Source organism: Vulpes lagopus, chromosome 18, assembly GCF_018345385.1.
Source record: "Vulpes lagopus strain Blue_001 chromosome 18, ASM1834538v1, whole genome shotgun sequence".
Taxonomy (NCBI): domain Eukaryota; kingdom Metazoa; phylum Chordata; class Mammalia; order Carnivora; family Canidae; genus Vulpes; species Vulpes lagopus.
In genome coordinates this window covers 21,901,098-22,031,106 of record NC_054841.1, presented here as the reverse complement: position 1 = coordinate 22,031,106, position 130,009 = coordinate 21,901,098, and the positions used below count along the sequence as shown (strand labels likewise).

Genomic DNA, 130,009 nt, shown 5'->3' with positions numbered 1-130,009 from the left:
AATACTCAAAGATGGCAGTAGCAGTCTTAGTGAGATTATTCCTGATTATTCCTCATTTCAATTTCCACATTCAGTATAGAGAGATGGATATTTTCCTCCTTTGAAATAGCTAAGATTTTTCTCCATGGCTGTACCCTCTAAAGAAAGTAGAGAATTAGAATCAAGACATATGAGTTTAAGTCCTGATTTTGTGTTCTTTAGCACATTTTTAAACCTCTCTGAGCCTATTTCCTCATCTGTAAAATGGCAGTAACAATGTCTAAATTATACAACTAATACAAAGGAAAAAATTATGTGACACTTCCATACAAATGACAATCATAACTATTTTCTTTCCAGTTTTCTTACTGCACCAGAAACAACTGAAGCTAATCTTTATTTCTACACCTTAAAACATGTTATCCCTGTCAGTATGGCTGATTTTTTTTTTTTTTAAGATTTTATTTATTTGAGAGAGAAAGAGCATGAGAGGGGGTAGGGTCAGAATGAGAAGCAGACTCCTTACTGAGTGGGGAGACTGATGTGGGGCTTGATCCCAGGACCTGAGCCAAAGGCAGACACTTAACCTACTGAGCCACCCATACATCCCAGTATAGCTGATTTTTAATGCATGAATTTACATTGAATAATTGAGATTAGGAATGGGTCCACTTAGAGCAAACATATTGAAGGTTATACATACACATGCACCCATATAAGGTGTCTCTGGAAGGATAAATAAACTGGAACCATAGTTGCTTGAGGGAAAAGGAATGCAATAGTAGTGAGATAGGAACAAGGAAATTTACTTTTTACTCTGTGTCTTTGGGATCTTTTGAACTTTATACTTACTCCAAAAATTAACCTATTAAATATGTATGCCATAAAATAAAGGAAAAAGGCTGTCATGTATGTATGCTATGATACTTGATATTTATTACCTGTTTTTATTGATTAGCTGTTAATTTAAAAAATGCGCCTAAGAACTTCTAGGCATTTTGTCATTTCAGAAATGATTTTTTTTCTCTATATTTGATTTCAAAAAATAAAACATATAAATAAGATGCAGGAATAGAGAATCATGAATTAATTTCCATATACAAGCACACTTATTACTATGGCCCTGAAGTTTGAAATGCAACAGCCAAAAGCAAAAATCCATGTAGCTAGACCATTTCAGATGTTAACTAACTTTGTAACTAAAGTAACAAACCAAAGGCTATTCCTCAATATACAAAAATTCCTGTGGATCAACATGAAAAGACTAACAAACATCCTTAAAATGAGGAAAGGATTTGAATACTTAAAAAAGGAAATAATTTAGCACTTAAGACATGAAAAGGTGCTCAAACCTTTTTTTTAAAGATTTTATTTATTCACGAGAGACACATAGAGGCAGAGACATAGGCAGAGGGAGAAGCAGACACCCTGTGGGGAGCCCAATGTGGGACTCAATCCCAGGAACCTGGGAATATGACCTGAGCCAAAGGCGCTCAACCCACTGAGCCACCCAGGTACCCCTCAACCCTTCTAATAAGAAGAATATGCAAACTTAAACCACTGAAAACATTTTTTAAACCTATTGTCAAAAATCCAAAAGTTTGAAAATGCTTCAGTGACTATCCATTTCAGAATTAAGCCAAACTTTTTGTCATGGCCTACTGGGAATTTGGATCTGGTCCCTTATATAACTTCATTTGCCTCTTCCTTCATTTGTGACTCTCTCCTTTCTCACCACCCCCACCCCCCCAGTCATCCTGGCCTTAGAATATAAACCCCACTAGGGCAGGGATTTTGGTCTATTTTATTCATTGATGTGTTCTGATCACCTAGAACAGTGTCTGAACCCATACCAAGAATTTTTTTTTAATTTTATTTATTCACAAAAGACAGAGAGAGAGGCAGAGACACAGGCAGAGGGAGAAGCAGACTTCATGCAGGAAGTCTGATGTGGGACTCGATTCCAGAGTCCTGGGATTATGCCCTGAGCCAAAGGCAGACACTCAACCACTGAGCCACCCAAATGTTCCTTTTTTTTTTTTTTTAAAGATTTTATTTATACACAAGAGACGTACAGAGAGAGAGGCAGAGACACAGGCAGAGGGAGAATTCTGAAGGCTCCATGCAAGGAGCCCGATGTGGGACTCGATCCCCGGTCTCTGGAATCCGGCCCTGGGCTGAAGACGGCGCTAAACCGCTGAGCCACCGGGGCTGTCCCCATACCAATAATTAAATAAAAGTTTGTAGAGTAAATAGAATATTGTGCTGGCAAGGATGTGGGGAGAAAAGCATGCTCTTATATCATTGGAGGGTAACTGTTCCCAGTATTTTAATTTGAATTGACAAAGGACATATCCTTCAACCTGACAATTCCACTTTTAGGATTTTCTTCTAAGAACACATTTGACTCTGTGTGAAATACATAGGTCTATAATTACTGTAGTATTGTTTGTGCCAAAGATTGGAAATTACCTAAGTGTCCATTATTATAATAAGTACAATGAAATACTGGGCAGGAATAAAGAATGAGGAAACTTTTTGGAGTAATATAGAAAAATCTTAAATAATTATTAATGAGAGAAAGTGCTAGGTACAGAAAAGTGTGTATAGGATACTATAATTTGGGAAAAAAGTGGAGAAGAGAATACACATATTTACTGAAATGCATAATTGTATCTTGGAGATATAAGAAACTTATAGCATGGTACTTTCAGGTAGCATGGTACCTTCAGGTACCTCAGGGAGGTGAAGTAGATAGGTGGCCAGGAATATTTTATAACTTGAATTTTGAACACATATCCATTACCACTTTAATCTATAATAGGGATGTCTGGGTGGCTCAGTGGTTGAGCATCTGCCTTTGGCCCAGGCCATGATCCTGGAGTCCTAGGATCAAGTCAAACATCAGGCTCCTGCATGGAACCTGCTTCTCTCTCTGCCTATGTCTCTGTCTCTCTGATGAATAAATAAATAAAATCTTTTTTTTTTCAAGATTTTGTTTTTTTCATGAGAGACACACACACACACACACAGAGAGAGAGAGAGAGAGAGAGAGAGGCAGAGACACAACAGGCAGGCTCCACGCAGGGAGCCCGACACAGGACTTGATCCCGGGTCTCCCGGATCAGGCCCTGGGCCGAAGGCAGCGCTAAACCGCTGAGCCACCCGGGCTGCCCAATAAATAAAATCTTTAAAAAATAGTAATAATAAATCTATAATGAATCAAGAAAAAATTGTTTTCTGATCTCCTCTCTTTGTACATACTGTATTTTAAGTTCAAATAAATTCTGATTAAATATTCTGATTAAAGTGTTGATGTACAGGGTCTTCACATAAGGAATCCGATGCAGAAATGAGTCTCTTGAGATTATTTTCAAATTATACTTACTGATTTTGTTTCAAGGCAAAACTACTTAACTAATTTCTATTTCATGTGGGGGTGGGGAGGCAGGGGATGTAGGCTCCAAGCCCAACATGGGGCTTGAACTCATGACCCTCAGATCAAGAGTCAGATACTCTACAGACTGAACCAGCCAGGGACCCCAATCTATTTCATATTTTTATTTCATATTTTCATATTTTTATTTCACCTCGTGGTGACGAGGCCTGGGTTGTGTTATGATATTAATATTTCAAACATTTTAAAAGGTTCTTTCAAAAACCAGAATGCCATAACAATTTCCTTAATTAACAGAAAAGCCCCAAATCCCAAGTTAACAGCAAAAAGTTCTGAAGGTCTGAATTAGAAGACACTTTTTTAAAATGCCATTTTCAATTCCTTTAATAATTCAGTTGATGAAAATAGTTTCTTTTTTTGCAAAGGACTTTTGACTTAGAAATCTGAAAAAAGAGGGGATCCCTGGGTGGCTCAGTGGTTTAGCACCTGCCTTTGGCCCAGGGCGCGATCCTGGAGTCCTGGGATTGAGTCCCACATCGGGCTCCCGGCATGGAGCCTGCTTCTCCCTCCTCCTGTGTCTCTGCCTCTCTCTATGTCTTTCTCTCTCTATCATAAATAAATAAATAAATCTTTAAAAAAAAAAAAGCTGAAAATGAAAGATACTCTGACAAGATTATTTAAAGCTCTAAAGCAGGATACCACAAAGGAAGTTGTAGAAATGTGTTTGGCTTAAAGCCTATTTGAAAACAAAAATTATTTCATATGAAACTACCAGATTTTATAATTCTTTGGGGGTCTCTCTCTTTTTTTTAATTCTTTGGGCTCTTTTTTTTTTTTTAATTTTTTTTTTTTAATTTATTTATGATAGTCACAGAGAGATAGAGAGAGAGGCAGAGACACAGGCAGAGGGAGAAGCAGGCTCCATGCACCGGGAGCCCGACGTGGGATTCGATCCCGGGTCTCCAGGATCGCGCCCTGGGCCAAAGGCAGGCGCCAAACCGCTGCGCCACCCAGGGATCCCCAATTCTTTGGGCTCTTAAATAGAAAAGATAAACTAGGCAGTAATAGAACACAAAAACTCTTTAGAAATCACTGAGGCTCTTATAGGGGAAAAGTTTGTGTTTCCTAGAAAAATCAATTTTCTTTAATTTTAAGGTCAGAATACTCGAACTGCCTACAAATTCTTTTCCTTTTTTAGTGTCCTGCTCCCTCCTCCCCCCCCCCTTTTTTTTTGTCGCAAAAGTGATTTCCTAAGATCATCTGTTGTATAACCAAGAGTTTAAGTCAGCAGAATTTAGTAGGTTTGATTTGGTTGGTGGGTAGTTGAAAGACAAATGTTTGGGAGGTACACCCTTGTATGGAGTAAGTAGCACTGTGACCTCTTGTAAATACTTTTTTTTTTTAAGATTTTATTTATTCATGAGAGGCAGACAGAGAGAGAGAGAGAGAGGCAGAGGGAGAAGCAGGCTCCATGCAGGGAGCCTGATGTGGGACTTGATCCCAGGACTCCAGAATCACGTCCTAGGCCAGAGGCCTACCACTGAGCCACCCAGGTGTCCCAATCTTTTGTAAATATTTGAGTGACTAGAGAGGCAGATTCTTTGTGGTTTTCTGAAGTAGTCTGGGGGTAAGATTTCACTGAAAACTAGTGTCCAAGGGGCCAATAAGGCTGGACTCCATGTTTGATGTTTGATATATCTTCTATACTGTCTCAACTTTCTACCTTTTATCTCATTCACAGGTGAGCATCCTTTTTAGATTCTCAGCTCCATCTCCTTTGTAACCTCTCCCCATATCTCTACTCCCTTGAAAAATGTCCTTTGCTATATTCACACTGCCATTTATATTAAGACAAAAGGGGAGAGGAAGTGACGGCTCCCTCATAAAGATTCTCTGATATCTATAGGAACCATTTTATTTATTTATTTATTTTATTTATTTATTTATTTTTTCATTTTATTTATTTTTTTAAAGATTTTATTTATTTATTCATGAGAGACACCGAGAGAGGCACAGAGACACAGGCAGAGGGAGAAGCAGGCTCCATGCAGGGAGCCCGATGTGGGACTGGATCCCAGGACTCCAGGATCACGTCCTGAGCCGAAGGCAGATGATGCTCAACCACTGAGCCACCCAGGTGTCCCCGTAGGAACCATTTTAAACCAATGCCATCTCCCTTGGACATGAGACTATAAACTCTACAGAGAGAGAGAAAGTAGAGAAGACATCACTAAATCATTCAGTTACTGGCAGTCAGTCATCCTCTATCTTGGGAAGTCATCACCATTGTTCAGGAAGAACAGAATCCATTACTTTCTCTGTGTGTGTTTTGCATAACAAAAGGCAGTTGTTAATTACCCTTTCTAATCCTTTGCTTCTGGTGTGTTCTGACAAGGGTTTGGGAAGAGGTAGGGAAAGCGACTGATAGGATATAGTTCTGGGATGATAGGAAAATCTCTGTTCCCTATCATCACCTCTGGCCTCATTTCCAAATACCTCCTCTCTCCATCTTGCTCAGTAGTGCTTACGTGCTTACCCTTTCTCAATTAGAGATCCATGCCTTTGGCTTAAGAGGCTCTACCTTGTTAAAAGCAAACATCCCTAGAAGACTTAAGCTCATTAAAACTTGCATTATTTTTTTTAAAGATTTTATTTTATTTTTATTTTTTTTTAAATTTTTATTTATTTATGATAGTCACAGAGAGAGAGAGAGGGGCAGAGACACAGGCAGAGGAAGAAGCAGGCTCCATGCACCGGGAGCCCGATGTGGGATTCGATCCCGGGTCTCCAGGATCGCGCCCTGGGCCAAAGGCAAGCGCCAAACCGCTGCGCCACCCAGGGATCCCTAAAGATTTTATTTATTTATTCATAGAGACACAGGCAGAGGGAGAAGCAGGCATCATACAGAGAGCCTGAGTGGGACTCTATCCAGGGTCTCCAGGATCACGCCCTGGGCTGCAGGCGGCGCTAAACCGCTGCGCCACAGGAGCTGCCCAAAACTTGCATTATTAAGCATAATAAGAGGCAGTTCATTAGATGATCTTTCATTATTAGATCTTTCTTGAGAGGCAGAGATAGAAAAAGGAGCTTGGAGCCAGGAAGGAAGGGGAAGCTGTAGGGGAGAGAGATTTTACAGTTTTACCTCGTGCAAGTTTACTTGTCAGGGTTGATGTTTAGGAGATTCTGCGCTTCCTCCAATCCCATCTTTTACTTACATGATAGTTTAATTTAAAAATATATTTTATTTATTCATGAGAGATACACAGAGAGAGGCAGAGACACAGGCAGAGGGAGAAGCAGGCTCCATGCACCGGGAGCCCGATGTGGGATTTGATCCCAGGTCTCCAGTATCATGCCCTGGGCCAAAGGCAGGCGCCAAACCACTGCGCCACCCAGGGATCCCTGAACAATACCTTTTAATAGTATACGATGAAAGTAAAATAAATCATATTCAATTATACTGAACTTTTAACGCATTATAACAAAATTAAATGTCCAGAAAATTTTTTTTGTATATTTAAAAAGGTCGGAATCCCTGGGTGGCGCAGCGGTTTGGCGCCTGCCTTTGGCCCAGGGCGCGATCCTGGAGACCTGGGATCGAATCCCACGTCAGGCTCCCAGTGCATGGAGCCTGCTTCTCCCTCTGCCTGTGTCTCTGCCTCTCTCTCTCTCTCTCTCTCTGTGTGACTATCATAAATAAAAATAAAAAAAAATTAAAAAGGTCTATAAAAACACAAACCTGTATCTGAGGAGAGCCTTGTTAAAAAATAATGGAGATATTTGGAATAAAAGGACTTGTTAATGTAATCACTATTTAGTACTTCTTCAGTTTTTCCCAAACTGCTGATGTGGTAAAAAGCAGACCTCTGCTGCTGCTGCTGCTGCTGCTTCTGCTTTTTTTTTTTTTTTTTTTAAGATTTTATTTATTTGAGAGAGCAAGCGAGCAGGCGAGCATGATCAGGGTGGGGTGCAGGGCATTGAGAGAAGCAGACTCCCCACTGAGCTGGGAGCCTGATGCCAGGACTCTGGGATTATGACCTGAGCCAAAGGCAGATGCTAAGCCAACTAAGCCACCCAGGTGCTCCCTGCTACTTCTTTTTTTAAAAGTAATCTTTAGGGACGTCTGGGTGGCTCAGTGGTTAAGCATCTGCCTTTGGCTCAGGGTGTGATCCTGGAGTCCTGGGATCGAGTCCCACGTCCGGCTCCCCGCATGGAGCCTGTTTTTCCCTCTGCCTGTATCTCTGCCTCTCTCTCTCTCATGAATAAATAAATAATATCTTTAAAAAAATAAATCTTTATTTCCAACACTGGGTTCGAACTCATGACTTGTGTGTTCCACCAAGTGTTCCAGTTAGGTGTCCCAGACTTCTTATTAATAGATGCTTCCTTCTGTGAATTTTAACACAATGAAACATAAATAAGATAATGGTATTTGCCCCTCCCTGTTGGTGGTATTAGTTAGAAAATACAAATCTGCAGATCCCTGGGTGGCTCAGTGGTTTAGCGTCTGCCTTTGGCCTGGGGCGCGATCCTGGAGTCCCGGGATCGAGTCCCACATCAGGCTCCCGGCATGGGCCTGCTTCTCCCTCCTGTGTCTCTGCCTCTCTCTCTCTCTATGTCTATCATAAATAAATAAATCTTAAAAAAAAAAAACGAAAATAAAAATCTGCCTGGAGGGAAAGGGACTCTGGCATGAATATGAGTGAAGAGAAAGGATTCTTTCCAACTCTTACATGTCTGTGGGGATCAAAACCACATTCCAAACTCTGTTCATGGTTGTGAGACAAGCTAGTACATGAGATCAATCCCAGGATTCAAACAATATTCCTCAAGCACAATCACCACCTTTTGTTCTAAGTCCACTACTCTACAGTGTTTGGTGCACATTCTATCCTATTAAATAAATTAGGTATGCTAACTTTGTTTTTATTATTTGAGGTTGAATATCACTTTATAACATCTTTTTGGTTACATGAATTTGGGGTATGAGTTCAGCAACTGAGATTAATGGTAGAGTAGATCTGCATTTATTGACAGGAGAGGGACAGAGTAGATTAGAAAAGGGTAGAGCAGAACAGCCAAGAATGTGGACTTTGCAGCCAGACTCTTGAGTTTGAATCCTGGCATTTATTATTTATGTGACTGTGTGCAAGTCACTTTCATATAATGTCCCTCATAAACAGAGAATCATACATGGAGTGGTTGAGGATTGAAAGAGTTAATCATATAATGTACTTAGAGCCTGGCCCATTGTAAACACTCTAAGTGTTAGTCATTTTCACTGGATAATCCACAAAACGGACAGTTCAAAAGTGGAGAGTGAAGGTGATTTAATGCAGTGAGACCAAGGAGAGGGCAGCAAGAGATAACGTGTAACTCAAATGTGCTCAGTGCACTGAAGTTTAACATCCAGCAGCCATCCTCAAGGTGTCTTCTTGGCTCTGCTCAAAGGTGAAGATTTAATTCAGCAGACAGGTGGGGTCTGCAATTAGTTCAAAACTCCTGTCTGCTAGTGTCAACTATGAAGACCTCTCTTGGGCAGGGATTCTCTTGCAGTCACACTCTGCATGCTGTTGGCAACACCTGAAACAAACACAACTTACCATTAATCGCAAAGAAAGTTGTAAAGATATCTTGGCAGAGGGCTGGGGGTGAAAGGTGAAAATCTGGGGTACAGGGTGGTAAGGATTCATGTTGCCCACTTTACAACAAAAACTTAATGCAATTCACCATTGGATGTGTCTTTTTCACATGCCAGTTGACTCATAGCCTTTCTTTTCTCATACCGTCTCCCAGAGGCCTCTCCATCGCCCTAGACAACTCAGCTGTGGCTCTCTACTTAATCAGACAAAAGCCTGGGAAATAGACCAATAGGGACCATTTCTAATTAATCTGGTATGCCTCTTGGGGGTTCCCACCCTTCTATATGCAGCTTATCAAAGTATTCACCCAACACAAACTAATCTCTTTCTTGGGAAACTTCTACTTGAAAACTTTCTCCATCTATGCTTAAAGCAGACAGTGGGTGCTCAAGAAACAATGGTTCCCATCCAAAAGCCAACTGAGGATCTGACAGTAGTTATAGGAGAGGGAATCAGGAAAATGAAAAGGGGAAGGACAGAGTGGAAATCTTACATAACTGGGGTAGATTTAGAATTTACCACTTCAGAAATTTTTTCCTGCTTGAAGGTTTTTAAGGGAAAGAGAAAGGAGAAGAAAAAAACCACAGGGATTTTATAAAAATACACCAATAATATCAAACTATAAGAATTGGTTGTTATTCTTCAGATTGTTGATAAGTAGAGTGGGCTTTGATAAGAGACCCAACAATACTAACATTGCAATATTAACATTTATTTAGAATCTCGTTTGAAGCTATGCTAGATCTGTTTATCAAGACCAGGACTTTATAGAAGTTCTGGCATGCCTCAAAAACTCAGCAGAATTTCACTATTTTCACAAATTTAAGCTAAGAGCTAGCTTCCCTTATATAGCCTAATTCCTTAAAGATTTTGACAGCAAAAAATATGTTCTGAGGTAATTAAATGGGTGGAGGTAGCTTCAGGCTAGCATTGCTTTAAGTCTGAAAATAAAAAGGGGGTACTATTACTTTTGTGGTTTTTGAAAGAATTAGTTTTTACCCGAAGTTACTTGCCTTGCATTTCTAAGTAGGAAGACAGCCCATGAGCTTCCTCAACCTGCAATGGACTGCCTGGGATCTGGCTCAGCCCCCACCTTCTGCACTCGGAAGAGAGCCTGAGAGGCGATGATGCACAGAGAGGGCTCAGGATCATGCAGCAGAGCTTTCAGATCTAAGTGGCCACAAAATCCAGGTTGGAGGTGAAGATCCATGGAAATGATCTCTGGTCCACACACCAAATAGCCAATAAGTCTATAGCAGCTGAGATGAAGGACTTTTTCTAAGACTCTGTCTGAAAGTTATACATTTGTAAACCAATTCCAATTTTGACCTAAAAAATTTATTCATTTTTGAATTGCCAAATAGTATACTCCTTTACAATAACCACACTGTCAAGCAGTCCACCTAAAGTTAAATTATCTGTACCTGTCGAGCCATGTCTAAGACTGCTAATTTCTAAGTTCCTGTGTTGGTCCTAGAGGCTACTCTTAAATTATTCTTTTTAAGTTTTTTCTTTTTTTTTCTTTTTTTTTTCTTTTTAAGTTTTTTCTTAAAAATTTGTTAGTTTTTCAAATTGAACACCAATAAAAAAATAAATTTATTATTTAAAAAATTTGTTAGTTTTTGTTTCTTCTTGCAAAATAAATACTTCATTGTGTAGAAAATTTAGATAACATGTAAGCATTAGAAGAAAATCAGTTACTTATAATTGGACCAACAGAGAAAACCCTCTGTTATGTTTGTTTATTTTTTCTATTCAGTTACACGTGTGCCTTTTTGTTCAAATGAAACTAAATTATACATATTATCTAACAATTGCTTGTTTCATTTAATATTGCATCATCTCTTATCCAAGCCATTAACATTTTTTTCTATAATATTTTTCATAACTTTGGGGCACTTGGCTGGCTCATTTGGTAGAGTGCATAACTCTTCATCTTAGGGTTGTGAGTTCAAGTCCCACATTGGGCATAGCCAAAACAATAATGAGATACCAGTATGACTTTTTCTGTCAAAATGGCAAACTACTAATTAATAAATTAATATTCAAACATAGATATGTGAAGGGAAAGATGACTTTTTTTTAGTTTATTTATTATTAAACAATAAAAGTCTTTTTGTTTTTTAGTAATCTCTATACCCAGTATGGGGCTTGAATTCATGACCCTGGGATCAAGAGTTGCTCTTGAAGAGTTGCTCTTCTGACTGAGCCAGCCAGGCACCTGAAAATTGACATTATCATACACTGTGCTGGTATGAGCATAGATTGATATCCCCCCCCTTTTTTTAAAGATTTATTTATTCATTCAGAGAGAGCGAAGAGAGAGGCAGAGACACAGGCAGAGGGAGAAGCAGGCTCCATGCAGGAAGCCCTATGTGGGACTCGATCCCAGGTCTCCAGGATCACACCCCGGGCTGCAGGTGGCGCTAAACCGCTGCACCACCGGGGCTGCCCGATATCCCTTTTTTATAGGGAAGTTTGGCAACGTGTATCAAACCCTTTAAGTAAATATATACTTTGACTTATCAATCTCACTGCTAGGAATTTAACCTATGAAAATAAGGAGAAATAGGTACAGGAATGTTCATTCCAGTGTTACTTAAAAATAACAAAAATGGGGGCACCTGGGTAGCTCAGTGGTTTGCGGTGTGATCTGGGGTACTGGGATCGAGTCTCACATGAGTCCCACATCGGGCTCCCTGCAGGGAGCCTGCTTCTCCCTATGCCTATGTCTCTGCCTCTCTGTGTGTGTCTCTCACGAAGAAAGAAAGAAATAAATCTTTAAAAAATAATGGAAAACATCCAAGATTAGAAATACTAAGAAATTAGTTTAATAAAGTATAGCATATCCATGTTATAGGATCATATGATTGAAAAAAAAATTTTATTAAGTATAATTTGATATTTGTATATACTGCAGAATGATCACCACTACAACAAATCTAGTTAATACCTCTTTTTTTTTTTTTTTTGTTAAAGATTTTCTTTTATTTATTCATGAGAGACAGAGAGAGGCAGAGGCACAGGCAGAGGGAGAAGCAGGCTCCACGCAGGGAGCCTGATGTGGGACTCGATCCCGGGTCTCCAGGATCACACCCTGGGCCGAAGGCAGGTGCCAAACCGCTGAGCCACCCAGGCTGCCCTAGTTAATACCTCTTATAATTTTTTTACACAAATAATTTTTCCTTTTTCTTTTTTTTCTTTTTATTTTAAAAAATTATTTATTTATTTATTTATTCATGAGAGACACACAGAGAGAGGCAGAGACATAGGCAGAGGGAGAAGCAGGCTCCCATACAGGGAGCCTGATGCAGGACTCGATCCTGGGATCCCAGGATCATGACCTGAGCCAAAGGCAGACGCTCAATCACTGAGCCACCCAGGTCTCTCTCTCTCTTTTTTTAATTTAATTAATATTTTAAGTGAACTCTACCTCTGATGTGGTACTCAAACTTATGACCTTGAGACCAGGAGTTGCATGCTATACTGACTGAGCTAGCTAGGCATCTCTTGCATAATTTTTTTTTTCTTTAAGATTTCTTTTTTTTTTTAAGACTTTATTTATTCATGAGAGACAGAGAGAGAGAGAGAGAGAAGCAGAGACACAGGCAGAGAGAGAAGCAGGCTCCATGCAGGGAGGCCGATGTGGGACTTGATCCCGGGACTCCAGGATCATGCCCTGGGCTGAAGGCAGGCGCACTCAACTGCTGAGCCATGTAGGCGTCCCAAAGATTTCATTTTTAAAAAAAAGGTTTTATCTATTTATTCATGACAGACACACACACACACAGAGGCAGACACACAGGCAGAGGGAGAAGCAGGCTCCATGCAGGGAGCCTGATGTGGGACTTGATCCCCGGTCTCTGGGATCACACCTGGGGCCGAAGGTGGCGCTAAACCTCTGGGCCACTGGGGCTGCCCAAAGATTTCATTTTTAAGTAGTCTCTGCACCCAGTGTGGGGCTCAAGCCTACAACTCTAAGGTCAAGAATTGCACACTCCAGTGACAGAGCCAGTGAGGCACCCCTCTTATAATCTTTCTTTAAAATTTTTTTAAAAAAATATTTATTTATTTATTTGAGAGAGAGAGAGAGGGAGAGAGATAGCAAGAGAGCATGAGTGGAGGAGGGGCAGAGGGAGAAGGAGAAGTAGACTCCCACGAGCAGGGAGCCCAATGCTGGGCTCGATTGCAAGACCCCGAGATCATGACCTGAGCCAAAGGCAGATGCTTAACTGAGCCTCAGATGCCCCTCTCATAATCTTTCTTAAATAGGTCCAGCTTCTGGCTATTTTATCAGTTACATATTTTTATTTTAAAAGCAGTGAACTGGGGCAGCCTGGGTGGCTCAGCGGTTTAGCGCCGCCTTCAGCCTAGGGTGTGATCCTGGGGACCCGGGATGAGTTCTCTGTTGGGCTCCCTGCATGGAGCCTGCTTCTCCTAATGCCTGTGTCTCCGCCTCTCTCTGTGTGTCTCTCATGAATAAATAAATAAAATCTTTAAAATAAATAAATAAATAAATAAATAAATAAAAGCAGTGAACTTTTCAGGATAAGTTTTTTTTTTTTTTAATTTGTTTATTTGAGAGAGAGAGAGAGAGAGCCGCACACATGGGAGGAGCGGCAGAGAGAGAAGGGAAGCGGACTCCCCACTGAGCATGGAGCCTGCAGCAGGACTCAATCCCATAGTTATGATCCCATGAGATCACAACCATGAGGTCACAACCTGAACTGAAACCAAGTCAGTTGCTTAACCAACTGAGCCATGCAGGCACCGCTTAAGGATTTTATTTTTAAGTAATCTTTATACCCAACATGGAGCTTGAACTCACAATCTGAGATTAAGAGTCTCATGCTCTACCAACTGAGCCAGCCAGGGGCCCCCAGGATTTTAATTTGGTTCTCATAGTACATACTTTTGGGTTGTGAGGCTTGGCATTTTACAGCATTTTCTAATTGTATGACTACTTTTCAAGTGGGAATAAATAATTCTTTGAGTGCTAAATCCTCAAAGCTGTATAGTTATAGAAACTTCCACTCACTGACAATCCAGAAAACCATTTGCATGATGGCTACCTTATAGGACTATAAACCTCTGTACTGCCAAGTCCTGCCACTTCACAGGACAACTGCTTATAGAAAAGAGTGTTGTAGTCATCTCTGAGGTACTCGTGAGCTATCATCAGAACTTAGTAAGATGGTATTTCTAGGTAAAATCAGGACTTGTTCCTGAGACACTCAGCAAAGCTGGTTTCCAAACAAATAGTGTCATGTCCTTTCCTAATAAGGGGAATTGAACTGGGAGGAGACCGTCATTCACTGTCTCCAAGGTCTTTATTACTGCAAAAGTCAGGCTCTCTGGTTCCCAAGCTCTAACCTCTGTCAGAGAGCCTGCCCCCAGTCACTGCCTCAGATCCTACCCCAAACCAAATCCAAATGTGTTATTACTTACCATTCTCTATCCAGTCAGTGCCCTTCGTCCTGAGCTCGCTGCAATCCACATACTTTAACAACAGTCCTAAGTGCAGGATAAAGTCAGTAAGGCTGTGGTCTGGCTTTGACTCTGAGCAGTTGGTAGAACTGGCCTTTTGATGATTAGACAGATTCTAAAAACTTGCCTTCCAAGTGCCTGTTACCTATAGATAACAGCCCTTTTCTCCAAAAGAGTGTTTTCAAGGTCATCTTCATAAACAACGGGGATACTCAACAACACAATTTGTGAAAATATAGGATAAAGTGACTGTAGAAATGAAAGGATTGTTTATACCTACAAATAAGACTGCTGCTCTTCTGATAGGAAGTTTTGCATTCTTGGAGAACATCAATGTTTGGGCTAGGAGGTTAACTTTCCCCTGGCATTTTTTTCCCTAAGTGGGGAAAAAAGTAAGAGTAGAAAGGAGTGAAGTACACCACTGTTTTTGTCAGCCTCACTTAGTTTCCAGAGCCAGGGACGATGTTAGACATAGGACGCATAGAATATGGTGCTTGAATTAATAACTGCAGTTGCTTAATGAATGTTACACCACAATAACAAGTCCTTAGACAAAGTTACGTCCTCTGGATGCACCATGTTCACACCCACTCATGCTGCAGATTGTCCCTGGTGTGCTTCTAATGTCCATCTCCACTTCTCTGATCTAAGTTTTCTCCGTTCACTCAGCTCTGCCTTGAACTCTGCCTTCCTATCGCCTATCGGCTCTTCCCAGGTCACTCTCGACTTTTTTTTTTTTTTTTTGAGGATTTTATTTATTTATTTGACAGGGAGAGAGAACCAAAGAGCACAAGTAGGGGGAAAGGCAAGAGGGTGCGGGAGAAGCAGACTCTCTGTTGAGCAGGGAGCCCAATGTGGAGTTCGATCCCTGGGATCATGACCTGAGCCCAAGGCAGACACTTAACCAACTGAGCCACCCACGCACGCCTACTATTGCCTCCACTCTGCTCTGAGCATTTCTGCAAGTACCCCTCTCTTGGCACATACCATTTTCCACCTTGAGTTTCTATTTCATTTTCCACAGAGGTTTTATCTCCCTTACTAGCTAGCAAGCTCCCTTAGGAAGTTCTTATCTTTGGCATGTTTTTGGGTTCTCCACTGCCTGTTGCACACCGGATGTATTGGGCTTACTGGATGAATAAATGTACCTCTCAGTGATTCTGTTACAAAGATAGGCTGCTCGAAGATAGGAGGAGGACAGTCGGGATCTATTCCCATAGCTCTTATGATGTTACATGGACAATCTAAAATCTTATACATTGAGAGCACTGAATTTTTGCAGTAAATACTGTCATCAATGCCTCAGATAAACACTTGGGTACATGTCAGAGAGATAATTCTTAGTGGAAAGCCTGACACAGTGGTATAATGGGGCTTCCTAGCCCTGTTAAGTTTGATCAGAGGAGCCCACGTTAGGTCCTAAGCAGGTACCCATACGGAAGACCCATGGGAACAGCCAGTCCTGGGCTCTTCATAGTAGGCATTGTAAAGGCAATACACAACTCCATTTCAATTCACTTCATAAATAGTTTTTTCAGCACATACTATCAGCCTGACTCCATAGCCTCTGACTCAGGTTAGTGGGGCTCCCAAGAATCCAAGAGAGAGTCTTTTTTTTTATGAAGAAAGGTGGTAATAGAAAGTAAGTCTGTGACTCAGTTGGGAGGAAACTAGAGAAATAGCTTCCCAATACAAGATGGTTCATGGATATCAGCTGCTGATGTCAAAAGGGATGGTAAATGTTTCCTTTATGTCGTGTTCCTCCATTAAAAACTACATCAGAGGGATCCCTGGGTGGCGCAGCGGTTTGGCGCCTGCCTTTGGCCCAGGGCGCGATCCTGGAGACCCGGGATCGAATCCCACATCGGGCTCCCGGTGCATGGAGCCTGCTTCTCCCTCTGCCTGTGTCTCTGCCTCTCTCTCTCTCTCTCTATGTGACTATTATAAATAAATAAAAAATTAAAAAAAAAACTACATCAGAAAAACTAAGCATGCAAGCATATGAGAGTTAACAAAGCCAGTATCGCTCACATACAAAGAATTTGCAGACTGTTCCAGCTTCACTAGGGCTGATGTACCAGGGATCTTTGCAGTACACTTCTTGGGGCAGCTTCCACTTCAGGAACTGGGCACATATAGTTAGGACTTGCCTGCTTTCCTATGAAAAGGATTATCAGAGATCAGCGTTTTCAAACATTTTTTAGCTGAGGTAACCTTCCTTCAAAAAGAACTGGCTAAAGTGAGGGCAGGGATAGAGAGAAACCAGAGTCCTGCCCTCCTTCAATTTCCCTAAACAATCCCCCTGAAAGGGACCCATGAAGCCTGCAGAGCTGTGGGGAGGATGTAGAAACCACTGGTCTAAGGTAAAAGTGTAACACCAGAACAGAGATTGGGGCAGGGGTTCCCACTACTCCATGCGCTAAGAGGCAGGGCTCCTCCATCTACTTGCTGCTCCCATTTCATTCTTCTGTCACTTCACATAGGGAAGTGTAGCTCCTCTTCTCATAGTCCTTGTGGAATCTCTGGCTTGGAAGGAATTCTGGACAGTACTGATCTCTTCCCAATCCAGATGCTTGAGCAAAATTTAGTAAGTGGGCTTCTCTATCCACGGCTCTCAGAATGCCTCCCATGTACCACATACCACCACTTAAGAGTATTCAATTCAAGCAAGTATCTTATCCCAGGTCCACTAGATTTGGGCCATTAAAATTCCTTTGGGAACTGATGGGAATACAAGTTAGTTCAGCTACTTTGTTTATTTGTAAATATCTAGTAAAGTTAAAGATACCCAGATAGTTTACTTCTGGGTTTATTCCCTCAAGAAACTCTCACATAGGTCCACAAAGGAATACGTAAAGAATGCTTACTGCAGCACTGTAACAATGAAGAACTAGAGACAATTAAATGTTCAAGAATAGGAGCATGGGAGAAGTGTGAGGATATCTTCAAGATAGAATTCTATACAGCAGTTAGAATAAATGAACTGGAGCCCACAACGTGGGCAAATCTTACAATGCTAAATAAGCAAAAAAAGCTCGAGCAAGTTGCTAAGAGATTTATAAATGATACAAGATACAAAGATTTTTTTTCTACATATAAAGTTGTAAAACATGAACAAATATTACCGCAGAAGTGATAACAAAATTCAGGATGATAGCTGTCGGGGGAATTCAACTGAGGATAGGTACATGATTTATTCCTGTTTTATTTTTTACATGAGTGGTAGATTTGGTTCTCTGTGTTAGTGATTCCATTTTTTTTTTTAAAGATTTTGTTTATTCATGAGAGACAGAGAGAGAGAGAGAGAGGCAGAGACACAGGCAGAGGGAGAAGCAGGCTCCATGCAGGGAGCCTGACATGGGACTCGATCCTAGGTCCAGGATCATGCCCTGGGCTGAAGGCAGTGCTAAACCGCTGAGCCACCCGGGGCTGCCTGTGTTAGTGATTCCTAACCTGTTCAATGTTAGATTTCACCTCTCTGCTTAGAATACCCTCTGAAGAGCTTTGAAGACAAAGTTAGGAATCATTCAAGGTTTGAAAGAAAGTAAGTGCAGAGCCTTGGCTGCTCTATGCCTTACTTGATGATAAGGGCTGACGGGTCAAGGGGGTGAGATGGGTATCAATGCATCCAAATATCTGTGACCCCTATAGGGCATTCTTTTCTATCTCTTGGTTTGGAAGCTCTACTCTATACTTTATTGGGGTCTGACATATTTCATAGTTTTGGTTACAAGACCATAATACTTCCCCTACATTAAGATACCAGGGCCAACCATAATCTTTTTTTTTTTTTTAAGATTTTATTTATTTATTCATGAGAGACACAGGTGGGGGCGGGGGCAGAGACACAGGCAGAGGGAGAAGCAGGCTCCACACAGGGAGCCAGACATGGGCCTTGATCCCACGACTCCAGGATCAGACCCTGGGCTGAAGGTGGCGCTAAACCGCTGAGCCATCCAGGGATCCCCGCCAACCATAATCTTAAATCTTGTTATCGATCCTGCTTTCATTTCTGTAATGGGGAACTTAAGTAGGGGAAAGCTCTAGCATTTTTCCAGAATCATTGTGGTCTAAACATTCCTCTGGTCTGCTGTAACTAGTGGTCATAACACACTGGAATGGACAGGCTCCTGAGGTATGGGACAGTTCTCAAGATGATGACATCCCATGCACAACTCTATGGCAGAAACTCCCAAAATATTAAGGAGATATAGAAGCTTCCCTAGATTGTCAGAGAAGCTATTTATGACTTAGCCCTCAATACAAGTCTATTTGTCTAAAGGCCAGAAGGCAGTTATTGAATACAAGAAGACAGATAATGAAATACTGTCACTGTCATCAACAAAAAGAGTTTGCTGCATTTGGCACTGTATTTAGGCTCTGTGCTAGGCTAAATATTGGGGTGGGGCTGCAAAAAGGTTTAAATATTGTTCTTACCCACAAAGGGCCATAATTTGCTATACAGAAATAAGGAGTAAGATTTTTCACACAATTCACTTAGGCAAAATATTTGAAAGATAGCTTGTGCTAGAGGAAATAGTAAATAAAGATGGTACCACAGGGCAGCCCTGGTGGCGCAGTGGTTTAGCGCCACCTGCAGCCCAGGGCGTGATCTTGGAGACCCCGGATCAAGTCCCACATCAGGCTCCCTGCATGGCCTGCTTCTCCCTCTGCCTGTGTCTCTGCCTCTCTCTCTGTCTCTATGAATAAATAAATAAAATCTTTAAAAAAAAAAAAAAGATGGTACCACAAAGTCCCTGCCTTCAAAGATATGAATGCTTATTTGCAGATTTGGCTCTGGACTAGAAGTTATTCAGGCCTGAAAGAACTTGACAAAGGCATTACCTCAGCTACTGCATCATTTTCATCCTGAGAATACAGAAGTAGTGGGACCAAGCTGTCCAGGACTTGATTCTCTACACCCTTCTTATCTGTGTATTTCACAGACTTTATGGATGCTCCAAACAGGGTCATGGAGAGACGATGAACATCAGATCTCACCTACAAAGGGAGTATCCAAAGGGAAGCAAGTCACTGAAAGTGTTCATGCTGAACTTGTTGGTTGAAACATCAGTCCTAACATGAGGCTAGTTAGCTGTAGGTAGCTGAGGACAAGAAGCCAAATGTATATAAAGATGGCAAGACCTGGTGCTTTGTAGTACTGGTTCTTCTCTCGCTCCACAAATGAGAAATGTAGTCAGCACAGCTTGTGCCTGATACTAGTATTAACCATTCACACAAGCTGTTTTGCTGAGATTCAGAATTCCAGCCTTGCCATACTTGACTCTTTCAAGGATATGGTTCATTGTGCTCCATGTTTGTTTGTTTGCTTGTTTGTTTGTTTTTAATCTTTGGGATTTGGGATGGGGACCCAGTCCTGAGTGTTCCTTGAAAGATGTCTTTTCTTATACAAACTTCTTCCTCATCCCATGATCAGGGTGGTACATTGGCAAGTCTCTACAACTGTTTTTTATTTAGTCTGGCAAACAATAACACCAGTCCTACTAACATCACAAGTTACCTGGAAGGGTCTTCAGAGAGGAGATTTGAAAGTGCTGTGAACATAAAAAGTACTATATAAAATAGAGTGTATTGCGCATCCCGGGTGGCTCAGCGGTTTAGTGCTGCCTTCAGCCCAGGGCGTGATCCTGGAGACCTGGGATTGAGTCCCACGTCAGGCTCCCTGCATAGAGCCTGCTTCTCCCTCTGCCTATGTCTCTGCCCCTCTCTCACTCTCTCTCTGTGTGTCTCTCATGAATAAATAAAAATCTTAAAAACAAATAAAATAGAGTATATTTATTACTATCCCAATTTCTATTTTCTGTTATGCCAATTACCCTCCCCTAGGAAAGCTTCTCCTCTCTCATTGTCTTACATCACCAAATAGGGTGAACAGGGTCTTCATCATGGCCGTCAGGGTGGTGAAATCCATTGTCCCCACGAGTTGCAGGAGTATCTGGATGGCCAACAAAACAATCTTCTCGTCGGTTTCACATAAGAGGTCTAAGATGCATGGCAACAGGCTCCTGATGTCTTCCCTCTGTGTGCCCAAAGGAGTGCACCATCACCCTCTTGATAGCACTTTATCTGGTACCAAAGTAGGGCTCCCCACCTTTATCTAGTACGTGGTGCTTGTTCAATGTTTGGTAGCACTGGCTAGTTAAGAACAGAGAAGAGGGCATGACTGCCCTCTCAGTATTGGCAGGACTGATCGTAGAGAAGGGGGCAGAGCTGTTTTAAGTTGCTTCATTTGGGCAGCAATGGGACCAAGTGGGGATGGTCAAGTGACAGAGATTTAGGGTCAGTGTAAAGAATTGCTTACAACAAGAGAAATATAAGATGGCTAGCTCAGGTCCTAGTGAGTTCTCTAACATGGAATGTATCCAGAGACAGTTAAGATTCCTTCCAAGAAATCAAGTAGAAATTGACTGAGGACCCTGAAGGGTCCTTCCCATTCTGAATTGGGGTTATATTCTTCTGAAACTTCCAAAAGGAAGCAATCTCAGAGTTTTAAAGTTTAAAACATACATGTAAAAAGTAAATAGAATATGGCAGCAAATATTTGTATATCCAAACAACCAGAATTAACATGCTAACAACTGTCATCTTTGTTTCAAATATATACTTATTTATTTATTTATAAGATTTATTTATTTATTCATGAGAGACAGAGAGAGAGAGAGAGAGAGAGAGAGAGAGAGAAGCAGAGACACAGGCAGAGGGAGAAGCAGGCTCCATGTAGGGAGCCTGAGGTGAGACTCAATCCCAGGTTTCCAGGATCATGCCCTGGGCTGAAGGTGGCGCTAAACCACTGAGCCACCTGGGCTGGCCTAAATAAATAAAATCTTAAAAATAAATAAATAAATATTAAAAAAATTGAACTCAAGTGAAAAAATTGAAGGCCCAGGGATTCATCTTTCCTTCTGACCCAGGCCTAGTTTCTAGCTAGGCTGGTAGAAAATGAACTTTACTTCAACATGAATGTCAATAATCTTTGTTTAGATGATACACATCTTAGGAGCAGATATAATGGCCTATCCAATGTACTCCTTAGGGCAACATGGTACAAGACATAAAAGGACACCTGAATTTCACCCAGGCTGTGATAGTGTGATGACAGTGAGGGTACTTCCTTATACAAATTATAGGTTTTAGGGGGATCCCTGGTGGTTCAGCGGTTTAGTGCCTGCCTTCGGTCCAGGGTGTCCTGGAGTCCCAGGATTGAGTCCCACATCAGGCTCCCTGCATGGAGCCTGCTTCTCTCTCTGCCTGTGTCTCTGCCTCTCTCTCTCTTTGTCTCTCATGAATAAATAAATAAAATCTTAAAAAAAGAAAAAATTTGTAGGTTTCAAATATTATGAATATATGCGACTTGGACTTATTTCTTGTGATTTCATGAAATACTTAAGTCAGTACTTACATATTTCCTAGGCATAAAATTTAAAAGATACAAAGGGATGTACTCCTACTTGTTCCTATTCCTAGGCTACCCAATTTCCTTCTTGGCTGTTACCAGTTGCTTGGGGATCTTTCTGGGGTATGTTTGATTTGTGACTTACAAATCAGTGGTCTGGGGGCCCGTCCTACCATATCCTGGTGTTTAATAAGATAGCGCAGTCCCCTTAGGGCAAGAAATTTGAAGACTCTATTTCCATGATGTAGCCAGTCTTTCAAGCGGACAATGGAGTATATGCTGGGCAGTCTCCTAGCCACTGGACTCTGGAGAAGCTGAAAGAACCAAGAAATCAGCCAAAGAAGTTACCTTTCAACCCTTTTTCATGAGGGGAACCACCTTCCCCAAAAGTGGGGTGATGCTTATGCTATAGATACATAAGGAAGCCTAAATAATGAGTATATGACTAGAAGAATTTCAGTAGGCTTGAATCTGAAACTATTTCTATCCCACATCTGAAATGGATCCCAGTTGGATAGGGCCCAGGAAGGCAGGTATTGCTGCTTTACAGACTTCCTCAATCTAACAAATCTTACCTCCACAAAAAATCCTGCAGATGTGAGTTTATGTTTATCATTCCCTCGGTTAAGAAGAGGGACCAACAAGTACATGACTTTGTGTGCAAGGAGGTGATTTCTTTCCAGCAATGCACTGCAAAACAGAACACCCAACAGGGCACCTCTTAGAAATGCTCCTATCCAGACTGCATTTTTCCTGGGGCTGTGGGCCCTCTGAGGATTCTGCCCAGCTTTAGGTGCATAGGATGGTATGGCAGTGGCAAGACTCTGAAAAATCTGCCTGGCATTATGGATATTTCCCTAAACTGTGATATTATCCAACTTTGGTTGCTGTTTTAACAAAAAAGGAGAAAAATACCTAACGCAATGCTGATTTAGAGCAGGTGTGCATGGCAAGGTAATCTTACTTAGCAAGGAGAGATACTCCCTGAAGATGGCATTCTTTTCCTTCCAGGAGGGTCCATCCTTTATTCTTTTCCATGATGTTGAATTCCTGCCAGCACAATGTTCTGAGGAGGAGACTCTTTGTAGCTTGTATGGCGAAGCTAAATTGAATAAAACCAGAACAAGTGAATAGAACAGGTCCCTCCAACTTATCAGTACACAATTACCCTGCTCTCACTGAGGAGGGCCATGCATTGCTAGCTCTGGATGGTAATTCTCTTCTTTTTAGATTTCCCCAAAGACTCTTTTTTTTTTTTTTTTTCCCCAAAGACTCTTAATGCTCTAATAACTTGAAAGGCCCTTCACACAAATTTTTAGCATAAAGAAATCTAATTAGATTTTGTTTCCCTGGGAGTTTGAAATCTGCAATAAAGCAAATGATATGGGATGCTAAACCCATATGCACTGCTTTTTTAAAACCACTTTTAAAAACACCCCCATAAAGTTTACCCATATTCCTTTTTATTTTATTTTTTATTTTACTTATTTATTTTCAAAGTGAGCTCCCCACCAGCATGAGTTCAATGTGGGGATTGAACTCATAACCCTGAGATCAAGACCTGAGCTGAGATCAAGAGTCAGATGATTGGGCAGCCCCGGTGGCACAGCAGTTTAGCGCCACCTGCAGCCCAAGGTGTGATCCTGGAGACCCTGGATCAAGTCCCAAGTCAGGCTCTCTGCATGGTGCCTGCTTCTCCCTCCGCCTGTGTCTCTGCCTCCCTCTCTCTCTCTGTGTCTCTATGAATAAATAAATAAAGTCATTTTTTAAAAAAAGAGTCAGATGATTAATCAACTAAGCCATCCAGGTGCCCCCACAGTGCTTTGTAAACTACCTCCACTACTGGGGTACCTGACTGGCTCAGTAGAGCATGTAACTCTTGATCTCCAGTTCATGAGTTTGAGCCCCACAGGGGGTAGAGAGATTAATTAAAATAAACTATCCCTACTACTTACTGAACTAGTATGCTGGATATAACACCAGATAATCCTAAAATTAGAAGGTTTTCGAAGAGTACCTAGTCTGGCCTGATTTACAGATAGGAAAACCAAGGCACAGAACAATGGAAGATTTGCCCAGAGTACATAGCTAGTTAAATGAATGAGAATTAGAACTCAGTTCCCCTAACTTTTAGTCAGGTGTTCTTAAATAATCCACATTACAGCATTACCTCTAAAAGAAAGTCATGCACTATTAAATTTCTATTGGGGGGATCCCTGGGTGGCGCAGCGGTTTAGCGCCTGCCTTTGGCCCAGGGCGCGATCCTGGAGACCCGGGATCGAATCCCACGTCGGGCTCCCTGTGTATGGAGCCTGCTTCTCCCTCTGCCTGTGTCTCTGCCTCTCTCTCTCTCTCTGTGTGACTATCATAAATTAAAAAAAAAAATTTCTATTGGGTTTATCTTGGCACCAATAAAACAATCAGACAACCAACCAGTGAGAGCCCAGAGTGATTCCTGGGCATTTCATCCTGATGTCCCATGAGGGCAGACTGTAAGCTGTCCCATGGTTGGGACCACATCTTGGCTATCCTGTGTCTACCACAGTGCCTAGAGCTTAGTGTAAGTGATGGGTAACAAAATCATAACAGGCAGTACCACAAAGGGGTGACCTCTGATGACATTTCCTGTTCTGTGTACAGGCCACTTGGAACGGCGACATCAGACATGGTGAGACCGATGCTGTGGTGTATCTGGATGAGCAGTGTCATGAGAAGCTGAGGAAAGAGTCGGAATGTAGCTGCTTGGAGCCTGTTTCCCACAAACACCTCATAAAGGGCATCTGTTGCCTGTGGTAGAAAAGGTACACCATAGAGCGTGACAGCTGCTAGCATTACTCCTTACTTTTGCTTTATGTCTGCTTGTGCCAGATCATGCTTTCTGGTTCTACTATTCGATGGGAAGAACAGTAGTGGTAATCAGTGCAGGGACATGAAAGTGCAGAGGAAAAGAAATAGGAATGAAGTAGTCATTTCAGGTTACCAAAGAGAGAGGGGCATCTAAATTCAGATGTAGGGGCACCTGGGTGGCTCAGCTGGTTGAGTGTCTAATTCTTTTTTTTTTTAAGATTTATTTATTTATTTAGAGGGAGAGAGAGAACACAGCAGGGAGGGGCAGAGGGAGAGGAAGAGAGAGTGATTTTTGATGGATGAGTTTTATATATACACACATATGTATATGTATATATATGTATATATATTAAAGATTTTATTTATTTATGAGAGACACACAGAGAGAGGCAGAGACATAGGCAGAGGGAGAAGCAGGCTCCCCACAGGGAGCCCCATGTGGGATTGATGCCAGGACTCCGGGATCACACCCTGAGGCAAAGGCAGCCGCTCAACCACTGAGCCACCCAGGCATCCTAATTACTTTTTAAATTAGGCTCCATGCCCAGTGTGCAACCTAATGTGGGGCTTGAACCCACGATCCTGTGATCAAGACCTGATCTGAGATCAAGAGTTGGATGCTTAGAGTGCCTGGGTGGCATAGTCAGTTAAGAGTCTGACTCTTGGTTTCAGCCCAGGTTGTGAGATTGAGCCCTGTGTTGGGGGTCTCAGCACAGATTCTCCCTAAGACTCTCTCTTCCTCTCCTTCTGCTCCTCCCTGCTGTGTTCTCTCTCTCCCTCTAAATAAATAAAATCTTTATTTTAAAAAAATAAAAATAAAAGTAATAATAATTGGATATGTATAACAAAATCTATATATGCATGATTAAATTTATTGTAGCACTGTTTTTATGGCCATAGTTTGAAAATTGTTAAAATGTTCACTAAGAGGAAACTTGGAAATGAAACGAATGGTTTTTTTTTTTTTAATTTTTTAAAATTTATTTATGATAGTCACAGAGAGAGAGAGAGAGGCAGAGACATAGGCAGAGGGAGAAGCAGGCTCCATGCACCAGGAGCCCAATGTGGGATTTGATCCCGGGTCTCCAGGATCGTGCCCTGGGCCAAAGGCAGGCGCTAAACCACTGCGCCATCCAGGGATCCCGAAATGAATGGTTTTATACCATGTTACATATTGTCTGTTTTTAAGAAGTTAATAAAAAAAATTACTATACAGCTATGAAAAGAATAACAGAGTCTTATATTTTGATATGAAAAGTAGTTAATATATTGTTAAATTTAAAAAGCAGGTCACTAAATAATATATCTAATTTGATCCTACTAATATATACATACAATTTCATACACTAACATGATTAAATATATGCCTTTATCTGCTCTGACTCCTAAAACTAAGATAACATTATAGGGATTTTAAAAAAGGTGTAAATCCACAAGAAAAGAGAGAATAGGAGAGGACACAATGGCAGATTAGAGATGTCAGAATAACTTTGGAAGCTAAAAAAAAACCTGTACGATAATAACTTGGGTCAGAGAAACCTGAACCATAAACTGGTAGGGAAGAAAATAAAGTAAAAAGTATATATTGATAGTGGGGGAGGCTGTGCATGTAGGGGATAGAAAGTATACAGAAACTTTGTACTTTCTGTTCAGTTTTAGTGTAAACCTAAAACTACTCTAAAAAATAAAATCTAGGGATCCCTGGGTGGCGCAGCAGTTTGGCGCCTGCCTTTGGCCCAGGGCGCGACCCTGGAGACCCGGGATCGAGTGCCACGTCGGGCTCCCGGTGCATGGAGCCTGCTTCTCCCTCTGCCTGTGTCTCTGCCTCTCTCTCTCTCTCTGTGTGTGACTATCATAAATAAATACAAATTAAAAAAAATTAAAAATAAAATAAAATCTAGGGGTGCCTGGGTGGCACATTTGGTTAAGTGCCTTCGGCTCAGGTCATGATCTCAGGGTCCTGGGATCATGCCCCAGGTCAGGCTCCCTGCTCAGGGGGGTGTCTGTTTCTCCCTCTGCCCTACCCCCTGCTAGCTCTCTCTCTTTAAAAAAAAAAAAAAAAAAAAAAAAGGCTACTTAAAAGGAAAAAAATGGGAGGAAAAAGTATACCAAATAAATACATATAGAAAATATTTATATATGTATAAACACTTCTAGAAAGTTCATTTTTAGGGAGATGATATAGCTAGGCTAAGAATGGTCTTTAGATTTTTTTAAAAAGTCTTTTTTTTTTTAAGATTATATTTATTTGCAGAGAGAGAGCGCATGCAAGAGAGTGAGTGCATGTGGCCCAAAAATCTAAAATATTTATAGAAAAAGTTTGCCAATCTCAGCTCACGGAGGACCTTTTCTTTTTTATTTATTTATTTATTTTTTTAATTTTTATTTATTTATGATAGTCACAGAGAGAGAGAGAGAGAGGCAGAGACACAGGCAGAGGGAGAAGCAGGCTCCATGCACCAGGAGCCCGATGTGGGATTCGATCCCGGGTCTCCAGGATCGCGCCCTGGGCCAAAGGCAGGCGCCAAACCGCTGCGCCACCCAGGGATCCCCCTGATTTTATTTATTTATTTTTTTAATTTTTATTTATTTACCTTTTCTTTTTTATATCTTATTCTTCTGTATTATGTGACTTCTTTTTTCCCCTGCAGGGAGCCTGATTCAGGACTCAATCCCAGGACCTCGAGATCACGACCTGAGCTGAAGGCAGATGCTTAACCGCTGAGCCACCCAGGTGTCCCTACTTTTACTTTATTTTAAGTAGGTTCCATGCCTGAAGTGGAGACCAATGTGGGGCTTGAATTCACAACTCTGAGGTAAGACCTGAGCTGAGATCAAGAGTTGGACAGTTAATCGACTGAGTCACTCGGGCACCCCAGATGATACATATTTTTTAAAGGATAAGGGAACATTTAACTACATTGATTAAACCAAACTCATTAAATCATAGTGATTCCTTCACTCTCCCAAGCCACTCCATGTCAGTCCCTTGGTAGAGACATTATGGATTTATAAATGGGTGAAAGAAGCAAACTTTGAGAGGGATAAAAAAGAGACACTCTCCAGAAGGGGTGTTGGATGAGTCACACCAAGAAAAGGAGCATATTGTGCTGAAGTTGGAGGGACAAAGCTCAATGGCTTACAGCAACAGCCACATAGGCCATCTTCTCATGGGTGGGCTCATTATGGCATTTCTGCAGCTTCCTCAGGAGTCTCCACAGAATCCAGGTGGTGCTGGGCAGTTCCACTTCCAGAGTTCTCCACAACTCAGCCAGATGCCTAGAAATCCCAAAGAACAGAAGGGTTCAGGAGAATGGCTTATCCTAAACCCACACCAACCACAATCTTTCTAGAATCTGAAACCCAGGGATCCCTGGGTGGCGCAGTGGTTTGGCGCCTGCCTTTGGCCCAGGGCGCGATCCTGGAGACCCGGGATCGAATCCCACATCAGGCTCCCGGTGCATGGAGCCTGCTTCTCCCTCCGCCTGTGTCTCTGCCTCTCTCTCTCTGTGACTATCATAAACAAATAAAAATTAAAAAAAAAAAAAAAAAAAAGGATCTGAAACCCAATCTGTAAGTGGTTTTCCTCTCTCTGTTCAGTTCTTCACGGTATCAAAAGACTTACTATCTAATTTCATTACAATTACTCTCAGGGTTTTATAATCTCAAGTTCTATGCTTCATCGTGGACTTCAGGAAAAATTAGTCCTAATTTACCTTTTTAGTCTCACAACTTCCCTGTCACATGCCTGTGCTCTGGCTACCCGAGACCATTTGCCCTTACCAAACTAAAAATGGACTTTTTTTTTTTTTTAAAAAAAAGAAGGTTTTATTTATTTGAGAGAGGGGTGGGCATAAGCAGGAGGAGCTACAGGTAAAGGGAGAAGCAAACTCCCCGCTGGGTAGGGAGCCAGATGTGGGACTCAATCCCAGGACCCCGGGATCATGATCTGAGCCAAAGGCAGATATTTAATCGACTGAGCCACCCAGGCACCCCTAACAATGGACTCTGACAGCTCTATACCTTTCCTTATTTCCTGAACCTGGAAGGCCCTTTCCAACTGTCCTCTCCCATGCCCATCAACACTCTTCCAGGTCTGGATCCAATGTTATCTCTTCTGTGAAGCTTTTGCTGCTGCTTTACCATGTCTCTCATGAGAGTTCTCATAACACTTTCAAAGTTTCTTTTTTTATTATATTTTTTCAGAATTTTCCTGGATAGAGGTTGCTTCAATCTTTTTTTTTTTTTTTTTTTGGTTGCTTCAATCTTAAATGTACTACTTTCAGTTCTCTGTATGTGTCTATCTGATGGGTGGCTTTTCTTCCATGAATCACTCAAGGTCTAGCACAATGCCAGGCTCACAGAAGGCATTCAGAGACAGATTTATTCAATCCAGTCTACGGTCCTCAAATTTTGGACAAGTCCAAGCCCAGAAATAAAGCTTTGATTCTCCTTAGAAGAGATCTCTTCTTGAAGAAAGTGTGTAATAACTTTTCTTCTATCATTGACTCAAAGGTAGGGCCTGAGTGTTATATAAGCCCTGTAGAGGAGTACTATGGGGGGAAGAAGAGGAGTTACTCATGGTTTTAATCCATTTTCTTATTTTCAGGATCTACCTAGGTATCTTTACTAGAGCAAGTGTGGTCTTCCAACTGTCTATATCAGAATCACTCTAAAAAATGAGAAGCTTAAGGACTATTCCAACATTTCACTCTCAACTCTAATAATTCTAATCTGTGAATAAAACAAAGTAAGGTCTTCAAGGACTCCTAAAGGGAAGGTCAGAAACATAATGTGAAATGCTGAAAAGACTCATAGCTGCGGAAGTGGATTGTAGAAAATTATTTCTGGAAAGAACACAGTTGTAATTGTGCTGGGAATGCATTTGAATTAGGAAAACATACACGTTAGCCTATAAGCCAATGGTTTAGAAAACTTTTTTAAAAAAAGATTTTACTAAAAAAAAAAAAAAAAAAAGATTTTACTTATTTATTCATGAGAGACAGAGAGAGAGAGAGAGGCAGAGACAAAGGCAGAGGGAGAAGCAGGCTCTGTGCAGGGAGCCCGATGTGGGACTCAATCCTGGGACTCCAGGATTACACCCTGAGCTGAAGGCCAGTGCTTAACCACTGAGCCACCCAGGCATCCCTGGTTTAAAAAATTTAGTGTGAAAAAAATCATGTGGAGAGTTTGTTAAAAATATGGAACAGGTTCTACCTCCAGTGATACTGATTCTGTAGGTGTGACATGGTTTTTGTTTGTCCATTATCCCTTTGGGAATGGGTATTCATCAACCTGTTTCATATCTTCCTTGTGTTTTGTTTTACTATTACTTTTGTCTAGAATGCCCTTTTCACCGTCTCATCTTCTACTTGGCTAACTGACACTAAATACCCAGCTTGAGACAGCCCTTCTTTTAGAAATCCTTCCCCAATCTTTCATCTAATTAAGTCACCTTCTACGAGCTTCCATACAACTCTCTTATTTTGCTTTGGAATCTTATTATATACCTGTATCTGCTTCCAGAATGTGTACTGCTCCAGGGGAGGATCCATGTCCTGTCCCTTATTTCCCCAGGCAAACAGCACCTTGCAAATGGCAGATGCTTTGAGAGACTCCTAAGAACAATCACCTCAATTGGCATGTAAACCAACGAACAGACTTCAGGTAAATGACCAAAAATATAATAAAAATGAAGTCTCCTGACTATGCCATTTCCATTTCTAGGAGATTCCACAATTCTCATATGATCTAAAGCAGTAGGCTCTCAAAGTCATCCAAGAGTTAGAACAAATACAAACAATAAATAATGCTAAAGTTATACTTTAAAATAACTGAGTATATTTCTAAGTATATTTAATATTTTGTACTAAATCATATATTTCATATAAGAATCTAGTATAGATAAGCTGAAGCAAGTAGTAAAGATCAACAGTAACATATTAGAGAAACATATAAAAGAATATTTTATTTTATTGTAATTAACTTATTTTAAATATTTTATTTTTAGGTAATCTCTACACCCAATGTGGAGCTTGAACTTACAACCCTGAGATCAAGAGCTGCATACTCTACCGGCTGAGTCAGTAAGATGCCCAAAAGAATATTTAAAAAGAAAAAAAGATATATATATATATATATATATATATATACACATATATATGTATATATAAACTCATTTTTTTCTTTGGATGAGTAAAAATCTTCCTTTATTTGATTTAGTGGTAGAGCATCTAAATTCAACTTAAACCAATCAAAATCAGCAAAAATAAAATAAAATAAAATAAAATTTCAGCACTACACCAAGACACTGTGAGAAACCATTCACTGAAAGCAGTTTTCAAACAGTTTAAGGCTAAGATACAATAACTACCCAGAATCACAACATACAAAGGAGACAAAAAGAAATGCCACTCTGGAGCATCTGGTTGGCTCAGTTGCAACTCAATCTTGGGATCATGAGTTTGAGCTCCATGTTGGGAGTACAGCTTACATTAAAAAAAGAAAAAAAGAAAGATGTCAATCTGATTGAAGGGAGTAGAGGCCTAGAACCTTCTCCTAGTGCCTCACTGCCTTCCTCAGAAGAGATTTCCTGGAACTTCCAGGGTGCCTCCAACTCTAAAAGCCACAAATCTTTTTTTTTTTTTAATTTTTTTTTTAATTTTTATTTATTTATGATAGGCACACAGTGTGAGAGAGAGAGAGAGGCAGAGACACAGGCAGAGGGAGAAGCAGGCTCCATGCACCGGGAGCCCGACGTGGGATTCGATCCCGGGTCTCCAGGATCGCGCCCTGGGCCAAAGGCAGGCGCCAAACCGCTGCGCCACCCAGGGATCCCTAAAAGCCACAAATCTTAAAAAAGCATGGTGGATGAGCCACCCAGACAACCCTACATTTTCTTAAAATTTTCTTTTATACCTTTTATTTTCATCCAGAATCCAATCAGGTTCACATATTGCATTTGGTTAAATCTCTTCAGTGTCTTTTTACTTAGAATAATGTGCCAGCACATTTTTTCTTTCATGACATTAGCTTTTTTGAAGAGTTCAGTCCAAATGACTTATAAAATGTTCTTTATTCTGGATTTGTTGGATTGTTTCCTTATGTTTATGCATTATATTCTGACTTATTTTTTTTTAAGATTTTATTTATTTATTCATGATAGTCACACAGAGAGAGAGAGGCAGAGACACAGGCAGAGGGAGAGGGAGAAGCAGGCTCCATGCAGGGAGCCTGACGTGGGACTCGATCCCGGGTCTCCAGGATCGCGCCCTGGGCCAAAGGCAGGCGCTAAACCTCTGCGCCACCCAGGGATCCCTATATTCTGACTTATATTGCAAGTATCTGACTATATCTTATCTATTCTACAAGAATATCATTAGATTTTTGAGAATGATCATGTTCCACAATACGGGGGCTGTGTCACATACCCCAGTTTAATTCAGAGGCTGTACCAGGTTCTGTTACCTGTCATATGGTACTGGATGACACAGAAGGTGGCCAATCACTATATCTGTGTACTTAGGCCTGGAGATAAACAGACTCACAGTATTTATGATTTGTCGTCGGACTCTTGGCTGGCTGATTATGGATAGGCGGGCACAGATAACTCCCATAATTTCTGGCACCTGAAGAAGGAAAACAAATCATTAAGACCTTAATCCTATGGGACAAAGATGGTTACTGAGGATACTGTGGCTATTTCTGAAAGGTCCTGGGGACGACAAGAGTGCTTAGTATTTAGAAGAAGTTTATCATAACTATTTAAGGGGCACCTGGGTTCGTTGAGTGTCCCGCTCTTGGTTTTGGCTTGGGTCATGATCTCATGGGTAGTGAGATCAAGCCCCACATTGGGCTTCATGTTCATCATGGAGTCTGCTTCAGATTCTCTCTTCCAGGGGCACCTGGGTGGCTCAAGGGTTGAGTATCTACCTTTGGCTCAGGTTGTGATCCCAGGGTCCTGGGATCGAGTCCCATATTGGACTCCCTGCAGGGAACCTGCTTCTTCCTCTGCCTGTGTCTCTGCGTTTCTCTGTCATGAATAAATAAATAAAATCTTTAAAAACAAAAAAGACTCTCTCCCTTTGCTCCTCCCTCCAGTCTCTTTTTCTCTCAAACAAAAAAACCTACTTAAAATATATCTGAGTGTATGTAGGTGTATATAAAATTATTCAGAAGAACTTAATACAAAGATATTAATAATGTGAACTTGAATTATAGAATATTAATTTTTCCTTACATATTTTAAAAATTTCTCCTGAAAGGGGAACCCTATTGCGCTGTTAGTAGGAATGGAAGCTGGTGCAGCCACTCTGGAAAACAGTGTGGAGGTTCCTCAAAAACTTGAAAATAGAGCTACCCTATGACCCAACAATTGCATTACTGGGTATTTACCTCACAGATACAGACGTAGGGAAACGACAGGACACCTGCATCCCAATGTTCATAGCAGCAATGTCCATAATAGCCAAACTGTGGAAGGATCCAGGATGTCCTTCAACAGATGAATGCATAAAGAAGATGTGGTGTGTGTACACGTACACACACACACACACTGGAATAGTACTCAGCCTTCAAAAAATGATAAATACCTACCATTAACATCGATGTGGATGGAACTGGAGGGTATTATGCTGAGTGAAATAAGTCAGTCGGAGAAAGACAATTATCATATGGTTTCACGCATATGTGGAATATAAGAAATAATGAAAGGGACCATAAGGGAAGGAGGGGAACTGAGTGACAAAAAATTAGAGGAAGATAAACCATAAGAGACTCCTAACTCTGGGAAACAAAGGGTTGCAGAAGGGAAAGTGGGTAGAGGGATGGGGTAAGTGGGTGATGGGCATTAAGGAACACACATGATGAGATGAGCATTGGGTGTCATACTATATGTTGGCAAATTGAATTTAAATAAAATAAAGTAAAACTTCTCGATGACTATGTATTGATTTTATTTAAAGATTTTATTTGAGAGAGAGCAAGAGACAGATCAGAGGGGAGGGATAAAACTTCTCGATGGCTATGTATTGATTGTATTTAAAGATTTTATTTGAGAGAGAGCAAGAGACAGATCAGAGAGGAGGGACAAAGGCAGAGGCAGAAGGAGAAGCAGACTCCCTGCTAGGCAGGGAGCCCAATGCTGGGGCTTGATCCCAGGACCCCAGGATCATATGATCTGAGCCAAAGTCAGACGCTTAACCAACTGAGCCACTCAGGTGCTCCTATGTATTGATTTTATAATAACCAAACTAGTAAAAGTGTTACAAAGAAGTTGGGATTTTATTCTACCCTGACTCTGAGAATGCTAGAGTTCATACTTGCCTTCCACCCAAAGTTTCCTTTGCCTTCCATACTCAGGTAAAGGAAACAGGGACCATTGGGCTTTGGTCCATTTTTCTGCTTGGCCCATTAAGCCCACTCATAGACTCAGGGCTTTAAGTCTCTGTGGAAATGTCATCTTCTCAGAGAGGCAGTCCTCAACACCATTGTAATAAAATGGTCATTATGCCCAGTTGCCAGAAGCTGGCTTAAGCTGGCATGTGATGTAATTTTAGCATTATGAAACATGGGGTAAAATGTACTGGAGGCTTTTGGGAAACACTTTCCCCCCGATTCAAGGGACAAAAAGGAAGGCAACATTTCTTCTTTGCTGGATATAATCTTATTTGCTCATCAAGTCTGTAACTGCTGTGAGCACCTTATGACTACATGAACAGGCACAGTGGCAGATGGAAAAGCCCCTGGCTCTTTTATAACACTGTGGAGTTGCTGAACCAATCCTAGAAAATATGTTGCTTCCAGACTTCTTAAACTAGAAGAGAAACTCTTAATTTATAAAGATTTATTTATTTGAGATGGAGAGGGTGGTGCATGTGCAGAGGTGGGAAAGGAGCAGAGGGAGAGGGAGAGAATCTCAAGTAGACTTCATGCTGAGCACAGAGCCTGATGTGGGGCTCAATCTCATGACCCTGAGATCATGACCTGAGCTGAAACTAAGAGTCTGATGCTTAACCTACTTGCACCACCGAGGCACCCCAAAGATAGCACTTTAAACTTAAATTATGCATAAGCTTCTCAGAATGGTGGTTTTTACAGCTGAAAGCATCCAACTGATAGAAGGGCCCATCTCACTATGTTCTCATCACATTGTTTTTTTTTTTCCATCTTTGTTATTTTAGTAAGTTACAGGTGGGTTTTCATCATTTTAAAATTAAATTTTGAGATGCCTGCATAGCTCAGCGGTTAAGCACCTGACTTCAGCCCAGGGCTTGATCTTGGGGTCCCGGGATCGAGTCCCGCATTCGGCTCCCAGCATGGAGCCTGCTTCTCTCACTGCCTATGTCTCTGCCTCTCTCTGTGTGTCTCTCATGAATAAATAAATAAAATCTTTAAAATAAATAAATAAAATTAATTTTATTTTTTATCAAAGTGTAATATGTATCAATTTAAAGTCGAGTGGTATTCCAAGCTTTAAAAAGTCCAGTGGTATTCCAAGCTCTCTCCTGCCTAGTCTCCAAATATGCTCTCCAGGGACTACTATTTTCAGCCCTTTTATCTCTTTCAGTATGTCCTATAATATTTCTAGGTGATATAATTATATTTTTATTTCTTGATGTGTCAACATTAGAAACATTTAAATAAAATCTGTTGATCTTAAGCTTACTAAGTTAAGTTGGCCTCCTTCAAAGATTGCTTATGGCTTGATTTTTTTAAAGTTTTATATCTTTAATTAACCTGGATGGGGATCTAAATTGAAGTTACCATTCTCATAAGTGCTAATTATATCTTCCTTCCAAACTATACTGTTTTGGAAAATATGGAGCACACCTTGGATTTTAAAACTATCCATCTCTAGTTGCATATTCAATGACTATTTATTTTTTTAATTTTTTAAAGATTTATTCATTTATTTATTTAATGATAGACATAGAGAGAGAGAGAGGCAGAGACACAGGCGTAGGGAGAAGCAGGCTCCATGTCGGGAGCCTGACGTGGGACTCCATCCCGGGACTCCAGGATCACGCCCTGGGCCGAAGGCAGGCGCTAAACCACTGAGCCACCCAGGGATCCCCATTGATGACTGTTTATTACATGCTTATTGAATGGAAGTCTCACAGACTCATGGGCTCGGGGCCCCTTCAGTTGTTACTCTCTGCTGAACAGGAGCAGCAGAAGACACCGCAGCAGGTACAGGAGGGGAGGGGTTTTGCTGATATTTCAAACCCAGGAAACTGAGCTTTTTACCTTCTCAAATCGGGACTCTGCATTTTTCACCATTGTTATCAGCAATTCTCCTGCCGATTTCTGGGTGCAGGGATGTTTCAGATTTTCCAGGCCATCCAATGTAGTCATTACAAACTGGAAGAGCTCATTTGAATTGAGAAAAGCTTCGAAGATCTGAAATGATTCAGGGAAGATGAATTTTCAAGAGACTTAGTATGATAGAACCTTGAATAAGGAATATTATTTCAATTTTATGTTAATCAGAGAGACTTACAAATATGTACAAGGCTGTTTTTCAGTCTTCTTTACAAAAGTGAAAAGCTAGAAGCAACCCAAATGCCCACTACAGTCTTTGTGTGGCTTTTTACAGTTCTGATTTTTAGAAAGAGTTGTTTGTTTGTTTGTTTTTTTACTGAGATCCTCAGAAAGAGTCACACTTTTACAGGAACAGAACTAAAGGAAAGGCTTTAGTGCTATACAGCTCAAAGGGTCCCAGGCATAACTAAATTACTTTGGCTGGCGACAATATATTAAAAGAATTATGCTACCTAGAGCAAATTATACATTCAATGCAATCCCTATCAAAATACCAACAACTTATTTCACAGAGCTGGAACAAATAATCCTAAAATTTATATGGAACCAGAAAAGACCCTGAATAGCCAAAGGAATGCTGAAAAAGAAAACCAAAACTGGTGGCATCACAATTCTAGATGTCAAGCTTTATCACAAAGCTGAAATCATCAGCTGGCACAAAAACGGACATATAGATCAATTGAATAGAACAGAGAACTCAGAAATGGACCCTCAACTCTGTGGTCAGCTAATCTTCGACCTAGCAGGAAAGAATGTCCAATGGAAAAAAGACAATCTCTTCCACAAATGAGGTTGGGAAAATTGGATAACCACATGCAGAAGAATGAAACTGGACCATTTTTTCAAACCATACACAAAAATAGACTCAAAATGGATGAAAGACCTAAATGTGAGATAGGAATCCATCACAATCCTAGAGGAGGATCACAGGCAGCAACCTCTGTGACCCTTGCCAAGCAACTTCTTGCTAATCACATCTCCAAAGGCAAGGGAAACAAGGGCAAAAATGAACTACTGGGACTTTATCAAGATAAAAAGCTCCTGCACAGCAAAGGAAACAGTCGACAAAACCAAAATGCAACCTACAGAATGGGAGAAGATATTTGCAAATGACATATCAGATAAAGAGCTAGTACCCAAAATCTATAAAGAACTTATTAAACTCAAAACCCAAAGAACAAATAATCCAATCAAGAAATGGGCAGAAAACACGAGCAGACATTTCTTCAAAGAAGACACACAAATGGTGGCCAACAGATACATGAAAAAGTGCTCCATATCACTTAGCATTAGGGAAATACAAATCAAAACCACATGGGACGGGACGCCTGGGTGGCTCAGCAGTTGGGTGTCTGCCTTTGGCTCAGGGAGTGATCCTGGGTCCCGGGATTGAGTCCTGCATCAGGCTCCCTGTGTGGAGCCTGCTTCTCCCTCTGCCTGTGTGTCTGCCTCTCTGTGTTTCTCATGAATAGACAGATAAAATTTTTAAAAAACAACAACAACAACAACAAACCAAAACCACAATGAGATACCACCTCACACCAGTCAGAATGGCTAAAATTAACAAGTCAGGAAATGACAGATGTTGGTGAGGATGCAGAGAAAGGGGAACCATCTTACACTGTTGGTAGGAATGCAAGCTAGTACAGCCACTCTGGAAACAGTATGGAGGTTTCTCAAAAACTTGAAAATAGAGCTACCCTACAACCCAGCAACTGAACTACTGGGTATTTATCCTACAGATACAAATGTAGTGATCTTATGGGGCACCTGCACCCCAATGTTTATAGCAACAATGCCAAATATAGACAAACTATGGAAAGAGTCCAGATGTCCATCAACAAATGAATGGATAAAGAAGATGTGGTATATATCCAACAGAATACTACTCAGCCATCAAAAAAATGAAATGTTGCCATTTGCAACCATGTCGATGGAACTAGAGTGTATTATACTAAACAAAACGAGCCAATCAGAAAGAGACAATTATATGGTCTCACTCATATGTGGAATTTAAGAAACAAAACAAAGGACCATAGGGGAAGAGAGGAAAAAATAAAACAAGACAAAATCAGAGAGGGAGACAAACCATAATAGACTCTTAATCATAGGAAACAAACTGAGGGTTGCTGGAGGGGAAGAGGGTGGAGGAATGGGGTAACTGGGTGATGAACATTAAGGAGGGCATGTGATATGATTAGGACTGGGTATTATATAAGACTGATGAATCACTGACCTCTACCTCTGAAACCAATAACACATTATATTTTATTTAATTGAATTTAAATAAAAATTTAAAGAATAATAAAAATATAAGAATAAAAGCATGTTTCATTTTGCTTCTCATTGTACTCGGCAGTGTATAAAGTCTTTCACATGATTATAACAGGCATACTTTACTGGGCACTTACTATATGACAAGCACTAAGCAGAACATTTTTCATACAATATCTCATTTAACTCTTACAACCCAATTTTTACAGATGCTCTGTACAGATGAGGAAACGGATGCATAGAGAATTTAAACTGCCTGATACTTTAGACCCCTCTGGGTTTTCTTTTTTCCTCTATCCCCTAACAGAGTACTGCATACCTAGTTGAATCTTAAATAGTTGTTGCATAATGAATACATATATTAATTTAAAAGCGTATGGCCTGTTGGGTCAACTACAGCCTCTGGCAGCTCTGTTTTGGACAAGAGTTTACATTTTCAAGAGGCTGGCTAAGGTTAGCAGAGCAATCAATGGGAACAGAGCTTATCGGAAGACCAGTGATACTGGTCCCACTGCCAGGTTGACCTAAGCCATTTAACTAATAGGGCAAAGTGTCTAAGAGTCACAACCACAGTGCCTCATCTCCAAACTATGGAAAGTTTAGAGAGCAAATTCTCTGGGCAATCTTGTGTGTTTAGTTTTATAAGAAATTATAAGAACTTTTCCCAAAGTAGTTTTACCATTTTACTTTGTCATGACAATATGTATGAGACTTTTGGTTATTTCCTATCCTCTCCAACATTTCAAGTTGTCTTTATAATTTTAGCCATTCTGATTACCTGGGCAATTTTGAAGGGACAACTATAGAACTGTTTAATACTGTAGAGTTCTAGGAGCTCTTGACACTTTTTCATTGCTCTTCTCAAGTTTGGGTGATTTTTCTTGTCATAAATGGTACCTGAAAAGAAAACATGAAATATTAATACTTTCTGGCTTATTTCCTTTTTCTTGATTTTGCAAGTCTGATCAATCCCCAGGTTGAAGTGAATCCTAAGAACTCATCCTTCTTATCTTTCTCACTTAGATCAAAGTGTCTGGGGGGTGGAGAGTGTGTTAATCTGAAGGCTGATTTGTTTCCCTTCTGTTGTCAGACAATATATTAAAAAGGCTGAAAGAAAAAGAAAAGAGCTTTTTGTAAGAGCAGAGCTTTTGAGTGATTTGGGAGACAACTATCCCAAACCATTCCACTACTGGTGAGGACTTTTAAGGGGTCTCCTTATGAAGCTTAGGTCCCCATAAAAAATCATACAATTATGTAGTATCTGATAATGCCGATACCAGAACTCTTTCTGTGTCTAGTTTTGCTGATTATTGAGTCTGCCAATACTCCCTCATAGTGCTTTGTTTCTATGTTGCATTGTGACTCATGTCTGTTGGAGATTTATTTATGGGAAGTCCTGGAATGCTTGGTTGAGGACACTGTCTCTCCAACTGGCAAATAAATTCTTTGGGGAAGGTACATCATCTGTCTTGTTTACCAATGTACCCCTAGATCAGGAAGTGCTTCATAGATATTTGTTTAATGAACAATCAGTTGTATTTCCTTGGCTATATGTCTTGGTAGACATTCCTCATACTCAGAGCTACCCAGAGATGTGATTATAGTTTTGGGAACCATAGAGCTTCCTTACCCTTGGGATGAAAAATCCCAGACAGGGGAACTACTTGGTGGAGGTAGAGTAGACTGAGACTCAAAGGCTTGGTGGGGAGGATATAAAGCTAGATATTCTTCTAAAGCCTCTTGTACCTGGGAGGCCAATGATCCATTCTTTGATCACAATGGCCCCTTTTCTATTTTTCAAACTCCTTAAGTCTATACCTCCTGTTTCCTCTGCCCAATATGCTCTTCTTACATCTTCACCTGGCTAATGTTTCTTATTTTTCAGTTTATCTTCAGAGAGGCCCTTTCTGAACCTCACCACTAGATGCGATTCTTTCTCATGGCCCCTGCAATTCTCCTTTAGCACTTATCTTTGTTTATAATAACAGTTCTTTTATTGATTCTTTGATTGTTTGATTCTCCCACTAGACTACGTGCTATGTAAGGACTGGACCTCTTGTGTTCTGTTTACTGTCAAATCCCGAGTAAGCACTCAGAAAATATATGTGGGATAAATATGTAAGTGAAGGCCCATATGATGTCAAGAGCTTCCTCCACTTCTGGCCAAACTAATCCAGTTTGTCCACAGGACCACATGTTTAGCTCCTCCAACTCCACAGCCATGCAGATGGCTGACACTGATGGGTCTGATCCAGTGTTCTGATTCTGATGATTAAGTCAATGTTGCTTCATCTCCGCCTGTGGACTATGTACCTCTCTGTTGCTAAACTACCGTAAAAAGTTTTTCTGGAGTGTGTGGAATGAGGGCACAAAGAGGATTGGTGCTTGCACTGTGCTGGAGGATTGATTCAGGGAGTGGCTGCCTTCAGCAGCACCTTACACTTCAGCCTCAAGGTGACATGAAGCAGGCAGTGCATGCCCTCTGCAGCCTCCTCAGCTACCTCTGTCACTGAGTCCCCACACAGCAGTGCCATCAGAGCCACGAAGTGCCCAAGCCTTTGGAATCTCAGTGGAAGCTGGTTCGGAAGAAAAAGAAAAATACCGTTAGCATAACAGGTACATTTTATGCCTTAGAGTTATTGAGAAGTAATTCCACTTCTATCCCCTACTCAGGAAAGTGCAAGAGTCACATTCAGCCCTTGGATCTCTCTTTTTTTTTAATGAAGAAATTTATTTTTTTTAAAGATTTTATTTATATATTTGAGAGAGTGAGAAAGAGCATGAGCAGGGGGGGAGAAGGAGAGCCAGATTCCCCACGGAGCAGGGTGCCCAATGTGGAACTCCATCCCAGGACCATGGGATCAGGACCTGAGGTGAAAGCAGACACTTAACTGACTGAGCCACCCAAGTGCCCCTAGCCCTTGGATCTCTTTAGGTTAAACATTTAACATATGTAGTTACACTATGTCCATCAGATGGTATTAAATAGGACAAATCCTAACCTAAATCAGCAATCTGAAAAATGAAAAAGCTTTATATATAAAGATATTCATTCTAGTACTATTTTTAAAAACCACATGTTGGAAATAATTGCCCAATAGTAAAGAGAACTATGGTACAACCACTCTATGAATATAACCATTAGGAATCAAGTATTGTAGGAATTTATGATGAGGTGGGAAAATGTGCTGGTCTGCTAAGTGAGAAAGTTGGATGCAAAGTTGAGCTGCACCATTTAATACAATTTTAAAAACTTGTTTATTGATATTTTGCCTTATTGTGAAAATATAGGTGGTAAAAACCATACCAGAAAAAGAATATATTTCAAAATAAATAGTGAAAAAAAGTAAATTAACAAATACAGCTGTGGAATGTCTTTTGTTTACTGATATAATTACTCATCCAGTCAACAAATACTGAGTGTCACTTATGTACCAGGAATTGGTTATGAGTATGACATTTATGGCTAGGGTACTATGACTGGCACTGGGGATACAAGCTGTGAACAAAAAGGTAACATCCTTGTTCATGGAGGTGACATTCTACTTAGAGGAAAACAAAATAACAAAGAAGTAAAATTTATTATGTATTAAATGGTGATAAATGCTGTGGTGAAAAAAAATGCACGGAAAAAAGACAGGAACTGCTGTTTTAGAGTGACGAGGGAAGACCTCACTTATGTTGAGATGAGGGATTGAGCCACATAGATATCTGGGAGACAAGCATTCCAGGCAGGGAGAATAGCAAGCGCAGAGAGAAAGGAGTGTGTTTGGTGTTTCTGAGGAACAAGTAGGTGAGGTTGGCTGGAGTTAACAAGAGCAAAAGAAATAGGAGGTAGATGAGGTAGGTGGTATAGCAACTTAGAGAATACTGTAAGGATTTTTGTTTTTTTCCTATGTGAGATGGGAAGCCATTGGAGAGTTCTGAACAGAGAAGGAACACGAACTGATTCACATTTACTGAATGCATATTTAATTGAGCATCTACTATGTAACATATTCTGTATTTGGTGCTGGGCATGCTCTGGTGAAAAAGACAGGCATAATCAATGGAATTTACACTGCCTGAGGAAAAAAACCAGACAATAAATCAATAAACAAACAAGATAATCTCTGATCCTAAGAAGCCCTAAGAAGAAAAGAAAGCAATGAGACAGAGTCTAAGCATAGATCTGTTTGTAAGCAAAGACCTTTTTGAGGTGGAAGCATTTGAAATAAGCACTAAAGAATGAGGAGGAGTTACTTATGTGAAGAGCTGGGGAAGGTCATTCCAAGCAGAGGAAGTAGTAAGTGCAAAGGCCATGAGGCAGGAAGAGCTTTATATAATAAGGAACATAAAGGAGGGCCAGTGCGGCTGGAGTAAGTCAGGGAGTGCAAGGAGGCAGGCAGGAACTAGATCATACAACACCCTGTATTTTAGGAATAGCTGGAAATCATTGCATCAAGAGTGACAGGAGTTTCAAGATGATAACTGGCTATATGAAGAGGGACTAAAGTGCACACTCATGCACAAATGTTCTCTGAAGGAATAAACAGAATTGTTAACACTGGCTATCTCTGCAAGACAACAACTCAATTAAGTTGATTTAAGAAAAGCTATGGACCTTCCGCAGAAAACTCCAGAAGACTACACTGCAAAATTCTGCCTACAGCTTTCCAGATGTTCAGAGACTCCAATGGCACCTGGGTTTAACAGCCTTAGATTAGCAGTTCTTCCTATAGGAAGAAAACACTAAGGAAGATCTTCAGGCTCGAGACAGATTATGAGTAAGAGGGAGTCATTTGAAACTCTTCTTTAGTCTGCGGCCAAAACTAGAGGTGGAGGAATGTAGAAGGAAAACAATGTGATGACAGAATCACAGGGAGGTCAGTGAGGGCTAGCAGTGACTCATTTTCATTGACTAAAGAGAGAAAAGAGGAAGTAGCACAGTTTGAGGAACCAAACTTCCTTCAGTAAGGAGGTGGAAAATTGGGATGTATTTCCAACATAAGAAATAAGAAAGTTAGTGGGATGCCATCCTTTTAATAAGCATGACTGTTAGAATATTTATATCAAGGGCAAATTCTCTAAGGAAAATTAGCATTAGGACCTAGTATTCCTACCCCACCAACTTCTCTTCCAATTCCTGGGCCTTCTTTAAAGATCTTATTTATTTGACAGAAAGAAAGAGAATGCAAGTAAGGGGAACAGCAGGCAGAGGGAGAAGGAGAAGCAGACTCCTCACTGAACAGGGAGCCTGATGTGGGGCTCAATCCCAGGAGCCTGAGATCATGACCTGAGCCGAAGGCAGGTGCTTAACTGACTGAACCCCCCAGGTGCCCCTTCCTGGGCCTTCTTACACACTTGGAGAAATGATGGCTGGAGAACAGGAGAGGCTCTAGTGCCCAGAAGACCCACTAGGAGAGAGGAAAGATTCACAGATGAAGAAAGGAATGGGGGCAGCCCTGGTGGCTCAGCGGTTTAGCGCTGCCTTCAGCTCAGGGTGTGATCCTGGGTCCCCAGGATCAAGTCCCATGTCAGGATCCCTGCATGGAGCCTGCTTCTCCCTCTGCCTGTGTCTCTGCCTCTCTCTCTCTCTGTGTTTCTCATGAATAAATAAATAAAATCATTAAAAAGAAAGAAAGAAAGAAAGAAAGAAAGAAAGAAAGAAAGAAAGAAAGAAAGAAAGAAAGAAAGGAGTGGATCCAGGAAGGAGGGTCTTAGTTTTGAGGAACTCTTTTCAGGAGGTATGGGAAATATTCTGAAGAACTGAGAAGTGAGAGAGAAAGGAGACAAATGAGAGGATTTAAAAAGAAGAGGCTCAGAACCTTTCTCTGTGAGATGCTGGGAGGTCTTTAAATTGAATTCCTTCCATTTGCTGCTGGACTTTATTACTTCAAATACAAAACTGCACAGAGTCTAGGCCACTGTGGACCCTCAGACATTTTTAGGTCACATTTATTTATTCATTCATTCAAGGATATTTACTATATTGTTATGATCCAGCTCTTGTGTTAAGCAACAGGGATGCAAGACTAATAAACGTAGTACCTGACCTCAAACTGCTCAAATTTTAGAGGGGCAGATATGTGAATGATGCTAAGTGCTATGATATTACATGGGGGCATAACTGAGTTACCAGTTTGGGGAATCATAAATAGGAGGGGAAAAAATAGGAGGGGAAATAGGCAGTAATAGGATGGCTTTGGATCCTTCTCCCTCTGTGACTGAAGGGCTGCTTACCTTCAAGCTGAGATGTCTGGATAAGCACTTTAGAACTTGAGCCATGCTGGCTGTGGCCCGTTCCCGCTCATGATCTTTGGTTGATTGTAACCAGGGGTCCATTTGCTGTGGAAAAAAAGGGGGGGAGCCTAAATGGTTTACCAGAAAGATTTTGGATAACACCTTTATTCTGCTTTGAAGAAAATATGGAGAGAAAAGGTCTACAGGTCACTACTATATCTGAAAATGTCCTCCTAAATGATATGCCAGTTTGGGTTGGAAATGCAAGTGGTAGGAAGGCAAACAAGGTATCAAGATTTGCGGTGGGCTGGCTTCTACAGAAGCTTATTTTCTGCACTTATTTTCCCTTTACCCCACTTTCTTCAATTATTTATTCCATTCTCCTATATGTTTTCAGCCTTCTGAAATCTGCTTTGGAAGGAAAGAAAATCAATGATGTGCTATTAAAGAACTCTGAGGATGGAGAAATTGCATCTGCCTGTAATAGGGAAGGATTCCTGGAGGTAACATTCATGAGCAGAAGCTTTACAAAAAAGGTGACATTTCATGGCCCCATGTGGCAAAAAAAACAAAACCCAGGTGGCATTTTAGGCAGAAGAAACAGCTTGAATTAAGTAAGCTACCAACACAGAAAAGTACAAGGCACAACTGGATAAAGGAGAGAAATCAATCTGGCTGGAGTGTTGATGTACAAATAGAAGAGGAATGAGAAATGTTAAGCGCAGTTGTGGCAAAGATAAATGTTCATTTACACTTAGGCACAGATGATTAATAATAATTTAAAGGGTTATTCCTTTCTGGGATATCTGCATCTTTAAAAGGGGCAAGAGAGCAAGACGCTTGAACTGCAGCGAATGCGCTCCAATGACCAAATCCCTAATGACAGAATGGCAGGTGCCGGAGTGGGTATAGGTGGGGATCGAGGGTTGTTAATGACCCTTGAATCCTGCCTGATAGACACTTGCCTATTTACTTACTCATGAGGCTGACTCTGTTCTCTGGTCGCTGATTGAAACCTTTTTATGGCAGTAAGCAATAGGAATTTAAGGAATAATTCTAGGAACCATTAAGCCACTTACTGAAGGCCATTTATTCAATACTCACCATAATTATAATCTTAATTTCAAAGTGAAGCAATGAGACTCTGACAGGTCACATTCTTGCTGAATTTATAACCCATGAATGTCACAGAGTCAGCCTTTGAAGCCAAGTCTGGCTCAAAACCTGATAGTTGATAATCTTTTTTTTTTTTTTTTTTTTTAGTTGATAATCTTAACTGCTATGCTCTTTTTTTTTTTTTTTAAGATATATTTATTTTAAAGTGAGAGCAACAAAAAAAAACAAACAAAAAAATAAAGTGAGAGCAAGCGAGTGCACACAGTAGGGAAGGGACAGAGGGAGAGATTCTCAAGCAGACTTCCCACTAAACATGGTGCCCAACACAGGGCTCGTTCTCATGATCCAGAGGTCATGACCTGAGCTGAAATCAAGAGTCAGATGCTTAACAGACTGTGCCACCCAGGTGCCCCTATGCTATCTCTTAAAACTTAATTCTTCTACACTTCTTCTTCCACTCTCACCAATTAATAGAAATAATTTCCCCTTTTCTCTGATATCCTATTTACCTTAAAAATGGTGTCAAGATTTTCCAAATGTGGGTCTTTTACTACCAAACTCTGGAGCATCTCAGAGAATGCTTGAAACGTCTGCCTGTAGAGACACTTGAAAAGGCACAGGATTAGTGATGCCCCCCCACCATAAAGTTCCCCAACACTGTATGCATTTTTTTTTTTGCTTCTACACAGTTTATTTTTTCTTCTTTCCAAATTTTTATTTAAATTCCTGTTAGTTAACAGAGTGTAATATTAGTCTCAGGTGGGGATGCCTGGGTGGCTCAGCAGTTGAGTGCTTGCCTTAGGCCCAGAGTCCGGGGATTGAGTCCCATATTGGGCTCCCTGCATGGAGTCTGCTTCTTTCTGCCTGTGTTTCTGATTCTCTCCCTCTCTGTGTCTCTCATAAATAAATAAATAAAATCTTTAAAAAATATATTAGTCTCAGGTGTAGAATTTAGTGATTCATCACTTACATACAATACCTGGTGTTTCTCACAAGTGCCCTCCTTAATACCCATCATCCATTTAACCCATCCTGTGACCCACTTCCCCTCAGGTAACCATCAGTTTGTTCTCTATAGTTAAGCATCTGTTTCTTGGTTTTCCTCTCTCGTCCCACCATTTTCATTTGTTTTATTTCTTAAATTTCACATCTGAGTGAAATAATCTCGGATTTATTTCACTTTGCATAATCTAGCTCCATCCCCATCTTTGCAAGTGACAACATTGTATTCTTTTTTATGACTGAGTAATATTCCATTGTCCTGGATCAAGCCCTGTGACTGGCTCTCTGCTCAGTGGAGAGTCGGCTTCTCTCTATCCCCCTCTGCCTGCTGTTCCACCTGCTTGTGCTCTCTCTCTCTCTCTCTCTCTGCCAAATAAATAAATAAATAATCTTTAAAAAATAAAAATAAGGGCAGCCCTGGTGGCTCAGTGGTTTAGCGCCACCTTCAGCCCAGGGCCTGATCCTGGAGACCTGGGATTGAGTCCCACGTCGGGCTCCCTGCATGGAGCCTGCTTCTCCCTCTGCCTGTGTCTCTGCCTCTCTCTCTCTCTCTCTTTGTCTATCATGAATAAATAAATAAAATTTAAAAATAAATAAATAAAAATAAAAAATAATACAGAGAGAGAGGGGTGCCTGGGTGGGCATCTGACTCTTGGTTTCAGCTGAGGTCATGATCTCATGGTAGTGAAATCGAGACTCACTGGCTCTCTCCCTAAAACAAATTAATTAATTTAAAAAAAGAAAAGAAAAAATAAAGAGGGGGATAAAAACTATTTAATTTAACTGCTTATTTTATTCACCAGAGTTGGCTGAAATTATTTTTGGCTAGTTCCAAAAAATCAAATGCACTCTTCAAAAGGGCCATGAACAGCTGACCCTGTGGATGACAGGAAGTTATTAAACCAAAGCAGGAGTTACCTCTGTGTTGTAGGACCCACTTGGCATGATTTCCTGCAGCTGGATAAGAGTCTCTACAGAGGGCAGAGCGATTATACTTTTTGTGATAAGACTGAACAAATCAGCTCGATCTTCAGAGCCAAATAGCAAATGGATATCTTGGTAACTAAAAAAAGACAGTTTGGGAATAGTAAGCTGGGAAGAGTTTGATTTGACATTGGTAAGCAGGGATCAAAGTTACCCAAGAGGAAAGGGTGGTCTAACTGGTATATAATTCTGATGGAAGAGACAAAGGGCATGCTTGTTAGCCTTTTTAGACAAATCTCACAAAAGGCTGGAGGAAAAGTTTCAGGGCTCAGAGCCTCTATCCTTCTCCCCTGTTCCTTTCCCGCCTTCCCCAGAGGTTACCGCAGTGACATCCAGGGTTTCCTCCAGTTCGACCACGGAGGAAAGCCTGCTACCGTCTAATACAGTAAACCATGATTTTCCAAAGGATACTCTACTGAACGTTTGTTAATTTGGGAAATGGTGGGTTGAACTATGTTAAAAAAGTTTTTAACTACAGGATTTCTTGGGACCTTTAGTAAGTTAGTGTGCAATACAAAGCTCCAAGAAAGATAAACAGCAGGGAGCCCTTCTCAATTTTTTGGACTGTGGAACTCTACTGTCATGAAGCATACATGAGAGTAACTTTCCACTGAATATATTTTGAACAAAACTTAACTCCAAAGAGGTTCCAATAAGGTCTTTCAGATGTGGATGGCAGTGTATATGAAATCAAACTTCTTACACATAAACATGGATTTGGCTTCCCCTTCTAACTATATAAATAATTTGCAAAAATTAAAAATATTGAACATGTCAGTTGGCTCTGGTATTGGCCCTGAATGAGAAACCAGGACATGTGTAGGGGGCAGGGAGCATGTGGGCATCACCTGAGGTTAGCAATGGTGATAAAAACCTCTTGGCGCACAGAGCTGAAGAGAGAATGCAGAGGCTCCTCTTCTATCAGCATCTGCAATGAAAGGGCAAAAAGTTTAAAGGAGTCAAGAGTGTGCCAAGTCCTTGGACCAGATGATCAGAGAGGTAGGGGGCCTGCAAGAACCACTGTAGGGACTTGATCAGATCCTGCTCCTTGGCTTCCCAGGACCAGCAGCAGGACAGTGGCCATGCTAGGAGTTTATTCTCTGGAGCCAGAGTCTGAGGCCACTTCTGCCTCTTACTAGCTGTTTGAGGGGACACAAGTTATTTACCTATTTGCCCTCCCTGTACTTCAGTTTCCTCATCTGTAAAATGAGGTAACAGTACTATTTGCCATCATAGGGTGGTTGTGAATACTAATGAGCTAATTCATGATTCCTAGTAGTCCTGTTAGTGTCTGTTACTCCTTATTTTTACTACCTGGGATTATTTTCAATTTAGGCATCCTAACTCTTCCCTCTACTAAGCAGTAATGTCAACTGCAGTGCCTAATATTATGTTACTTGTCCTAGGAAAGGAATAGCTGTCTAAACTCCAAAGTGGCAGAGGGAAAACTGCCTTGCTTTGCTGAGAAAATCTGCAGAGTGACAGAGAGGAAAAATCAGAGGCTTTGGAGCTAGACAGCACCTGGCGTGGGGCACTGGCTCTGCCACTCACTCTCTGTGTGACCCTGAATATATTATTTTACTTCCCTGTGCCTGAGTTCCCTGATCTGTATGGGGGGAAAAGAGATAAATCTCAGGGAGTTGATACAAATAGTAAACGTTAATGGTTGTAGTGGAAGCCCTACTGGATTGTCTACCCAGTCTCTCTGGAAAATGCCTGTGGGTCACAGGAATGAGCACTTCACAGCCATGTTTCTGTTAAGTCATTCTGTCCCATTAACCACAGCTTATCCAGACAGGAGTAGGCATCAAGGCCAATTAGATTTTTTTCTCAGCACTCTGGAATAGAGACCAAGAGCTTCAATCTCAGTCTGGCTGGCCTACTAAAAATAGAAAATTTAAAATTTGGGAGCACTGTGCCCTGTGGACAAGGTAATAGAGCTAATTTTTGGGAAGAGAGGTGAAGGAGAGAGAGAAAAATGAAAATGTATACAAAGGAGCAAAAATGAGAGATGGAGATAAAGTTCTGAGTATGTGAAAGCTTTTTTTTTTTTTTTTTTTTTTTAATGTTTTTTTCTGGTTTCATTTTTTTCTTGGAGCATGTGGCTCTTCCTGTACAAGATTCTGGGAACACTCACTCATCCTAACAACAAATCTCCCCTTTTGTGTTTCAGCTGCCTCTAGTGAATTTCTGTTACCTGCCACCAAAAAGACTCATTAGGAACTTACTGTCCAGGAGGCAGTGCTCAATAAATAGTATGGTGTTCTCTTTCTTGCCCCTTCCAACTTTTCTCTTTCCCTTCTCACTTTCCAACCCTGGTTAGATCTTGCTGGTAGCCTGATGTTCTTTCTTATTTCCTCAAAGAGCTCACTTAATCTTATGGCTTTTTAGTCTGGAAGGGAGAAAGCATAACACTCTGCCTTCAGTCTCCCAGGGCTACTCACTCAAATCTAGTTATCTATGAACATTATCACTAAGAACATAGCTATAACCTCATTTGCTGTTAAATGTGAGTTCATTCCCTTCCCCTTCCAAAGGACATACCTTCCCAACCTTCCTGTCAATAGTGCTCTTTCCCAGGGCTCGTGAAAGAGAGGACTTATGATTTCTTTTTCTCCTTTATTCATTTCCTACATCCAGTCAATCATGATGATAGCTACTGCCTGCTCTGTGCAGTTTCTGACTCTCCATCCCTAGAGCAACAGGCCTCACATGTGGATGAAAGCAGTGCCTCCTAGCTAAGCCACCAGGCCAGGCCTGCAATCCCCTGTTTCAATCAATTGGGTATGAAAGACTTATTATTTGTTCACAATTATGCTAATAACTCTGGGGAATATAGAAGTGAGAGGTTATTTTTTGTTTGTAAAGTATTTGTGTGGTAGGAACCTCTTGGGATGACTATCCAGAACACAGCAATCATCCCTCCTCTGGGAATGGCCTTGGATATACAGAGAGGGATGCCCAGAAGTCATGTCCTTACTATCTGATGCTGCCCTCAAACATGCCCAATTGATGAAAGAGTGGAGAACAGACCCAGTCTGGGCCAATCAGATTCTTTCTTCCAGAACCTGGAATTTCTGAGTGACAGACACAGACTGGGAGCTGTTAGAGGTTTGAGTCAGCATGATAGGAGAGCTACCCTTGCTTTCGAAACCCCAGGAGTTGTCCTAGAACATACTCTTCTGGAGGCTTGACTGTTAAACCTCTTCCTTAGCTTCTTTTTTTTTTTTTTCTTGAAGATTTTATTTATTTATTCATGAGAGACACACACACACACAGAGAGAGAGAGAGAGAGAGAGAGAGAGAGAGGAGAGATACAGGCAGAGGGAGAAGCAGGCTCCATGCAGGGACCCTGACGTGGGACTTGATCCTGGGTCTCCAGAGATCACGCCCTGGGCTGAAGGCAGGCGCTAAACCGCTGAGCCACCGGAGCTGCTCTCTTCTTAGATTCTAAGGGAGATATTCCCCCCGCCCCGCCCTTTTTTTAAGCTTAGGTAAGCCAGAGTTGATTTTTATTGTTTTCTCCAAGAATAATCTTAACCAATATTAACAAAAATGAGACATTTTGTCTCAAAGGCCTTAATGAAAGCCAGACAGATTACTATCTCCATTTTCCAGGTGGACTTAGAGGTTCAGAGAAGCTAAGTGATTTGTCTAAGATCACACAGGTCGGGCTTGACTGCACTGGAACTAGAAATTGTGTCTTCTAATTACTAAAATAGCTCCCTTTCTTCTTCATCGTTCTGCTTCAGGGAGCTCAAACTCTCAACACCACAACTGGGCAGTCTTTTCATGTTAGTTCAGTCTACTGTTAACTGTCCATCCTTTGAAATCCTTCAGCATTTATTATCTACACCACTGAAGAATCTTTCGGAAACGTCATTCTTATCCATTGCCTGCCTTGCTGCATAAATAACCCAGTGCCTGTTCCATGCTAAGTGTACCTTTATTTACCAAACAACAACATAGTAGTAGGATTTTGTGGAGGACCCTAGGTACAGAATTAGGGTGGGCCCCCAAGCTGGCAGAGGAGAATTAACAGGTACTAAAGCACATGTCTGACTCCGTTAGAATTCTAGTATAGCAGATTTTAAGGCCCCTGTCTGCTGTTGGACCCCAACAGCATCTAAAAAGCACCTCCACTGTCATTCTGCCTTGACCTGGCCACGTAGTAATCTGCCAATCAGCTCTACCCACTTGTCCCTTCTATCTTCCCTATCCCTCACATCTTTTGAAGCTTAGATCAGGAGATCTATCTGGATTAATTTCATGCCAATCTTGTCATCTTTACTCTGTATCCTAGTTGCCATTGCATTTTTTTCTTATTAAAGTTCTCAATGGAATTTTTACAGCTTTTTTGACTTTGAGGTAAAAGACACAAGATAAACTGCACATATTTTAAAGTGTACGGTATGATGATTTTTGACTTACGTATATGTCCATGAAACACCATCACCACAACCAAGATAATGAACATACTCCCAAAAGTTTTTTTTGTGCGAACTTTGTAATTTCTCACTCCTGTTCCTCCCCATTCTACCCCTATTTTCAGGTAACTACTGATCTGATGTCACTTTAGATAAGTTTGCATTTTCCAGAATTTTATATAAATAGAATCATATGACATATATCTTCGTCTGGTTTCTTTCACACAGCATTGAGATTCAAGTTGTAGCATGTGTCAATAGTTCATCCCTTTTTCTTTATTTTTTTAACTCTTTTTTAAAAAGATTTTATTTGGGATCCCTGGGTGGCGCAGCGGTTTGGCGCCTGCCTTTGGCCCAGGGCGCGATCCTGGAGACCTGGGATCGAGTCCCACATCAGGCTTCCGTTGCATGGAGCCTGCTTCTCCCTCTGCCTATGTCTCTGCCTCTCTCTCTCTCTCTCTGTGTGACTATCATAAATAAATAAAAATTAAAAAAAAAATAAAATAAAATAAAAAGATTTTATTTATTTGAGAGAGAGATCACAAGCAAGGGGGAAGGGCAGAGAGAGAAGCAGACTCCCCACTGAGCAGGGAGTCCAATGTGGACAAATCCCAGGATCCTGGGACCATGACCTGAGTTCAGGGCAGATGCTTAACCAACAGAGCCACCCAGGTGCCCGATTCCTTTTTTTTTTTTTTTTTTTAAAGATTATACTTATTTGACAGAGTGAGAATATGAGCCAGCGGTTGGGTGGGGGCAAGGGGAGAAGCAGAGGGAGAGGGTAAAGTAGGCTATTTGCTGAGCAGGAAGGCTGATGCAAGGATGCTGGGACTGTGACCTGAGCTGAAGGCAGATGCTAAACTGACAGCCACCCAAGAGTCCCTAGTTTATTCCTTTTTGTTTTTTTAAGAGAGAGGGAGTGTGTGCACGTGTGCACATGCACACGTAAGCAAGGAGGGGGATGCAGAGGGAGAGGGAGAGAATCTTAAGCAGGCTCCATGCTCAGTGCAGAGCCTCATGTAGGGGCTCGATCTCATGACTCTGAGATCATGACGTGAGCTAAAATCATGAGTCGGACACTTAATTGACTGAGCCACCCAGGTGTCCCTGTTCATTCCTTTTCATTGCTGGGTAGTATTCTGTTGTAAGGAGATACAATTTGTTTATCCATTCAGCTGCTGATGGACATCTAGGTTGTTTCCAGTGTTTAGCTATTATATGGAGTTTCTATAGACATTTATATACATGTTTTATTTGACATATGCTTCATTTTACCTATGAATAGAATTGCTGGGTCTTATGGAAAGTGTTTAATGAACGTTCTAGTGGGTGTATAGTTGAATCTCATTGTGGTTTTAATTTGCATTCCCTAATCACTATCATGGAGCATCTTTCATACTCTTATTTATAAATCTTCTTTGGTGGAGTGTCATAACAGATATTTTCCCCTTCCTTTACATATTCTGTTCATAGCTTTTTTGGTTCTTTAAATTTGGATACTAAGGAGGCATGTGTTGGCATAGGTCATGAGAAGACAGGCAAATGCCTTATAATTCTTCTTTCCTTATAATTGCCCTGCTTTCCCCTCCTTGTAAGTTACTCAGCAGAAGTGCCTCTTCTCTTGGTTGTTGGGAGCTATACTCTCTATACGTGGGCTCACAGGGATTTTGTAGACTTGTCCAGTGATGTAACGATCTGTGCAATTCTCTCATGGACACCAACTACCTTTAACTCTTCTAGGCTGTAACTCTTGCTAGCTCCAGTTTTGGTTGCTACCAGACAGTGGGTATTTTACTCCTGGCTGGACAGATTTAAATGCAGAGTATGGGTAAATTCAGTGTACATTTGGTGTTTGGGACTTGTATTTGTGGATCCTCTGAGCTGGCTGGTTGAACCAGGTGGCAACCCACTGCTGCCAATTATTGTGGAAGTGAGATTTTGGAGTCACAACATTTGGTTGGGTCCTATGGCTGCCTATATCCCTCTTTCCATGGAGTGTTGCCAAGTAGAGAGCTGTATTTGTTCTTAAATCTGCACATCATCCTGTTCTTCTTGATACATTATTTGGATCAGTTCTCAACCTATTTATGAGGTATGGTCACTTCCAAATAGATTATAAACTCTTGAGAGGGCAAGCATTAACACTTCCATGAAATTTGTATTCTTTATTGAAGCACCACAGTGTTCTAGATAGAGAAGATCCTTAATAATTGCCTATTGCTTAACAAATCTGTTAGCTGGTTAGCCTTCAATTCTGAAAACTAATCATCAGTCTAATCAGTCTTATGGACCTGTGGGCTGAAAAAAACTGCTCATTTTCTTGGAGTGTCTAAGAAATCTCAGATTCAGGATTTTAGAGCTTCAGAGAAACTGAAGGGGATATTTTACAGGTGAGAAAATGAAAGCATCAAAAAATTAAACACTGCTTAAATGTATCACATCCTTTTTAAAGCCCTTCTGGATCTTTTTACATGGAATCAACTTCTCACTCACTCCTCTGTACTTTCACTACAGCTGTTTAAACTTGTCATAGTCCCTGTGACCCTTGACTACATCTTGCCTGGCTTCAGGAACAGGGATCCTATCTTATCTTTGTAGGCTCAATTCCCAGACACTGCCTGGAACAGTCAGGCACTTTATAAGACAATGAATGAATGAGATCATGGCAGAGTGGGGCTGGAGTTAAGTACAAATATAACAATAAAAAGAATATAAACAGGTGGCTCAGCAGTTAGGTGCCTGCCTTTGGCTCAGCGTGTGATCCTGGAGTCCTGGGATCGAGTCCCACATCAGTCTCCCTGCATGGAACCTGCTTCTCCCTCTGCCTATGTCTCTGCCTCTCTCTCTCTCCCTCTCTCTCTCTCTCTGTGTCTCTCATGAATAAATAAAATCTTAAAAAAAAAACAGAATATAACCATGTTCCTTTATGTAAAATATGTGTCAGGTATCATGCTCCATGGCTTACGTTTATTTCTTATTTCTTTTTATTATTACTTATTGTTATTACATTTATATCTTATCTCAATAGCTCTGTGAAGGATACAGATATTCTTATTTTGTAGATGAGGAAGCAGAGGCACTGAGAAGTTACATAGCTTCCCAAAGTCACACAGCTGGAAAGAGGCAGAACTGGCACCTGAATTCAGGCACTGGATTATATAGTTTGCCTCACAACTATGGATTCATTAATGAGAATGCAGCATTGTTCTCACTGAGAAATTTAAATGCTATTTCTTTTCCTTTCTACTCATCTTTTAGTTTTTTTTCAAAGGTGATTATATTTGTGGAGTACTCCTGCGTATTTCTCCTCCATGCACAGATACTGCTAGGAGAAGAGGCCAAAGGAACTGACAATATATAGGAAGCCACTAAAACATTTGTTAGTCAAGTCATTGAGTTTGTGTGGTCCTGATCATTTGTGATAAGGTCACAATACTTACATTTAGCACATGCACAATGTCTGTTATGTGGCTGTGAATGAATGATTCTGTGGTTTCATCGTAAGGTAAGGTTTGGCTGAGAGAGGACAAAGATCTTAGGAATGTCAGCTTCTCAAATTCACTCTGAATTTGTGGAAAAATGAAAAAACACAATTATATATTATAATCTCATTTGATAATTTAGAGAGCTTTTAAGAACTTTCCTGTAATATTACAAATATCTGACATCTCATTCAATCTAGTATCAGTTTTTTATTAAAAGGAGTGAATAAATTACAGGGGAATGGAATTCCTCATCTACTTGACCTACCTGTTTGCAACTTTGTTTTTCCTCTCAGCTAGATTAAATGCTAGGTTACTAACTGCTACATGATGGCTCTCCCACCTTTAGTCTTTGCTTCCCCCACTACCCATCCTATTTATATACTGCTGTCTGATTAAACTTCCTAAAGATGAGCTTTGATACTGTCATTCTAGGTCTCTTGATATCATTAAAGATTATTTTGAGTCTTTAAAGTTCCCTATTAAAATGCAAGTTCTTGGGATGCCTGGGTGGCTCAGAGGTTGAGCGTCTGCCTTTGGCTCAGGGTGTGATCCCAGGGTCCCAGGATGGAGTCCCGTATCAGGCCTCCTGCATGGAGCCTGTTTCTCCTTTTGCCTGTGTCTCCGCTTCTCTCTCTCTGTGTCTCTCATGAATGAATAAAAATCTTTAAAATAAAATAAAATAAAACAAAATAAAATAAAATGCAAGTTTTTATTTGAAGAATGAAATCTTTTGTATTACTCTTTTTCTGATTATAAAAACAATATCTATTTATCATAGAAACTGAAAAAAACATATGAAGACAATAAAAGACATCAATAATTCCACAATCTTGGGACACCTGGGTGGCTCAGCACCTGAGCGTCTGCATTTGGCCCAGGGCGTGATCCTGGGATCCAGGATCCAGTACCACATCGGGCTCCCTGCATGGAGCCTGCTTCTCCCTCTGCCTGTGTCTCTGCCTCTCTCTCTGTCTCTCATGAATAAATAAAATCTTTAAAAAATAATAATAATAATTCCACAATCTCGAGAAAATTTCTTCTCATCTTTCTCCGCCAGCCTGTATCTAGTATAAACAGGTATAAGCTCTCTGGACAGCAAGTAGCAATACATACAGCCAGAAGCTGACTTCATACCCTAATTCTTTCTCTACATTACTATAATAATCCAACATGGAGTTTCCCTGCTCCAGTTTTGACCCCCTCCAAACTATTCCTCCAGCTATCACCAGATTCATCTTTATTTAGTGCAAACTTGATCAGGTAACTCTCTATCAAAATATATTTCAGTTGCACCCATGGAGGTCAAGGCCCTCCCAATGTGACTCCAGCTAACCTCTTTAAATTCATCTCCTGCCTTGCCCTGCAACATTCTGAGCCTTAGACATATTAACTTTTATACTGCCCTTTCTCGGTTCTGGGCCTTTTTACCTTCTGAATTTTCTATACTTATTTTGTTTACTGACTAAACTCTACACATTCTTTAAGACTAGGAAAATGCATTTTCTCCAGAAGCAGCAACGGGTACCCTTCCTAAGAGTATTCACAAAGCACATGTGTATATTGCTAACATAGTATTTGTGATACTCTGACAAAACTACCTTCTTTTTTTCTGCCTGATGGTGGATTCAGGTCAAGGCAGGGGATGGATTTTCTTTTTTTCAATTCACTGCAGCAATCCCAGCCCCTTATTAATTACAAAGAAATGCTTTATAAAGCCCTGCTGATGTGAAGTGTAAAGAAAAGTCTGAGTCAAAAGTGATAGACTAACATTCTGGCTTTAGGTGTTTTTTGAAAAAAAAAAAATTATTACCATCATACATAGAGAAAATGTAAGGCTTCATGAATTTCCCCCAAACTATAAACATCTGTGTATATATATCCAAAGGAAATAAAATCTGGATCTCAAAGAGATCTGTGCACTCTCATATTCACTGCAACATTATTCACAATAACTAAGATATGGAAACAACCCAAGTGTCGGTTGACAAAGGACAGACATCTCTGACACTATCATTTAAACATACCAGGCTTCTGTGAGTTCATCAAATAGCTCTGCTCCTTTCTGCCTCAAGGTTGTTAAACATAATATGTCCTATTTCTGGAATAGTTTCTCCAGTTCTAACTTCCCTTAGTTTCTCCCATCCATTCCTCAGATCTGATATCAAGCGTTCCTTCCTCAGAAATGCTTCCCTTGCCCCCAGGCTAAGATAAATTCTTCTGTTACTTGCTTTCACAGAGTAAATGAATGAATGAATGTTTTGCTAAACAAAATATTGTATTAAAGTAGGGTAATATAGGGCAGCCCTGGTGGCTCAGCGGGTTTGGCGCCGCCTCCAGCTCGGGGCGTGATCCCGGAGACCCGGGATCGAGTCCCACATCAAGCTCCCTGCATGGAGCCTGCTTCTCCCTCTGCCTGTGTCTCTGCCTCTCTCTCTGTGTCTCTATGAATAAATAAATAAAATGTTTAAAGTAGGGTAATATAGATCTATACCTATTCACCTAGAAAACTTTTTTCCTCCCACCATCTCAGATGTTTATTTTTCTATAATTACATGCATTTGTATGTACAGAAGAAAAAGTCTGAAAAAATATATGCCAAAATGTTAACATTAGTTATCTCAGGAGAGTGGATATGAGAAGATTCATTTTTCTTTTTCTTTTCCTTATTTTAATAGGAGTTTTATAGTTTTTAAGCATTTTTTAAAGATTTTATTTATTTATTCATGAGAGAAAGGGTTGGGGGGAAAGGCAGAGACATAGGCAGAGGGAGAAGCAGGCTCCATGCAGGAAGCCCGATGTGGGACTTATCCTGGGTCTCCAGGATCAGCCCCTGGGCTGAAGGCAGGCGCTAAACCACTGAGCCACCCAGGGATTCCCCTATAGTTTTTTTTTTTCCTCTATAGTTTTTATAAATATAAATATACTATATAAGTGTATATAAATGTTTATTATAAAAATATAAACAAATTTATATTATAGTCTATAATACCAGTTAGTTATATGATAAAGCAATATCAAATGTTTAAATATTTGTTAAAATATTTGAAATGAATATGTTGGCTGACTCGGTAAGACTCCTTGTACATACCTGTAGCTCACCATTAAAAACCTCCTGGATAGACTGGATCAGCCTCTCAACATTGGCCTCATTGTCGGGGCCCTGTTGGGTCAGGTGTCTATAGCTATATATGAACGATTCTTGAGAGAGTCCAGTGATGTCAAAGATGTCGGAGTCTAATACCAAAAGAAACACAGCAGATGACACCTACGTACTACACAGAGTTTTATAGTCTAGTGCAGAGATCCACCAGATGTCAGGATAGACGTGCCCTGGTCTTATCTTTACTATCTGCTCTGCAACCTTGACCAAGTCCCTTCCACACTCCAAGTCTGTCTTCCCAATGACAAATTCAGTGTACTCTTAGGGCCTCCTAAACTACAAATATCTTTAATACTGAGCTATAGTAGAGTGGTGAAGAGCATGGACATCTCAATCTGAGACTAATGTGAATCCTGGCTTTACCCTTTATTAGTTGTATGACCTTTATCAAGTTAGTTTGCCTCTTAGAACCTTAGTTTCTTCACCTGTAAAACAAGATTATCACAAGGATTAAGTGAGGTAATGAATACAAAGACTTATCTCAGTATGTGGTCCAGAGTAAGCACTTACATGAGAGATAGTATTAAATACAAAACTCAAGGACTCTGCAGTGACAAGAGCTTAAAATCTAGTAGCAGCCCTTTGCTGATCTCTTCCCTGCAGTAGGTACTTGAGGTATCTCCTTCCAGACCCAGGATATACTTTGTTTAAGAGCACAGGTTCTGGAGTTGGTCTGCCTAGTCTTGGATCCTTGCTCTGCTTCTTTCTAGCATTATGACCTTGTGTGATCTTACTTTTTCTTGGCCTATTTCTTCATTTCCAAAATAGGATGATAACAGAACCTACTTCATTTGGTTGATACAGAGCTAGCACCAAGGAAGTGTTAGTAAATATTGTTCTTTCGTTGAGTGACAATAATTATGGTGGCATCGTTTCCCTCTTCATATAGCTTTACATCTTTACCTCCTCTGTTTCCCCAAACCAAATCCTTTACTCCTATTGGGGAAACAGTCTTACTATTTTCCCCTTAACACACCTATCGTCTGAGGGTTTTTACCACCCCACTTTTGTACCCTTTTTGGTCTCCTGAATTATGGTCTATTCTGCATTGTCACATTCTTCTCATGCACTAGAAGCCTTGTTCTCATTCACCTCTCATGCTTCTCCTTGCATGTTTCTCCTTCTTCCCCACCTTCCCTTCTTCCTACCTCCTTTGCCTAGGTAGCTCCTACTCATCCTTCAGGACTTTGCTCCAGGATGCCTTTCTTGGATCCCCTCTTTGTCTATTTTGACCAAGTATCCTCTTGGCTGCTAAAAACCTTCTTTAGGGACACCTGGGTGGCTCAGGAGTTAAGCATCTGCCTTTGGCTCAGGGCATGATCCTGGAGTTCCAGGATCGAGTCCCACATCAGGCTTCCTGCATGGAGCCTGCTTTTCCCTCTCTGTGTCCCTCATGAATAAATAAAATCTTTTTTTTTTTTAAAAAAAAAAACCTCTTTATATTTGCTCCCTATCCCCATTCCCAATCACCCATATTAAAATAAGTTCCAATCATTTATCTACAAGTACATTGTATCTGTTCCATTCATTACTAAATCTGTAGCAGTTAGAGTTTATGGCATAGTAGGCTTTGATAAATATTTGTTGAATGAGTAGAGAAATGGATAAATGTAGTTCCTTAAATAGTCTTTCCTGTCTCATGTGTATGCTATTATATCCACCTGGAATGTTCTTTCCTCTGTTTCTCCCATGGGTTGCTTTTTCATATCCCTGAAGCTTCCTTTAGGTTTAAACAGCACCATCTTAAACAGGTGTTCTCTGGCAACCACGGCTTAAAATAGGTTCCCGTCTCCCTTATTTTTTGTCTTAGCTCCTTGTATAATTCATTCACAGTATTAAGTACAATTCGTGATTTCTTTACTTATTTTGGTCCTTTTCAGCAAATTCTAAGGGCAGGGACCATGTTGGTCTTGTTCATTGCTGTATATGCAGTCATCGGTACTCAGTAAATATTTGTTGAATGAATGAGAGATATTCTGTAGCCCAATCAAGGGTCCACCCACAGCCACCTTTCGCTTCTGGTATCCTAGTACTTAGGCTCTGTGCAAGTCTGCAGGATTATCTATCTCAGTTTCCTATATGTCTAGATAAATATATTTTATCTCACTGTGCCAATCATATTCCAAGGTCTTATACTCAGGGACCAAATTTACCGTCAAAGTCTAGTTGAGGGCTCTCTCTCATCCAGCAACTTGACTTGATCAGAGATTCCCTTTTCCCCACCTCCCTCCTTAAAAAAAAGAATCCTTTCTCCTTTTTACCTGTAAGCTCAAGGCTACTTGGATCTTTTTTAATATCCTCTAAGTTGCTCAGCTGCAAATCCACACTTCCTGAGTCATTGTCAGAATCACAAGGGATCACTACTTCTTCCTGACTACAGATCCTAGGAATGAAGAGGGGATTAGAAATATTAGTATTTTATTTTCTTAATTTTACTTATTTATTTAATTTAAAATCAATTAACATATAGTGTGTTATTATTTTCAGAGGTAGAATCTAGTGATTCATCAGTTGCATATAACACCCAGTGCTCATTAATTACATCGAGTGCCCTCCTTAGCGCCCATCACCCAGTTACCCTACCCTCCACCTCTCTCCCCTCCATCAACCCTCAGTTTTGTGACCTATAGTTAAGAATCTCTATGGTGGGCAGCCTGGGTGGCTCAGCGGTTTAGCACTGTCTTCAGTCCAGGGCCTGATCCTGGAGACCCAGGATCGGGTCCTGCATCAGGCTCCCTGCATGGAGCCTGCTTCTCCCTCTGCCTCTCTCTCTCTCTCCTCTCTGTGTGTCTCTCATAAATAAATAAAATCTTTTAAAAAAATCTCTTATGGTTTGTCAAGAAATATTAGTATTTTAGGATTGCTTCTGTCTTGTCGCTCAAGAGAAAGCTTAAATGTCACCTTTTCAGAGAAGCATTTATTGATCATCAGTCTAGGTTAGGTAGCCTTTCCCTACCCCAGTTCTACAGTTGTTTTCTTATTTTTTTTCATAGTATTTAACCATTATCTATAGTTATCAAGTTCATTTGTATTTGTTGACTATCTTTCATCAGACTATAATCTCTATGAGGGGAGAAACCTTGTCTACATGGTAATGGTTGAATTCCCAGCACCTAGCATACCGTCAGTCTCATGGGACATGAATGGATTGGTAAGAAATACTATGTTGCTGTTAAACTAAGGTAGAATACCCCCTTCCCCTAACTTCCCTTACCCTTTCCTACTTTTTCTTGTTTCTTTTTATTTTTTAAACATTTATTTATTTTTTTTAAAGATTTATTTATCTATTTATGATAGACATAGAGAGAGAGAGAGGCAGAGACACAGGAGGAGGGAGAAGCAGGCTCCACGCTGGGAGCCTGACGTGGGACTTGATCCCAGGACTCCAGGATCGCGCCCTGGGCCAAAGGCAGGCGCTAAACTGCTGAGCCACCCAGGGATCCCCTTTTTCTTGTTTCTATAGCAAACAATACTTTCTAATATATCATTTACCTATTTTTGATTATTGTTTATCGTCTGTTTCTTCCTGCTAAAATGCAAGCTCCATGAAGGCAAAGATCTGTGGCTACTTTGTTCATGAATATATTCTAAGAGACCAGAATGCCTGGCATATGGTAATCCTCAATAAATATTGGTTGAGCGAGTGAATAGATCTTTATTTGCTGAATGTTTAGCATATATTAATGAATGAAAAAAAGCAAGTTGTCAAACAATGTATGTAAACTGTGTGTGAGTACATACAGACACACAGATACACATAAGTGTTGGGATACATGTAGAAAATCTTTTGGTATTCATTTTTTTTTAAATTTATTTATGATAGTCACAGAGAGAGAGAGAGGCAGAGACACAGGCGGAGGGAGAAGCAGGCTCCATGCACCGGGAGCCCGACGTGGGATTCAATCCCGGGTCTCCAGGATCGCGCCCTGGGCCAAAGGCAGGTGCCAAACCGCTGCGCCACCCAGGGATCCCTGGTATTCATTTTTTAAAAAGATTTTATTTATTTACTCATGAGCGACACAGAGAAAGAGGCAGAGACAGATGGAGAAGCAGGCTCCATGCAGGGAGCCTGATGTGGGACTCAATCCCGGGATTCCAGGATCACACCCTGAGCCGAAAGAAGATGCTCAACTGCTGAGCCACTCAGGCATCCCTCTTTTGGTATTCAAACCAAACGTCTGTGGAGTGGAATTTTTGAAAGAAAAATTGAATTTTTTTTGACTTTTATACTGCCTGATTTTTTTTTTAACATTGGCATGAGTAGTAAATATTGACAAAGATGTGGAGCAAAGAACTCTTATAAATCACAGTTATAGTGTAAATTGGTGCAACCATTTTGGAAATAATTTGGCATTATCTAGTAAAGTTGCAAATGTGCCTATATCATGACTCACTATTTTACTCCAAGGGATGTAGTCCAGTAAAACTGTTACCCATATGCATTAGGAATATATACAAGAAACTTCACAGCAGTAGTCATCATAGCAAAAAACTAGAGACACACAATGGCTTACCAACAGTAGAATAAACTGTGGTGATTCATCCAATAAAGTGCTATACAGTAGTGCAAATGAATGAGTCCTAGCTATCCACAGCAATACAGATAAATCTTACAATGCTGAGAGAAAAAAGAAAGTCACAGAAAAAATACGCAGTAAATTCCATTTATATAAACTTAAGAAAATGTAAAAGTAAACAAATACTATTTGAAGTTATAAACACACAGTAAAACTATAAAGAAAAGCAAGGAAACAATATAACCTATAAACTTCAGGATAGGGGTCTTTGAGTGGGGGAGAAGGTGATAGAATGGGTAAGACTAGAAAAGGGACTTAAAGGATGGTTATGTTCTTCTTCTTTTTTTTTAAAGTAGGCTCCAATCCCAGTGTGAAGCCCCACGCGGGGCTTTAATTCACGACTCTTGAGAGAAGGATCTGAGCTGAAATCAAGAGTTGGATGCTTAAGTGACTAAGTCCCCCAGGAACTCCTGTGCTTTCTTTAATAGGATAGCAAGTACACAATTTCACTGTATCATTCTTTTTTCTTTATTTATGTGTTATAAATATTGTTTTTTCATTTAGTCAATAGTAAATAAAACAATTTTGGGGGAAAAAACCCCAAACTGATAAAGTTTGAGCTTCTTCCTATGTACTTATATATCTTTAATAATTAAGAAAAACTAGTTAATTAAAAACACACAAACCCTCTAAGAGTAGAATGGCTCTGTCATACAGTAGGTCATAGAACTGATTTTTTTTAAAAAAAAAGCTACAAATCTGTTGTACCATTTTATATTTCCACCAGCAGTATATGTAAGTTCCAGTTGCTCCGCATCCTTGCCTGCATTTGGTATGGTTGGTCTTTTTATATTAACTATTTCAGTGGACCTGCAGCAATACCTCACTTCAACTTAATATACAATGCAGTTAATATGTAATGATGTTGATTATCTTTTTATGTGCTTATGTATATCTTGATGAAGTGTTTATTCAGATCTTTTGTTTGTGTTTTTTTACTGGGTTGCTTGCAGTGAGTGGTATGCTGGTAAATAAAATGTTTAAAACAGAATCTTTAAGTGTAGTTTTTAAGTGAATGCTGGTTGGTATTTTCATTTACATCAATGAGTAAGATGTAACTGAAACTTCAGAAGTGACTTCTCTGAGTTGGATAATAGTTTTCAAACCCTAGAACAATATTGCCTCAAGTTTTTAGGCTATTTGCAATGTGAAGCTTATAAACATGACACACATCTAAATTTAATCTCTCGCACTCTTTTAAAATATTTTAATTTATTTGAGAGAGAGCAAGAGAGAGCATAAGCAGAGGGGAGAGGGAGAAGCAGGCTTCCCACTGAGCAGGGAACTTCATGTGGGGCTCAATCCCAGGACCCCAGGATCATGACCTGAGCCAAAGGCAGACATTTAACTGGCTGAGTCACCCAGGCGCCCCTGAATTTAATCTTTATTAACATTTCTCCATCATTAAGTTTAGACATAACAAAGCAAAAAATCAAGCCTTGGTGTATGGCATTCATTGATTCTATGGTGTAAATATTCCCAATGTGGACAATGTCAAGCTACCAATGTTACTTTAGAAAGAGATGTACAGTAGCACACCACCATGTAATTTTTCCACCATATAGATGCAATAGATATAAGCAACCACAAAAGCACAGAAAGTGATAAAATAATAACAAAATGATGACTTCGGTTTTCAATAGACTTTATTTCATTGTAAGTTTGTATAATTTAATTCTTCTAAATAGCTGTATTTAACAACAATTTTGTAAAATTCTTCCTAAATTTAAAGGTTTTATTTATTTATTTTTAGAGAGGGAGTGTGTGAGCAGGAGGAGAGGCAGAGGGGGAGCAAGAAGAAGAGGAGAAGAATCCCATGCAGGCTCCACTCTGAGGCCGATGCAAGACTTGATCCCACATGCAGGACTTGATCTCACAACCCCGAGATCATGACCTGAGCCAAAACCAAGATACTCAACAAACTGATCCACCCAGGTGCCCCTCTTCCTAAATTTCTTAAGTGACTCTTGCAAGCCAGTATGAGATGGCTCCAGCACAACACTGGCTGTCTTATTATTGAGTTGGAAGAGGTGCATGCATGTGTGTGTGTTTAAGATTTATTTGAGGGAGGGAGGGGGGCAAGAGGCAGAGGAAGAGAGTCTCCAGCAGAGTTGGAGTTGAGCAGGGACCCTGAGATCAGGACCCTGAAATCAGGACTGAGATCACAACCGGAGCTGAAACCAAAAGTCTGAGGCTCAACCCACTGTACAACTCAGGAGCCCTGGAAGGTTTTTTTTTTTTATATATTCTGTATCAGCACCATTCAAGAGAACTTTCTGTGATATTGGAAATGTTCTGTAATTCTGCACTGCCAAAAATGATATCCAGTAGCCACATGTGGCTATTGAGCATTTGAAATGTGGCTAGCACAACGGAGGAACTGAGTTTTTCATTCTAATTAATTTAAACTCAAATATCCACACAGAGCTAGAATCTAGTTTACTGAATAGCACAGTAGTACAGAATAGTATCCTCTATTTGGGATAATAATATCTGGAACACTAATAACAAGACTTACTACATTATGCATACTTTATATGTTCACAATAGTTAAAAAGCACAGATTATGGAGTCAGGCTGCCTGGCTTCATACCTTTTAGTTCTTTTCTCTATAAAATGAGAATAACAGTACAAACAGTACAAACCTCACAGAACAGCAATAAGGAGTAAATAATGTACGTAGAGCACTTAGTACACTTGTTGGACTATCCTGTAAATGCTCAATAATTGTAGTTATTATGGAGTTCCTAGATAAGTCACTTCCATTTTCTTTTTTTAATTACTGAGTGATTCTTTTTTTAAAATTTATTCTTATTTTAAAACAAGCAGGCTGTTTTGCTCTCATAAGTCACTTTTTTTTTTTGGTCACTTCTATTTTGATCCTGTTACTTCTGTAAAATTGGGCTCTATGTTCCTCAAAGTCACTGTACTAAGGAGTACTAAGTCCGCAGAGATGCTTTGCAAATCAAAGAAAACATCACTCGTAGCTAAGTTATTAACAAGCGAAACAATCCTTGGAAGCAACTGCCATAATTTCCTAAAGGGAAAGAAAAGAGGAGGGGAGGGAAGGAAGGGGGTAAGGAGGGAAGGCAGGCAGGCAGAAGGAAGGAAGGAAGAAAGAAGGAAGGCAGGCAGAAAGAAGAAAGACAGGAAAGAAAGACAAAAAGACAAAGACAAGACAGGAAGACAGAAGGAAGAAAAAGAGAAGAAAAGAAAAGAGAGGAGAAAAGAAAAGGAGAAAAAGAGGGGAGAAAGAAAAGAAGAAAAGAAAAAATCGAAAAGAAGAAGCGGGAAGGGAGAAAGAAAAGAGGAAAGAAGAAAAGAAAGAAAGAAAAGAATAGAAAAAAGAAAAGAAAAAAAGAAAAAAAGAGAAGAAAAGAGAAAGAAAGAAGAAAAGAAAAGAAAAGAAAAGAAAAGAAAAGAAAAGAAAAGAAAAGAAAAGAAAAGAAAAGAAAAAAGAAAACCCCTGCCCTAGAACACTACCAGCTCTTCCTTACTGGACCCTTTCCATTCCTTTAAAATTGGCCGGGCTGCAGAGAGCCGACTGAGTGACGGCGCAATTGGCCAATCACGCGACTGGCCAATCAGCGGAAGCCCCGTTTCGGGCCCGCCCCGACGCCTCGTCCAATCGCGCGCTGGTAGCGTCCGGATTAGGACCGTTGCGAGACGGCTGGTTCCAAGTGAGCCAGGTCGCGGGGGGAGGGAAGCGGGCCTGTACGCGAGGACCGCGGCGCCCTTTGCGCGCGGGGACTGGAACTGGGGCCGCGGCTCCTGGGACCAGCCCTAGCCTGCGGGACGGCGGGGGCTGACCTGTGCCGAGATCCCATTCCAGCACGCGCAGTCTGCTGCGAGTCCCTGGCGTCCCCTCCGGCGTGCTCTTGGAGCCACTTTCCCGAGCGGAAGTCAGCCTGCGGCTCCGGCCCTGGTGGGACCTGCTCGGAGGAATGGCGTCGCCGGGTGAGGCGTAGTGCATGGCTCGACGACGGGGCCCCGCGGCCGGCACGCCTTGGCGAGTGGACGCTGGTGCTCGCCCCTCGGGAGCTTGCCAGGCGGGAGCCTCTCCCCCTGTAGGGCAGGGGCATGGGCTCGGGCTCGGCTCGGGCTCTTTCGGGGTCGAGTGCGTGACGGAGGGCGGGCGGAGCGGGTGGGACTGCGGGCGGGCGGCGGTGGGGTGGGGGCCAGTGCGGCGGGGAGCTACGGGTGCCCCCGAGGCCCACCCACGGCCCGCGGTCAACTCTTACGTCTGGCTTCGCCCATCCATTTGACTCGCGGCGGCTCCCGGGCGGGGTGACCTGAGAGTAAGCTTTTGGCCAGGTCGTCCTTCTTTGGACCGTGGTTTCCAGTTCAGTTAAAAGAAAAAAAAAAAAAAAAAGCAAAAGGAAATCACTCACCTCTCTGGGGGGGCTTAGGGTATAAATTCGTAAATTGGATTCTCCTGCTGCAAACTTGGGAGTCGGCCAAGTGTCCGTTGTATGCCCCAGTCCAAGATCCTTAACCCTCTGCATCTCAGTTTCTGATCTGTGGACTAGGTTATTAGTCACATCATCTGCCGAATAAATTGCTGTACTCAGTGAGCTGATCCTCGTGCATAGTGTAGAAGCGTGCACGGCCCTGAGCAAGCATCAATAAAGCTAAATGCATTGCTGCTGAGTGGACCCTGTGCACGACGGACTCTCACGTAGTCCCACAGCGGCGTGGGGGGAGGTGTACTACTATTTATGTTTGACAAAGAGGAAGATGCAATTTCAGAGAAGTAACTTGCCCAAGATGACAGTGAATAAGAGAGTGGGTCATTGCCCCATTTTTTTTTAAAGTTGAGGGTTAACAGAGTAGTTAAACTTTGGATCCACACTGCCCGCATTTGGGGTTCTCGGTTTCGTGTCTTAGGGCAGTTAATTCCTAATGAGTCTCCATTTCTTAATCTGTAAACCACACTCACTTGGATGTTGTGAAGATTGAATGACTCAGTACATGCCAAGTACTAAGCGTAGTATGGGCATACCCCACACATGCTAAGTGCTCAGATTTTAGCCAAAAATGTTGTTGTTGTTAATTCGAGGTGGGAAGATGAGGATTCTGACACAGACGCCGTGTTAGGGAAATTTATAGTCTAGCTGGGAAAATGCAAGTCCTCATTTCCTAGATCTTATTATATTTAGTACATGCACATACACAAGGCACTGGGGACTCCACATTAGTATCTTGACTCCTCTTTTTCTTACATTGCTCTATTCTTAAGCAGTTCTGGCTTTGAGTTTGAATTCCAGCCAGACTCTGACGGCTTCTCACCTCTACTGATGTCACCCTGGCTGTGACCACCATCATCTTTTTACTTGGATTATTACTAACTGGTGTCCCTCTTTTTTTTTTTTTTTCTGGCGTCCCTCTTTAGGTCCTTTCTCCTGCCTAGTCTCAAGTTTTGTGTATTCTCAACACAGTGATCCTATTAAATTGTAGGTCAAGTCACTCCTACTTCGAGAAGAGGAGTGATTTGACCTACAATTTAATAGGTCAAATCACTGGACTTCTGCTGGTTCCTCTCTCACTCAGTAAAAGCCCGAGTCCCTAGAAAGTTTTAAAAGGCCCAGGAGATTTGGCCTCTGCTACCTCTGTCATCTCTTCCATACTTTTCACCCTTCACTTATGCTACTCTAGCTAGCTAGAGTAGCATAAGTGAAGCTATACTACTACTACTGGGTAGCTATACTTTCCTCTTTGCTAATGTCAAAAATGCTATATATATTGTTGATTCAGGGTCTTTGCATCTTGAGATAGTTTCCCCCAAAATATCTTTGTGACGCTCCTTTTCCTTCAAGTCTATACACAGTAGCTTTATTTCTCAGACCTTCATAGACTACCATATTTAAAATCGTAGCTCTTCTCAGATAACTCTTCCAGGCTTTAGTTTTCTCCATAGCACATTTCACCTTCTGATGTGATAAATGTTTCCTTAGGTGTGTTGTGTGATATCTTTCTTTTCCCACTGGAATGTAGACTTCATGAGGCTTGGGGTCTGCGTGTGTGTGCGCGCGCGCGCGTGTGCATTTCTGATTCCTGCAGAAGTATATACCAAAAATAGTGCTTGGTCGGCATTCAATAAATATTTATTAATGAATACTCCACAATATATTTCCCTTTGTAGTGTTTTAAAAAGATCTTCCAAATTCTTTAGATTATTTAACATATGCACAGGGATTTAAATAGAACTAGCATTCGTAGAACGATTCTGAGTTACTGCTAATGTAGGCATTGTTTCTAAAACATTCTCCAAAAAATAGTGGAGTGTAAACTCTATAGTTAGATTTGAGTTTGAGTCCAAGATTGTCTGCAGACTACTCTCGTTCTCAGTTTTCTTTTCTTTTTTTTTCTTTTTGTTTTTAAGATTTTATTTATTTGCTTGAGAGAGGGAGAGAACAGAGAGGAAGTGGGAGAAGCAGACTCTTTGCTGAGCAGAGAGCCCCAGGGAGCCCAATTCAGGGCTTGATCCCAGGACTCTGAGATCATGACCTGAGCCAAAGGCAGATGTTTAACTGACTAAGCTACCCAAGCACCCCTTGTTCTCAGTTTTCTTATTTGTCAAATAGATAATAACGATGCCTTTTAAAATTTTTTTAAGGATTTCATTTATTCATGAGAGACACAGAGAGAGGCAGAGACATAGGCAGAGGGAGAATTAGGCTCCATGCAGGGAGCCTGATGTGGGACTCCATCCAGGAACCCCATGACCGTGCCCTGAGCCAAAGGCAGACGCTCAGTTGCTGAGCCACCCAGGCCTCCCTTGATGCCTTTTTTTAAAAATAATCTCTCCACCCAACATTGGACTCGAATTCACATCCCGATATCAAGAGTCAATGCTCCACTGACTGAACCAGCCAGGTGCCACCTAATAATGCCTTTCTTATGGGATTCTAGTTGAAACTAAATTTGAAACTATAGGCAGAGGCTTTAGACCATTACCTTATGATTACAGTAGTGCTCCCCCCCTCTTCTGCTGAGCTTACTTTCCAAGATTCCCAGTGGATGCTTAAAAGTGCAAATAGTACTGAACCCTTATATACTATGTTTTTTTCTACACATACATACCTATGATAAAATTGAATTTGTTTATTTTTTAAACTATTTTTTAAGATTTATTTTTATTTATTCATGAGAGAGAGAGAGGCAGAGACACAGGCAGAGGGAGAAACAGGCTCCATGCTGGGAGCCCGACACGGGACTCGATCCCGGGACTCCAGGATCGCGCCCTGGGCCAAAGGCAGGCGTGAAACCGCTGAGCCACCCAGGGATCCCCATAAAATTGAATTTATAAATTAGGCTTAGTAAGAGATTAACAATGCTAACTAATAATAGAAGAACAATTATAATAATACAGTATAATAAAAGTTATGAGAATGTGGTCTCTTCTCTCAATATCTTGTCCTGTACTCACTCTTCTTGATATAGATGCCTACATAATAAAATGTCACCATGATGAGATGAAGTGATTGTGATGTAGCAGTAGGCTACTGCGGACCTGACAATACCAGACCATGGTTGAGTGTGGGTAGCTGAAACCATGGGAAGTATGGATGAGGTGGTGGGGGTGGATACTGTGCTGTTAATTGGATGGCCAACAATTCATGAAGCAGTCATACAATGTACCACTCGTAATTGCTTCCTGTCTCCTGGAGCATAATAGACAAGGATTAATTTTTCTTTTCATTTATTTAGCAAATATTAATATACTTCTATGTGCCAAGAAATGTGTAGTCCTTGGAAATACTGGTATATTCAGAAGAAACTATCTGTCCAGAGTTTAGCAGAAGAATTAGACATTACAGTATTATAGTTGTGAAAAAGACTACATAGAGTACAGGTTGCTATGCATGGATATAGCAACAATAGTGATGGTAATAGAAGTAGCTAATGTTTATGTAGCTTTTGTTATATGCCAGTCACTGTTGTAAGATTTTTCTATGTTAACCCATGTACTCATTACACTTCTGAGGTGTAGGTACTGTTATTGTCCTACTTTACACTTGAGGAAACTGAGGAATGGACTGGCCACATTGTAACTGACACAGCCACATGGCTAATAAATGGCAGAGCTAGGATTTATTTATTTATTTTTAAAGATTTTATTATTTAGAGAAAGTGTGCAGGACGCCTGGGTGGCTCAGTGTGTGATCCTGGAGTCCTGGGATCGAGTCCCACATCAGGCTCCCCACAGGGAGCCTGCTTCTCCCTCTGCCCGTGTCTCTGCCTCTCTCTATCTATCATGAATAAATTAAATCTTTTTTTTAAAGATGTTATTTATTTATTCATGAGAGACACAGAGAGAGAGAGAGAGAGAGGCAGAGACACGGGCAAAGGGAGAAGCAGGCTCCAATGTAGGGAGCCCGACATGGGACTCAAACCCGGGTCTCCAGGATCAGGCCCTGGGCTGAGGGTGGCGCTAAACTGCTGAGCCACCTGGGCTGCCCTGAATAAATTAAGTCTTAAAAAAAAATTAAAAACCTGGCCACAGAGGTCCCATTCTTCACTACTTTATGGTATGGGGGACCTAACCCAAGGAAGGGCTGTTGGGGAGGCTTCTTAATGAAGAGATTACTTGAACTAAAATCTGAGAAGAAAAACTTGAAAGTTGAAGTAAGGGAAAGCACAAAAAAGTGCTGGGTAGGGAAGAACACGATTTACAGGAACAGCCAGAGATGGAGGGCAGAGTGAGGGAAAAGGTTGAGTGAGAGGCAGGTGTGGCCCTGGTGAGGTATCCGGATTGGGCCTGTCACAGAGGCATAGGAGTTAACAAACGTGCTTGAGATAGGAATGGTGTCATGGGTCCTACCTCGAGGACCGTCCTTCACATGGATGAAGACCATGCCCCCCACTTACCCAGGAATTCTTTTTTTTTTCTTTAATATTTTATTTATTCATGAGAGACACAGAGAGAGAGAGACACACAGGCAGAGGGAGAAGCAGGCTCCATGCAGGGAGACTGATGTGGGACTCGATCTGGATCTCCAGGATCACACGCTGGGCCAAAGGTGGTGCTAAACCACTAAGCCACCCGGGCTGTCCCCAGGACTTCTCTCCAAGTTAAAACCTCCCAGTTCTCTCCCCCTTCTTCACATGTACCAAGGTTCCTGGACCTTGGTATACACCATCATTGGAACTATATATAGAACTTTGGAATTGTTTTGGAATGTACTTAATAGTCCTTTCCCCCAGGTGCAAGCATTGTCTTCCTGTTGGCCCTGACAATCCTAGCCATTACCCAAGCTCTGACCCCCACTCACTACCTCACCAAGCCTGATGTGGAGAGACTGAGAGCCTCACTGGACCGCCCTTTCACGAGTTTGGAATCAGCTTTCTACTCCATCGTGGGACTCAGCAGCCTTGGTGCCCAAGTGCCAGATGTAAAGGTAAGGCCTTTTTTTATCTTGGCCTCATCCCTTCACCATGTTACTTTTGTGTAGTTCAGAACCAACTTTTGTTCATTTAAGGATGACCACGGCTAATATAATAAATACTAATTTCAATCTGACAGATCTTTTTTTTTTAATGCTTAATGTATGTTTAGGACCAGGTGTTTTTGTAGGATATAAAGAAGAACAAGTCTTAGAAACTTTACTTTTTACTTTAAGCTTTAATTTTGCCTCTAGAAACTATTGCTATAGTTCTGAGAGAGACTGTACAGTACCACATGTACTCGTTAAATGCCCTGTATATGTGACTTATAAATAATAAAGGAATTCAAGATGGGGACATTCATATTTATTAAACACTGATAGTCACCACATTAAGCAGTTTTTTTTCTTTTTTATGATTTTATTTATTCATGATAGACACACAGAGAGAGGCAGTGACAAAGGTAGAGGGAAAAGCAGGCTCCCCATGGGGAGCTCTGTGCAGGATTTGATCCCAGGACCCCAGAATCACGACCTGAGCTAAAGGTTCAGTTCGACCACTGAGCCACCCAGGTGCCCCGCATCAAGTAGTTTTGATATCTTTCTTGGATCTTTGATGAAGAAAATGCATCACAACTAAAACTTTTCCTGGATTTAGGAAAAGATTCAGTCTTAAGTGAATTCACATTTTATTCATTATTCATGGACAGCTAAGGTAAAGAATTTAAGGCCAGGTTTCTCATACAAATCTTGTATTTTCTTTCTTTCTTTCGTTCTTTCTTTTTAAGATTTATTTATTTATTTGATAGAGAGGAAGTGTGCATGTGGAGTGGGGTAAGAGGCAGAGGGAGAGAATCTTAAGCAGATTCCCTGCTAAGCATGGAGTTCAACTTGGGGCTCAATCTCATGACCTGAGCCAAAATCACAAACTGGCTACTTAACCAATTGAACCACCCAAACACCCCTGTGTATTAGTTTTTTATGGCTGCATAACAAATGATGATAAATTCGATTATTTAAAATAGCATTCATTGATTAGCTAATAGTTCTGTGGTCAGAAGTCCAGGCAGGTTTGGCAGGGCTCTCTACTTAGGGTCTCACAAGATCAAAATGAGAGTGTTGGCCAGGTTAGGCTCTTATCTGGCGGCTCTGGGGAAGAATCTGCTTCATTCTCCTTTAGGTGGTTGACAGAGTGCATGCAAGTCCTTGTGGTTCTAAGACTGAAATCCCTGTTTTCTTGTGGGCTGTCAGCCAAGGGCTGTTCTCTGTTCCCCAGGGCCACCCACATTTTTTCTTATGTTGTCCCATTTAAATCAGTAATGACATGTTGAGTTCTTCTTTCTCTTAAATCTCTCTGACTTCTACTACCAGTCGGTGAAAACTCTCTGCTTTTAAACTATTTTTTAAGATTTTATTTACTGAGACAGAGAGAGAGGCAGAGACATAGGCAGAGGGAGAGGGAGAAGCAGGCTCCCCATGGGGAACCCAATGCAGGACTTGATCCCATGATCCAAGGATCAGGCCCCGAGCCAAAGCAGACACTCAACCACTGAGCCATCCAGGCATCCCAGGACTTGTTTTCTTAATCCAGTCTGACGATCTCTGTCTTTTAATTGGGGAGTTTAGTCTGTTTATATTTAATGTAATTCTACAGTTGGATTTAAGTCTACCATCATATTATTTATTTGTTTTGCTGTTTTTTCCTCCTTTTTTCCTGTCTTAAATTGAATAATTTTGATTATTCCATTTTATCTCTTCTGTTGACTTTTTAGCTCTACTTTTTTCATATTCTAGAGATTGTAACATGCAATCATAATATACTTTGAAATATTACTTCAGTATGTTACAAATAACGAAAGAACCATATAACAATATATTTACATTTAAACTCCCATCATTTGTACTATTGTTTTCACACTTTTTACTTTCTTAAAGATTTTTATTTATTTATTCGTGAGAGACATACACACAGAGAGAGAGAGAGAGGCAGAGACACAGGCAGAGGGAGAAGCAGGCTCCATGCAGGGGGCCTGATGTGGGACTCAATCCTGGGTCTCCAGGATCAGGCCCTGGGCTGAAGGCGGCGCTAAACCGCTGAGCCACCTGGGCTGCCCCACTTTTTACTTTCTTTTAAGCATCACAGTCTATAGGCCAGTGTTTCAACTTCATATAACTTTTCAGTTTTATAATTACTTATGGCAGGAGGGTAAGTTCAATACCTTTAACTCTGCCATGGCCAGAATTGGAATCCCAGTTTATATTTTGTAATCCATGGCAATTATCTTTTTTTCCTTTTCTTTTTTTGAAGTATAATTGATATACAATAACAGTTGTTATTCTTTTTAATGCTCTGAATGTCCCATTTTAGCCAGTGGGCCAAAATGTCTTTCTGTGTGTATTTTTTGAATGTTTTTATGTGATCCAGTAGTCAGAGTTTCTTTCTTTCTTTCTTTTTTTTTTTTTTTTTTAAGATTTTATTTATTCATAGAGACAGAGGGAGAGAGGGGCAGAGACACAGGCAGAGGAAGAAGCAGGCTCCATACAGGAAGCCTGACCTGGGACTCGATCCCGGGTCTCCAGGATCACACCCCAGGCTGCAGGCGGCGCTAAACTGCTGCACCACCAGGGCTGCCCCCAGTAGTCAGAGTTTCTACTGTCATAGGCTTACTTTTACGTTTCCTGCCCCAGACTAGAATCATTAATTGCTATTGATTTATTGAATGCCTCATATATGCTGGGTACACTGGATATATTATCTTGAGCTAATTGTCTTAATTCTATATAGTCAGAAATACTATTCTATAATAGAGGAGGAAATGGAAGTTGAGAGGTTAAGTAATTTGTGTGATGTCTGCCAGCCATCATCTGAATACATATAAAAGAAGTCTTGACAGACTATGGCCCCCAGAGTCAAATCTGGCTTAAAGCCTGTTTTTGTAAATAAAGTTTTATTGGAACACAGCCACACCCACTCATTTATATATTGACTATGGCTGCTTTTCACTTTAGCAGTAGAGTTGAGTAGTTATTAAAGAGACTATCTGGCCCAAAAAGCCTAAAATATTTACTCTGTGGTCCTTGGCAGAAAGTTTGCTAATCCCTGCTATATAAGGTCCACACTCATTCAGGTTTCTTTTCCTGACAGCTGTCTCTTGCTTCTGCCTAGTATTTCCTTCCTGTGCATGACTGCATTGAGGAAACAGACTTTTCCTTGTGATTCCCATGTTATAAATCCTGTAGGTGAATGTACCTCCTGGTAAAATTAGTTCCACTCAAAAGAAAGAGGGCAGGCATTGGGGCTAGTTAGCCCAAGTTTTTGATTCTGGTTTTACCTCTCTGTGAAAGGGGAGTTATGATGCCTTCCTCAAAGGATCTTTATTAACGATGAAGTGAAATCATATTATGCTAAGTGAGTGGCCCATAAAAGCCCCTTCAAGTGGTAGTTATCATCTCATCATCATCAATATGTTAAAACTATTTGTAATCTACTCAGGCAAATTCAGACATTGCTTAGTGCAGATACTGCAGTGTATAGAAGGCTGCAGTATCTGTAGAGAAGGGGATGCCTGGGGATGAGAGAGGCCAAATGGGGAGATACAGTGGAGTAGTCTTGACTAGTAGAGGTTTTGTATTGTGAGGTACAGGAGGTAAAATTGGGATATTAGGTAAATGTTGAATTTTGGTAGATTAGAATGCAGGAAGAGTGGTATCTACTGGTCATTTTCAAAGTTATGTGGAATTGTACGATTCAGTCTAAGAGAGGATCATGGAGGATTGAGCAGCTCTCCCGTTAGCCAGAGTGGTACCTTTTTCTGTCTCATGATTTGGAGTTCCATATGGATTTAGATTGAACACATAGCCCCAGAGGTGTTCTCTGCTGATGTCCTGAGTTTCAGGGGACATTGGTCAAGGCTTAAGATGTAGATTGAAGCCATCCAGACAACTGCTGTGTAGTATGATTTGGAGTAATTGCATGATTGGGCCAGCTATGGCTTTATGTTTATAAAACATTCTCTAAAGTCAGACTGCTAAAGAAAAAAAAAAAAAAGTCAGACTGCTTGGCTTTAAGATCTTGACTTCAGAACTAAACAACCAAGTGACCTGTGCAGTTACTGAACCTTTCAGAGTCTGTTTTCTCATCTGTAAGATAGAGATAATTGCAATAGTCAGCTCATGGGTGATGTATGTTAGGGTAGTTAGCATGGTGCTGGCTTGTAGCGAGTTATGTACTAAGTATTAGTGTTCAGTTAGCTTTATTATATAGTAGTAGGGTTAGTGTACATTGACATTTTTTCTCAAAGTGACATCCCTATTGCTTGATGTCTAATAAACACAGAGTGTTCAACAGATAATTGTTGAATGAATTGTAAATGTTAGCTTATTAGAAATGGAAGCTCTCAAAAATGTCTGTTAATCAGAAAATAAATGAGTTTATCACATACTTCACTTTTTGAGTCATTTTTGGAGTGTGCTGTGGTGATTGTATGATGTGTGTATTATAAGCAATGGAAGGAAAAGAGTTGTATGGAAGTTTCAAGCTATCAAATTGCCTTATTAGATGTGCACGCTAAATAGATCTATTGAGGATAGTCTCCGTTACTGCCACTTCCATGTGGTGAGATGTGCCCTGCTCCATTGTTGTTTTCAGCTGAGCAGAGAGAACTCCTTTGGTCCTCCTAGATGCACCGAACTGGTTGATGTCAAAGATCCTTAAGGGAGATTGTGGTTATTTTGTCCCAGGAGATTTTAGCAGTGAAACTGAGAGGAATAGGGCTTAATGAGAATATGAGACTACAAAGCAGTTCTAGGTATAGCAGAGTATGGAATGAGAATGGTGATTTTATAGATATTGCTCAGATTTCTATAAGATTTAAGAACAGTGAGGAGGAGTTTTATATTTATTGTCATGAAAATATGAAGTAAATATGAAGAAAATATAAAAATATGATGGATATATACTATGGCAAAAATTGTAATGTAGTATTTGAATGACTGGAATCAATGAACACTAGGCAGTGTGTATAGGTTGTCAGACAATCACACACTTTCCCGTCTGTAAAAGGGAATAGTGATGACTATCTTACAGGGTTGTTATGGGGATTAAGGGAGATAGTAAATATAAAGTGCTTAGCTCAGTGTCTGGTACATGGTAAGTGCTTTTGAAGGTCAGTATATTTGTACCATTCAAAAGTGGTGAGTCTTTGCTGAGAGCCGAGTACTCAGCTAGTTGCTAGGCATAGCAGACAGTCAGACATTCCTTCAGGCAGCAGTTATTTATGGAGCATCTGCTATGTGCCAAGGTTTATACTAAGTGCAGAGAATACAACAGCTCATTCTCTAGTGAAAGACAGGTACCCTGATAGTGAGACCAGGTGTTGAGTACAAAGGGATACCTAGTGTGTAGAAAGTCCCAGATGTGTGGTGTGTGAGTCCAGTAGAGGGAGCAGCTTGCTCACTCTCTCTGCTGAGAAAGCTTTCTGTAAGACCCTACCTTGTGCAGAGTGGTTGCTATTTGTACTGGCTGCTGCACGATTTAGTCAGTCATTCAACAGATACTTAGTGAGTTTCTGCTGTGTGTTAGGCACTGGGGATTCAGTGTTGAACAGTGAGAGAGAACCTCTGCCCTCTTGGAATGTATACTCTAATAGTGGAGATGGGCATTAGTTATATAATCAGATAGATATATGAATAATTTTAACAATGGTAAGTTTTATGAAGGTGAGTTATGGTATTATAAATAGGGGACTTTGACCTGGTTCAGGGAAGGCTTTCCCAAGGAAATCTCTGAATTTAAATCTCACTCTATATCTTCCTAAATTATAGCTTCTTGAGGGCAGGGACTTTGTTCGTTTTATTTGTCATGCAGCTCCAGTGCCTAGAGTAGCACCTGGCATGTGGTAGGCACTCAATAGCTGTTTATTAAGTGAAGAAAGAGGGATGCCTGGGTGGCTTAGTGGTTTGGCGTCTGCCTTCGGCTCATGGTGTGATCCTGGGGTCCAGGGTTGGGTCCCGCATCAGGTTCCTTGCATGGAGCCTGCTTCTTCCTCTGCCTGTGTATCTCTGCCTCTCTCTCTCTCATGAATGAATAAATAGAACCTTTTTAAAGGTTTTAAAAAATAAGTGAAGGAAGGTGTGATTGATCTGAATTCTAAAAGGAAAGTAAGAGTTAACTGGAAGACAGGAAAGGGAAGGAACTTCAGGCAGAGGGAATGGCAGGTGCAAGGTTCCTGTGCGGGTAGGAAGCAGGTTACATTTGAGAGACTGAGAGGGGATGGGCTGCATGTTGAGCAGACAATAAGAGAGAGAGGACTGGAGCCAGAGAGGAAGGTGGGGGCTAAGTCTCAGTGCCTTGGCAGCGACAGGAAAATGTTTGCTTTTTCTCTGAAGAATGGTTGATTTTAAGTAGCAAGTATTAGGATCCATTTTCATTTTTGAAAGGTTTCTTTCCTGTTCTGTAGAGGACAGATTGGCAGGGGAATTTGGGGCAGGACTAAACACAGGAGGCATACAAAAGACTTCCAGCTTTTGCTGCACGGGTGGATGGTTGGGCCATTCAATAAGACAGGAACACAGAAAGAGAATTACGTTTGCTTAGGCAAGATCATGAATTTGGTCTTAAACATGGTGAGCTTGAAGTGCCTTTGTGTCATGTAAGCAGCCATTGATTGAGAGAAATTGGGGCTGGGGCTACAGATCTGAGACTGTCTGCATAGAGGCTCTGGATGAAGCCATCGGTGTGAATGAAATGGCTCGGGGAGAGAGAGGAGGGTTGAGAAGTGGGCCCAGGAGTTGATAAACTCTAGGGTTGAACCATCAGGTAGACAAGGATGAAACTAAGGAGCAGCTGAGAGTAGGACAAGAGCTAGGCAAGTATAGGGGAGTCCTGGGAGCAAAGGGAGCGAATATTTCAGAATGAAGAAATGATCAGTTCTATCCAGGGGTGGGGGAGGGAGCATTAGAAAGTATCCTTTGGCTTTTCCAATTCTGAGATTCGCTGGTAGAAAGAGAAAGAAGGTAGTAGATGGAGGTGAGGTGGGGAGAAAGATCAAGGAAAGTTTATTTTAAAGGAAGTCTTGATTGAGTTTTGTTAACTGTGTCATGGTAAGTTTTGTTACTGTGTCAGGAGTTACCAGTTGAGAGGGAGAAGTTGAACTGACAAGGTGGATGGGCTTCCAAATGGAGAGAACAACCCCTACTAAGCCTGGTGGCTTAAAGGTGTTGGTGGGGAGTCACTTGTCCAGGACAGCTGGAGCAGAGGCGTCGGGTGAAGTGCATATGAAAAAGGTGGGCCCAGTTACAAAGGATCTGGTGCTCTTGCCAGGATTATGCCTTGATAGTACAATGCTGTTACAAAGTCTGGTGAGAATACAGTGTGGCCTGAGAGGAGTTAAGAGGAGTTGGGAGACGTTAATAGAGGAAATAAGGGAGGGGTAAGGGCAGAGGAGAGAGATTGAGCTGTCTTTTCTTAACTCCTGATTCTGTTCAGGGAACTGTAGGGAAGAATGGATAGAGAAAAGCACTGATGTTCTCCACTCAAGAGGATGCTTAGATAATTGGAATATTAATATAGGGCACGAAAAATTAGGGAGGAGCAGATAGGGAATGGACATTTAGGGGGTGATTTGCAGGCTTCAATTGGCAAGATGAGTCTGGAATGAGGACAGCTGAGGTCAGAGTAACAAACCCTTGGAAGTGGCCAGTGGAGGCCCAGCACTGGGTGGGTTGACTGAGAGTCCAGGGTGTGTGTTTCCCAAGGCCTCCTCTCACTTTCACTGCCGCTGTTAAAGCCAAGTTGTCACTGGGAGCTTCGAAGCCACTGACGGCTGGTATTGTTTACCTTGATTTGGCTGTCCAAAGAATTAGAATTGGCACGTTGCTAGTTTTCTTCTAGGACAAATTACAGGTTGTACAGCTCAGACTGGAGCTGGGCTGCCTGGGTTTGAATTGTAGCTCCTCCACGAAGAGCTGAGTGGCCTTGGACAAGTCACTTTGCCTCTCTGATGCCTCAGTGTTCTTGTCTGTAAACTTAAGATAACAGGAGGACCTAATGCAAAATGAGAAATGCATGTAAAGCGCTTACATTTAAGTGCTCAAAAAGTGGTAGCGAGGACCATAATCTTCATTTTGGGGTCTTGGATGCTGTCGTTCTATTGTTAAAGCACCAGATGGCGACAAAGCACGTCTTATGCTTACCCGCATTCTGCAAAGGGATTTCTTGACTAGATTGTTTTTTTCAGATCCCTAATTTGTTCAGTATGAAGTATTTCTTTGTTTGGTCTCTTTTGAACTTCTGGTTGAAACTCATTTTGAGGGGATCCCTGGGTGGCGCAGCGGTTTGGCGCCTGCCTTTGGCCCAGGGCGCGATCCTGGAGACCTGGGATCGAATCCCACATCGGGCTCCCAGTGCATGGAGCCTGCTTCTCCCTCTGCCTGTGTCTCTGCCTCTCTCTCTCTCTCTCTGTGACTATCATAAATAAATAAAAATTAAAAAAAAAAAAATTTATAAAAAAGAAACTCATTTTGAGTTTCATTTACGTTTTGAGACTTACTTAAATTTTATTCATAAAATTAAAAAATAGATTTTTGGTTAAAGTAGCACATGTGCACAGAAAAATATCAGATAACACAGCACAGCTGTTAGTGGGAAGTAGCAACCCGTTTTGTGGCCCACCTTGCCCTACACCCTATCCTCTTCAGAAGCACCTACTTTTAACTGTTTTAGTGCCATTTAATTTTGAATAGCTGAATTTTATGTCACCTCAATCAAAATATTTAGTGATATAACAGTTAAGTAATATTTCTCGGGGTTTGTTACAGTAAGAATAGCATGGGTTTTATTATGTGCCTACTTTGTGACAGGCACTGTGACTGAAGTTCATCAGAGTCTTTGCTCTTAGGTAACTGGTCACTGGGGGAGCTGGAATTCAAACCCAAGCAGCCTGGCTCCACTGTAGTTAGTACAGTATTGTAAGCACTTTGGGGGAGCACTCTGGAGGGAAGACTCCTGGCCTAATCTGGGATGAATGTCAGTGAAGGCTTTTTGGGAGAAGTGACATCTGAGCAGAGATAAAGATAGGAGCTGGTTGGGCAGACAGGAAGGACAAGGGAAGGATGCTCTTCGCATCGGGAATAGTAGGATCACATATATACCAAGATGAGATCATGGTGTTTTTGTGTTGCTACAGGATGATGGAGAGTAAGATTTGGGAGTTGGAGGTGGTGTGATAAAGCTGGCACTGAAGTAAATGTCACTCATGAGGGCATTTTATGCTCTATCAGAAACTGGGATCTTGTTCTGAGAATAATAAGAAACTACCCAAGGGTTTTGATAGCAAAGAAACATGGTTGCTTTTGTATTTTGTAAAGATCACCCTTGAGTAGTCAGTATGCAGAATGGACTCTGTGGCTTGAGACCAGTTAGGAGGTGATTGTATCAATCTAAGTGAGAAATAAGGCACTGAGAGAAGCCAGGGGGTGGGGATTGGGTTTGAAAAACAAGAAGGGAAATAAGTTCACTAGGTCTGTAAGGTAAAGGAAAAGTTCAGAATGATTCCTAGGTTTCTGCTTGAGGTAGTTGGGTACATGGTGATGACTATCTATACATGAGCTGGAAAGTCCAGATCAAGAAATAGATTTCAGGCTTATTTTAGGTGTGTTGGGGAGACACATCTTCAGTGGAGACCCCAGTGCAATTAGAATCAGAGAAGACACTACTGTTATGTAGATTTGTCACCTTCACCAGGTAACTTAACTACTTCTAGCCTCCATTTCTTTTTCTGTTGAATGGGAATGATAATATCTACCACAGGGTCCTTAGCGTTGATTAAAAGGAAGAGCATCATAAACACCTAGCACAGGTTATGGCCAGAGCAGGTGGTCAATGGGAGTAATTTCTTTCCTTTTTTCCTAGGGTTCAGGACTGAAGTATTTGAGGTTTGTTGCTCTTGGCATGAACTCAGCAATTTTGTGTAATATAGTGTTCTATGGAAAATGTCTGCTTAAAACATGAAATCTTGTGTAGCTCATACTTTAAGCCATCATAGATTGCTTAGAATTTTATCATCAAAAAGCATGTACACTTTCCCAGTCTCTGTGTATATCACCACTGATCACTGACTTTCTATCCCTACTTAGAAAGCGTGCGCCTTCATTAAATCAAATCTTGATCCCAGCAATGTGGACTCCCTTTTCTACGCTGCCCAGTCCAGCCAGGCCCTCTCAGGGTGTGAGGTGAGTCCAGCTTCTACATGTATATTTGTTTTAAACTATAAAGTATAGCTTTAAAGAGGGAGAATCATATCAAATTAACTTTTTTTTTTTTTTTTTTAACAATGAGAATCCATTAGTGTGGGTGGAAATTCCATTCTTACTATTTTATTTTTAAGAAAATGGAGTTTATTTTTTTCCTGAGTTTTCACTTTTCGTGGCTTTTACATAACTTTTCCCTAGAGTTGCTTCTCTTTTCTGGGAAGCCTTGAATTTTTTTTTCCATCTCCATTTAACATTTAAAAATGTTCAAAGTAAAGGAAGAATACCCCTCATACCAGATTTCTGGAAATCCATTTTATTGAACATAGGGGAGCCATATAAGTAGACAAGTGACTTGCCAGAATTTTTCCAAAGGTGTTGCATTCCATTCCTACAGACACCGAATTCTGGTGTTTGACAAGTTGAGGGGGAACGATCGTGTGCCCCTGAGTGGGACGGGGAGGGGGGTGGCTTTGGCAGTTACTCTGCATGTTGTTTGCCACAAACTGCCGGCACCTGTCCTAAAACCCTGTGTCTGCCAATCCTTTCTTAGATCTCTATTTCAAATGAAACCAAAGATCTGCTTCTAGCGGCTGTCAGTGAAGACTCATCTGTTACCCAGATCTACCATGCCGTGGCAGCCCTCAGTGGCTTTGGCCTTCCCTTGGCTTCCCAAGAAGCGCTCAGTGCCCTTACTGCCCGCCTCAGCAAGGAAGAGACTGTGTTAGCGTAAGTCATCATGCCGAGCGCTTCTCAAGCTTCATTTGTGTCAGAGACTGTCCTGAAAGAGTTCGTTCACCAGTTGAGCAAATTTTTTCTGGGTGCCTGCTGTGTGCCGTATGCTTTGCCAGGCAGTGTGGACCCCCTGTTGAACCAAGGCAGGTGAGGTCCCCATCCTGATGGGCTCACCCGGACACCGTGTTCCTCAAGACACTGAGAACATAAACACACTGCCCCATAAAGACAGAATTGCTTTTGAGGTGAGAGGCTGAAGCAAGGGTGGGAGATGACTGAGGGAAAGTAAAACCAGTGCACCATGTGCATCTTCCATTGAGGCTTGGCCAGGGCACGGTGAGCTGTTAGCAGTGGTGGCTCTGCACCAGAGGAGGGCTTACAGGGTCCCCTGGAGTTGTGAGAGACAGCATCCAGTGGGAGAAGTGGGTGCTCAGAGGGGAGAGCATGCTAGGAATCAGACTCGACTACTCCACAAAAGGCTTGAAGCACCTCACAGGGAAGGAACTTGAGCAACTTTCCTCTTGGTTATAAATTTAAATGTTGTAGCTGACTTGAGGATGTTGACTAACCTTAAAAGTGATACTATATTTTGTTCTTTGTCTTTAGCACGGGAACTCCTCATTTAAAATGGTGTATGTATTTTTTTGTTTTGTGTCCCCCATTTGGTTGCAACCTCTGAAGAGGGGAGAGGCCACCTGACCTCCTGTTAGTTGTTGAGCAAGAGGTTGGTGACACCAATGCCCTGTTGCAGAATAAATAGTTCACTTGTTTCCCAGGTTTCTTAACTGGATGCTTTGTTAAGGGCAGGGCTCACAACCCATTGCATTCTCTCTGCCACTTACACCCTAATCATTTTCACATGGTCAGTCATCAGTGACTTTGCGGCTACTTTTCCCAGGGCTGATGTTTTGTGTACACATGGCCCAGTACTTGGTCCTGGGGTCCTTTGGTTTTAGGTCATATTATTTTGATCCCCTCTCATAATCTCTTGGGGGAGATCCCCAAGGATCCCCAGTGAGATCCCAAGTCTCATGTCATGATATCACTGTCAGTGCCTCAATCTGATGCCACCTTCTACAGCAAATTGTTTCCATTTCCGTCCAAGCAAAATATCTCCCTCAAAAATCTCAGAATAGGAAAAAGTATGAAGAAAGGACATCCATTTTGGAGTAAATTAAATCTAGATTTAAACACCAGCTCTATTCCTTCCTTGCTGTGTGACCTTGGGTTAGTTATTAACCTCCCTGAGCTGCATCTGTAAAATGAGACCCATAATCCTTACCTCATAGAACAAATGTCAGGATTAAATTAAATGAGATAATGCATGTGAAGAACCGAGTGCAGTGTGTGGATCTTAGTGGGCATGCAACAAAAGCTATTCCTCCTCTAGAGCACTTCCTTCCTAGGTCCCTTTCTTAGGAAGCTATTTCCTTGGTTGTACTGTGGTTATTTCTATTTTAGGTTGTAAGCTTCTTTATTTGTGATACAGAGTGTGGTGCATGGTAGGTGCCCCACAAAGAGTTAATGGAGGCTGAAATTATACTTTGATGTTTCTTTTCTCTTGTAGAAAGCTTGCAGGTAGAAAGAGCACATGCTTGGGATCGGATAGAACTGTGTTCAAATCCAGACCCTTCTATTTGATATCTCTATGACCATAAACAGGCTATTTAGTCCCCTTACACCTCAATGTTTTCATATGTAAAACAGGGACAATGATATTTGTCTCCTAGAGTTATTGTGAAGATCAAACTAGCAGAATGCCTTGTATGACATTACTACCAACTTGCCCTATTTAAGGAAATCTCATATAAATTAGGACTTCTAAATGGGCCTTCTACATTTAAGTAGACTTATTCTAGGATATGAATGTCCATAAACTTGTCTAGAATGGAGAAAAAATTTGTAGGTTTGAATGAACCATCTGAAAAGATGCCATTATGGTCTCTCATAACCCAATTTCTTTGAATCATCTGCTGTATATTAGCAAGACAAGATCGGCTTTCTTAGTGTTTGAATAAAGTACTCCAGAGGCAAAGAAATTGCCAACTGGGGAATAAGTAATTAAAGCCAGTGACAAAACTTTTCAAAAGCTAAGTGGATTAATTTCATTCTTAAAAACTTCTGAAGTTGTTACCAGCATGACATTCACTTGTTCTAAAGAGAAAAATGATATCTTAATTGAAAAGTTCTTTCTCGGCTATCTTAGCAGCCTTTTCTGGGCTCAGCATTTATCACAGGCAGATGTGGGATTTTTGTCTTGTTTGGAAATTCAGGCTTCATTTTCTCTGGTGCATTTTAACGACAAGCATCCCGTGAATTCCCCAGCTCCTGTCTTTGAAACCCTTTAGACTCTCATAGGAGTCTTTGAATGCTTGGAGCTTCCCTGCCCACGAACTGTAACTGCTCTGTTTTCTAGCTTGTCATCTTAGCAGGATTGGTTTTCCATAGAGGGAACCTAAATGGTTATGATCTTAACGAAAGCAGACAAATTCTCTCTCCACTCCCCCACGTGTCGACTGATGGACAAATGGTTTTACACGGAGGCCTGATCACCTCTTGGGAAATAAGGGACCTTTCTGGGATTAAGCAGCAGTTGCTTAACCACCAGGGGTCCTCTGCTTTCTCCGGAAAAGTACTATGTATATTTTCCAAGTTATCTGCACTAAGAAAATAGAATCTAATAAAAAAAATCTTAGGTGTGCGTACCTACCACATTCTACTTTCAAAGTTTATCGTATAGAAAAATATTCATCAAAAAAAAATATATTCATCAGTGGATGAAACTACATGAGCAAGCCATAGAGAGAATGAAGTACTGAGACATGCCATAGCATAAGTGAACCTTGAAAACATGATGTGAACTGAAAGGAACCAAACACAGGTTACATAGTGTATGATTCCATTTATAAGAAATATCCAAAATAGGTACATCCACAGACACAGATGCAGATTGGGGTTTGCCAGGAAGCAGGGAAGAAGCTGCTCAGTGGCTACAGGGACTAATGGGAACGTTTTGGAACCACATAGAGGTTGTGAGATACATACTAAATACCACTGAATTGTTCACTTTTCAAATGGTTAATTTTCTTCCGTAAATTTTACTTCAATTTAAAAATAGAGCAATGAATGAGGCTTGTCTGTTACACTACAGCATGGCCTGGTGTGACATAATGTGTATCCACTGGAGATTCAGTGAGTAAATTGTGGTATATCTAAGCCATATGGTACTACGTCACAGTTAATAAGAGTAAAGTACATTTATATGTACTCATATGGAACGATATATACATTATGTTAATAAGAAGTTGGATAACAATTATATTTTAGGGGTAGGTGTTCCAGGAATTTAAACTTTGCTCTTTAGTAACGTGTTGAATTTTTGACAAATATGTGCTTTTATGACAAATTTTTTTGACAAATACGTGCTTTTATGATCAGAAATAAATGATAGGGAAAGAAGAAGGAGAATAAATTCTGGTTTCAAGACCAAATTCCTTTTATCTTCTTTCATACCTGAATGGGTAGGAGTGGCTTTTTTTTAGGTCTCTCAGTAGGGCCAGGATAGCACAAGCATTGAACAATTAGCAAGTGTTTATAGCACACGAATCTGGTTTCAGAAAAGTTGCTCCAAGTTCTTACCCAAGAGTCTGTATTTGTAGCTTGCATAGTATTTCTTTGGTCATAGAGTAAGAAAAGTAGAAAGTGAACAAGCAGCTGAGTTCTGCCTAGCACAGTACCTTGTACTGTAGTATGCCTCGGCTTAGTGGGATTCTGTTCTCCTGAAGAGCATCTCTCTTCTAAACCTAAGTAAGTCTTACTCAGTGTTCTCTGTGTGATGCCACGGGAACAAAACACGTTTCCAGAGGAGCGTGAACGTGTGCTCCCTGTCTTCTCTGTGCTCACAGTACTTACTTCAGGTCAGGGTGCCTGGACTGCCTCCTCTTGCTGTCAGGATCTTTGCAATGCAATGGCCTTTTCCACCTGGATTGTAATTAAGCTCCTTAATGGCTGAGACTGCCTCATACTTCTAAAGAACAAGAGAGGGCGGGGCAGCCCGGGTGGCTCAGCAGTTTAGCGCCGCCTTCAGCCCAGGGCCTGATCCTGGAGACCCGGGATCAAGTCCCACGTCGGGCTCCCTGCATGGAGCCTGCTTCTTCCTCTGCCTGTGCCTCTGCCTTCTCTCTCTCTCTCTCTCTCTCTGTCTCTCATGAATAAATAAATTAAAAAATATATTAAAAAAAAAAAAAAAGAACAAGAGAGGGATATTCCTGAAAGTGTTCCAATACAGGAAGGAGCGAGCAGATGAAAGGAGATGACATTTGCCTGTTACCTCTACTCTCTATCTTCCAGAACGGTCCAGGCTCTGCAGACGGCATCCCACCTGTCCCAGCAGGCAGATTTGAGGAGCATCGTGGAGGAGATTGAGGTGTGAATTTATTTTGCCAAATGAATTCCCCAGCTCCCGTCTTTGAAACCCTTTAGAAGAGTCTTGCAGTTAGACATGCATGGTTTATTTTGGCCAGTTAAATTTCTTCTCATATCCATGGCACATTACATTCTTTGTATCAGAGCAGTATGTCCTGGGGAATATTCTTTAGGGTAGGATAGTTACACCACCAATTAGGTAACAAATTACTTTCCTAGCCTTTTGTTAGTATAGGCTCACAGTCACAGATTTTAGGCCTAACCTGAAAGTCAGATTATTATTATTATTATTTTTTTGGCTATTTACTACTTTGTAATCTCAGGCAAATTATTTAGTGTCTGAGCCTTGATTCCTTGTATGGTGGTGTAGGAACAGGTGAGGTTCTAAAGTACTTGATACATAATAAGTGCTCAGCAAGTGGTCGCTGTGTTTTTTTTGTTTGTTTGTTCTTTTTTTGTTTTTTGTTTTTTTTTTTTGGTCGCTGTGTTTTTAGGATTACTTTATCCTTTCCTTTGCCCAGGACCTACTGCTATGCAGAGACCACCCTCATGGACTCTGCATAGTCAGTAATGACAGGCAGTCCCCTCGCCCCCAGTGTCTTCATTGGGTGCCGCACAGGCACATGCACTGCTTTATCATGTTACCCAGCAGCGGAGTGTATGTTTCTTCATCCTTTAGAACACTGAGTAAGAAAGAGAAATGTTCCGCTATGTGGGTTGTACCCAGACGGATGGCCATGGAATCCATCTGTGTCACGATGCTTCCTAGGTGCCCTGCAGCCTGGGGTCTTCAGTGCCATGACTCCTTAGGCTTCAGTACCAGGGGTCAGGGAAGGAGCACTCCCAGAGCTGCAGAAGATACTGTTTTCTTCAGATGCCTGTGTGATATATTTTATTCTCTGCCTCAGCATCTTATTTGACAAAGTGCTAAATGACTGAGGGGTTCTCCAGATTTAGAGTGAGATTTCTTAGAACTGTCTGCATAGGGTACAGTGGTTTACATATCTCATTTCTGTTATCACTTGACTTTGTTGTAACAGGATCTTGTTGCTCGCCTCGATGAACTGGGAGGTGTGTATCTCCAGTTTGAAGAAGGACTGGAAACAACAGCATTATTTGTGGCTGCCACCTACAAGCTCATGGACCACGTGGGGACTGAGCCATCCATTAAGGAGGTACCTAACCATTCTCAGATGTGAAACCTGAAGGCCTTGTTGCTTTAAGTAGGGGAGGGTATGTCATGAGATGGTGACAAGAAGGCCACATGTATTACTCTTGTTTCCCTTCTGTTTTCTTCCTGGTACTCTTTACTGAGTGACAAGGCCACATGTATTACTTTGTTTCCCTTCTCTTTTCTTCCTGGTACTCTTTACTGCTTGTCTCTTGAATGATTTCCATGTTGGTGGCCCATGCAAACCCTCCTTCTCTTGAGAAGTGCCCTGCACTTCAAACTACCTGCTCGCCTCCCTTCCACCTCATCCTTGGCAATGACTAAATCTTAGTTAATCTTTTCTGATTGACATAGTTCTCTGAGAGGCATGTGTGTCTACTAGACATCTCTCAAGAGTTAATTCTTTTTTATCTTTTCTTTTTTCTTTTCCCCCTAAGAAGAGCTTGTTAACCTGAAAGAACCTCTGGTTGGAATGTGTGTGGGAAGTCTTTTTAAGTCGGACCCTCTTTGTACCCCTTGTTTATGAGGTTACCAACCCTTGAGCTAAAGGATTTAAGATACAAGCTGCTGTTGCTTTGATTTTAGGAGAGATTTAGGGATGCCTGGGTGGCTCAGCAGTTAAGCCTCTGTCTTCGGCTCAAGGCATGATCCTGGGGTTCCAGGATTGAGTCCCACATTGGGCTCCCTGCATGGAGCCTGTTTCTCCCTCTGCCTGTGTCTGTGCCTCTCTCTCTCTGTGTCTCTCATGAATAAATAAATAAATCTTAAAAAAAAAAAAACACTTTCATTTCTTTTATGCATTTTGAGTTCTGTGCTGCGTTTCTTCAAGTAAATAGTAAACAATTATCTGTCTTGGGTAATTTGAATTAATATTAGATTTTTCTCTAGAGGATATGACCTTATAATATATTCATGTATTAGCATTCTTCTGTTGTCTTTGGTTCATCCTAAATGTAGAAGATCTGGAGATACCATACTCTCTTAATTTCTGTTATGAGTGAAAGCACAATAATGTGGGTCTTAGGGCAAAAATCATTTAGGAACTTTCCTATAAGTAGCACAGTAGATGAATTTGCAATATTCTAATACACAACTTAAACTTTTTCTTGCTTTATTCCCAAGCTTCTACTAACCAGGTATTTGGCTGGTGTAATTTTGCTGTCACTGCTTTTGACATAACCATTCTAGTGAACAGTCACCCATTTTAACGTGTCAACAGCCTAAGTGATGGAAAAATGTAATTGGTACAATTAAAGAAAATTATTTCATGTCGGCTGTGAATAACACCGTCGGGAACAAGAGAGCTCTTTTGTTAGATTGGGAATTTTAAAAAAACAAAACTGATTGAAGTGGAAAATGTTTCCTCTTAAGCAAACAACCTCCAGAATTTTAATAATGCCTTTTAGGTTCCACTTTTTTAAAAAACTGCTTTTAGTTTTCTCCTCTAAACAGCCCGTTAGTTCTTAACAGAAAGTTATTTTAGTTTCTTTCTAATGCACGTTTTTTTCTATAAGGTTTGGTCTTCTGAATTCAAACTCAGCCCCAATATACTGCTCGAAGAAGGGTTGGGAGGGAAGTTAGCTTAGCTGGGAGGGTAAGAGGAATCTGGAAAGAATAAGATTTATTCTGGAAAGACTTTGGAGACAAATAAATATATGTGTGAATTTTTATCTTGTTTTTTTCCCCCCGTTATAACTTGTGGGAGTTCCTTAACCTTTTAACCTCAGTTTCCTCATTTGGAAAACATTGATTATATCAATCTTTTCCAGGTTTTTGTCAAGATTTGAGTTCATGTGTGTAAAGCACCTGTCACAGTGTGTGGCATATAGAGTAACCTGGGACATAAGGTTACTGTTGTATGTATTTTGTGATACACTTTTATATCTCAGTAGTCCTCCAAAAGTACCTTGTATTGGTACAGGAAGCATTCAATAAACTGTTGACAGATAAATGTGTGAATTTCAGTTTGAACTAGAGGATGGAAAAAATAACGAAGTCCAGATTTTAATCTTAAATGCAGAATATTTGGTTTTCACCCCCTCTACCAATTCAGATTTATGGCGAAAAGATCCTCCATGCGAACACCAAGAAACAGATAAGGAATGACTTGAGCTAGTGGGGAGTGAGGGGTGGCTCTCCTGTCTTCCTACCAGAGGAGAATCTCAAGCTTCATTTCCCTTTTCTTTTAGGATCAGGTCATCCAACTAATGAATGCAATCTTCAGCAAGAAGAACTTTGAATCACTCTCAGAAGCCTTCAGTGTGGCCTCAGCTGCAGCTGCGCTCTCTCAGAATCGCTATCACGTGCCAGTTGTAGTTGTGCCTGAAGGGACTCCTTCCAACACTCACGAACAGGCTATCCTTCGGGTAAGTCCCTGTTTTGTTTTGTTTTGTTTTTTTTAATTCTTTTTTTGGAAGTCCCTGTTGAAACTGGGCGGCTCTGATCGCGGTTTCCAGTTTGAGGCTTTAAGAAATCTAAGGGCTGGTGGAAACCTGATTGTAACCCTCTGAGGACTTCCCCATTAAATGTAGAGCAAGGCTCATTTCCCATAGCCTAGAACTGGGGATATGACCCCTGGCTGAACTGGTCACAGAACCCTTCAAATCTATCTTTGAAAAAGGTTTTTTTTCTAGGAGATTCTTTTTATTGTAAGGCTTGCAAGAAATTAAATGCCAGAAAATTGTATTTCCAGGGTCATAACACCAGATGTATAAATAGTCTTGCTTTTAAAAGGCATTTTCCAGTACCAGAACTTTCTAAATATGTTGTTTCAAGACCACTTTTCAAATTCCCTAGTAATTCTGTGCTTACAGTTGTTAACACCAGGTCTCTTTCTCCTGCTGTTGGCAGTATTTCTTTCTGCCTTTTCGTAGCACATACCTCCCGCTCACTCAGCAGGAAGCAGAGACTGCTTTTTTATGGTGACTCTCTGGAAAGAAGAAATGTATAGATCTTTTTTTTTTTTTAAGATTTTATTTATTTATTCATAGAGACAGAGAGAGAGAGAGGCAGAGACACAGGCAGAGGGAGAAGCAGGCATCATACAGAGAGCCTGACGTGGGACTCAATCCAGGGTCTCCAGGATCATGCCCTGGGCTGCAGGCGGCGCTAAACTGCTGCACCACCGGGGCTGCCCGAAATGTACAGATCTTAAATACACATAGAGTTTTCATCTCAAGTGGGTCATTTGTTGCCGTTGTTTGGAATCTTATGAAGCTAACACCTTCATAAGAAATTAGCATTTTATTTATGTCTAAACATTGGGGTTCCACAGAAGACAGTTCCATCAGTTCTATTTTGATGGCCTCTTCAGATATTCTCCTGAAAAAGTGCTATTGCCTCTCCTCTCCTTGCTTACAGTCATACCCTATCGGCAAAGGCTGGGGTGGGAAATAACCTGATTAACATAGTTCACTGTGAGTCTGAAGAGGGCAGCTAAGAGAGCAAAGTAGAAGTATTTGCTTTGTAGCTAGATAGGCTGGAGTTTGAGTCCTAGACCAACTACTTAACTGACCATGTGACCTCAGTTTCTTCATCTGTAGAGATTATGCCATCTCTCTCAGATGATTGATAAAGGAGGATGTATATTAAAGGGCCCATCCTCATCTGAAGAATAACTGTTGGACAAGATCATCTTTAAGGTCCTTCCTACCTCTAACGTTCTATAATCTATCCCAGTATTTTGTGTCTGATTCCTGAGAGATCTTAAGCCAAAACCAGTGACGATGTCCTGAAATAAGGTGTTTCTTCCCCTGCAGAGCTGGCTGGCTCCCTGTGGATAAAGCACCCCAGAAACAAAATTTTGTACTCCTTCAGCGTTTGTTCCTACAGATAATTTTAAATTTTATTTCTAGTTGCAGGTCACCAATGTTCTATCTCAGCCTCTGACTCAGGCCACTGTTAAACTAGAACATGCTAAATCTGTTGCTTCCAGAGCCACTGTCCTCCAGAAGACGTCTTTTACCCCTGTAGGGTAAGTCTTGAGCTTATTTTAATTTTTTTTAAAGATTTAATTCATTTATTTATTCATTTATTCATAAGAGACACAGAGAGAGAAAGAGAGAGAGAGAGAGAGACAGGCAGAGGGAGAAGCAGGCTCCATTCAGGGAGCCTGATGTGGTACTCCATCCCAGGTCTCCAGGATCAGGCCCTGGGCTGAAGGTGGCGCTAAACCGCTAAGCCACCCGGGCTGCCTTGAGCTTATTTTTGAAGGGTGCCAATAGACTTGTTTTGCCTTCAGCAAATTAATATAACCCAAATTAATATGGGCATTATGAAATATACCCAAACCAAATTTACCTAAACTTTGGTTAGGTAAATTTGACTTACTAATATCAAAATTCTATAGTTATATAAGAAAAGGATTTTTTTTAAAGATTTTTATTTATTTATTTATGAGAATACACAGAGAGGAGAGAGAGAGGCAGAGACACAGGCAGAAGGAGAAGCAGGCTCCATGCAAGGAGCCTGATGTGGGACTCGATCCCGGGTCTCCAGGATCACGCCCTGGGCTGAAGGCAGCGCTAAACCTCTGAGCCACCTGGGCTGCCCAAGAAAAGGATTTTTAAAAAGCTGAAAGAGGCCTCTGGCTGGCTTAGTCTTGATTTCAGGGTCATGAGTTCAAGCCCAATGTTGGGTGTAGAGATGACTAAAAAAATAATAAACTTAAAAACAATAAAACTAAAAGAATTTTTAGTTTTACTGTTACCTTCCCTATCTATTTCTAGTTGTCTCTGTCTTGTCATGGTGATGTAAGTAGCCAGTTTTAAATTTAAAACTGTATTCTTCTGATGTATGAGTAGTCCATGTTTATTGTGGAAAAAATACAAAACTATAGAGAAACCCAAAAAATAAAATATGAATCACCCATAACTCCACCACCTAGAGATAACTTCTGTTTATATTTTGTTATCTTTTATGTCAGCCTTTGTTCTATGCAAATAAATATATTTTGATTGAATTAGAATTATGTCTATAAAATGTCATGAATATTTCCCCCATAGGATTAAATAGGAGGTCTTTTTTTCATTTTTTTAAGATTTTTATTTATTTATTTGAGAGAGAGCATGAGAGAAAAAAGTGAGCAAGCACAAGCAGGGCCAGGAGGGGAAGGGAGGGCAGAGAGAGAGCCTGATGTCAGTGGAGCTTGATCCCATTACCCCAGGATCAAAACCTGAGCCTAAGGCAGATGCTTAATCCAGGCTCCCTTCAGTCTTATTTTTAATGGTTGTGTATTATTATATAAATTTTAGAAGAATTAAGGATCAATTTTTATATGAGACTTTGTTAAGTGTTAAATTGGTAAGCTAATGAGACCAGGAACTCTGAGTTTTAGAGAGAATATACATTTCTTTCTTTTTTCTTTATTTTATAAAGTAAGCTCTAGGTGCAACATGGGGCTTGAACTCCAGGCTATGAGCTCCAGAGTCTCATGTTCTACTGATTGAGCCAGCCAGATGCCCTGAGAATATGCATTTCCTAGACAATGATAAAGATACACAGGCAGTATGTGCAAATAAAAAGCAAAATCATCTTTAGGAACAATGAGTGGAATGGTAGAAGACATTTGGGATTTTGCTATGTACTTAGAATTAATTCTCTACCTTTTCTCTCCTTTAAAATAAAAGTTATTGATATTTTTATAAAAGTAAGATATGACATTTTTAGGAAATTCACAAAACACAGGAAACTAGGAATAATACAAAAAATTACCTACAATTATACTGCTCTACATCGACCTTTTTGAACATTTCTACTCTCTCTCTTTTTTTTTAAACATAATAGGGATCATACTGTAGACTGTTAAGCATTTAATTATGGAAGTCTACCAGGGGGAGGTGGGATTTTAGGAGCTGAGAGAAGAAAACAAAGGAGAAAAGACTTTAGAGACTTGAAAGAGGAGGTCCTTCAGATCTCTCTAAAGTTTTACCCACACCGTAATCTGTGGTTGAGCAGGAGGTTGCCCACCTGGGTGGAGAGTTGAAAAGTGACTATGTGGCATAGCCTGGGACTGTCTCAAGGATGGACATGTGTAGCCCATTTGTTACATTCATGACTTACCTACATGAGTTCTTGCTAACCGTGCTGTCCTTTTTAACAGGGATGTTTTTGAACTAAACTTCATGAATGTCAAATTTTCCAGTGGTTATTATGACTTCTCTGTCAAAGTGGAAGGTGACAACCGTTACATTGCAAATAGTGTAGAGGTAAGTGCTTTTCTTGTCATCACCATTAAACCCAAGGAAATGATCAAGTAGGCACACAGCATTAATCATCTGGTATACTGACTTCACTTTACAACCAAGTTAATGTGAATATGTTAAGAGAAGTGTAGGTTTAAACTATGCTTCGCCAAGAACTTGATTGTAGTGTGTTTCATTTGTAAGTTATTCATTTTATGATTTAGTATTACTATCTTACATAAAATTTAGGAAGTAGAAAAAATAAGAAATCATCTATAATTTCACCAAGACATCAGTATTCTTATTATGATGTCTTGTGTGATAGATCTTGATAGATGTAGAAAAGTGCTTAATGCTAATTAGCATCCAGTGACATAATGTAGTGAGGCTCTCTGGGTAAAGTACAAAAGAGTATCAGTAAGTTTCATAATGAATTGTGTTTCAGATGTTCAGCTACCTCTAGTTGTGTTGAAGATCCAAAATGGTTTTAAGGATGGAAAACTATACCTCATTTATCTGATACTTGGGATGTGAGATATTTCACAGTACTGGTTTTCCCAGCTAATTGAAGTATACCCCTGTGGCTTTCATTTTAATCTTTTTCATAGAAATTTATTTAAGATGAATTACATGTTTTCCTACTTTCTTAAACTCTGGGATATGATTTAACCATTTCTTATTCTAAATTAGAATCATTAGTACAAACCCTTTCCTGAAGGTCTATGACATGAGAAGCCTAGTTCTTTGCGCTTTTGCATACATTATTTTTGTATTACAGCAACCCTAAGATATGAATGGAGCCATCTTCATTGCAGATGAGACTCAAAGGGAAAGAGTTACTTGTCCAACGTCATCTAGCCTATGCTTGGGTGGATTCCCTGCCCAATATCAGTTTAGTTAGCATGTTAGCAAGTTGGCACTGGTGCATATACAGCTAGCATAGGGGCTGCAGAATTGTGTTCAGCTCCACCAGCTAGCCTTTTTATGATATTTTCTCTTTTCAGCTGTCATTTCTCAGTGCTTTTGCCACTATGTCTTTGCTATATTTACTTAATTAATTGTCATGCATTCTGTTGGATGAGGGGAACATGGAGTGGTCCCATTCCTTTCCTGAATAATTAGATATATGCTTTTTGGGAAACTTTTCTTCACTATTCAGGTGTCATTTTCCATTCAGTTTGCTTTTTTTTTTTTTTAAGTTTATTTTAATTTTTATTTTTTTAAGTAAATCTATTGCCCAACATGGGGCTCAAACTCATGGCCCTGAGATCAAGAATCACGTGCTCCACTGACAGCCAGCCAGGCACCCCTTGTTTTTTAAAAATTAACCTTTCTCATTTTGAAATAATTTTGATCTTAAATTACAAATATGGTATGAAGAGTTTTCGTATTAAATATGAAGGTTTTTGGGCAGCCCGGTTTGCTCAGTGGTTTAGCGCTGCCTTCAGCCCCAGGGTGTGATCCTGGAGACCTGGAATTGAGTCCTGCATCGGGCTCCCCGCGTGGAGCCTGCTTCTCCCTCTGCCTGTGTCTCTACCTCTCTCTCTCTCTCTCTCTCTGTGTGTGTCTCTCATGAATAAATAAATAAAATCTTTAAAAAAAAAAAGTATGAAGGTTTTAGGTTTTTTTCAGTATATGTTTTTAACTTTTTTAGAAAAGATTTTTCAAAAAAAAAAAAGAAAGAAAGAAAAGAAAAGATTTTTCATTTATTTATTTTTAAGAGAGAGCGCACAGAGGGGGAGACACAGAATCCCCAGGGTGAACAAAGAGCCCAACACAGGGCTCCATCCCAGGACTCCTGAGACCATGACCTGAGTTGAAGGCAGACGCTTAACCAACTGAACCAGCCAGATGCCCCAAGTTTTTAGGTTTTAAGGATAGAAAACTATGCCTCATTTATCTGATGCTTTGTGGTAATGGACTTAGCCAAGTAAAATAGTATGAAGAATGCTTTTTACCCAGAGCTTCCCCAAATGTAAATGTCTTATATAATTACCAGACCCAGGAAATTAACACTGATGCAATACTATTAACTAATTTATAGACTTTACTTCAAATTCCACTTGTCATCCTACTAATATCCCTATTCTGATCCAGGATTCAATCTAGGGTCACATGTCCCTCTAGCCTCCTCTAATTTAGGATAGTTTCTTTCATGACCTTGACACTTTTGAAGTACTCTCTGGTTAGTTTGTAGAATGTCCCTCACTCTGGGTTTGTCTGAATTTCTTCAAATTAAAATCAGTCCATGCATTTTTTTTTTTTTTTTTTTTTTGCAAGAATACTCCAAAAGTGGTGCTCTGTCCCTCTTCGTGCACTTTCTTAGGAAGTAGATGACATTGATGTGTCTCCCTGCTGGTGATGTTAACCTTGAGCACTCGGTTAAGGTGATGTCTGCTAGGTTTATCCACTGTAAAGTTGCTGTTTTCTGCTTTGTAATTTAGTCTGCAAATACCCTCATGATTTTGCCTGCCGCTGTTATTAATAGGTTGACTGCCAAAAGGTGGTTTTCTTTTTCTTTCATTCTTTCTACATTGATTAATTAGAATTCTGTAAGAAAAAGCTATTCCCCTCCCGACCCTGTCTTCATTTATTTATTTATTCAATTATTTATAACACTTTAGGTTCGTGGAAATTTATTTTACTCTGTAGGTTATGATCCTTTACTATCATTTATTTTGTTGCTCACATTATCCCAGATTTGACCTTTAGAAAGCTCCTCAAGTTGGCTCCTATGACACTCACTTTTTTTTTAAAAAAGGACAAGGCAGCTAGAAAGTTTGACCTTTTCAAAAGTGGGGCATTATTTAATGTAGGTAGATTAAACACTTATATTTAAAGTTTGTCATAAAGGAAGATATTTTCTGGAACTCTCATCTCTGCCTTTTCTCTACCTCATGTCTGACCTTTTTGGGCATGAGACATCTAATCGTAGTCCATTCACTAACACAAAATTTGGATAGATACTATTGTAGTATGCACCTTGAACCTTTAAAATCTATATTTGAATTTTAGCTTCCCTCATTAAGGGTCCTTATTTGCAACTGAACACGTTAAATGGCAAATGTTTCTTTCATTATTTCTTTAAAAAAATTTTTTTTTTTGCCTGAAAACCTTTTCTTCTACCTTTAGTCTTAATAACAACATATCCAGTTTAAGTGCCATACCCATAAAACACTTTTTTTTTTTTTAAGATTTTATTTATTTATTCATGAGAGACAGAGGGGGTTGGCAGAGAGACACAGGCAGAGGGGAGAGGCAGGCTCCATGCAGGGAGCCTGATGTGGGACTCAATCCCAGGACTCCAGGATCATACCCTGGGCTGAAGGCAGGCACTAAACCACTGAGCCACCCAGAGATCCTCTTTTTTTTTTTTTTTTTTTTTTAAGATTTAATTTATTTATTAGAGAAAGATGGAGCACTCATGTGCGTATACAAGTGTGGGGAAGGGCAGAGGGAGAAGATGACTCCCTGCTATGCAGAGAGTCCAATGCAGGACTCAGTTCCAGGACCCTGTGATCATAACCTGAGCCAAATGCAAATGCTTGACCAACTGAGCCGTGCAGGCCCCCCCCACACCACAGTCATTCTTAACCTCTTCTTTCCACTTCTGACTTCCAGTCAGTCACCAAGTCCTGTTGATTCCACCTTTGAATGGCTTTTGCATGACTCTTTGTTCTTCATTCCCTGTGTTGTGAGTTGGCTAGAGCTGTGTGTTCTCTATCTAGACTTGTAAGGGAGTTTCTAACTACAGGTGGCTCTTGATCTAAATGGGTTTAAACTGCACAGGTCCACTTAGATGGAGATTTTTCTGGCAAAGTACAGTACTTTAAATGTGTTTTTTCTTTCTTATGATTTTTATAATGATGTTTTCTTGTTTCTGGCTTTATTAGAATATAGCATATGATATGAATAACATACAAAATTATTTATCGACTATGTTGTCAGTAAAGCTTCTGGTCAACAGTAGGCTATTCGTAGTTAAGGTTTAGGCGAGTCAAAAGAATACATGGATTTTCGACTGCACTAAGTGGGAGTCAGTGCTTCTCACCTCCCATTGTTCAAGAGTCGCCTGTAATTTCATTGTCTTCAATTTCTGCCCCTTCCATTTAATTTTCCCTAAGTGTCACTGGAATGATAAAATTACATCGTTCCTCAGTTAAACATTTCTTTGATTCCCTGTTGCCTGTAAGTGAGTCTCACTTCCTGAGAATGGCTTAGAAGGTCCTCCACAAGGCACAGGCACATGTTTTAGTGTGGGTCTGTCCCCATCCCCTCAGTGCTAGCTGCTCCGGACTGCATCCTGGTCCTCAGATGTGCTTTACGTGCACATGTCTTTGGTTTTCAACTTTCAACTCCCCTTCATAAGAAAGGCTTTTCCCCTCTCTTGTTCATATCCTCAACTACTCATCCTGTAAGGTCTAGTTCAAATGTTTCTCCTTCTTCTGTGCTCCCATAGAACTTTATTTTTTAGTATGGACTAAAAAGTTTTTAGTATTTCAAATATACAGAAAAGAACAGAAAATAATGTAATGAATCCAAATGTACCTACAAGCCATTCTTTATCTCCTTCAAAACCCAACATTTTGATATATTTGTTCTATACCCCCCTTTTCTGGTAAAAAAATATTTCTATATTTCTGCTACACATATACATATTTTTATTATTTATTTATTTCATATACATATTTTTAAAAATATAATGCATTGATTGGCATCTTCTCAAAATTTGTATATTATGTTATATGCATCCTATTGCAATTTGCTTGTTCTCATTCAATTTTAATCTTATGACAGCCCCACTTATGCCTGTAGAATTAAAACTATATGCGTGTAGAATTAAAACTGTATGCGTACTGTGGATAATTGTCATGAAATTATCTTCCTTTTATGAGTGAATCAGAGTTTATTAATTCATTTTCCTGTTGTTGGACATTTAGATTTCCACTATTACAAACAAGGTGGATGTGAACATCTTAGTACATGTTTCCCTGTGTACATTTTGTTTATCTAGTGTGAAGTTGTGGGATCATTAGTTGTACTTATCTTCCACCTTTATTAGGTATTGCCAAATTGCTCTTCTCTTCATATTCTTATCAGTATTTAGTATTATGAATTTTTGATAATTTGATGGATATGAGATGGTGTTGTTTTTTCTTTTTAAGTTTTATTTATGTTTTTAGTAATGTCTGCACCCAATGTGGGGCTTGAACTCATGACCCTGAGATCAAGAGTCCCACCGATTGAGCCAGCTGGGCACTCAAAAATGGTGTCTTGTTTTAATGTTTTTCCTTGGTTACTAGTGAGATTGAGCATTTTTTGTTTATTGGCCTTTCAGCTTTACTTTTCTGTGAATTGTCTTTCTTTTGTCTGTTTTTCTTTTGGTTTGTTAGTCTTTTTATTATTGAGTTTTAGGAGCTGTTTATATTCTGGAAACTAACCCTTAGTTATAAGCATCAGATATCTTCCCTCAGTGTTGTTGCTTTATGGCATCTTTTGATGCACAAAAGTTATTTTCAGTGAAGCCTAATTTAACAGTGTTTTTGCCTAGATTGTTTGTGTTTCTTGTATCTTTATCACCTTGGAGTATTGTAGGACTTTTTAAAGATAATCTCTAGTATTTTCTTCTAATGATTTTTAAGGCTTTTTTCCTTTATATTTAGGGCTTCAGCGTACTTAAAGTTTATTTTTGTTGCTATAGTATTTTATATCCTGTCCATAATTGTTATTGCATTGTATTACCATTGTTTGCTTTTTCATTAGACTGGGGACTCCCTGTGAGTAGAGACCAAACCTTATTTTTTCATTTTAGAAGAAAAGGATGGAGTGGTATAAAGATGTTTCCGGAAAAAAAAAAAAAGATGCTTCCGTACATTCCTGAGCTGTTAGAACTATCATAGCTCATCTTTGAAGGGTGAGCTTTGTATCCTACACAAAATATCTTGGCTTTTTTTTTTTTGTTAATAATAGCTTTATTGAGGATATAATTTATATACCCATTAAAGTACGTATATTACAGTATTTTTAATATATATATTTTTAAAGATTTATATATTTATTTTAGAGAGAGAGAGAGCATGTGCATGCTCATATGGGAGCGGGGGCAGAGGGAGCAGGAGAGAGAGAATCTCAAGCAGACTCCATGCTGAGTGCCAAGCCCAACACAGGGCTCGATCCCAGCACCCTGAGATTATGACCTGAGCCAAAACCAAGAGTTGGCCACTTAACCAGTTGAGCTACCCAGGGGCCCCAGTGTTTTCAGTATATTTACAGAGTTGTGTAACCATCACCACAATCAAATTTCAGAGCACTTTTATCACCCCAGAAAACAATCCTATTTCTATACTAGACATTCTATAGGAATATATCCTCTTTCTGGTCCTGACAATTACTAATCTACTTTTTGTTTCTATAGTTTGCCTATTTGGGATATTTCATATAAATGGGGTCATATAATATGTAACATTTTGTGTCTGGCCCTGGCCCTTTTAATTAGTGTGTGTTTTGGGATCCCTGGGTGGCGCAGCGGTTTGGCGCCTGCCTTTGGCCCAGGGCACGATCCTGGAGACCCGGGATCGAATCCCACATCGGGCTCCCGGTGCATGGAGGCTGCTTCTCCCTTTGCCTATGTCTCTGCCTCTCTCTCTCTCTCTCGCTCTCTCTCTGTGACTATCATAAATAAATAAAAATTAAAAAAAAAAATTAGTGTGTGTTTTTTTTTTTTTTCTTCATGTTAGTTCATGTTGTAGCATGTTTGAGTACTTTATTCCTTTTATGGCTAATATTCCATTGTGTGGGTATACCACATTTTGTTTATCAGTTCATGGACATTTGGAGTTTTTCCATTCTTTTGGCTGTTATATATACATAATGCTGCTGTGAACATTCATGTACACATTTTTGTTTGAACATAGTTTTCAGTTATTTGAGGTGTATGCCTAGGAATGGAATGCTGGGTCATATGACAAATTCTGTTTAACTTTTTGAGGAACTGACAAACTGTTGCAAAGGAGCTGCACCATTTTACATTTCTACTAGTAAACTAATAAGGGTTCCAATTTCTCTATATCCTAATCAACACTTGTTATCTGTCTTTTTACTCTGGCCATCCTGAGTGGGAATGAAGTGGTCTCTCATTGAGATTTTGATTTGCATTTCCCTGATGGCTAATGATATTGAACATCTTTCCATGTGCTTATTGGTCATTTTATATTCTTGAGTTTTAAGAGTTCTTTATATATTCTGGATATAAGTCCCTTAATCAGTTACATGATTGGCATATATTTTCTCACAGTCTTGTAGGTTGTCTTTTTCCTTTGTTGAAATGCAAAGGATTTTAATTTTGATGAGGTTCAGTCTGTTTATTTTTCCTTCATTGCTTCTGCTTTAAGTGTCATATCTAGGAAACCATTATCTAATCTGTTATTAAAATTTACTCCTTTTATAGCTTTAGTTCTAACATTTAGGTTTCTGATTTATTCGGTGTTTTTTTTTTTTTTTTTTTTTAAGATTTTATTTATCTATTTGAGAGAGAAAGAGAGCAGAAGGGGGAGGCAGAAGGAGAGATAGACTCCTTGCTGAGCAGGGAGCCCAACCCAGGGCTCAATCCTGGGACTCTGGGATCATGACCTGAGCCGAAGGCAATAAGCAACTGAGTCACCCAGGTGCGTGCCCCTTGAGTTAGTTTTTGTATGTAGTGTGAGGAAGGGTTCCAGCTTCCTTCTTATGCCTGTGGAAATCCAATTGTTGCATGTGGCAATCCCAGCATCTTTTGTTAAAGACCATTCTTTCCCTATTGAATTGTCTTGACATCAAAAATCAGTTGACAATAAAGGCAAGGGTTAATTTCTAGACTTGCAGTTATATTCCATTAATCTTTTTTTTTATCCTTATACAAATGCTATGCTGTCTTGGTTACTGTAACAACTTGACTTTTTGTTGTTGTTGCTGTTTTTTAAGATTTTATTTATTCATGAGAGAGAGAGATAGAGGCAGAGACACAGGCAGAGGGAGAAGCAGGCTCCATGCAGGGAGCCCGATGTGGGACTCGATCTCAGGACTCCAGGATCACACCCCGGGCCGAAGGCAGGCACCAAACTGCTGCGCCACCCAGGGATCCCCCAACTTGGCTTTTTGTAACATTAAATCTGGTGTTTGTCCCAAGTGTTTCTGTGATTTTTGGAAAAATCATCTAACTGCAAAATAGCAGAAATGACTAATAGCTGTTATGCAATGATAATAAGCCCCAACTGAGGCCATCGCTGTCCTTCTTTCCAGTGATGAAGTAAGCATTACAAAATGTCTCCTTCATTATGTTATAGCTTTATGCATGCAGGGGTGTGTGTGTGTGTGTGTGTTCTGACCTCTGTCACATATGCAACTTTACTTTGTAATTTCAGTAATAGTCACACTTAGAGCCTCAGAGGAGGTCAGCAGGTCCTGTTTACTCTCCTGAGAGATGCTTTGACATTGGTCAGAGTGCATTAATGGTGGTTTGGTGTGGAAGGCCTGTAATAGCACTCATTGACATTGGACTTGTTGTCAGGGGAAACATGGGTTTTTGAAGCTGTCATTAGCATTAATTGCCCCTAATGCACCATCGTTTTTGACAGTAATGAGCTAAACAGGGGGGTTATTACTCTCAGCAGAAAGACTGCATTTCCTGGTGTTAAAACATTTTTTGAAGTGTATGTGGCACGCAGCACAGGCAGAGAAAGGACTAGTATGATTCAGTGTAAATCAGGCTTAGCTGCATTTAAAGTGGCTAAATAAGTCCCTTTCCTGTTATAAAAACTAATCCTGAAGTGTTAGTATGAAGGAAGAAGCAGCTAACCCATGGGGATCCTACTTTGAAGTCTTTACAACACAGCTTTGAAAAAAGTTACAATAATTTTTTATTTCTTAATTTGCTTTAAAAGAGTAGCATAAAAATGCTTTTCTTTTCAGTGTTTCCAGAGACCCATTTGTAGTAAGATTTTAGGAGCAGAAGGACTTATTTTAAACTGTTCCCCATTCAAGAACAGCCCTACAGTGTTTCTCTGCAACAAAGAAAACTTTAACTTAGGGAGCCTTTTAGGATTAAGGCTAAGAGCAAACCCAAATGACTTGAGTTTACTGCAATTTGCCCTTTTGTCACTTAGGTGTCTGTATTGTCTGAGAATGCTTATAATGTCTCTAGAACAAACACAGTTGCATCTTGATTAGCGGCTTTAGCGACCATGTTATTGTTGAAAGTTTATAGTCAGAAAAAAAAAAAAAAAGGAAGTTTATAGTCAGGATTCTAATTAAAAACCCAGAAAGTTGATGGCTTTTCTATCATTATGATTAGGATACACTGACGAGCCTTACACAAATCTTTAAACACCTGTCTTTATATACCCATCTATTGAAGGAACAGTGATTGTATTTATTTATTTATTTATTTATTTATTTATTTATTTATTTACTTATTTATTTATCAATCAACGATTTTATTTATTTATTCATGAGAGACACAGACTGAGAGAAAGAGACAGACACAGGCAGAGGGAAAAGCAGGCTCCATGCAGGAAGCCCAATGTGGGGCTTGATCCCAGGACCTCAGGATCACACCCTGGGCTGAAGGCAGGCACTAAACCACTGAGGCACCCAGGGATCTCCTATTGGGATCTCCTATTTTAAATACAAAATGTGTAAAGAAGAAAGTGTATGGCCCTCAGCCTCATTGCTCAGATAATCCCTGGTTTTTCAAAAAAAGGAGTAAAATATGCATGTAGTTTTAAAAAATTCAAAGGGTAAAAAGGCTTATAATGAAATGTAAGAGCCTTCTCTCATCCCTTCAATCCAGCTTCTCTCAGAGGAATCCATTTCTAACAGTTAACTGTACATTTTAAGAAAAAGAAGGATGTGTATGTTGATAAATGTATATCCTTTCTTTTTTACCTAAAAGGGATTATTCAATAAACAGCTATATTCTTGCTCTTGTCACAGAGTAGAGGCTCCCAGCTTTCCCTTTCGGGGTCTTCTCGACTTGATGGCTTACACCAATCCTCTGCCACTCCTCTGCCATAATTCACCTGGTTGCCTAGACTCCATGACAGACAGTGCTGTTAAATATAATTCTGTCAGTGGATGGTTGTGTATTCAAAAGTAGGTGATCATATATCTGTATCTGTCTGTAGACATTGGCCTTGTCCTTTTTAATTATTCCATGGTATTTCATAGTGTATTCATGTAACTAGTCTCCTGTTTATGGACATTTAGATGGGACAGTGATTTTCAGACCACATTTATAGATTTTTTTTCAGGATTTTATTTATTTATTCATGAGAGACACAGAGAGAGAGAGGCAGAGACATAGGCAGAGGGAGAAGCAGACTGTCCACAGGGAGCCTGATATGGGACTCGATCCTCGGACCTGGGGTCACACCCTGAGCCAAAGGCAGACATTCAACCACTGAGCCACCCAGGCATCCCACATTTACGGACTAAATGAGTAGTGAGCCAATAAGAGAATGAGTCAAAGAGGTGAAGAAGGAGTTATTTGGTTAATGTTGATGAAGATTGCAGAGTAGTTAACTATGAAGACAGATTGTTTCTATAGTGTGGGATACTGTGAAACTCCTACCTCTCCCCAAAATGAAGGACTGCCAAGCCCTCCTACTACTAATCTCTTGCTCCCTGACCAAGGACTACCCCCAGGCCGACTTAGGTCCCAGTTCCTTCTCAGGTTCTTTTGTAGCATTTTGAATATCCCTCCCATTAAAGTGGCAGCCTGGTTTGTTAAAATTTAGCTTTGCATATATACTTCCCTTTAGGACGAGATTGTGTGTCTTGCCATTTCTGTATATTCCCTGCACCTACATGCTCTAGATGCTGTAGGGGGATGTAGAGAAAGTGACCTTAGTGGGGTGTCTTGATAAACATCAGTAGCCTAATCACAGCTCTTTGGCTGTTTCTTTGCTTGAGCCTTCCACTCTAGTTTTCTTTCAATGGCATCAAGTGCTTCCCACATTGGATTTTATACAGCAGAGTTCACTGGTTCTGAGCCCTTTTTGAGTTGTGAAGCTGTTTGCTCAGCACAGAACCCAAAGAGCTGAAGGAGAGGCTCCCAGCTCTTATCTTGTGGATTTATTCAACTGGATGGCCATCTATTTCCCTTGTCTACCACCATGATTCACCCAGTAGTTTAGACTCGGTTACAGGCAGTGCTGCTGAATTCTGCCAATAGGTGGCTGTATATTCAAAAGTAGATGGCAATAATATCCATACAGCCTCTGGTGATAAATCTTTTACATTCAGTTTTTTTGTTTGCTTTTTAAGTAAAATAGAATATCCGTATTCAATCTGGTAATTGAGGCTGTTGTCACAAAATAGTTATTATGGAGGTAGAGGAGAAAGCTGTTAAAAGAAATTACTTAATAGCTATCTTTATCCCTTTTTAATTTTTCTCCTTGGCCCTTGATTTGGGGCTGTCACACCTTGATAGTGCATTTTAGCAAAATGCCAAAGCCATCCTTCAATTACTTGCCCAGTCTTCTATCTCTATTCCTTGATCCTGACTTAGGCTATAAACCAGTAAGGATTTGGTAAGGATTTCCTTAAGCATTACATACAAGCTTATCAAATACTTGCAAGTCTTATGGATATGTTTGAACGTAAAAAGTGCCTTGGGTTTTTGTAATTTGCTCGTTAAAACTTAGATTTTAGATAAGAAATTTCCCATGAATAAACTTTCAGAATGTTTTCTTCCTCTTGGAATTTTACACTTATTTTACTATAATTTTTTAAAAGTTCTTGTTTATTGTGTTGGCTAGCTCCTTTTTGTGAAAATATTTATAAGGCATGCATAGAATTCAAACACTAAATGTCAAGATGGACTAGTTTGTGCTTTTTTTTTTTTTTTAAAGATTTATTTATTTATTCATGATAGACACATAGAGAGAGAGAGGTGGAGACACAGGCAGAGGGAGAAGCAGACTCCATGCAGGGAGCTCGATGTGGGACTCGATCCCGGGACTCCAGGATCGCGCCCTGGGCCGAAGGCAGGCGCTAAACTGCTGAGCCCCCAGGGATCCCCTAGTTTGTGCTTTTGTCAAACTCCCAAGTCTCAGTAGCTTAGGACAGCAGAAGTTCCTTTTTTTGCCCATGCCAGGTATCTTAGTTTGTCAATAAGAGGCTCAGCTTCATGCCGTCCTTACTCCAGAACCGGAGCTGAAGGATTAAGCTTCTCTCTGCACATTGTCTATGTCCATGTCAGAGGAAAGGAGAGAATCACCTGCTGACTCTTGAAGTTTCCATTGCGGAGGTGGGGTGGGGTGGGGGGATTGCTTACGTTCCTTTGGCCAAAGCGAGTCACGGAGCCACACCATACTCTAGGGGGACAGGGAGGTATGACCCTAGTACGTTTTCAGAGGGAAAACCAGATGTACCTGGTGAACTGTGTGAATGACACCGTGGCTTCTGAGGCCTTCACGGGCAAATCTACAGTACTGCTTGGCACAGACTAAGTGTTGCTGGGCAGCTGGAGAGCAAGGTGCCCGAGAGTACAGGTCCTGACTCAGAGTGCCTGAGTTTACTAGCCATCTAAACCTGAGCGAGTCTTTATCTTTTTAATCTTTAATTTCCTCATCTGAAATAGCACTACCTTAGAGGATTGTGAGGATTAAATGAAATCATCGTTATAAAGCCCATGTCTCTCACATAGCAAACAATATCTGTCCTTAGAATTGAGTACTTGTCAATTTGAATTATTGGAAGGTCACCGCTCACAGGTTTCCCCCTTATTTATTTTAAAGGGCACATGAAAAAAATCTGTTTTGTTTTCCTCTTTCAGTATATAAGATCCAACCAAAGCCAAAGAAGAAAAGAAGGGATAAGAATCAGGGAGTTGCTTTTAAGCCTTGTGATAGGAGAGGTGGAAATCCTGCCTGGCTGAGTCAGTTTTACTAAAATCATTGAAGACTCCTATTATAGAATCACCTTTGTGAGGAAAACTTGGATATGCCTGTTAATTCCTGGTGATTTTCTTATCTGTCCCACTCTAGCTCAGAGTCAAGATCTCCACTGAAGTTGGCATCACGAATGTTGATCTCTCCACTGTGGATAAGGATCAGAGCATTGCACCCAAAACCACTCGGTAGGTGGGGTGCCTTCTCGGCACAGGGGGAGCCGAGGTTTGCGCTGAAAGGAACATGCCCAGGCACTGAGCCTCTCCCAATGCTGTTTCTATGTGAGCAGTGACCCAGCCTCCACCCTCAATTAAAGAAGCTCTAGTTTGCTGGCACTGTGCCGAGCAGATTAGGGGGTTATCTGTACTGGTGGTTAGTCCACAATGGAATAGGTAGCATCTGAGTCCAAATCAGCTATGCCACCACATACAGTATTGAGTTCAGGTGACTTTTCTTTTCTTTTCTTTTCTTTTCTTTTCTTTTCTTTTCTTTTCTTTTCTTTTCTTTTCTTTTCTTTCTTTTCTTTTCTTTTCTTTTCTTTTTTTCTTTTCTTCTTTTCTTTTCTTTCTTTTTCTTTTCTTCTTTTCTTTTCTTTCTTTTCTTTTCTTTTCTTTTCTTTTCTTTTCTTTTCTTTTCTTTTCTTTTCTTTCTTTCTTTCGACAGGACTGTCAATGAAGGAAGCAGTGTGTTTATATTTTGGTATAATCTCCTTATCATCAGTCTTGAGTCTGCTTTTAGTGGCCTCATGACAACTCTCTTTGGCCCACGGTGGGTCTGAAATTGGCTGGAGGTCCTTAGAGCTGAGATGGCAGATACCTAGTACTAGGACTGTGAATTCCTTTCTCAAGTTCATGCTAATCAGTCAGCATTTGTTTCTGCTGAACTAGGAATTTTGTTGTTATTGTTGTTTTGTTTTTGTTTTGTTTTGTTTTTGGAATCGTTTTTAGCACAGACTTCTAGGTGACCATTGGCAGTTGATCAGAGGGGGCTGGAGCACTGTATGAAGTCTGTTTGTCTGCTCTCTCCCAGATTCTTGTTTTTGGAAGGGCCCATCTAGACGTCTGGGTATAGTTCTGACCCCAACTTTACTCAACTAGGTGGCTACAGCTTCCAGAGAAAGGAGATGAACCCTCAAAGCCATTATGAAGTTGGGAAATGTTAGCCAGAGCCTAGAAGCTAAGCATTCACTCCTTTGAAGTCGTGTGAAAAGGCTGGGCTTTCTGCCTCTGGCTTAGTTATTTCAGTGACATTGGAGATGAGAGCACTGTGGAGAATCCACCGAAGTAATGTCTGTGAGAGTGCTTTGCAAAGTTTAGTCCTCTATATGGATGAAGAGTTGGTATTACTTATAAGTAAATATAAAGCTTAAGTATAGGGATCCCTGGGTGGCGCAGCGGTTTAGCGCCTGCCTTTGGCCCAGGGTGCGATCCTGGAGACCCGGGATCAAATCCCATGTCAGGCTCCTGGTGCATGGAGCCTGCTTCTCCCTCTGCCTATGTCTCTGCCTCTCTCTCTCTCTCTCTGTGTGACTATCATAAATAAATAAAAATTAAAAAAAAAAAAAGTGGTCTTTTAAAAAAAAAAAACAAAAAAGAGCTTACGTATAATATATAATATATAGCCAGATGTGAGCTCTATAACCATTTGGCTGTTTTATCCCCTGACCATCTTACCTTGCCATCCTGAGATAGTTGTGAAAAGAACAGTTTTTTCATCAAGTCTACCTTTTGAGAAAATGACTTTAAAATCCAATTTCAGGCAGAAAAATGCATTGAAACCGTGTCCAGGAAAAAAATGCAGCATTAAAAAAAGAAAAAAGGGGCAGCCCAGGTGGCTTAGTGGTTTAGTGCCGCCTTCAGCCCAGGGCGTGGTCCTGGAGACCTGGGACCGAGTCCCGCATCAGGCTCCCTGTGTGGAGCCTGCTTCTCCCTCTGCCTGTGTCTCTGCCTCTCTCTATCTCTGTGTCTCTCATGAATAAATAAATTTTTAAAAATCTTTTTAAAAAATAAATAAAAAATAAAAAAATAAAAAGGGATAAATGCGCTTTTTTGCTTTGTGTCTCAAACCCCCTCGTCTCCTGACCTTGCTCACGCATGCTGCCAGCATCAACATGGTGATGATTTCTCCTCGTAGTCTTACTTGCCCACCTCTCCACTCCACTTGCATGCTTGCCTGCAGAGGGACACGTGCACCACCCCCACCCCCCCCCCCCCCCCCGGTGCCAGATGTGGTTGAATGGACATCCTTAAGTCGAATGCCTAGAGCATCTGTATGGAGCATTTCTCCAGACCCCAGTGAGAGTTTATTCTGCTTTCCTCAAGTCCTGGCTCTCTCAGTGCAGTTTGCCCTCCAGCCAAAGACAGCTTCTCTCCTCCTATCTGTCCACAGCAGGAAAGTGTTCCAGTGGGAGAGGGAGGATTAGGCAATGAAGTGCAGTTTGTCTTTATTCTCTTCTCAGAGCTCTGCAGATCCCCTCTGAAGACTTGCTGTATACATGTCTCTTTCAGGGTGACCTACCCAGCGAAAGCCAAGGGCACATTCATCGCAGACAGCCACCAGAACTTTGCTTTGTTCTTCCAGCTGGTAGATGTGAACACTGGTGCTGAACTTACTCCTCACCAGGTCAGGAAAAAGCCCGGGCACTTCTCTTGGCCTGCAACATTAACATTAGCCAGAGTGGTTGGTGTGGTATATACAGTCATGATTCCTGCCTTTGGGTCTTCACTCTGGACTCTTACTGTCCATCACATCCTCCCATATGACACTATTCCCTCGCATACTAGTTGTAACCCTGCACGTGGAAGACACAGTGCTTTTTAAAAGATCAGCTGGCATTGGGAAGATATATTTAAGGCAGATTAGCACTTAATTGAGGCTTTTTTTCTTTCTGAGGGGGAAAAAAACCAGATTGAAATAATTTTAAAAAAAGGAAAACCTAGGCAGTAGGCCCAAAGTATTTTGTTCTGACCACAGCAGAGTTTGTGAGAATCTGAAGAAGAGTCCTTTTAAACTTGTGCCTACCTTGTATTATGAAACCAATAGCTTTCACTTTGGTTTTCCATATATAAAATAATGATAGTTATCATGTAAAAGATTGTCAAATTATAAGGGCATAATTTGGAGAATCTGATATGGCCCCTTGTTTTCTCAGACACCTTTTCCCCCACCTCTGTCACTGAGATTAACTGCTCTCAGCCCTTCCCCATCAATGGCAGTATTATAAGGGGAAATTCGGATAAATACTTAGCTGAAAGACGGGAAAGAGCATGAGACCTAATAGTCTTGGTTTAGGTGCTTTGTAGGAATACTTTCACAAGATCTAGTGGACTTAAGTTCATCCTGAGAAATAGCTTTAAAGCAGATGACTGAGGTGAGTGAATTTACTTGGAAACCTTTTTGCTTTCTGTTTCTTGTAGCTATAACTGCTACACATGTGCCCAGGCCTCATAGTGGCTGCCCTCAGGATCAGTGCCCTGGCACTTGTCTCCTTTCTCCTCTCCACCCTCAGCTCCAGAGAGCTCCAGAGAGTTCCATCAGGGCACTTAGCCATGGCTCACTGACTCTAAGAGCTTCAGCCTCTTAGCATTTGCAGCTCCTTTTCTGAATGACCATTTGCTAGCAAAATGGCACAAGGGAAGAGAGAATGTAAAGAGAAGAAAGGACAAGACTAAATTGGTAGAATAAGGCTAGGGCAGGGAGAGTTAGTAAGAAAGGGTAACTTTAACTAACTCTTGTCCCAGCCAAGATTCTACTTTTGGAACCATGGCATAGAGACCTCCCAGGTAGAGCTGGCATTCTGCAGGTGAGCCTGGCTGCCTCCTGCCCTTGGCTATAGCAGGAGAAAGCAGGAGAAAGATCAGCCATCCGGGCTCCTAAATCCCATTCTTGGCTAAGACTGCCATAGTCAGAATGCTTCACATCTCTGGGCCTTTCCCTAAATACTTTGATGATCATTCTTTGTTGCCCAGATGTAACCAGTAACCAATGGGATTTCTGTGGATCCAGCCCTGAATTGTGTGGCCATGGCAACTCATGTAACCCTCACGCCTTATGATCTGTAAAATGCAATCAATCTATGTGTCTTGTTCAATTCTTCATTTTGAAACACCTGAGAGAAAATCTCTGAGTGTATGTTAAGTTTTGCTGCAGTTCTAATATGCAGAAGCCTTAGTTTCTCATACCCCTGGCAGGATAAGGTGATTAGACTTGTCCCATTGTATTGACGAGAATATCCTCTACTGTTTGTTGACTAGCTAGCACATACCAGGCCCGGCACTACATGCTTTGCATTCATCATTGTGACTCTTCACACCTATACACCACCATCTTTCTCTTGTAAAGGTGAAGAACTCAAGGCCCAAGGAGGTTAAGTAATGTGCTCCCCTGATAAGCAGTGGAGCCAAATCTGTCTGTCTTCAGAGCCTGGGCGCTCTCTGTGACACCAGGCTGCTCTGCTCAGTTAGAACTCTGCCTTGCTATCAATCCCCAAACCTCTTCTACTAAATCTTTAGCTGGAGGCACTAGGAAATTGAAAATGGGCCTCTTACAGTTCCACCTCATTTCCCTTCTTTTCACCCTCTGGTGAAGAAGTTAATTGGGCAGCAAAGTGGCCAAAAGGCTGGCAGGAAGAAGAAATTGAAGCAGCAGCAAAGGGCTTAAATCATCCACAAACTGGGCATTCAGCCTCCAAGTAGTTGAGAATTGGATGGGCCCTTAAGTTAAATTTCTTGTACTAACAAAAAATGAGAAAAAAAAAAAAAAGTGAGTTCTGATCTCTGAGCTGGTAACCAGAGTGGGATGGCCACTCCTTCCTCTCACTTGGGCAGGTCTGGAAGATCCTAGAGCTCCCACTGCGACAAAAAAAGCCAACAGTCTATTGCTTTGTTAATTCAGTGTTGGACACAGAGGGAGTTTTGAAACGATCAGATTAGAGATTGTAGTATTGTTCCATCCAGACATTTGTCCGACTCCATAATCAGAAGACTGGCCAGGAAGTGGTGTTTGTTGCTGAGCCGGACAGCAAGAATGTATACAAGTTTGAACTGGATACCTCCGAGAGGAAGATTGAATTTGACTCTGCGTCTGGCACCTACACTCTCTATCTGATCATCGGAGATGCCACTTTGAAGAACCCCATCCTTTGGAATGTGGTATGTGCCTAAATGCACCTTGACCTAGGCAAGAGTGGCTGTGCCACCAACTCAGGGGCATGGGTGCTTTCCCCTAGCCTTGCCTTTGCAAGGCAACAAATAAGCCTGATGAGGTGAGGGGCCTTGTGTCGTCTTCCACCGGGAGTTTTAGGGGTATGCACATGGCCTGGCACATAGTAGGTGTTTAAGAAATAGTGACTCAGAGAGTGTGAATGAAACCTAAATTTGCCCTTGTGGGTCCTAGTGAATTTCTGTAAAAGATATACTTGAGGGTGGTTCTCATTTTATAGTAAAATGCTATGGGGGAATACATAGATGTAAGAGATAAAGGCCCCAGCTCTTTGAGATATGGTATAGCCTCAGAAAGGGTTGGGAGAGGGTAAGATTTAAATTTTGATGATAATTCAGGATGGTTTACAATAGTTGTGGAATATGCAAGATGTTCATAAACTACTAACCAATGTTTGCATACTGTGTTATAGTTTCCGTACTTCTCCTCACCTACATATCTATCTCACACTTGATTGGTGTGATGAGAGAAAAACTTTTTGAAAGACTGCATTTAAGCTAGGGGTTGAAGAATTGCAAGGATTTATCAGGATAGTATCTGGGGGCTATGAAATGATCATTGGGGAACGGCCTGCAGAATATGCTTTCAGTGAGACCTGAGTGGGTCCATTTTCATGGAGTACCTAAGTCTGGTCAAGAGCAAGAGGCACTAGGGATCCCTGGGTGGCGCAGCGGTTTAGCGCCTGCCTTTGGCCCAGGGCGCGATCCTGGAGACCCGGGATCGAATCCCACGTCGGGCTCCCGGTGCATGGAGCCTGCTTCTCCCTCTGCCTATGTCTCTGCCTCTCTCTCTCTGTGTGACTATCATAAATAAATAAAAATTAAAAAAAAAAAAAAAAAGAGCAAGAGGCACTGAGGTTGGAAAGGTAGCAGAGGCCAAACCACAGGCCTTGAATGCTGGTCACTCGCTCTACCAGACAAAGGGGCAGCTGCATTTCTTTGCATTATAGTCAAAGCATTTTTTTCTTCTCTTGGACTTGGGCTGTTTTTTGTACAAGAGCACATTTTCATTTCTTATCTTTATCTTTTTTTTTCCTGTGACTAAATCACACTTCCCAGGGGCACTGAGCAGTTTCTGATTGCAACTGTAACAGCCTGAATACCAGCTGGGATTTTTGTATTAAGCAGCTCTGTGGGGCTCACCAGACCAGTAGAAAATTGGAACTCATGCTCTAAAAAGCATTTTCAACAAATACTTGTTTTGTTCTTGAAATTTTTACTGCCTCAATTTGTCAGCTAATGGATCAGAAGTGATTGGACTGCTTTGAGCTATTTTCAGTTATGGTCCTGGATGTGAGTTAGAAGATGCTACCCTGCTGATGAGTTTCAGTGCTTCTCTGCCCTGTACCTGTAAAAACTGCCCTTATTTTTTTAGGCTGATGTGGTCATCAAGTTCCCTGAAGAAGATGCTCCATCGACTGTCCTGTCCAAGAACCTTTTCACTCCCAAACAGGAAATTCAGGTATAAGATGCCTAATGGCTCCTGTACTAACGTGGAGGGGAAACATGAAATGGGCAGTAAACCTGGGTGGTGGCTTTAGTCTGGCTGCTTCTTTAGTTTATTCATATGCTATTTTATAGTGTGGGCTTCGCCACCCTGTAAATTACACAGAACCAGTATGAGTCCCATCTTAGAGCTTGGAAAAACAGGCTCAGAGCCCAGCAACCAGCTCCCTGAAAGCTGATAGGTGAACACAAAATCAGAGGCTATTTTTCCTAAGCACCCAGGAGATTCAGCCTTACAGTGGCTGCTTGAGAGCTACAGCATGGGTGGTTTGGCTTCCTTGCTCTCTGCTTCTGCACAGATCAGGGCTATTGGAGCCTCTAGGTGGAAAGCTCACCTCGGCAGGACAGGGCTTTTCTCCCCCAGGTAAATCTCCCTTCAGAGATTCACCTTCTGTGCACACAGCTAGCAATCCCTGCCCAGCTCAGCTCACAGGACTGTTGTGAGAATCAAAATAGGTAACCAAAAAAGGAAAGAAAGGCTTTGAAAAGTTTCTAAAATGTTTTACAAAATAAACATAGTATTTGTTAAGCAGTTTGAGTCACTGGACAGTTTCTCAGAAAAAAACAAAGAAATATCAGAACAATGCTTGCCCAGCTTTCTGGTTCAATTCCAGAAGTCAGGCAGAACAAGGAAGGGAGAAGATTTATTTAGGGCTTCCTTAGAGCCATGGACTGGATGCAGAAGGGGTGGTTTATGGTTGGAATCATCCACAGTGAGGCTCTTTTAAATGGTAAAGAAGAGTGAGGTTACCCCCAGTTAGCTAACTGAAATGGGGCAGCAGGATATTATAGTGCCACCTTAGGAACCCAGAAGCATTATGAAATCCAGAGTTCTGCCTTGGATATATATCACCTAAACCATCCATATACCTAGGCACCATTTTAATTTTTTTTAAGGTTTTTATTTATTTATTTGAGAGGAAGAGAGAGATCACAAGTAGGGGGAAGGGCAGAGGGACAAGCAGACTCCTCACTGAGTAGGGAGCTTGATGCAGGGCTTGATCCCAGGACCCTGAGATTATGACCTGAGCTGAAGTCAAACACTTAACCAACTGAACCACTGAAGTGCTCTCCCTGCCCCCAGACACCCTCTTTGACGCTAGGCAAGTGCCATTGGATAGGTTGTATTTTCTAACCTCTAAATGGCATTGAGTCTTTGAGGGGAAAATGAGAGTTGAGCAAGTAGTGAGCTGGCACTGGTGTCTTCAGAAGAAGACTTCTTGGATTAGAAGCTACTATTGAGAAGGAGCAAAAGGCCAAGTGTCCACTCACTGCTTGGAGTGTTTAGCCTCTGGGAAGCATTTCTTTTTGACTGTCATTGGCATTTTGGTCCCTGGTATACATGGCAGCCCCTGCTGGGAAGGGCACATTCTTAAACATTCTTGGTATGTCTTCTTTTGGCAGCACCTGTTCCGAGAGCCTGAGAAGAGGCCCCCCACAGTGGTGTCCAATACATTCACTGCCCTGATCCTCTCGCCCTTGCTCCTGCTCTTTGCTCTGGTGAGTAGCTGTAATTAGCATGGGCAGCGTGTGTCTGGCGCCAGACTCAGCAGATGTAGCTGTTCTAAAGGAGGCATTGTGCTTTGGCCTGAGCACAGCTCCAAAGGGGTCCAGCAGCTGTGACCTGAACCGATGGTCAAAAATTTTAGAATAACTAAAATTCCCCATGATGGGGGAACAGCCAAATAAACTGAACCATTAATGAGGGGTGTGAGAAAGTACCTAATAGCTACTAAAAATGATAAAAGTATACAGAATAGGATGCTCTGTAGGAGTGTTCAGATGAGGTCAAGTGTGAAAAAAGCAAGGCCCAATGCTGATACCTATATAAAAACAGGGTACAGAGGCTGTACATTTAAGCTTTTGGAGCCTAACACTATAAACAAACCAAAGTCCTCATAAAAGCTAGTGTTAAGTAAATTATGGTCTCATAAGATAGAATAATATGCAAGTTTACTAAAAGAATATAGATTTAGGGCAGCCCAGGTGGCTCAGCAGTTTAGCACTGCCTTCAGCCCAGGGTGTGATCCTGGAGATCCGGGATCGAGTCCCACATCGGGCTCCCTGCATGGAGCCTGCTTCTCCCTATGCCTGTGTCTCTGCCTCTCTTTCTCTCTCTATGTCTCTCATGAATAAATAAAATAAATAAATAAATAAATAAATAAATAAATAAATAAATAATTAAAATCTTAAAAAAATATATATATAGATTTATATGCTGGTATGACAAGATTGCAATGATGTCTTACTGAGTGAAGCAGGCCAGAGGTAGCATAGTATGTATGATCCTCTGTGTAAAAGCCTTAAAAAGGCATTGTTTGTTAGTGTTGGTCACCTCTAAGGAGAGAACCTTTTAGGAAGTATAAAGGAAATTTTTATACTTTAATATACTGTTTGAATTTTTTTTAACCGATTTTGTTTCTTTGTTTCACTTTTTAAATTATAAGATGCATATCCTCAAAGTGCAGAGAATTTTGAGACCTGCATGGAAAACTTATTAAATCTTACTTTTGGAAAGTTAGTTGCCTGTGTTCCTAATTTATTCATTGATTTTTTTTTTTTTTAAGATTTTATTTATTTATTCATGAGACACACAGAGAGAAAGAGAGGCAGAGACACAGGCAGAGGGAGAAGCAGGCTCCATTCAGGGAGCCCGATGTGGGACTCGATTGCAGGACTCCAGAATCACACCCTGGGCTGAAGGCAGCGCTAAACCACTGAGCCGCCCAGGCTGCCCATTCATTGATTTTAGTAAAGGAGTTATTGGTCAGTCTAAATCTAAAAGTCATGGCACAATGTTTCAGCAACCAGATGTTGGATAGGTGCACCTGTTCTCATATTTGAGTGGGGCGAATTTCAAAAGGCATGGAACCCAGAGCAAGAGTATGCACCCTGCCGGCTGCCAGGGGGCTTATCTTACCAGTACTTAGAAGAATTAGGCCAAGTGCCAGTGACTTCATAAATGTGGTCTTTGACCTTTCAGCTTCGTGATTTCACCTGCTTTAAAATAGAAAAGTTTGCTGTCATTAAAAAGGATGTTCAGGTTTGAGTTACCAAAGCACATTTGAAAGTAGGTGTTGGAATGCCTTTCTAAAGAGAAAAGGGAACAGTTTTTTCCTGAGGACTTATAATAGGGTGGTTGTCACTTGGAAACATTTCCTGTCCTTCAAGTATGCATGAACTTTTAAGCCCTTGGGGCTGTTCATTGGATTAACATTGACGTGGCATGCGTTGCCTTCCCTTTCAAGTTCTAATGTCTTTTTAATTTATTTCTCCCCATCATTCAGTGGATCCGGATTGGTGCCAATGTCTCTAACTTCACTTTTGCTCCAAGCACTATCATCTTTCACTTGGGACATGCTGGTAAGCACCCAGGCTGCTAATTCCATTTAACCTCCTCTGACATTTCGCCTGCCCACGCAAAAGCCCTGTTAAGTAGACCCACAACCTATTAAGTATAATGACTTAATAGCATAACATTTCCCTCTTCCTCCTGGCCTTTTAGGACAGTTAATATGATGATAAACCTGTTTGGTCCATCAGCTTAGAACAGCTGTCATTATATTGGGTTTCATTGTGGTAGGCTGCTGTTGGCTGGCCGTTTACCCCTACTTAATAGCCCTGTTCATTTCCAGAGATTACTCACTTATCGTATCTTTACATTGAGCCATCTTCCTGGATGAAGAGCATTAAGGCAGTTTCCAAAGGTTATCTTTCCCCACTGTATCGATCTTCACATTTGCTGGCGGCTGTGTCTGGACTGTAATAGAAAACACTTTCTTCCACAATTGGACACACTGTTCTGCATTGTTTTCTTAGGAACTCCGTACCTAAACATAACAAGACTGTAAATTCACAAATGAGCTAAACATTTCAGAGACGTTTGAGCCTGTTGGATCTGTGATGCCTTGCATTTCACTGAGACATCAATATTATTTTCTGATTTCATTTATTCTTTCAGGCGTAACTGTCTGTGTGTCCATAGTGTGCAGAGTCTGTAGGGGTCCACAGATGAATCACTTAAAATTCTAGGCAAATGTGTGTCTGTGTTTTTCTGGGGAAGGAAGGAGTCCATAACTTTGATCAGATTCTCACAGTGGTCCATGACCTCAGAAATGGTTAAGAACCCCTGCTGTAGTTCATCCGTCATCCTTCTGGGCAAAATTGACAGGCTGACCTTTCTCTCCAGCCCAGTTACTGGATTTGAGTGATAGCCCTCCAGAGTCAGGCTGAGAACAAAACCTGCATATAAATTTGTTTAGAGCCATGACTTTTCTTGCCAGATTGCTTTTTGTGCACATTCCCTCATTTGATTTTCATCACAATCCTGATGGGAGTGCCCAAGGCAGGAATTATGACCCCATTTGCCAAGTGAGAGAATCTTGGCTCAGAGAAATGGAAGTGGCTAGGATGTGCAGAGTCTGGACCAGAACCCACAGCTCCCAGTGCCCAGACCCGAGCCCTTGTTACCTGCTCTTCCTCCCCAGTGTTCCTTGCTTCCTTCCTACTCACTCACATTAACAAAATGCCCTTAACCATTTTTTGTAATAGAAAGGAAATTACTCATTTATCGAATCCTTCATGCTTTCATTCAGAATTTGAAAAATAAAATGAATCCTTAATCTAATAGGGCAGTCATGTTTTTTAAAAAAAAAAACAAAAACAAAAGACAAAAATAAAATTTAGGTAAGACCAATGTGAGCTGGAACATGAAACTATCTTAACAAGATAGTTAAAGTAGCTGAGGTCTGATTTTTTACCTCTGGATTTTTTGGTAGCCAAGGTAAGTATATTGAGTTACTTATTTTCTGGCATTGGATAAAAGGAATAAAACAAGAAGTGTCTAGAAACAGAGACTTCAGAATCCAGTAGTTATTGTTCCTAACTGTCCTCTGCCCCAGGCCATTGTCACTGTTTCATTTAATTGGCTATCATGACATCTGTTCCTGCAGCGATGCTGGGGCTCATGTATGTCTATTGGACTCAGCTCAACATGTTCCAGACCCTGAAGTACCTGGCCATCTTGGGCAGTGTGACGTTTCTGGCTGGCAATCGGATGCTGGCCCAGCAGGCAATCAAGAGGTAAGGCTGGGGATGGGCCAGGGACTCATAGTGGGATTAGAAATATTTTTGTCAGCTCTGCTCACCCAGCTCTTTGAACAAGGGTATGTGGCAGAATGATGCCCAACCTTAGGGTCAAGTGTGACACCTTAATCCAGCCTTTTAAGTCCAAAAAGGGCCTTGGTGATCAGCGTTAAGTATATTAAAGCCACAGTGATTCATGCCCTGACACATTAGAACAAGAAAAGGAAATAATTGCTTTATGAAGATTAAAATGGATTAGAACACATGTGACAGAAGATTGTCCTTACTGCACTGGCTGTATAAAACTGTTTTCCTCTATTGCCACAGAGAATCCTATTCTTAGGATTGCCTTCCTCTTAGGCCCCAGGAGTTACTCCTCTGTAACCCCTAACAGACTCACGGAGCTTTTCCTCCTAAGAGTGAGGTCCGCTGGTCCCACCGCCTCCCCAGACAACCTTAGGTTCACACAAACGGTCAGATCTCAACACACCAGCAGCTTGCTGGCAGCCTGACTTTCAAACCTGGATTAGAGGCAAATTTAAATGTCAAAGGTGTTTCTCACTGGTTTGACTTTCTTAGGTCTTGGGTGATTTCAACCACATAAAGGTTGATAAGAAAAGGTCAGAGTTGCTTCTGCCTTTGGAAGTTAACATTTTCAGATGTGCCCTGCTTTCTCCTCTCCAAGACTCTTGCTGTAAGAATATAACTTTATTGTGTGCCCTCTAGCATGGCTGCCAATTAAGTTGGTCAGATCAGAGAGGCTTTCTCAGAGACCCATTAGTAGATGGGAGAGCCACGTGTCTCATCCCTGCCAGAGTCTCCATTGTGAGCTTTCTGAGTGCCTTGCCTTGGAGACTGGTCCCAACGCGCTCCCTCACTTCCCCGTCGTAATCCACATTCCACCAGAGCTTCCCTTAGCACCGGCAGTGGCAGCTGGTTTATTTCTCTGCCCTCTAGCAGCCTTAACTTGGCAGCTGTGCATTGCATCTGAGAAAGAGCCAGGGATTCAGCTGTTTTTTTCTAAGCAGAGCCCTATTCCTTGCAGCAGCCAGTCCAGGCCCCAGGGAGCCAAAAGGCTGTGTTCTTTCTGGAAGTTGCCACACAAGATGAACAAAATCAAGGGGAAGGTGAGGTAGATTTAAATCCTGCTTAGCAAGAGTTCCTAATCTGGAATCCTAAAATTGTGTACATTTTCTGAGGAGAGAGACCATGAATGGTTCTCATCCCTTCTCTAGCAGGCATGCGTGCGTGTGCATGTGTGTGTGTGCGCACACCCCCACAGCCCCCCCACACACACTCCTAATACAGAAAGTTAAAGCCCATTCTTCTGTTACTGTCTTTGTGAGTCCTAGAACAAACTCTGCCACTGGGGAAATCTTATTGACTAATGGAAGCTCTGGTTGGGTGTTTACCTTTTCTTTTCTCAAGCTGATTTCTCTTCCCACTGTCCTTTCTTGATTCTCAAACCATCTTTCCTTTGGCAGGATCGCTGCAGAGCAGAGCAGTAGATTGGCAAAATATAGGACACTACGGTAAAGATGAAGGGTGGACTCATCCCAGAAGCAGGGTTCCTTTCCCATCTTGCCCACCTCGTGCATGTCAGTTGTTTATCTGATTTTCAGCCCACTCATTCCTCTCCACCTTCCCCAAGGCAAAGCTGAATTCTGGGGCCATTTTCCAACATGTTGGACCAGGGTATGACTGGACCAGAGCAAAAACCAAAGGTCCCTGAGTTAGCCCAAATGATGGGGTAACTTTGACCTGGCTTTGACTACATTAGACTCCATCCTCTCTTATTTCCATGGGGTATTTTATAAACAGCAGCTTCTTTCTATGTTTATAGGAGAGCAGAGTTACGGATAAGACAGATGCAACCGTGGACTTCTTGAATAGGGACCCCATTCAAAACATCTAAATTCATTAAGTGATGGTCCCATGGCAAATCCTGGCACACCTTGTCACTGTTTCCAGGCCTTTTTGTAACACTAATCTTTGGGCCAAACAGTGTGATTTGAAGGACTGTTGGCCATAACTCAAAGCCAGCATCAGAACTCTGGTTCTTAGAGCTCAGGGTGTAGCTCAGGGCTACTCCCTGTGTGGCTAAAATGTCAAGTGAAATATCACCCATTCTCCTCGGGATTAATCCTGGGGTGAGGATGGAAGTGGAGGCAAGGTGAAGGGACAGAAGGAGAGTGAATGTCTGGCTCATTGATCAGCTCCTCTAGACTAGGGATCAGCAAAAGTTTTCTGGAAAGATAGTATTTTAGGCTTTGCAGACCATATGGCCTCTATCACAGCTACTGAACTCTGCCACTGTTAGGCAAAAGTAGCTGTAGGCTACATAAATAAGTGTGGCTGTGTTCCAATAAAACTTGTTTTTTTTTTAAAGATGATATTTATTTGAGAAAGAGAGAAAGCATGAGCACAAGTGTGGGGAGGGGCAGAGGGCTAGGGACTAGGAAATTCCATGTTGAGCAAGGAATGCTTGAGGCTTGATCCCAGGACCCTGAAATCATGACCTGAGCTGAAACCAAGAATCAAACACTTAACTGACTGAGCCACCTGGGTGCCGGCCCCCCACCACCACCATTAAAACTTTATTTACAGAAACAGGTGGTGGGCTGGATTTGGCCCTTGGGGCATCTTTTGCTGACACCTGTACTAGGCCAACAAAGAGAAAAGGGAGGTATTTGAGTTTTCAAGTCATGTTCCCTGATCTCTAGCCTTGGAAATAGCTTTTCCTGCCAAAGCAACAGAGCCATCTAATTTTTAATCATCTGCAAATCGGAGAGATCAACAAAAGCATAGAATGTAGAACCTTTCCACTGATGTGTGAGCATAAGCTGGCACATCTAATACTCAACACAGGAAAACTACATTTGTCTTGGTTTTGTTTTTTCAGGTTTAATTGAGGTATGATTTATATCCAGTAACATTCACCCTTTTTGTGTATAGTCTGTGAATCTTGACAAATTTGTATAGTCATGTAAACACCACCTCAGTCAAGATACAGACTATATTTCCATACTCTAGAAATTCCCCCTATGTAGTCAGTTCTTAGTCTCCACCCCCATTCCCTAACATACCCGATTGATTTTGTCCTGAATTATAGTTGCTCTGAAATTTCACTTTCAAACTAGTCCTTCCTGCTAAATATTGAGCTCTTTAATTCTTTAAAATAACTCTGGATTGACTTTTCTTCTTGCTATTTAGATAGTCTACCCTCACGTTGCTGCTACCCCCAAATCACACTGCTTAAGAGAGAGGAAAGATGCTTGATCATATGGACATTTGGGACGTCCAGAGGTTGGGACCTAGTAACCTAAAGGAAAGTGCTAAGTGCTTTTGATCCAAGGACAGACATTGATTTGATTAGGTCTGATAACGGGTATGATTTCTTAGCCAAGATGGTGGCTTGGGAGCCACTACCCTTTCAGCTCTTCTTACTTTATACTCATGCTGTCCTCTGTGCATGCACATTTCAGAGCATGCAGATTTTAGCATACCTGGGAACCTCTGGGTGTCAGCAGGGAATTAACAGCACTCCCTTCAACCTCAGGATTAGTTTTGTGCCTGTGTATGCCCCCCAGAACTATTGACTAATTGGTTTGGAGCCTGCCATTCTGTAAGACTGCGTCGCCATCACGTCAGCCCTCAGCACTGGGTATAACTACCTGCTCAGGACGGCATGTATGTCACTGCCTCTACTTGCTGGAGCTGTAGAATCACTCATTTCCTGCTTCACCCTCCTGGTTGCACAGCTGCCGTCCCGGTTGTCACTTTCGTTCTGTGTTTCCCCATCAGTTCTCAGAGTCTAGGGAAGGACAGCCATGGGGAAGGAAGGGATAAAGAGATTGAAAGGTTTTTATCCTCTCTTAAAATTTTTCTGTGAGCCAAGTCCCATTTTTGAGAATCATGTTTAGGTTTAGATGCTGAGACTGACCGTTGGCAAGACTGTGACAGGAGTCTTGCCTGGCCGGAGTATGGTGCAGGCCAGAATGCCGTCTTCCAAGCTCCATGAGGGCCCTGGGCTGCTTGGCGGATCTGGAGTCTGGGAGATTGGAGATAAACATTCTTCAAGCTTTCCTTTTTCTTCCCCTAGTTGAAATTTACATTTTTTGGCCTTGTATTGTGAGAGGTGTGCCTGGAATTCCCTCATCTCAGAGCTCCATATGCCACTTTTTTTCTTAGTTGTCAGGTTTTTGTCATTGTTTTTTATTTAAGTTGTCATCAACTCAGTTGTCATCTGCTGTAGTTAGAACTAGCTGTCTCACAACTTCTTGTGAGATGAGATAGGGCATAAATAAATAGAATTAGTAGATAAATTATTATTCTTATGTAAGTGAGATCTTATAAATGGCAGAGGACCTTGGTCCCTCTGTTGTTACCAGTTAGGAACTATAACAGTAAATTGGAACCTTCAGTAATTCTGTTTGTCCCCATTTTCTTTCAGAACAGCACACTAGTGCCAGAAAGGAGGAAGGAATGAATGAAAGCCAAAGTGAATATGAATATCCAGAAAAGGAGTCAAGAACAATTCACAGTTTGTAAAGAGAAACGAAAATTTATTTAAACAAAAAAGTCAGAATTGTGGTTACACTTTTGCTTGTTGTTTTTTTTCTATTTCCCCAACACAGAGTGAATACCTATGAGCCCCAATACTCCGTTTCTTTGGCATGGTGTCCTAGCCAGATGCTGTGAATATTCCTAACTTAGCTGCCAGCTGTTGCATTTGAAAAGTTGAAATTTGTAATTAGTCTGTTTTGGAATAAAGAGAGTAACAGGAAGAGGAGCCTGATTGAGAGTTTCTTCTGGTACTTTGGGGCTGGTGGGATCCATGAGGACTTCGTTGGGAAGTACTGTTGACACCGTGGCCAGGGTGTTTCCCCAGGCTTTCTTACATTGGTCCTTCTTGCTTCATTCCTTCTTGAATTACCTGAAAAATGGACATCCTTTCTTCTCCAGCAGTGGGCACCATCTGTCTATAAAGGAGCCCTGTTGGTATCTGAAGGCCCCTCTGCTTCTGCCTTAAGAGTTTGGGCTTGGCATGCAGTGTAGAAGGGGAGAAATTGTTTTGAAAGGAGGCTGACCACATGAGTAGTCTTAGGCTCTTTTTTTTTTTTTTTTTTTTTTTTAAGATTTTATTTATTTATTCATGAGAGACCCACAGAGAGAGAGAGGCAGAGACACAGGCAGAGGGAGAAGCAGGCTCCATGCAGGGAGCCTGATGTGGGACTCGATTCCAGGTCCACACCCTGGGCTGAAGGCATGGCTAAACCGCTGAGTCATCCAGGCTGCCCTAGTCTTAAGCTCTTAAAGAGACACACATATCTCAAAGATGCCCCTTTTGAAGTTGTACCTGGGACCACCATCACCTGGAGATTGTATAACATCGTGTGGAGAAGTAATAGTGAATAGCATGGTTAAGTGTATAGACTTGAATGTCAGTCAAACCTGCTATCACCACTTGTTAGGGTAGTTGGGCCAGTGGCTTCAGTTCTCTATTGCCTCCTCTTCTGTGGAAGACAGATAATAACCATGCCTGCGTCCTATAACTAAAGGAGCTTCATGCATCTAAAGTGCTTGGCTCAGTGCTTGGCACCTTCCATAATTAGCCCTTAGTTATATACTCCAGCTCATCACCTCTAATTCTATTAGTTGAAACATCATTAATATATTAGATTACTTTTGAAATACAGGTAATCCGGGCAGCCCGGGTGGCTCAGCAATTTGGTGCCTGCCTTCAGCCCAGGGCATGATCCTGGAGACCGGGATCAAGTCCCACATCAGGCTCCCTGCGTGGAGCCTGCTTCTCCCTCTGCCTGAGTCTCTGCCTCTCTCTCTCTCTCTCTCTCTCTCTCTGTGTGTGTGTCTCTCATGAATAAATAAATAAAATCTTTAAAAAAAAAATGGAAATACAGGTAATCCTAACAGTATTTATTAAATGGGGGGCTGCAGAAATGATTTAAATCAAATTGCTTTCCAACTTAGCTGGATTTCACTACAGTGAGGAAATTGGGATCCTGACTGGAGAAAGGAGATTCTAGAACTTTGAACTAGTTCTGGATGGAATTCTGTAGGTGAGAAGGTAATGTGGGCAATTACAGGGGTGCCCGAAGATGAGAAGAAGGCCTCACCTTTCCCAGAGGCTGCAACTAGAGGTGGCCCATACATAGGTTTTTATTTGATCCATAGTGTTTTCTCAGAAACCGAATAAGTTGCTAACATTTATGAATTGAGAAAGTTATAAAAATCTGTTTGGAGTTTTGGGTTCTCTTAACAAATCTGAGCCTGTGACATTGGACCTGATTCCTGCATGGCAACCATCGGCTGGAGCCTACAAGCAGCAACTAACTCCCCGTGGATGGGGCCTGCTCTCTCCAGTTTGCCAGAGCCCCACTCCATGGTCACTTCTGCTCATCATGGCACCTGTGCCATTCCACCTGCCAATTTCACCTGCCTGGTTCCTAGAGACTATGACTGGAAACCTTGCTTTTAACTTTTTGTGTCTTATCCCACCCTGTGGGGGAAGGGTGATACTGGTTTCTCGGGTGGCTCATGGTGTTCCTACTTTGGTATGGTATGCTGGTACCCACAACAGCTCAGTGTGGTGGTGGAAGGATGATGGCAGCAGGAGCCCCCCCAGTTGGGACTTCAACACCTATACCCAGATCTGTACAGTTCTGGAAGACAGCCCAGATGAGGCCTGCTGGACAGAGGTATAGCGGAGAAGGGTTAGGGCCTGAGAACAGAAATACAGTGGCTGTAGGAAAGGAGGTCAGAAAAGAGCTTCCAGGCTGCTTAAGGGCTGGCCCCCAGACCCAGAGAGGAGCCGGGTAGTAAAGCACATCAGACATTCGCTGCGTGCCAGAGTGCCAGGCTCTGGTGTATAGAGCCAGACGGGCAGTCCCCTGCCCTCTGTCGGCCTATGACTGGAGCAAACAGGGAGCAGAGTGATTGCAAGTCTGAAGGGCTTCCAAGGAAGCACTTTTTACCCAGAGGGGTTGGGAAGGCTAAGCTGACATGGGAAGGACAAGAAGGAGCCTGTGCAGAGCTGGGGAAGAGCACTCTAGGCTTGAGGTTAACATACTGGCGCCTGCCTTCCGCTCAGGTCATGATCTGGAGACCCGGGATTGAGTCCTGCATCGGGCTCCTTGCGAGGAGCCTGCTTCTCCCTCTGCCTGTGTCTCTGCCTCTCTCTCGGTCTGTGTCTCTCATGAATAAATAATAAAATCTTTAAAATAACAACAACAACAAAAAACATACGTAAGGGCTCCAAGGCAAGAAGAGCTTGGTATATTTGACCTGAAAGCCCGCCAGTGTAACTAGGGTGTAGTTAGTAAGGAAGAGGGTAAAAGCCTTGGAAGCCAGAGGCTTGGCAGCTTTTAGGGGCAGTAATAAAGGTCATAGATTTTATTTTAGGACCCACAGTAAGTTTTAGGCAATTTGAATTTTATGCTGGGATAGAGCAGAGGCAGAAGCTCACCTCACAGGCTGTCCTTCTGATCCTACCCCCCAGGTGATGCTTCCTGAAGAGCCCTGAGCTCTGGAGCAGGGCTGCGGAGGATTTGCTTATTGTAGCCTAGTGGGTCTGGGAAGGCTGAAGTCCACCAACAGGCTTAACTCAGGAGATCTACTGGATTTGTCACTGCAATTATTCACCACTGACAAATATCCTTTGTTTAACCAAACTTTATTTAGGCTCCTCAAACTGCTCCTGGACCTATCTCTGCACTTGCTGGTAAGATCTAGTTTAAGCCAGAACCCTTTTAAATCAGCCTAACCAGAATCTACCCATCACCTCAAGGCAGTGTCCGATCAATCACCGTGGTCTGGCTGGTTTTAGCAAGGACCTAATCTGGTAGGGAGAAGTCCCTTCCACCATCCACCCAGCCCCACCCTGCCCCTTGGCAGTAAATTTCCACCTGCCCGTGCTGCATTCTGAATTGAGCCCAGTTCTTTTTTTTTTTTTTTTTTAATTTTTATTTATTTATGTATGATAGTCACAGAGAGAGAGAGAGAGAGGCAGAGACACAGGCAGAGGGAGAAGCAGGCTCCATGCACCGGGAGCCCGATGTGGGATTCGATCCCAAGTCTCCAGGATCGCGCCCTGGGCCAAAGGCAGGCGCTAAACCGCTGCGCCACCCAGGGATCCCTGAGCCCAGTTCTATACTGAGGTCTCTTTCCCCCTATTGCTGTAATCCTGAGTGGAATCTGTTTTTACTGCTTTAACTACCATGTGGCTTTGGCTTTTCCTCGATGCCACAGCAGTGCTGGGCCAGGCTCTCTAGAAGGAGAATTAACCATGGTGGCTTTGAGTCCAGCTGACCTGCCCAATGAACCCTGTGCCCCTCTTATCCCTCAGGGCCTTGGTTTCCCATCAGTAAAAATGGAGATAACACCTCTACAAGCTTTATAAGGATGAAATGAGGTCATACCCAGAACACACACTGCGGGGCCTGGCACTCTGAGTGGACTCCGTTTGCTCTGATCCACACAGGTACGGCCATGGCCCTCCTTTCCTGTGTGGTAGTAGGAGCGCAATGCAGTAAGCGGTCGGTACCAGGTCCACATTGTTTGTTTGATTTTTGAATTTACTCAATTCCCCAGCTTGCATTTCCCGAGGGACCTGGCGTCTTGAAACCTGCACCAGAGCACTGCCCTGGAATCAGGATTTGGTTCCCAGCTTTGCTCCCTCTGGGTGCGCTGGTGGGTCCTGGGGTGCTCCTGACCTCCCACCTCTCTGTGAGGCCAGCCCTGCCTCTCCTGAGGGCTGTGGGAGGGAGCAAATGAAGCAATGGATGGGAAGCCTCTTTGTGAACCTTAATACAAACATAAGGGATTATCATTAAAAGCGACAAGTCCCCCATTGATTAGAGCATTTCTTTAGGGGAAGAAAAATAGCCCTGAGTCTTAAGTAGGACCCCCAGGGGAACGTGAAGCCCCCAGCCCCTCTGCGGGTGAGGGTGTGTGTGTGTGAAGTCTTTTACAGCACCATTAGTGTTGTAGTTAATGGTGATAAAGCACAGGAATTGTCGCCACGGTGGGTTTTTTTCCTTTATAATTGCATTCCCTTCAAAAGGCACAAGTAGCAGTGGGGCCCAGTGGTCATTATTTCGTTTGAAAAACTAATTGGAAGTTGAGAGAGGCCTCAGCTTTTGCTTTTGTCGGGGTTGGAGGAAAGAGATGAGCAGGTGGGTCTGGGGGACGGAGGGGGCCTCCGGGCTGGTCACGGCCAGTCCACCATCCAGCAGCTCTTCCTTTGTGCTCCCTCCTTGGCAGGTCCCCCGGCCTGCCCGCCTCCCTTGGTTGAAGTGCACTGCCAGCCCTCAATGGCCAGCCTTCTCCTCTGGAGGGGGCTTTTGTCTCCCATTGTTGGTTGGGCCTCCTCAGCAGAGCGCCCACAGTGGCCCCCTGCAGAGCCTTTCCCACGCTTGACGTTCTTTCTTGGAGGGTAAACTGGGGACTCCCAGAGAGAGCAGGTGGTCTAAATCCTGTGAAGAATCAAGCTGGCTTTATAGTTCTGGTGCAGGGAGACAGGAGACCTGCCTGCCAGGCCCGAGGTCAGAACTGAGTGTCCCTGGCTGCAGAATGACTGGGGTGGGAATGCTGTCCCTGAGTCCTCATCAACTCCAGAATGCTGCGATTCTTGTACTTTTCATCAAAATAGACATCTCATCATCCAGACTTTTTTTAAAAAAGATTTTATTTATTCATGAGAGACACACAGAGAAAGAGGCAGAGACACAGGCAGAGGGAGAAGCAGTCTCCATGCAGGGAGCCCGACG

The 130,009-nt window shown here is 41.3% G+C and overlaps 2 protein-coding genes across 6 annotated transcripts; one reads left to right on the top strand and one right to left on the bottom strand.

Moving 5' to 3' along the window:
- Positions 1–8,387: 8,387 nt before the first annotated feature.
- Positions 8,388–67,417, bottom strand: MROH8 (maestro heat like repeat family member 8). Its single transcript, XM_041732652.1, has 24 exons — positions 67,146–67,417; positions 61,020–61,141; positions 58,687–58,832; positions 55,554–55,676; positions 48,535–48,614; positions 47,621–47,765; positions 46,210–46,305; positions 44,585–44,689; positions 40,803–40,938; positions 39,141–39,259; positions 36,014–36,166; positions 32,234–32,394; positions 27,910–28,045; positions 24,516–24,706; positions 22,884–23,021; positions 22,495–22,609; positions 22,093–22,233; positions 20,381–20,545; positions 19,351–19,506; positions 16,541–16,663; positions 14,782–14,881; positions 14,467–14,532; positions 10,032–10,188; positions 8,388–8,959 (listed from the first exon to the last, which is right to left on the bottom strand). The coding sequence occupies exons 1-23, from the start codon at positions 67,415–67,417 to the stop codon at positions 10,070–10,072; spliced, it is 3,108 nt and encodes a 1,035-aa protein (XP_041588586.1). The 3' UTR covers positions 8,388–8,959; positions 10,032–10,069.
- Positions 67,018–125,008, top strand: RPN2 (ribophorin II). 5 transcript variants are annotated; one of them, XM_041732648.1, is made up of 19 exons: positions 67,318–67,452; positions 72,543–72,736; positions 82,856–82,951; positions 83,523–83,698; positions 88,055–88,130; positions 89,170–89,304; positions 91,490–91,666; positions 93,155–93,273; positions 95,401–95,506; positions 108,508–108,599; positions 110,919–111,033; positions 113,367–113,561; positions 115,006–115,092; positions 116,541–116,636; positions 118,424–118,499; positions 120,089–120,218; positions 121,267–121,348; positions 121,706–121,753; positions 124,675–125,008. In XM_041732648.1, exons 1-18 carry the CDS (start codon positions 67,416–67,418, stop codon positions 121,727–121,729), a joined length of 2,013 nt encoding a protein of 670 aa, XP_041588582.1. In that variant the 5' UTR covers positions 67,318–67,415; the 3' UTR covers positions 121,730–121,753; positions 124,675–125,008. The 5 variants fall into 5 exon arrangements, with proteins under 5 accessions (XP_041588583.1, XP_041588582.1, XP_041588584.1 ...); XM_041732649.1 differs by lacking the exons at positions 67,318–67,452; positions 121,706–121,753 and adding an exon at positions 67,018–67,292; XM_041732650.1 differs by lacking the exon at positions 121,267–121,348.
- Positions 125,009–130,009: the final 5,001 nt, after the last annotated feature.

What these genes read in the sequence shown, in the direction of transcription:
- RPN2 (XM_041732647.1), top strand. Translation starts at nt 67,416, where the DNA reads ATGGGCTCGGGCTCGGCTCGGGCTCTTTCGGGGTCGA. An exon ending in AAGGAAGAGACTGTGTTAGC is followed by an intron (nt 83,699 to 88,054) that starts GTAAGTCATCAT and finishes TCTATCTTCCAG; the next exon opens with AACGGTCCAGGCTCTGCAGA. An exon ending in ACATTGCAAATAGTGTAGAG is followed by an intron (nt 95,507 to 108,507) that starts GTAAGTGCTTTT and finishes GTCCCACTCTAG; the next exon opens with CTCAGAGTCAAGATCTCCAC.
- MROH8 (XM_041732652.1), bottom strand. Translation starts at nt 67,417, where the DNA reads ATGCCCCTGCCCTACAGGGGGAGAGGCTCCCGCCTGGCAAGCTCCCGA. An exon ending in TGGCCTATGTGGCTGTTGCT is followed by an intron (nt 24,707 to 27,909) that starts GTAAGCCATTGA and finishes TTTCTACCACAG; the next exon opens with GCAACAGATGCCCTTTATGA. An exon ending in TGTTCACCCTATTTGGTGAT is followed by an intron (nt 19,507 to 20,380) that starts GTAAGACAATGA and finishes CTCCCTTTGTAG; the next exon opens with GTGAGATCTGATGTTCATCG.